The sequence below is a fragment of the Pituophis catenifer genome, unplaced genomic scaffold, assembly GCF_029215685.1.
Source record: "Pituophis catenifer annectens isolate HBS135680 unplaced genomic scaffold, rPitCat1.0.hap2 SCAF_1, whole genome shotgun sequence".
NCBI lineage: Eukaryota > Metazoa > Chordata > Lepidosauria > Squamata > Colubridae > Pituophis > Pituophis catenifer.
The window spans coordinates 330674482-330816867 of NW_027256881.1; the positions used below are offsets into that span (position 1 = coordinate 330674482).

At 42.1% G+C, this 142386-nt stretch overlaps 7 protein-coding genes across 16 annotated transcripts in view; 1 reads left to right on the forward strand and 6 right to left on the reverse strand.

The window, feature by feature from the left end:
* Positions 1-281: 281 nt before the first annotated feature.
* Positions 282-50751, reverse strand: EPS15L1 (epidermal growth factor receptor pathway substrate 15 like 1). Of its 5 annotated transcripts, XM_070943255.1 has the most exons (25): positions 50692-50751; positions 45512-45553; positions 43373-43462; positions 42484-42531; positions 42073-42168; positions 41811-41867; positions 40897-41022; positions 39949-40008; positions 39377-39613; positions 38057-38214; positions 37659-37815; positions 35886-35971; positions 34415-34487; positions 32010-32171; positions 31429-31626; positions 29466-29630; positions 26468-26579; positions 26163-26213; positions 24977-25113; positions 21381-21444; positions 20456-20544; positions 18936-18983; positions 16468-16597; positions 10618-10823; positions 282-936 (listed from the first exon to the last, which is right to left on the reverse strand). In XM_070943255.1, exons 1-25 carry the CDS (start codon positions 50728-50730, stop codon positions 790-792), a joined length of 2778 nt encoding a protein of 925 aa, XP_070799356.1. In that variant the 5' UTR covers positions 50731-50751; the 3' UTR covers positions 282-789. The 5 variants fall into 5 exon arrangements, with proteins under 5 accessions (XP_070799356.1, XP_070799365.1, XP_070799392.1 ...); XM_070943264.1 differs by lacking the exon at positions 18936-18983; XM_070943281.1 differs by lacking the exon at positions 10618-10823 and having other exon boundaries at positions 844-936.
* A 626-nt stretch (positions 50752-51377) lies between these two features.
* Positions 51378-67736, reverse strand: CALR3 (calreticulin 3). The gene is made up of 9 exons (XM_070931726.1): positions 67625-67736; positions 63193-63294; positions 61516-61719; positions 57029-57123; positions 56325-56534; positions 52457-52570; positions 52218-52361; positions 52004-52096; positions 51378-51518 (listed from the first exon to the last, which is right to left on the reverse strand). Exons 1-9 carry the CDS (start codon positions 67734-67736, stop codon positions 51378-51380), a joined length of 1215 nt encoding a protein of 404 aa, XP_070787827.1.
* Positions 67737-68072: 336 nt separating this feature from the next.
* CUNH19orf44 (chromosome unknown C19orf44 homolog) lies at positions 68073-76177 on the forward strand. Of its 2 annotated transcripts, none has more exons than XM_070931727.1 (8): positions 68073-68176; positions 68263-68877; positions 70364-70649; positions 72122-72189; positions 72493-72931; positions 73039-73134; positions 73592-73758; positions 75863-76177. In XM_070931727.1, exons 1-8 carry the CDS (start codon positions 68090-68092, stop codon positions 75944-75946), a joined length of 1842 nt encoding a protein of 613 aa, XP_070787828.1. In that variant the 5' UTR covers positions 68073-68089; the 3' UTR covers positions 75947-76177. The 2 variants fall into 2 exon arrangements, with proteins under 2 accessions (XP_070787828.1, XP_070787829.1); XM_070931728.1 differs by having other exon boundaries at positions 68073-68170.
* Positions 76178-76266: 89 nt separating this feature from the next.
* On the reverse strand, positions 76267-96776 carry CHERP (calcium homeostasis endoplasmic reticulum protein). Of its 4 annotated transcripts, XM_070943313.1 has the most exons (18): positions 96692-96776; positions 95025-95198; positions 93809-93990; positions 93172-93309; positions 89959-90110; positions 86629-86740; positions 86443-86532; positions 84315-84537; positions 83381-83559; positions 82810-83239; positions 81432-81670; positions 80983-81116; positions 80087-80173; positions 79475-79624; positions 78600-78710; positions 78275-78369; positions 77385-77570; positions 76267-76848 (listed from the first exon to the last, which is right to left on the reverse strand). In XM_070943313.1, the coding sequence occupies exons 1-18, from the start codon at positions 96729-96731 to the stop codon at positions 76844-76846; spliced, it is 2727 nt and encodes a 908-aa protein (XP_070799414.1). In that variant the 5' UTR covers positions 96732-96776; the 3' UTR covers positions 76267-76843. The 4 variants fall into 4 exon arrangements, with proteins under 4 accessions (XP_070799414.1, XP_070799406.1, XP_070799430.1 ...); XM_070943305.1 differs by having other exon boundaries at positions 86443-86740; XM_070943329.1 differs by lacking the exon at positions 77385-77570 and having other exon boundaries at positions 86443-86740.
* Positions 96777-103657: 6881 nt separating this feature from the next.
* SLC35E1 (solute carrier family 35 member E1) lies at positions 103658-116196 on the reverse strand. Its single transcript, XM_070943341.1, has 6 exons — positions 115785-116196; positions 113122-113192; positions 112720-112857; positions 110884-111009; positions 107315-107560; positions 103658-104513 (listed from the first exon to the last, which is right to left on the reverse strand). The coding sequence occupies exons 1-6, from the start codon at positions 116194-116196 to the stop codon at positions 104274-104276; spliced, it is 1233 nt and encodes a 410-aa protein (XP_070799442.1). The 3' UTR covers positions 103658-104273.
* A 5576-nt stretch (positions 116197-121772) lies between these two features.
* MED26 (mediator complex subunit 26) lies at positions 121773-132866 on the reverse strand. 2 transcript variants are annotated; one of them, XM_070931729.1, is made up of 3 exons: positions 132560-132866; positions 127349-127423; positions 121773-124572 (listed from the first exon to the last, which is right to left on the reverse strand). In XM_070931729.1, the coding sequence occupies exons 1-3, from the start codon at positions 132632-132634 to the stop codon at positions 122896-122898; spliced, it is 1827 nt and encodes a 608-aa protein (XP_070787830.1). In that variant the 5' UTR covers positions 132635-132866; the 3' UTR covers positions 121773-122895. The 2 variants fall into 2 exon arrangements, with proteins under 2 accessions (XP_070787830.1, XP_070787831.1); XM_070931730.1 differs by lacking the exons at positions 127349-127423; positions 132560-132866 and adding an exon at positions 126713-126774.
* A 5023-nt stretch (positions 132867-137889) lies between these two features.
* SMIM7 (small integral membrane protein 7) overlaps positions 137890-142386 on the reverse strand; it is a 12056-nt gene continuing 7559 nt past the window's right edge. The window contains exon 7 of the transcript XR_011599716.1: positions 137890-138597. The gene's annotated coding sequence lies outside the window, so the exon portion shown is untranslated. The remainder of the gene's footprint in view (positions 138598-142386) is intronic.

Below are 142386 nucleotides of genomic sequence, written 5' to 3' on the forward strand. Positions count from 1 at the left end.
CAGAAGGTAACGGACTCTCCGCAACAGGTTTAATCAAAGGAGTCACTTAATTTTGGCCTTCTCTCCTTACTAGAATCTCAGGAGAGAACTCAGCTGGGGCCTTTTTTTCTCTCTGACAAGTTGGCTTTCTATAAATGGGGTGGGCTTTTTCACGGAGAAGCATCCTATCGTCTGAGCTTGCAACCTGTGGTTTGGTGAATGTCTATCCTCTAAATTTATAAATATCTAGGGAGAGAGTGTTATTTTCTTAAGACAAAGCACAAAATGCACAAGAAAGGAACTCTGATGACGAGTTGTATTTCAGGCCACTGACCAACAGAAGAAAATTAAAAGAGACTTAACTACAGAAGAAAAACAATCAATCTCTTTATGAAGATCACACTTCTCCTTGAAACCAGAGGTGAGTGGCAGCTTCGGTGACTGCGCTGCCACTCCGCAAAAAATGAAGTTTCGAGTGGCAGCTCCGTTAATGCTACTGTTTTTCTGCAGCGCAGCAAAATCTGGCAGTCAGTGGGATGGGGCTGCTGCAAGTTCTCTTACAAGCGACATTTTCAGCCTAGAAAGTCTAACTTAATTTAAAAAAACAAAACAAAACAAAACAAAACAAAAAGACTGCTGTGAAGCCAAGCCCATCAAATGCAGTTTGCTCCTCAACAGTCAGCCCCACAGGTAGCTGGAAGTCATGAAATAAAAACGGGGGGGAGGAAAAAAAAAGGAAAATGGCCCAAGGACATCAGGGATCTAGAACAGGTACCAGGAAATAGGTCTGCTTCATGGCCACCCTTGCTTTTAAGAAGTCGGCATGTCGGCCTTACTGAGTGCAATGGCCAACTCCAGGTCTTCCTGCTCTTGTCTTCGCAATCGCGCCAGCCTTTCCTGCTCTGCCTTCTCACTCTCCCGTTTGGCCCACGCCAACTGCTGCTCCTCATTGCCAAGCTAAAAAAAGTAACAAAAACGAGACTCGGTTAACAAGATAAGAGAGAAGAAAAAGCCCAGGGTGGTAGCAACAGCAGCAGCAGCAGCAGCAGCAACAGCAGCATTTGGGGACAGATTCACCTCCCACAACCCTCCATACCTGACTTGTATCAGTAGGAACTAGGGATGGGAAGAGGCCAAGAGTGGTCAAGGAACCTTTCTCTTGGGTAGTTCTACTCAAATTTCTCCACCCATCATTTCTTCAAGGCATCAATTAACAATCCCCCCACATTCCCAGGACCTGCTTTCAGTTTAATCTTGCCTCTACCACTGTTTCTTCCGATCACCAAAACAAATGCTTGATATGGATGATCTAAGTGATTGAATACTCTCTTTCTGGCCCGTTTTTGTATCATTGGTCCAATTCACCCTCTAACCAATCAAACCAAAATGCTCTCTAGCCTGGGCTTTTAAAATCTTTTTGACTGATCCTTCTTGCCTGTCAATTTTTCATTTTTCTTTATGGCCCCAAACTCTTCTACATATCTTGCTTGATACTAGAATTCCATATCACCTCTGAAGCTTACTGTTTTTTTAATGTCGAAATTATGTTAAGATCCTGCACTATAATTACCTAAAATAACTATTTTGCATTAAGTAACTTTGAATTATAGTAGACTTAACAAACAATTTATAAAATTACAAAACCCAACGTTTGTATCTTGTAACAGAGAACCCCAAGAAGTGCCCATGTATCTAGGATCAGGCCAAAGATTGCTCTTAGCATTTGGGGCAGGATGGCTCATGGCTTGGATGGCAATGTTGTGCATATGTTTGGTGTTTTAGCCAGTTTGGTGTATGGTTAAGGTGCTGACCTAGAAACAGAAGACTGTGAGTTCTAGTCCCACTTTAGCCATGAAAGCCAGCTAGGTGACTTTGGGCCAATTATTAGGAAATTGTGAGTTCTAGTCTCACCTTTGGCATGACTAGCAAGTGGCTAGGTGACTTGAGGCCAGTCACTCTCTCTCAGCCCATCTCACAGGGTTGTTGTTACGGAGAAAATAGGAGGAAGGGAGGAGTTACTTATAAAGTAATAAAAGGTAGGGTAAAAATCTAATACATACATAATAAATAAATGTGGCTTGTGTTACAGTTACAGATTATAGATGATTCCTATTGCAAAATGTTAGTGGATTCTCAGCAATCATAACCAGAGAGGCTAAGACCCTTAAAGACCCTTCAGGTTTTCATCACTGCTGTATAAGAAGGGTCCCAAAGGGTCTCTTTCAGGTTCAAAGTCATACCTGATATGGGCTACAACCATGAACATTGTCGCTGTCTTCATTTTCCATTACAGGCTGGTATTATTGGAAGAAGAAAAGGAAAACGCACGCAACGCAATTAGAAAAAGGACACCTGACATAAAAGCTGAGATTTAAAAGGCTCCTCTAGGCTTGGGTTTAAATCTGCTCTCTGAAGAGATGCTCTATTTGGCATGGAGAAGCCCTCAAAGTCAAGTCCTGATGCTTTTCATTAAAAAAAAAGAAAAAAAAAGAATTGGAGAGCATGGGATGAGAAAGATTTTGCAGCCTGAGATCAAAATTCTGCCGGAAAGGCAGAACAGGGGATGGATGGATGAACAATCTGGTATAAAAGCGGCAGCATCTGTGAGACAACCAGTGTAGTGCAGGGATTAATTGTTTGATGAGACAAGGCCTGATGAGTTTATATCCACCACTGCCCCCAGAAACTCAGTCGAACCAATAATTTTCTCTCAACTCAACCTATCTCACAAGGTTGCTGTTGTGGGGAAAAAGGGAATGCTATATAAGCCCCCTTTGTCTTCTAGAGGAAAGGCAGACCACTGTATAAATCTAACAAATAAATACAAATAAATGAACGTTGCAATCCTTTGCTAACACACATTGAATCTGAGGCCACCACTAATTACAAGGTGAGTGCTCTCTGAGTTTGGTTGTTTTCTTGCAACCAATCAGCCAAGCCCAGAAAGCACCAAGGACTCGTCATTTCAACCTTGAGTTACAAATATTCTCCTTTATTGGTATTTACAAGGTCTCAGGTCAAATATGACAGAACTAAAATCACGTCTACAGCATCCATCCCATGCATAAAAACAACTGAAGCTCTAAGAAGAAATGTCTCAAAACCTATCAATTTCCCATCTTCTCCAGAGCAACCAGTTTAGCGAAGAAAGAGGAACTGCTCCTCCAATGCCTCTTTATTTCTTGAATTAGATATCAGGCACTGATTAGATATCAGCTGCTGAACAGTAAGATGACAGCATAAGGTTTTTAAAGTGACCCCCTGAAATAAAACTACACTCTCCCAAGTACTGAGGATGAAACTATTTTTAATTGTCCAGTTGGAGAAAGCATGGAAATAGGAAGTAGGATCCAATCTGGGTTGGCCATCAGGACCAGAGGTTTTGTCTTCTGAGCTTTTGGACTTGTGCTGGAGCCCATCTTCAGGGAACTTCTCTTCAACCAGAGAGAAGTTCCCTGCAAATGAGCTCCAGCAGGAGTCCGAAAGCTCAGAAGAGAAAATCTCTAGTCCTGGTGACCAATCCTGGTCCAGGTGATCAAATCAGGGACACATATATTTGCCTTCATTGGTATAGAAAATAAGGTCCAAGAAAGCCAAAGGCATTTGTTGAAGATGTTTGGTGAAGTCACCAGAATTAGATATTTCTATACTTATTTGTTGGTCTTCAAAGCAAGATGGGGGAGTTATAGGTAATGATGGTCGTGTAATGGAAATCTAGTGAAACAGGATCACTTTTAGATATAGCTTCTAAAGGACAGGATAGTGAAAGCAGTAATGGTAATGTGGGACATTGTACAGTACATCAAGAGAACATAATGTCAAACCGCAGAAGGAAGAGACTCCCTCACAGAATCACAGCAACTAACCATCCTTGGCATCTACATTCATTTAGTAGTACTAAAGAAGATCCTGAAGGAGAAATTTAAATCAAGAAGGAATCTAAAGGAGAAATCATTCCAGCAATTTAATATAACTGAAATCAATGATTCTCAGACTGAATTACTGCAGCAACCTGACATGACTTTCTAAATTCATGTCTTGTCAAAATAAAGAGGTACACATTCTACAACTCTAAAAGATTAAACACAAAGTCATGAAACTTGAATCGTTGGGATGCTAATTTGCATTTAATTCTAAACGGTAGGCAAGATCTAGTGCTGGATATATTCTTGAAACAAATGGAAAGAAGCAAATATAAGTTTAGAGCCATGAGGGTGCAGTGGTTAGAATGCAGTACTGCAGGCTAACTCTGCATTCCCACTGCCAGGAGTTCGATCCTCGCCTGGCTCAAGGTTGACTCAGCCTTCCATTCTCCCAAGGTTAGTAAAATGAGGACCCAGACTGCCCTAGATAGATAGATAGATAGATTTATTTTAAAAGAATGGTTTGGTAAGAATGTGTTTGAAAAGGAAATTCAACAGGCCAAGTCTATCCAAAATAGATGGAACTCTGGATATCATCTAGTCCATGGATATCCAACTTGGCAAGGTTTAAGACTTCAACTCTTCATGTCTGGCTGAGGAATTCTCAGAGCTGAAGTCCACAGGTCTTAAAGTTACCAAGGTTGGACACTTCTCATCTAGTCCAATTTCTGCCCACGATTCCATTACTAAGCAGTCTACTGTTTCTACTTGCTATTAGTCTTGAATAAGGCCACCAGAATGGGACGAGACAACTGGATTAAAATTTGAATTGTATAGAAAAATAATCAGAATACTCATTTACTTGGAATGAGTTTAAAATCTCTAGGATCAAATGAACTGCATCTGAACAAACTGAGGGTCTGCCCAAATCTTTATTTGAGAAATCCTGTTGGTTAATTGTTCTGAGTAATTTATTAGGTGAAGGCTAGATGGCATGACTGTTAAATGGATACACAGCTGGCTCAATAAGAATTCACAAAGGGTGATTCTCCTCCTTAAATTAGAGGGGAGAATCAGGCAAGGTGTCACAAGGTACAGCCCTAGCGCCGCCCCCCCCCCCCGACAATTTAATCATTTGGATGAAGTGTAGGGTATCCTTATTCAAATTTGCAGGTGGATGAACTACATGCTGTATACAAGGAGAAATAAAACTCAAAACTATCTTGATGGGTTAGAAAAACTGAAACAGAATGCAATTCATCAGACAGAAATGCAAAATCATGTACGGTACTTAGGTAACAAAATTCTTATGCAGAGGCACAGAATGGGGAGTACTACTTTGGCAAAATTATCTGTGGGAAAAGGTATTGGAATAATAACTATTCTACTTTATTCCATATAGACCAGACCTCCTCCTTGAATATTTCTAATTCTGAGCATCACATTTGGAAATAAAAATATTCAGATCACTGGATCAAATTCAGAGCAAGGGAGTAAGGACAATGTGTGGGGACTGGAAATTAAGTCCTATTAAAGATTTAGAATCTGAATGTGTTTAGCCCTGGGAAGCAAATACTAAGAGAAGTTATAACAATTACTCTAACTGTACCTGAAAGAAAGCCATAACTTGTTTTCTAATATTACAGAGAGCAGAACCTGGAATAATAGCAGAGAGCTCTGACAAAACGTGATCCACTGGAGAAGGAAATGGCAACCCATTCCAGTATCTTTGCCATGAAACCCCCATGGACCCCCAAAAGGAAAAAAGATATGACGCCGGAAGATGAGCCCCTCAGATCGGAAGGTGTCAATATGCTACTGGAGAAGAGCAGAGGGCTAGTACTAGTAGTGCCAGAAAGAGTGAAGCGATTGGGCCAAAGCTGAAAGGACGCTCAGCTGTGGATGCATCTGGTGGTGAAAGGAAAGCTGTAAAGATCTACAGAGAGCAAGATGGCTGGATGGAGTCACTGAAGCAATAGGCGTGAGCTTAAATGGACTCCAGAGGATGTTAGAGGACAGGAAGGCCTGGAGGAACGTTGTCCATGGGGTCGAGATGGGTCAGACACGACTTCGCAACTAACAACAAGGAAGGAATTTCTAGGCTATGAGGTCTGCTCCTCCTAGTGGTCCTGCTGGATACTGCCCACCCACCAGGGCGGTACTGAATTGAACACAGACCAAAATTGCCCATCCTGGGTGGACAGCTGACAAGTGGTTGGTCGGGGTTTTTTTGTTGCAATCCATGGATGTACAGTCAAATATGTTAAAATGCAGACATGGCCCAGATGCTGCTTTTGATCCTGCACAATGGCATTTGTCAATCCGAAAAACGAACCCTGAACCTGTGGGAATAACTCTAGGAAGATGATAGGAAGGAGTTTCTAGCTAAATGTTTAGAATAAAACACCACAAAACTAAACTTCCTAACAGTACACTGAATTTAACAGTGGAACCAGTTACTCAGTTACTCAGAAGAGGAGATTTCCTTCTTTGGAAGTATTTCAACAGAGGCTGGACAGCTGTCATGCAGCTTTAATTTCCATATCTGCACCATTCAGGATCTGTAGGAGCCGTGATGGCACAGTGTTTAGAATGCAGTACTGCAGGCTAACGCTGCCCACAGCCAGGAGTTTGGCCTTCCATTCCAAAATGAGGACCAGACTGTTGGCGGCAATGTGCTGACTCTGTAAACTGCTTAGGGAGGACAGTAAAGCAATATGAAGCGGTATATAAATCTAAGTGCTATTGCTATTGCTACACTGCCTCTTCCAATTCTATAATTCTATGGTATTACTAAAACATTTAAAGTGGTTAAATAAATAAAAAAGGAATAGTGAGAGGTTACAAAAAAAGCCTTCAAACAAAAGAAAATGGGTATTTTACCTGTCACATAAAGGGATCTGTGGCCACCACAGAAAGCTCAATGAAAATGTCAACCTGATATGCTACATTTTTATATGGTTCAACAACACACAGAATTCTCTGCGTAGTTCTGCTTACTGTACCATCAAGGGAATATGGTAGATTTGGAAAAATGCTCTTCAAAATTTCAAGGAGCTGGGAAAGGAATGAAGTTGCCTTCACTTTTTCTCAGAATTAAAATCTGGGCTCTTTCAATAAAGCTGAATAACAGGAGGTTGAGAATAGCTATTTGATCCTACAGTGCAAATTACCGAACTCATCAGAAAATACAGTAGTGTAGAAGGAATGGCAGAATCTGGACTGGAGTGAAAAGAGAAGTCAGTTTAGAATCCCTACATAGCCACAAGTGAACTAAGTCCAACCCCCTTTAAGTGCCATTGACCCTTATCTAATTCTAACCAGGTGCTGACTGTTATGAGATGGATTTCTGTACATAGGCCATTAGCAATAAATTAACTTAACTGAACTTTCACATGCGGACCTGGTCTTTCAGGCCCCATAATGGTAGCCACCAGGATGAAAAGATTTAAAGATGATTTGTAGAGCCTATGAATCCTGGTAATGAATCCCGTATCAAATAGTGCCTCACCTCAATTGTCCTCAGGACCTGCTTGTGCACTTCTCACTACAATTGCTGGATGAAAGGCCCATAATCTGATTGAACAAGATTTTTCTTATATTTAATATACTGTATGGTAGTCACATTCTTCAAAAATATGTCTGATTCCCCATGTAAATCTATCTAAGCCCAATGCCTAACTCATCTCTTCTATAAATCCATTATGCATTTCATAATGAAGGATTCACTGCTTGTCTGCCTGAAATCAGTTGCCAATTTTCTACCCATAATTTAGTTTTTCCGTGTAGGGAAATGGCCTGACCTCCTGATCAAAGGGGGTATCCTATTACTTGACTACACCAGGAAAAAAAAAAACATGTTTTCTATCTGTTATGCAGCTGTGAAAAAATTTCCTCTATTTCCTCTCTCTCTAGCAAGGCTCAGTTCGGTGCTTGACACCTGAAAAGAGAGGCATGTTGACAGCTCCAAAGGGTGTGGGAGAATCAGGAATGTAATGAAGCCTATCCCATCTAAAATTGCAAGCAATGCAAGCAATGGAAAGTTCAACAAGTCCCAGAGGGCTTTCCCCAGCTTGGAGAAGTGGAAATCATGCCAGTTGCTGGAGTCACAGCTTTTGCAAGGATTCATTTTGCATTCTGCCGGCCATGGATAACACAAGGCGCGACAGAAGCTAGCCTAACCCTCTTCCAGCAGGGTCACCCTTCTGAAGCTGTGGTTGATGGACCTTAGGAGGAAGAGGTGAGGACTCAAACCAAACATCAAGCCAGCGGGAATGCAAAGCTCAGCCCACAAAGACAACATCCTCTATGCTTTCTCGGTGCTTGTATTTCAAAGTAATAGTAGAAGAAAAATCAGAAGCATCCTCCTTGCTGCTACAGATGCATGCATGCTACGCTATGCCCCAAACCGCACATACAAGCTGTAAGTGAAATTCAGTGTTACAATGCAAGTGGGGATTAATTGTAAAAAAAATAAATAAAAAAAATAAAAAAATCCCCACATTGCTGGCCAAGATGGTAGTAGGGATAATCAGATTTTTAGCATAAGAGGTTTAAATCCACAGGCACAACACCCCATTGCCCCATTCATGTACACGCACCCAGCTGGACGCAGGAACTATATAAAGCTTTAGGTTAAATGGAGTTTAACATATTCCAGACCCTTGTGTACCCTTTCCTTGTTCTCTGCAGCGGAGGCTGCAGGCATGCAAGCACACGCAGTGCCGAGAAAGAACCGGCTGCTTCCACTGAAGGAATTACACAAGCTCTTTCTGAGAAGTGAGGAGGGCTTTGGGGGAAGGGGATGATTCTGGCTCATCCCCCCCCTCCATTCAAGGATCCAAGGCTTGTGTGAGCTATCATAATGAAGATGGTAAACCAAATGGCAGATTCAATACCACAACTCTTAGAAAGATTGCATAACCAGAAAGAAAACAGGATTTGTGTTTTTTTTTTAAAAAAAGAGGGGGAGAGGAAAAGCAATTTTCACAGGTGGATTGTACTATAGCTCAATTTCTGCTGAGAAACTAAATGCCCAACAAGAGGTGGAAAGAGTCTTTGAAAAGACAAAATAAAACCAAGATTGTGTTATTTAGGTTTTCCTGTTTATCAGTTGAACTTCAATCATACCAGCATTCAAATAAAATCTAGTACTAGAAACCAGACCTTTAAGTAACCAGATGTTAAACAGACACCCCTTGCTTCTCCATAATGTTCTGCTGCACCATGGAAGTATCCTTAGTTGCTTAGGCTAAACAAGCCTGGACATATCCCTGTGTGACCTTTTCTGGGAGGTGATCAGGAAGGAAAACGCTGTAGCATGCTCCTTGTTCATCCACTTTATGGATCATGCACCTTTCCATGGGTACAATACTCCCCAAATATTCTAAATTTGCTTCCTTCCAACACAGGGCAATTATTTATCATATATTTATGAAGGGAGGAAGCATTCCCTTACTGCTTCTGAGAGCTTTCTAAAGATTGGGTTGTCCTTAGTTCCAAGTAGTCTCTATTTCTCCAGGGTAAAAAAAAAAATATCTAATTTGGGAGCTTTAATATATGGACTACAACTCACAGAATTCTGGGAGTTGAAGTTCACATATCTTAACGTTGCCAACTTTGTGACACTAGTATAGAGCTCGGATTGTGTAACTACAACCATCATCCTGACTTTTAATCTCATCTGGATGCCCCTGCCACCACAGGGGCAACAGCATATATACTCCGCAGCCTGAAACACATATATGACCATTTTGTACATCTGATGGTCCTAATAATGCAGTAAAGTTACTTCTCTGTATCTATCCTCAGTGCCTAACGGCTGAGTTCAATATGTTGATTATAAGTTCCCACTTCCATGCTTCGACATATTTTGTACATTTAATTCTACAACAATGGTATTTATTCTTCTTCTATTATTCTCATTCCTAAACATTACACTGTTGAGACAGATCACTTTACCTCAGTGTCCTCCTCTGAACAAGGAAGTCAATCAGAAGTCTGGTCTTCTCTATTCCCCTCAAAATAGTTGCCTCCAAATTGACCCTTTCTAAATAAGTAGCAATTATAACATTCTTCATTGGCTATGGTACTTGGGCATCCTGGGAGTTGCAGTTTAATCACGTTTGGCGCACACAAGCAGGGGAAAGCTGTTTAAAAACTACCTACGTTCCCACATGGCCTTGTTTGCTATTTATTTCAGGTTTTATAATGTACACGTCTACTAAATGTGTTAAAATAAAGGTCTGGTGTGTCCTTGGAAATTATTGACTGAAACAAAATTCGGGCAACGCTATTAGCCCTCATTTTAATTGGTGGAATAAAGACAGAAAGTGTTTGGTTGTAAATGCTGAAAACATTACAATAATAAGCAGCATTTTTTTCCTGGATTCCAGAAGTTCCTGAAGGAAGCTTCAGGATGTCATCCCCTCTCAAGGCCTCTAAAGAACTCTGGAAATATTTGGAAGAAAAAGCAGTATTCCACCAAACAAGCAAGCAAACAAACAAACCTCTCTAATTAGCAGCATCAAACTCAGACTCTCTTTATTGATATGTCAAGGTGTTGGAATACAGAAATAAATGCAGAACTACATCAGGTGTGTGTGTGTGTGTGAGAGAGAGAGAGAGACAGCATGAAAGATTAAGAGACAAAAAGCTGTGGAAAGGAAAAAGGAGAAGAGGGGGCAGTTGAAACAGAAACGGGAGCCCAGAGGCAACTGCTGTTAGCAGCTTAGAAAAAGCAGCTGTTGATGCAGAGAGAAGGAACTTAACTTACAGAGCTGAAGTCAGCAAACCCCAGGGAAGAGTCTTTAGAAGGTTTACTTGAAGAGGAAGGAGCAAACAGGACTCTTCCACTAAATAGGTCCCCAAACCCCTTTTTACTCTGAAACGGGTCACTGCTGTCAGCCCCGAATGGCTGAAATGGATCAGGGGGCTTGGCAAAATTGGAAGACCCGACTTGGCTTACAGGAGGACTTTTACCTGGAAAAGGTTGAGAGAGAGAGAAAAAAAAGGAGAAGGAAGGAAAGAACAAAAAGGAAGAAAGGGAAAGGTTACTTACCATAGGAAAAAAAATATCTAACTCTTACCCAGGAAGGTAAAACGTCCACCACTGGCACCACAAGTGAGTTCATGAGTGGCTACAATTGAGAGGGGGGTGGAGGGGGCTTTTGCATAGCCAGACCGGGCCCAGATTTAAACGGGGCCTTGCTTTTAATAACTCTCTCCCCTCCCCAATATGTCTGCGTTACTCAAAACCAAAGTCATACTATAGAAAGCCCAAAGTATCTAAAAGTTTCAGCCCAACCGATAGACCTTATTTTATTTTATTTTTTTGGCTGGGACAAATCTTATACCATCTGGTATCTTTCAGGGGCTGCTTAGGAATCCTGGGAGCGGCGAGGGGGACACAAGACTGAGGAAGGCTAGGCCTTACAAAAAAAAGAAAAAACAAAAAACCCAGATGCAGTTCAAAGAAAGCTAGAATAATTTTCTTACGATGATCGATACCACAAGTGGGCTGCTGTCAAGGGTTGGAAAAAAAACACACACACATTGCTGCTGATATTTTAAGTACTCTGTTGTTATCACTGCCTAATGTATTTTCTCTTTCCCCTTCCACCAAGTGAAACAGGTCCTCAGCTGAAAACCACAAGATTTTCAGCAGTTGCCTAAGTGGTGAACACAAACCGCACAGAGGGCTCACTTCAACAAAATGACGATAAACAGCAGTTTTCAATGCAGGGGGAAAAAAAATTCAAACAAGCACCAGCAGCTTCCCCCCCCCACCCCCTGCAGCTCTGAGGAAAGACCCATGGGGGCGATGAGGAGAGCCTTCTTCCCATCTATTTGGGACTAGAAGAGGAATGCACAGGGCCCTTGGCTGAGCCTGCTAATCTGACAGAGTTACTCAGAGCACCTTCCATGACAGTTCAAACCTCCGGCTCAAAGCGGGAGGCACGTGCAGAGTGGCTTTGCGGCAGCTGCCGCAGCAGAGATTCGTTCAACTTCCCTTTTCTATTCCAGCGAAGCTGCCTTCGATTGAGTGAGGCCATTGGGGTAGCCTCCACCCAGCGTTTTCTGCTCTGGCTGACAGTGGCTCTCTAGGACTCCAGTGTGGCACTGTTCCCATGGCCTGCTTCTTGGGAGGTGAACCTTCTACCCACCGTCCACCCACCGTCTTTTGGTAGGTTGTAAAGTTCATGATCTAAGAAAAGCCATGAAACTTCTACATGCACACGGTGGCGTCGGATGTCTGTTTCTCCAAAAGCAGCCATCCCACTACAAACCAGAACACAGCTTCGGAAGCAGCGTGCCAGGAAGCTCTGGTGTTCAGGGAGGGATAGCAATTTGCACCCCGCCTCAAACTCTTGGCAAGCTAGACAAGTGATTCTGGGTACAACTCCCCCCCAATCTCCCAGAAGTCTTAAAATAAGGAAGATCAGGAGGCAGATCTTGGTTAAAAAGACTCTTCTGTTTTCTCCACCCCATCTCCAACAACAACAAAAAAAGCTATTTTTTTTTAATTTGATTTATATGCTTTATATAAATATAAATTTTTGATTTATATTTTATTAATTTGATTTAATATGATTTATTTTCTCAACCCTCCCATGTACTTTTGGGAACTTCAGTCAACATTTGGGTTCACCTGAGAAAGCACCGAACAGGTCCAGTCTACACAAGGAACAGTGTGGGAAAACAGTGCTGAACATCTTCTGCACATGGGAAGGAAGGAGGAGTAACATATTACACTATGCTCTGCCCTTTGCTCAAAGCTGACTCGCCAATGGATGTTTTTCAAGGGAAAGCTACCTAAACCTGAAAGAGAGCTGCACTAGCCCACCCCCACCTCTGGCCCATCTGGAAATAGTTTGAAGTGATAGATCCCTATTCTACCATTTCTCCATGCTCTGTGTGCAGGCCAAGACCACAATCGGATCTGCATAGGAAGCACCTTGGGAAATAGTATCAAGAGCTGCTAAAAGGCTGTTGGGGAGAAAAAAGTCATTGATGCCACTGCTGAGATGGCCAGAGAGGCATTCACTAATAATTTTCAGTGAGAGAGGGCTCCATCCTGGTCTTTTCACAAACAGGGCTGCTCTCCCTTTGAAAGGGCACAAGGCAGAATTGTGACTGCAGTGCTCCCTCCCCAGAGACACTGATGCTGATGGGCACAAGTTGCCCCCATCCTACCAGATCTCAGGGCAGCCTCCTCCTTTTCAGGTGGGGTTTCCTGCCTATAGTCAGAGGAGGCAAAAAAAAAAAAAGGGCGGGGGAGAGAGAAAGAAGAAAAAAAACCCAGCAATGCCCTCAGCTTGCAAACTTGTCCCAGGCAGTTGATCGAAGTATCTGCAAATGCTGGGGAAGCTGAATGTGCCCACAAGCAGCTCAGCTCCATCAGGAAGTTCTCAATGCAGTCTAGGAATAGAGAACTTTCTAATGGAGCTGAGCTAAACTGAGCTGCTTGTGGGCATATTCAGCTTCCCTAGCATTTGCAGGTACTTTGATGGACTGCCTGGGAGAGGTTTGCAAGCTGAGGGCACTGCTGTTTTTCTTTTTCTTTTCTCCCCCCCCCCACTTTTTCCTCCCACCTGCCTCCTAGACTGCTAAAGACAAGGCAAACATGAGTTTCTCATCTAGCATGCAATCTCTCATCTCTGCATGTGCAGCCACTCTAACCTGTCCAATTTGTGGGGGGGGGGGGGGGCGCTAGAATGCTCACCCTGCACATAAAGGACAATCCCAGACACTTTTTGAGAATTCCCCCTGCCATTAAAACAAGGCTACAGTACAAGTGGAGAAAATCCAGCCACAAAACTTATGAAGATACTGTGAAACCTGAAAGCTAGATACCATCTTGAAAATATCAGTAGCTCGTAAATAAAAGATATAATTTAAGTGTCCCAATAGATCAACCCAGCTACCATAAGTGGCCTGGTGATGCGTCATGGGATTTTTTAATATTGCAGCCGCAAGAAATGGTCTCCGGTGATGTGAAAACAGAGTTTAGGTCCGGAATTCAGAAGCAGAGGCGTTAACCATTGAAGCAAGCAACGGTGCCAACTCTGCAAAGTTTCTCACCAAAGCAAACTTACTAACGATGCTAAGAGAGATATCTATGCACGTGGGCATATATTTGTTGTTTGAGGATTCCGATTCAAAGATCCGTGATATACCAAATCTTGCATCATGTCCGTTCTTTGAAACTGATTTCCAACATTCACACGTGCACAAGCCTCTTTCTTTCAATGTTGGTGGTCAGCAGTGTTAAAAAGGTCTACAAACAGCCACATAATTTCAGGTCAGCTGGAGCACCTGATCCCAAACTGCAATCTCAGCATAACAAATTAATCAGTTAAGCTTTCTTAAATTATGGACTGTGAAAACACATCTTAACAGATTAGAAAGCTTATCTTGCAAATTCCCGTTGAGCCCCTGAAAGCACTTTTACTTGAAGCACTGCTTGAAACGTCTGATAACATACAGTTGAAGCATCTCAGTCAGGAGAAAACAGCCTCCCTTCTCTTTCCAGCTCATCACCAGAATCTTGCAAGTATATTCATCCTATACATCTAGTTCTAGAATCTGCAGGGGAAAAATGGCTCTGTTCTCCTCCTGCTGATAAAATACCAGCAACATCTTTTAGAAAAGACTTGCTTCATCTCACACCATGTTCGATTGCAATTCTGAGAAGCCTCAGCCAGGGTGGCCTTTAAATTAGACTGTGATTGATCTATCAATTGAGAGTCATCTAATTTCCTTGCAATAGCTAGATATTGGCTCACAACCAGAAAGCATTCTTGTCTATGTTTAAAATGTTCCCTATTTCATTGTCTTTCCTGGCTTCGAAAGAACCCCTTGCAACTTCTCTAGCATCATGTCTCCCTAATATAGTGAGGCACTTGCAGCCCAAGGATGCTGAACTAAACCCAAACCTGGAGATGATGGGCATTGTACACATTTTGGTTTTGTGCACAATGGACATTCCATCCAGAAGCCTGAACAGCTTCTTCTAACACCCCGATTGAGCACCTGGTCTGTCACATCTGTTGTGGATTTGCTCAGAAAGGGAAAAGCAGGCAAGCCTGCGGCAATGGGAAAGTAATTCCTGGAGGAAATACATGAAGTCACCTTTCCGCACACTCGTGCCCAGAAAATATAATCAGAGAAAAGCTTGGCCAGTTTAAAGAAAAAAAAGTAGAAACGAACTTGATTCAGACAGCAACCACCTGGATGAGGCCTCATGAATGTTTTGAAAAAGAATGGCAGGTTTTCTGCACTATTATTGTCCCTTTTGCAGGTTTGAAAGAACACCGTCACCCTACTCTTCTGTGTCAACAGAAGAATGTGCTTTCTGATATTGCTGGCGAGCACTGCTGCTCAAACCATGTTAAGAGGATGTGAGTTTGGGTGGGGCTGATGCAGCTGGTCTCAGGATCACAGACCTACAAGGGCTACACTAAACTGACTTGCAATCACTGACACCCACACAGACATTTCCTGTACTTAGAAAAAAAATCTGTTTCTCTCTTTTGAGGCTCAACAACTTTTACCTAGAAGCTAGATAGCGGTGAGCACTGAAAGATCTCTTATCAGCAGTTGGGTTCCTTTTTTGTTTTTGCACTAATAATCTGTTTGAACTCTTAGGAGAGGTCTTAACTGACGGTTTTTAGCAGATATTTAATGAAGAAAAAAAAAAGTGGGGGGGGGGGAAGGGGAGTTTTGATGCCCAAATGACTGAAATGAGCAACTAACCTCTGGCGGGGAAACGCTTTGAGATTCTTCACATTAGCATGGTACAGTTATATGGCTCCTTTCTGGACCCTTGAGCAACATAGCATAGCACTGTCTGCAAACCTGTGTTAGACCTTTAGCAGCAGGGTGAGAAGAAGTCTGTGGAGGTCAATGAATCCGCTCCGGATTTGAAGAGGTGGGGGAAGAAGCATAAATTTTTACTTGTGTCCCAGGCTGGCCAAACTGGGCAATCCAAGCCTAAAGCCAAGAAGTACTTAGTGATACTATGAATGTAGGATAGGAGAACCTGCCAGCCCAATAACATTTCTAAGGGGGATTTTGAATTTTGGGTGTGCATGCACGCATGCACGCACGCACTCGTGCATGTAAAACAAGATCACCGCAGAGAGAAACATTTGCATGTCATAAAATAATTTCGTGACTTTTCCTGTTGGGTATCATGCAGGATGGAAAAAAAGCAAAGCAAGGGACAAAAGAGGCCACCTAGCAACTTCGTACAATGTTCGGTCTATTCAAGTCGTGGTGGAAGAAACAAATAAGAGCATAAAATTACTTTATTTGATTTCTATTTGCCTATTTATTTGGGAACTTGGGAAGTGAAAACTCAAGCCACCCAGCACAGAAACTAATATGTAGCTTCCAGAAACCTTGCAATTATTCCAAGCAGAGGAACAGAAAGAGCGAAAGGGACAGAAACAGCGAAAGGGAATCAAAGCAAACAAGTGAAAGTATAAGGGGGGGGGAGGGAAAAGCTACTCCCTAGAAAAAGTTTGCTTTAGAGGAAACTCAGGGAGTTTCACCACCCCTACCCCTAGCCAACCCTTTGCTGTCATTGGTGAGCAAGCATCCCAAAAGAAATATAACTCACCACTGGGTGGCTCAGGCCTGGGAGGCATATTTTTCTTCGGCGGGAGGGCAGGAGTGTCTGCTTTAGTCTTAAAAGGATCATCAGAGAATCCAGCTCCTCCAAAAGAGGAGAATGGATCAGAAGCCGGAGGCTGCATGAGAAAGATCTGCATTTAGACTATTGCACAGAGTAGCAAAGGGAAAAAAAACCAACAACCCAGGTGCGGATGCCGAAGATGGAGGAGGGCAGGCTCAGTTGCAAGTTTGTTGAGAGGCGAGGGGTGGGAGAGAAGGACCTTGGAAAGACAGCAGAGAAGCTGACAGAAGAATCCCCAAACCATCTACTCAGCATCTTTGGGTGCAATATCAGTGTTGGATTTAAGAGACACCTGTTTAAAATGGTAGAAGTTCCCATTTTGCCCGAAGGGCAGGCCTGGAGTGAGTGAGGCAGCAGTTATACTTTTAAGCTATACAAATTTGCACATGTCTAGGTCGGTAACACATTTCTTCCAAGTTTGAGAATTACTGGATACATGCACGTACACACGCACACACAAAAAAACACTGCTTAAATGAACCAATATAGCTGCTTCCACATCCAAATATTAGGAGGGGGGGGAAAAGCAAAACTAGACATATAATAACTGTAAAGGATTTGTCAATAGCAGGAAAACAATCCTACACTCGGACACAAGTTGCCATTGCACACAATGTGAAGCTGTGCTTGGGTTTCCCAGGTGGGCAGAGCTCCAGTAAAATCGATCTAATCACTATCTTGAGCAGGGGACTCCAACCTTGGCAACTTTAAGACTTGTGGACTTCAACTCCCAGAATTCCTCAGCCAGCAAAGCAAAGCTGGCTGAGGAATTCTGGGAGTTGAAGTCCACAAGTCTTAAAAGTTGCCAAGGTTGGAGACCCCTGATCTAGAGTAGACTATTCTGGCATTTACTGTAGGAAGAAATACGGAAGTCACTAACTTGGATTCATGGCATGGGACAGGATTATCTGAGGGACTGCCTCTCCCCAATTACATCAGCCCATCCCATTAGATACACCAGATATAGAGCATGCCATGAGTGCTATCTGTGAGGGATCTGCATTGGTGGTTCCCAGGAAGCAGCCTTCTGTGCTGTTGGCCTTATGGAACATTTCCCACCCCCAAATTCAGGTTAGCTCCATTCCTGTCTTAATGTTGAGGAATTCCTCAAATTGGTTTCGACCTGGTTATAATCACAGGTTTGGGGTTCTCAGGGGACTGGCAATATCTTAAGGGGGGCTCCTTATCCTGTGGTTGATACAGGTAAGCCCTCGACTTACAACCACAACTGGGACCAGAATTTCCATTGCTAAGCAAGGCAGTTGTTAAGCGAGTTCACCCAATTCTACAAAAAAAATTTTTTTTTGGCCATAGTTGTTAAATGAATCACGCAGTCCTTAAACGAATCTGCTTCCTCTACTGAGTTTGCTTGTTGGAAGCTGGCTGGGGAAGATTATAAATGGGACTCATACGACCCCAGGACACTACAACCATCAAAAATGCATGCTAGTTGCCGAACACCTGAATTTTGATTATGTGGCTATGGGGATATTTTGACAGTCATAAGGGTGAGGATCAAGTCACTTTTTTCAGTGCCATTGTTAACTTTGAAGAGTCACTAAACAAATGGTTGCAAATTAAGGACCAGCTGTATGTGGTTTATATACTTATTCTGTGCTTTGTATGCTCTAATTTTTAAATTATGCTTTGATATTTTAATAACTGTTCATATTTATGACTGTTTTTATAATCCCTAGTTTTATATTATTTATTTGGTTATTGTATGCTGGCCAGAGTAATTTTTGGTGAAATAGATGGTTATACACATTTGATAAATAAACTGGTCCTTAAGAGCACACCAAAGATTACAGGTAGTCCTCAACGTACGACCGCAAATGAGCCCAAAATGTATGTCGCTGAGAAATTTGTTAAGTGAGCTTTGTCCCATTTTATGACTTTCCCTTGCCACATTTTTTAAGTGAATCACTGCAGTTGTTAACTTAGTAACATGGTTGTTAAGTGAATCTGGTTTGCCCATTGACTTGGCTTGTCAGAAGGGCTACAAAAGGGGATCGCATGACCCCGGGACATTGCAATCGTCATAAATATGAACCAATTGTCAAACATCCAAATGTAAATCCCGTGACCATGGGGAAGTTGCAACGGTCATAAGTATGAAAAATGATCATAAGTCACTTTTTTCCAGTGCTGCTGTAACTTCCAAATGGTCACTAAGCAAACTGTTGTAAATTGAGGACTTCCTGTACTGTTGTAAATCGAGACTTCTGAGGTGAACTCTCTCTTGTTACCAGACAATGTATTTGACTGTTTTAGAGCCTCTGGAAGCTACTCAGCCAAACTACTGACCCTCCCACCTTCAGGACTGGCAGCAGCTTACATCGGAATGTCAGAAATGACACAATGACAACAACAGAGAGGAAGGAGCTACTTGCCTGCTCATATGTCCTGCTCCTAAGTCTTCTAGAGACATCTGTTTGCGACTAAGAGAAATAGGGATATTGACTAGATAGATCACCTCTATTTTACTATCAACTCTAAAGAGCAGCAGTGAATTAAAATCTTGCTAAGAGCTTTTCACATCAGCTGCTGTAGAATATCTGGAGGAAAGATCCAAGGAGCCTGAGACCATTTGCAATTAAAAGCATGGACCTTATGCTGACTTAATGGATTTTCACAGAAAATATCCTTGAAATTAATCTCGTTTCTCCTGTTCTTCAGCCCCGTCCATACATGTATAGTAAATATTTATGATTATTGTAGATTTGCAGAAGGAAAAGAAGGATTTGGATAGGATAAAAAGAATATGAGTTTCCCGGCTGCTTAGCTAAGTGAATCTGAACACCTTGGTATGAAAAACAGCTGCTGCCATCTAGTGGGATAAAGGGCTTTTCATTAAAAATGTTTTAAACGTGTTTCTCTAAACCAGGGGTGTCAAACTCTACTTCATTGAGGGCCGCATCAGAGTTGTGTTTGATCTCGGGGGGAGGGGGGGCTAGAGGGGCGTGGCCAGGGTGGGCATGGCCAGCTCAACGTCACTCATGTCGGGGGCACCTGTGGAGGCCCGAGTGCCTCCGAGCCAGCGAAAACAGGCTCCCGAGCTCCATTTTTGCCTGCGACAGCCTCCTGGAACCCTCTGCCAGTGAAAACAGAGCTCTGGAGGGTTGTAGGAGGCCATTGCAGCAAAAAATGGAGCTTGAGAGCCTGTTTTTGCTGATAGAGGCCCTGTGGGCTGGTCTTTTGCTTTTTACAGGGCAGCCCTGCGGGTCAGATCTAAGCACCCGGGGGCCGGATCCGGCCCCCGGACCTTGAGTTTGAAACCCTTGCTCTAACCCTGGAAAAGGATGGTTTCTGCTCCATAACCATTTCTAGAGCTTCGCAGAATAGGCTGAGCTATGGAAAAGAAGAAAGAACGGCCATTTACCCAATAATATGTAGCAACTATGTCAGAATGAGCCAAACTCAATTTGCTTCAAAGATAAGAACCGCAGTATTGGACACAAGGTGCTCACAAGCGCAACAAAACCTATGGAGCTGGTTATGTTGCTTGTGAAGGAAAAAAGATAATCTGATCCTTCTTTTGTGTAGCCCTTGGTACTCTCTGAGCCTGGTTATCTGCCTGCAGACATTTCATTACATGACTAGGTAATTTCATTAGTGCCAGTGAAATCTGGGGGTTTGCTCCCTGTTTATATAGAGTAGCTTGCCCTGCCAGTATTGGGGGAGGGGGGGTGCAGTTTTTCTCCTTGGTAATTCCTTGATTAGGGTATTGTTTTCTGCTTTGTCTGTCTGCCCGGAGTCTGCCCTTTGTTCAATCCTGAGCTATATATATTATCTTCTCTTGGAGTTCTTCAAGTCTCCAGGCCTGGTTCCTGTTTTATCACAAGCCACCACTGCGAAAGCAACCTTCCCATTTCCCTTAGCAAAGAAAAGGAACCTTCTGAGAGAAATTTACCTTTGACATTCGACTGAAATCTGCAAATCCTTCACTACTATGGGTACTGAAGCTGCTGCTACCAAAGGCGTCTAATGTCCCAAAAGGATCTGAAAGCAAACAACAGTGCAATGATTTGGAGTTTTAACGATCAAAATGCAGAATGAATTCTGGTCAATCTGTGTCCCGGCTGGGGACAGCTAGCCAAATCAGGAGTCTTGCAATGCGAGAGAAACTTGATTACAGGTAAACCTTTCCCTGTAGGCTTTTGACCCCCCCATATAAGCGCTAGGGCTTATTTTCAGGGGTGTCTTATTTTTTTCCTCATGTACGGGAGGCCCACTTCTTCTGCTTGCATGTGGCGGGGCAGGAGGCTGTGCAGTGCTGCCACGAGGCATGGAGGTGTGGAGCTGCCCCACACTGGTTTACCTCAGATAAACCAGTTTACCGCAGCCAGGCCATCCATGTTCCGAAAACTGCCTCGCCTCCTGCTCTGTTGTAGCAACGAGCAAGCAGAAGAAATGGGCTGCAATGTGGATTCCTGCTGCACATTGTTGCTAGTGCTGCTGCAGTGAGGCAGGTGTTGGGGCATGGATGGCCTGGATGTGGGGGCCCTGAGGTAAGCCGGTACAGGGCACGTGGGGTAGCTCCACCCCCCCTCATGGCCGCAACACCGCGAGCAACCAGATGGAATGGGCGTGTGGCTGGCTGTGCAGGCTCTTAAGTAGGGCTTATTTTGGGGATAGGGCTTATATTAGGTGCACACATAAAAACATGTTAGGTCTTATTTTTGGGATAGGTCTTATTTTCAGGGGGTCAGGGGTACCAATGGCTGAAGTTGAATGGAAGTGGATGGATATAAATATGGACAATGGGAAATACCAAAGCATAAACGAATTCAAACTTGTCAAACAGAAGGAGAAAGGAAGAAGACCTCTATTCTTACCTGGCCCTTTCGAAGAAGACATGCTCAGAGTTAGGAAAGGGTCACTGTTCTCAAAGAGGTTTGGCTGAAACGGAGAGCACAGGGAAAAAAAAACATTAGAGGAAGTTGACTTGCTAGAGATAGGGAAGAGAACCATGTTACAGGAAGTCCTCACTTTACAATGGCAATTAGGATCAGAATTTCCATCACTAAGCGACACAGTCACAAAAAGCGATATGTGACTGACTGTTCTGTTTACGTGAAGGCAGTTCCAGCAGTTCTAATTGCCTTTATTAAACCAATTCTCTGCTATTGTAAAGCACAAGGTCACGGGATCACTTGAGACAGCTTCCCCATTGATATTTGCTTGTCAGAAACTGGTAGTGAAGGTTATAAATGATGATCATGTGACCACGAGAGCCTACAATGCTGTAATTGGGAGCCTGTTGCCAAGTGACCGAATCACAGTGACCATGGGGACACCTAAAGGGCCCAATGGTAAGTACCCCTCGTTTAATGCCATCATAATTTCCATCGCTGATGAGTATCGATAAATGAGGACTACCCGTATCACATTTTATTTATATTCTATCACATCTCAAGATTCTTGGCAGTTCACAATTATGAAATAAAACAAGCATCCAATTCATTTTTTTAAAAAAATCATATAACCCAAAGAGTATTACAAGTTGCCTCCTAGCTGTCCACAATAACTCTGTTTCACAAGTTCCCAGAAGTTATTTCCATTGGAGTCAATCTTGTCTCTGGGGAAGCCATTTCAGGGGACCATGGCCATCACAGAAAAGCAATGCCTTTGAGTTCTGCTCCCTCATTCCCCAGAATAGGGCATGACCCACAGTTTCTCCTGGGAAAGATGTCTCAGGTAAACTGAATCCAGTGGTGGAGTCAGTCCTGAAGATATCCAGGGACAAGCCATAACAGGTTTTATAAGATAAAACCAGCACATTCAAATGCCCATGGAAACCTAATGGCAACCAGCACCGCATCTGCAGAATTGACATCACATGAGCAAAGCACCAAGTGCCGGACAGGACAAAGTATGAACCATCTCATTCTGAATGAGTTGCAGTTTTCGAGGATCTTCAAAGGCAGTCCATATGAATATACTACAGCAGTCCAGATGTATGCAGGTGTTAATGTAATAAGATACTCCAGGGTAGAGCTGCAACTGGCATAGCAGGTAGAACTGGGCAAAAAAACTTGGCCGCATCCTTTTCTTGACTCTGGAAGACTTCTAAGACAGGTCAGTTTCTCCAGAACGTTTGCACAGAGGAACACTTAAGTGCTGACCATCTATGGAGACACTCCAGAGCTCCAAACCTTAAATACCACCCCTTTCATTCTGCTGCAATAATGGCTGTCTCAAGAATTGCTCTGACCACCAAAAATGAGCGCTGGATGGATTTCTGAAATGCTTTCACTCAAGAGGCTTGTTTGACCTTATACGCTGGTTCCAGTCAAAGACCATTTACCCCAGGTTCTCAGATCTTTGTGATTTTATAACACATTGTGGCAATTTTGCTGGATCTGTTGCCATTTTGCTAGTTATTCTTAAAAGGATTATTAGTCTGAGGGGTGGAATAATAAATGATCCTAAACAGGAGTGAAATGCTCCCGGTTTGGACCGGATCACCTGATCCGGTAGCGATGGAGGCAGGCGGTTCGGAGAACCGGTAGCAAAAATCCCTGCCCCGCCCCCCCATGCCCAGCTGAGCCGCATATTCATCAGAGGCTTTTTTTTTTACTTTTAAAAGCATTTTTTCTACAACCTCTTCGGCCACAAAAATGCTTTTAAAAGTAAAAAAAATAAAGCCTCTGATGATCCCAGCTGAGTTGCCTGATCGGCAGAGGCATTTAAAAGAAAAAAAGCCTCTGCCGATCAGGCAACTCAGCTGGGATCGTCAGAGCCTTTTGAATGCATTTTTTAACAACCTCTTCGCCGAAGAGGTTGTAGAAAAAATGGTTTTAAAAGTAAAAAAAAAAGAGAAAGGCCACACCTACCCAGTCACATTACCCGCCCAAGCCACGCCCACAGAACCGGTAGTAACCAATTTTAGATTTCACCACAGATCCTAAATCATCAAAACAGCTACAGCATCAAATTACTTTCTGGAAAATGGAACCTCCTCCAGATTGGTTATGAAGACTGGGATGATGACATCTTTATGCTTTGTGGCTACTGATATTACGTTGGCATTATGTTCCTTTGATAAGTTTTTATCTGGTAGAATCACAGGACTGGAATGGACCCCAGAGGTCTTTTAGTCCAACAACGCTGCCTAGTACAGGAATCCTTATATCACCCAGACTAATGGTTGTCCAATCTTTTCTTGAAAATCTCCAGTGATAGAACATCCACAACTTTAAGAAGCAAGGTGTTCTGCCGTTTAATATCTCTCACAGTCAGGAAATTCCTCCTTATTTAATTCCTAACTCCTTTGTAAAGATAGCAGAGTTAGCTCTGTAAAGCTAACTCCTCTGTAAAGTTTCCAAAAATTGCTTTTTATTTTATCCTCATGTGCTCTGAGAATAAACCCACACTCCCTCCCCTGTGACAGCTCTTCTTGCATCAGTAATCTGGTATCCCAACTCTCCTTAGCCTACCCTTCTTTAGGCTAAATATATCAAGTTCCTTTAACTGCTTTTCACAGAATTTATCTTCCAAGCTTCTCATCATCTTTGTCACTCTTCTCCGTATTCAGTCCCGTTTCAGATTTCAAACACGCACAGTTGCTAAGAGACAGTAAGCAATTTACTCCAGACTAAGAAAACAAGTGGCAGACAAGCAAAGGAGTATAAATCAAACAGTCTCTAGATATTACAAGGCTGGTCCTGAGTAGATTTCACTTTCCGAAGAAGCACACAGAAGGCTACTCAAGATCCAATCCAAAGTCAGGAGAGCCAAACATGATTTGTCAGCTGGTTTGAGAATCAGTTTTTCAGATTTCTCATACAATCAGGAGGCAATGGCATGTCAGACACAGAAGATCTGATAGTTGCTTACAACAAGGAAATGTGGGTCACAGCTGCCTCTTAAATTAAGGCTTCAGCCAGCTGTATTTAATTAAGGCAAGCACTCCCTTGTTGGCAAGAAGCCTCGCTGAGCATCTTTGCTCTCTCTCTCTCTTTCTCTCTCCCCTTGCAGAGTCCTGGTGCTTTGAAGCCACACTGCATCATCTGACAGCTGCAGCTTCTCTGTGTTTGATCAGCTTCAGAAGATTCCTCGCTTGATGTCTCCTGAGGCTGACATTTCACCGGTTCAGCTGAAGCAGCTTCTTTACAGTTAGAGTTATCTACGTCATGGGTCATGACATGCTGTTTCCAGTTCCTCGGCATTCTTTTGTATTGTGGTGACCAAAACTGGACACTGAATTTCAGGTGTGATCTGACATGTGCAGCACAGAATGGTACATTCACTTCCCGTGATCTTGATTTTCATATGAATAACTTTTAGCTTTAACTTAATGCTTTCTTATTCTAGAATTTTAGCTATACATTTGTGGGCTATATTAATCTTGCTTTGTTGTTGACCATTCAACTACAGTGGGGCAAAAGTCTAAAGAATAACTTAATTAGAATAAGCCAAGCCTCCTTACTTTAGAGGGCAGTGTGGAATTTTGCAAGAAAGGGTCTGAAGTGAACGGATCACTTTTTTCAGTCTTTTTAAAGAAATCCTCAGGCACAGATGTCCGGAATGGGTCACTTTCTTTAAATGGATCACCTCCAAATGGATCTGATGTAAGACAGTTAAAGGTAGAAGATTAACAGGAAATTAAGACAAATCAAGTACAGGAAGGCTGATTTTAACTGAATGTCAGAAAAGCATTTCTAAGTACAGGAACAGCAAAACCCACTATCCAAAGAAGTAGAGGGGTTCCCTTCACTTAGATGTGTTCAGGGGACCGAGGACTGTCTATCTGGAATACTTTAATTTAAATCTCTGAAGAAGGAATTGGACTACGTTGCCTTTTCCAACTTTATGACTCTACAAATTTAATAGCCATTTTAGTGTTAACTATTTATATATTCAACTGATATGCTGTCCATCTCACTTGGAGGTGAAACTAGGGGACTTACAATAATCAGAAACTAATAAAAACATTAAAACATTAAAGCAATAGACAGTAACATTAGATGAATTTAAAATGACAGAGATGGGGAGGAAGGGAGCAAGATATGGGAGGGGAGAGTTGGGGTCTTGTCTTAATCCATTAACCTAGGGGTGTCAAACTGGCGGCCCGAGGGCCGGATGTGTCACGCACAGGCCACACCCACCCCAGCTCCATGAAGGGGAAAAACATCGCGAAACGTCACATGACAGTAATGTGATGCCATGGGTTTGACACCCATGCATTAACCACTTCCAGAATGTGCCCTCAGGCCAGCTGGAAGAGCAATGTCAGTTTTGAAGGCCTAAAGGGTAGGTGTGGATTTCAGTGGGGGGAGGGGGCCCACAATGTTCCAAAGGGCAGGAACCACGGCAGAAAAGGCTCTTCTCCTGGTTAACTGCTACTATTGTAACTATGGGATGCTTTGCTTTGTTAGGATGTATTAAGGCTTTTTAATCACCATGCATGAACCTACTAACTATAATTCATATTAGATTATATGGTTTCCCTTACCGGCTTTTGTTACAAATATATTACTGTCTAGACACCTTGCATCCAGAGACAGAAACTCTTAACTTTTAAAGTAATAAATAAATAAATAAATAAATAAATAAATAAATAAATAAATAAATAAATAAATAAATAATATGAACTTTTAAAATGTTTGTCTTACCAGCTGCTGCAGGAGGCTGTTCAGCAAAAGGATCATTCTGAAAAGGATCGCCTGTATGAAGAAGAAAGAAAACAGAAATTAAAAGCTATAGAAATCAACACTAAGGTAAAACAGGAAGTAGAAAACAAACTTTGAAGTGTATTTCTTCATCAAGAGAAAAGTTTTTGCTTTGCTTCTGAAATATCCTGATAATGAGATTCACTTGCAGATTCAAGGAAGACTGTAACAATTGGCTGCTGCTGCTGTCTTCTTTGTCTGGGCCGCGTTTAAAGTGCCAAACAGCCCCCTGTGCTATGGAAACTTACTGCCTTTGAAGGGATCTGCTCCTTTGAAGGGATCTTCAGTTTGAAAAGGGTCCGTCTGCAACTCCTGGACATTATTGCTGAAAAGTAGGGCTTTGTTCTTGAATGGATCATCCTGGAATCAAACATAAAGTGATTACGAAGGTCAGATAGCCAGCAGGCAAAGGTGCGAGCCTCAAGGGACCTCTCGATCAAGATGGCCAAGAAAACATCCCTTAATATGATATTCTTTAATAGTTTCAAAGTTAGCTCAGTTTAATCAACTGCTTCTTTATCCCTAATTTTAACTTGTTTAATAGCCCTTGTTCTAGACCAGATGGCGAACCTTTTTTTCCTCGGGTGCCAAAAGCACTGTGTGCGCGATAGCATGTGTGTGCTTGCCCACAACCATAATGCAATGCCCCCCCACATGACCCGACCCCCTGCGCATGTACGTGCAATCCCCCCGCGCTGCCCCGCCGCCTGCGAAGGTGCATGCAACCCCCCCCTCCGTGCCCCGTTTTGGGCCTAGCAGGCCTCCCTGAAGCCTCGGCAGGCCGGAAACAGCCTGTTTCTGGACTTCTGGTAGGCCCGTTTTTTCGCCCTCCACAGGCTCCGGAGGCTTTCCTGGAGCCTCCATGAGGGCAAAAATGGTCTCCCCCGGCCCTCCGGAGGCCAGAAACGGCTCATTTCCAGACTTCTGGTAGGCCTGTTTTTTGTCTTCCCAGAGCCTCCGCACGAGCCCTGTACTTACCTGGCATCCAAAACGGGCTGCGTGGAGACTCCTGGAAGGAGAGGGGTGGCATGGGCATGCGTGCACACCTCCTGCATGCACAAAGAAGCCCGAAAATCAGCTGGCCGGCAGGAGGCGCACGCGCATGTGCAGTGGAGCTGATCTAGGGCAATGGCTTGCGTGCCCCCAGAGATGGCTCCACGTGCCATCTGTGGCATGCGTGCCGTAGGTTCGCCATTACAGTTCTAGATAGTATTTTATCTTGTATACTGAAATTGTGTTTATCGGACACCAAAACATGAAGTCATGTTTTTGTGGGGCTGAAGTGCTAGGTGACAGCCATTAGATTTTGTTTTTCTAACCATTTTTTGCAGCTTTTAGATTTTAAATTAAAAAATGAACTTCCAAAGATAATGTGGCTGGACCCTTATTAACTATTAGTAGACTCTTATTAAAATCTTCACATAATGGACATAAAAGTCCTTTTTTAACATAATCCAATGGACATCTCCTTGCAGCTCATCTGAAATCCAGCTGCTAGGACTGGACTTCACAATCCTGATATTTGGGCAACATAAAGAGCTGCAATCCAAATGGGTAAGATAGGACAAGCTATCCAACAAAAGAGGGTTTCTTTTTTAAAATCAAGAATTTTATTATCGCAGAGATGGGCAACCCATTATCAATATCACGCAATCTGTACTCCCTAGAGCCGGGATGGCGAACCTATGGCACGCGTGCCACAGGTGGCACGCGGAGCCATATTAGTGGGCACGCCAGCTCAGCTCTGGGGTGCATGCGCGCGCCGGCCAGCTGATTTTCGGGCCTTCTGGGCCCACCAGAAGTAGGGAAACAGGCTGTTTCCTGCCTCTGGAGGGCCTGGGGGCGGGGTGGGGAAGGCCCGTTTTTCTTTCTTACCTGGCTCCAGATCCTCTCTATGTATCTGGGAAGGGCGAAAACAGCCTTTCCCACTCCCTTGGAGGCCCTACGGAGGCTGAAAGGGCCCATTTCCCGACTCCCAGTGGGACAGGAAGTAACGTTTTTTCCTGTCCCCAGCCTCCAGACTCCTAGAGAGGCTCCTACAGACTCCTAGAGAGGCTCCTAGAGACTTCTAGAGAGGTTCTGGAGGCTGGGGACAGCAAAAAAGTCACTTCCTGTCCCACCGAGAGTTGGGAAATGGGCCCTTTCAGCCTCCGTAGGGCCTCCAAGGGATTGGGAAAGGCTGTTTTCGCCCTTCCCAGATACACAGAGAGGATCTGGAACCAGGTAAGAAAGAAAAACGGGCCTACCAGGCCATCATGTGCCAGGAGCAGGGGGGGAGGGGGTTGCGCACGCATGCGCGTGGGCACGTGACCCTCCCCCACCCCCCCTCTCCTGGCACGCAATGGCAAAAAGGTTAGCCATCACTGCCCTAGAGCATTTCCATGAAATCTACTACAATCTGTAGCAAATGCAGAATATTTGGCAGCATTATATCTAGTTTCTAAATTGGAATAAAGCGCAAATTATTCATTTCAGTTTCTCCTCATTTCTCTAAGGCCATCCTCATGCTATCAGCTGCATATCTTTTAGCCCTCAGAGGATGAATGTTTTTAAAAATAAAAGCACACCCCACCAGCTTCCGAAACATTGCCAGCTCCCGTTGTCGGCTAATCCTCAAGGCATTAGCTGATCTGGACTGATATCAATGAAGCTCAGCCGAGTCAGAACTGGCTAGTAATACTTGGATGGAGATCAGTAGGAAATTTGGGGCTTGTGAGCTGCTCAAAAAATATCCCTAAACAATGGCAAATCGTTTCCATAGGGTTACCAAGAAAACAAGATTGGACTGTCCATGGAATCACCAGGAAACAACTTAAATTCAAAGGAGGTTTCATTACAATCAGTAACTTAGGATGAAAAAGATGTTGAAAAACACCAACTGAGAATGGAGCACGGAATAGAAATGGGTGGCATCAAAGTCAAACATAGCAAGAGTACGTTCTTTTCTGCTATAGTGACGGTTCATTCTCTGAGCTTGTTCTGAAGAACACTGGCACTGACATCATCCCCTAAACTGCACTGAAGATGTTACCTAGCCTGGTAACAAAATATTCGGAAACCAACCCACAAACTCAGAGAATGAACCTTCGCCCTCATCCTACACCCAAGCTACAGATATTCGCCACGGTTGTAATTTTTTCAACTACTCTCATTCTTTTCCACGCATTTTTCCCTTCTCTCCAACATGTTCCTCCATACATGGGGCTATGCACACTTGCACTCCATCTATTCTACACAATTTCTCACCAAAGTCCCAAACCCGCCCCGGTCTTTTTGGATGTTTCCCTCATTCAGATCTGCCAGGTTAGTCATGCTGCCACTGTGAAGTCCATTTAAAGCTTCATTGTACTGTTCAATGCTCTGGTTGGCTTCCTGAAGGGTCTCTTGAAGCCGAGATAATTTACTCCTTGCCTGTAAGAGGAAGGATTGAGCCAAGGTTAGAAAGAGTCCACTGATTAAAAAGCTTTCATCTTCCCACCTACAGGCCTAAATAATAATAGAACAGAAACTGGAAGGAGCCATTTAGGACACTTGTCCAAACCCACTGGCAGCCCTGAAGATACTCCAAAATGGCTTCAGGGTTGACAGGACTCTTGGAGTTTTGTTTGCATTGCGTCTGTTACTTGGAACCCTGTCACCCAGGGCAGATTAAAGCATTCTGAACCGATGACCTCTGCTTGAATGTACCAAGTAAAGGGGAATCCACAACCTCCCTGAATAAATAGTTCTACTACTGTGTTTCCCTGTAAATATGACCTACCCTAAAAACAAGCCCTGGCCCAATTTTCACACCTGTGCCTAATATAAGCCCTACCCCCAAAATAAGCCCTAGTTAAGCACTGCCCACCATCTGGTTATACAAAGTGGGGCAAGGTGCAGGCATAAAAAAATCAAGCTAGGGTGGGGTATGTTTATGTGGAACTGCCCCATGTGCCCCAAACCCTCTTACTTAGGACCGCCCCAGCCAGGCCTCCTACATCCTGACACCTGTTGCGCCGCTGCCCGACTTTTTCTGCAGCTGCTTGCGGCCGTTTGTGGCCATATGACCCATGGCACATTGCACCGGTGCTGCCATTCGCATGTGCAACAGCACAACACACCATGCAGCCTCCTGCTGCGAGTGGCGGTGCCGGCACAATGAGCCACGTGGCATTGGACTGCGAACGGCCGCAGAAGTCAGACAGCAATACAACAGGTGTCGGGGCATGGGAGGCATGACTGCAGTGGTCACGCAGGGTAAGTGGGTAAGACATCCCCCGAAAATAAGACCTGGTGCTTATTTTGGGGGCGAAAAGAAAATAAGACTGGGCCTTATTTTCGGGGAAACACGGTACCAAGTTCTATTTACTTTTACATACAGTAGATTTTCTTATCATCTTAAAAGGTAAGAGGTGCAAATTTTAGACCACTTTGACTGTATACCTCAACTCATCACCACTCATTTAATGACCATGTGAACTTACAATGTCACTGAAAAAAGTGACTTGTGACCAGTTCTCGTACTTCTAACCATAGCAGAATCCCCATAGTCACGTGATCAAAATTTGGACAGAACTGCATGTATTTATGATGGTTGCAGCACTTAACAATTATAATGATTAGCTTAACAACCGTTAATAAAAAAAGTTTGAAAACTGGGAGCTTCTCACTGCCTTGTTTAGCAATGGAAATTCTGATCCCAACTGTGGTCATAAATTGAGGACTGCCTCCTCTGAATGCCTTTAAAAATAAGGCTGAAGCACACACTTTTTTTGCACTCTGATCTCATACTACGATTTTCAAAAACTAACATCAGGAAAGGTTTCAGTATTAGTGAAAATACTTAGAACAGTTTTTAGTATAAAACCGGGAGTATATTTTTCTTAATTTCCACTTAAATCTGGTGGTAGGTTGAAAAACAACTGCAATTAAAACCAAAGCAGGGAGATAAGGGACTGTTTCCTTTTCCAAAAAAAAAAAAAAAAAAAAAAAAAAAAAAAACCAAACAAACCAACCTAAAAACCCAGTGGAAAGGAACTTTGGCTTTCAGAAATGGAAAATCTCTAATGAATGATAGAATTAGGCACTTCTCCTCAAAGGAGAGAATAACAATGTCAGCATGGTAAATTCTAGCATCCTGAACCTACAAAACTGATTTGATTGGCTAAAGTCAGCCTTTGAGCCAAAAATGGGGAAGACAAGAATCTATTATCAGAAATGCTCACACTACCTGGTTAATTTCTTCCTGAGTGGATTTTAAAGATTTGATTATTGTTTCCAGTTGTACTTTCCCAGCCTGGATGCTCTGCTCCAACTGGGTCTCTTCCTGCTGAAGCCGATTCAACTCAGTTTTTGCTCTACTGATGTCATCTTCTTGGGACTTTAGATCTGATTCCTGGGACTGAATCTGCATTTTTAATGATGTGATCTAAAACAAAGATTTCAACTCAGATTTGGTAGCAGGAAAGGTTTTTAAAAATTAGTGTAAAGTTGAAAACCACCTGCTACTTCCCATCTCAGCATCTTATATCCAACTCAGATCACCACTACATATGGAGCGTTGGTTTAGTCAGGAGAGATGAGAAGATAGTTGATAGATTTCTATGCCATAAATTTATTCATGGAGATTTATGTATAAACTTTGATCGAACTCTTTGAAAACGGTACCCTCATATGACTCAACTTAAGAGTTATATTCAGTAAATTCTTTGAACTTTTCTCTCGTTCTTTGAAGAAATACTTTACATTCTAGGGAATAAAAAGAATTGAAAGTGGATTTTATCCCATTCAGCCAGCATCTTTCACACTCACCACTTGTGACTCCTCCTGGCACTTTTGCCTTACATCATTTAACATATCTTTCAGCTTTGCCTTTTGTTGATCCATCTCATCCAGGCGATCTTGAGCATCCTGCTTTTGAGCCTCCAGTTCTTGCAAGCTGCTGGTTTCCCGATCTAAATCATTTTGCAGCTCCTGGAGAATGTTTGTTAAACACAGCTCTATGAAGATGTAAACATATATCTAACACAGAAGATAGTAAACAAATATATTTATCTAACACGGAAGATACTAAAGACACATCAACAAAATAAACTAGAGCAGTTATCATAGCATTTTGTCATCCTGGTTCCAAAGGTCACAGACTTGAATATTTATCGGGGGGGGGGGGACAACAACACATCAAAGCTAAGAATTATTTCTGCCTCCCAAAAAAATAAAAAGGGCTGAAGGACTTGAAAACTTGTATCAGACACCAATGAGGAAAGGTTGGGGGAAATTGTTGAGAAAGTAGTAAGGCTGAAACACTGAAGGGCCCTGGAGGAAACAAATTATGTGGCTCTGTTGCAGTTGAGTTTCAGGATGAGATTAGCATCAGGAAAGCACTGATTGCGTGTGTAAGTGACCTCCCGCAGGCCTGCGATGTGGGCAGAGTAACTCCTTGATCTTTTAGTAGCTTTCAATGCCATTGATCAGGCTGAGGAGGCTGTGAGTGGAGCAGACAGTTCTTTGATAGGTTTTCTCTTTGTTCAGAGGTACAGTAGGTTCCAATCCATGTTGGGGGGCAAGGATTTAAGTATCATCAGCATGCTATAAAACTCAGTTATGCATTTCTTCCTTAGGATGTCCAAATGATGCTACTGATGTTCTTTCTCGGTGCTTGGAGGCTTGAAGTCTGGATGGGGAAGAACCGTCTTTTGTTCAATCCTGGTAAAACTGAGTGGCTATAGGCTTAGGGTCTCTTGTATGTAGTGATTTTCCATAATTAATTCTGGATGTGGCAACAGTCTTTCAGGCAGAGCTGGTGTGCCATCTGGGGGTTCTCCTGGACTTGTGGTTTCTACTCAAGAAGCAAGTGGTGGCTGTGGCATGAGGACCTTTGTACAGTTACATCTGGTTTGCCAGTTACAGCCATTCCTAGACCAGGAGGCATTGCTCATGCCTCTCATATCTTAGTCACTCCCGATTGGACTATTGTAACATGCTCTACATGGGGTTACCCTTGAAAAACATTCAGAAGCTTCGCCTGGTCCAAAATGCAATGTCATGTTCAGTATTGGGTACACCATGATGCGTCCACACAATAGCAATAGCACTTAGAATTATATACCGCTTTACAATGCTTTACAGCACTCACTAAGTGGTTTACAGAGTCAGCATATTGCCCCCAACAATTTGGATCCTCATTTTACCCACCTTGGAAGGATGGAAGTCTGAGTCAACTTTGAGCCTGGTGAGATTTGATCTGCCAAACTGCAGGCAGACGGCAGTCAGCAGAAGTAGCCTGCAGTACTGCACTCTAACCACTCATATTGCTGCTACCTGAACTGCACTGTATCTCACTGGGCTACTGAGTGCAAGTCAAGTGCTGCCTATTATCTTTAAAACCCTAAATGGCAGGAGAAGCCCGTTACCTGCGGTAGTGCTTATGCTTCACAGTTTCAGCCTATTCCACCAAACCTGACAGAATGGCCTGCTTTAGCTTTGATTAAGGAAAAGTGTGTCACCTGGTAGGCCTCAGAAAATGTGCCTTCTCTGTCATAGTGCCTGTCTTATGGAACAAATCTGTCTAGCTAGTTTGTTTTTAATTTAATACATAAATGTGTTTAAACAAAAAAAAAAAATTCCCTCTTCCACATGTGTTATAAAGCCTAAGGGTCAAAGCCTGTCATTTAACATTTTGGGAGTCATGCTTGAATTGGATCACTGAAAGAACTTTAAAAAAAGAGATCGCATGCCAGGATATCAGGGCTTATTCCTTACCTATTCCTAAAAAATCTTTTCTATGGCCAGTGCTAAAATATTGCAGTCACCTACATGATGGGAGAAAAGACAAGTAAGGCATTTGGGATTATTTAGAGTCCTCCCTTAAATCTAGGGAATGCTACTTGATGTTTGTGTTCTGATAGATATCAGGGTAACTAGTTGGATTCTAGAGTAAGGATTAGTAAACAAATACAATCTTATATTCTTCCTTTTTTTCTGAAAAACACATAAGGGAGAAGAGAGAAAGGAGGGAAAACCCCTTTTAATCCATCCCCAAGCCCTTGGAGAAAAAACTGTCTTTCTTTGAAGAAAATGATTTTTTTGGGGGGTAGAGGATTTAGTTCGTCTTATAACTTTTGAACTGTGGTTCTGATAAGAACAAAGAGACAGACAGACAGACATATGGACAGACAGACAGACAGACAGACAGACACAGCCATTCATTGTATTACCTGAACTTCATTGGTTTTCTGCCGGATAGCTCCTTCTCTTTCTCGGATGTCTTGCTCCAGAGAATATTTCTCTCTACAGTGTAAGCAAAATAAAAATTAAAAAATCATGGCATACCTATCCGATTTTCTTCATCTATCCCAGGGATCCCCAAATCACAGGCTGCGGCTCAAGGTTGATTCAGCCTTCTGTCTTCCAAGGTTGGAAAAATGAGGATCCAGCTTGCTGGGGGCAATATGCTGATTCTAAACCGCTTAGAGGGCTGTAAAGCACTGTGAAGCGGTATATAAGTCTAAGTGCTATTGCTATATGAGCTTGTAATGCTGACTGGCTAGAAGAAAAAAAAATCACAAACTGAAATATGCATTAAATAACCCAGGTGAAAATCCTTTCATCTAAATCTGAATATTGCAACCATGAAAAAATGATATCATGGATGCTTTAGTTCTAATTGGAAAATCACACTCTCACAAATGTATAATTAACACTGACTTTAGTTACATGTTGCAACTACCGGTAATTTGGGTCCTTGAATCATGACAACAAAGCACCACCTTTCCAAACAAGTTTCAAAGAGGAAGTTGTGATTCTAGTTATATTGCTATTATTTTATTATATTACCATGAGCATTTCTAGCAATGTAAAATGTAAAACTTGTTTTCTATAACACCTAAAGAATCTCAGCTTGCCAAAGCGCAAATTCATTCTTAGGAATGGAAAGAATTCTCAGAAAAGGCTATTTTCTATAGCTAAAAATAAGGCATTATAAAATGGGACAAAACTCACTTACCGTGTTTCCCCGAAAATAAGACCCCATCTTATATTTTTTTGAACCCTGAAATAAGCGCTTGGCCTTATTGCCATGTGCTCAAAAGCCCAATTGAGCTTATTATCAGGGTATTGAGGTCTACCTGTACTTTGCAGTTGGATTAATGGCAGTTTTATATTGTTTATAGATTTTAGTTGATTTTTAAAACATAGTCAGACTCAGCATTCTATAGAAGAAAAGGTCAACAACGAGGCTATTCTAGAGAGTAAGGAAGAGGCCTTTGATGGAGATATGCAGGCACTATTGTCTAGACAGGACGGGTTTAATCAAAATATTGGATTTTCTGGATTTTTTTTTTACTGAACATGGGGAAAAAAAACCATTTGGAAATGGCTCAGGAAGATGCCTCCCTGCTTCACTGGAGTATAAGAAGGGAAAGAAGCTTCAGCACAATCAGACCTGCAAGATTCCAATTATTATAGCCCAACTCAAAAAAAGTAGTTTTAGCTTTTCTGTGGAGTTGATTTCCTGGTCTGATCCACCTTGTGAGGCTGTCAATTACAAAGTATCGCATACAACCATTAATTTACAGGCTATATCACACACACACATTAAAACTGCTACACGATAGATTATATGAAAACAAACTTTGCAACTCATGAGATTGTTTAAGAGACCGCTCTCTCATCCACATACTAGCTTACCTTTGTAGCTGTGCAATCTCTTGGCTGATATCATCCAGTTCTTTCACGCCAGTGAATTCCCCTGATCCAACAGAACTTGAGCTGTCCTGTTAGAAAGTAAATATTCCCATTGAAGCAGCCAAATCCCATGTCACACCCAGATTCACGAGCCTGTTCATTTTGGACATTTAGTACTTTTCATTCAAGCATAGGGCAGGTCTCTTGCATTCCCATTCTACAAATACACAACTCCAGCCTCTGGCATGTGGAATGGGATATAGCAACTCTTAAATTACGAAAAAAAACCCAGCTGGTGAACCACCTTGCAGAAAACCAAAATTTCAAGCAGCAGAAATAGCAAAAAAAAAGGCCTGACAAGACAAGGATGAAACAGTATAGAAAAGAGAAAAAAAAAACCTTCACACAATGGATGCCGGCAAATGAAAACACGTCTGAATCAAGATCCACTTTTATCCGTTTTGAGCTGCTATTAGGAATCATTCTAAGATGACTCAGGAATAGCAGAACTCCTCCTTTCTCATCAGCCACCACCCCTAACCCCCCACCCTGTCCTCTGCATCATGTAGGGAAGCTCCACAAAACTGCTTAGGTGGGAAAAAAAGGTGTTTTGCATGGACAAAGCAAATGCCACCTGAGGTTTGATGGGGAGGGGCTGCGTTCTTCAGAGTGCCCCGTTTACTCACACGACGCATTTCTGTGAGTGTCGAGATCTCAGTTCCTACAGAGGCCAAGTAGCCTGAGAGAGTCTAGAGGAAAAAAGGACAGAGGGGCAAGAGCTCAGGCAATTCTGGGAGAAGTCAGTGAAACAAGAGGACTTGCAGTCTTCCACAGAACCAGAGACAAGGAGGAGTTGAGGAAACAAGAGAACAGGAGCAGGGACAAGCAAGACGGTGGATTCACTGCATCTGGGCCACAGTGATTTAGAGACAGTAGTTCGCGAGAGCCAGCTTTTCAACTGTTGAAATCTGACGCTGGCCTTCGGACATCATTCTGTGCATACTAGGCAACCCATTCTTCTTTCTGTATGTAATATAGACTTGTGCTATTTCTCTTCCCCTCAGGAGAGCCTCATGAAACTGCCACCGCCTCCTCCTCCTCAGCTGATCTGGAGAACTCCCTGCCACTTTGCTGAGGGCGTGGGAAACAAACAGAGCATCAGACCACAAGGAAAACTGAATCTGAGTCACTCATCCTTCCCTCAATGGACCCAGCCATTAAAACATTACAAATATAGGCCTCGGTTCCAAAGCAGCCAATGTCTGCCCGCTCATCGAGGCTTGCTGCCAGCTGATTGAGCACAGGGTCCAAAGGGAGGTGGAAAAGAGGATGGGGATACACCCCTCCCATCTTCCTTTCCATCACACAGTCTACATGTTTCTGGGTAATATAGTCGAAAGTTATGAAGGTCCTGAAGTGGCCACAACTTTTCTAAATTTTACTCCTACAGGTGCCTGGGCATTCTGTAAATTAAGCCATTCATGGCTTAATAATTGCTACCCTATATTTTCCAATTTTTCCCATTTGAAGGTTACAAACGAACAGACCCAAGAGCTTTAGCAGTACATAGATTCAAAACAAAAACATCAGCAGCAAACAGGGCTAACTTTCTCGCTCCAAATATGGTCTCATGTTTTTGGCAGCAGGAAGACAAAACCATTTAATAGTAAATAGTAAATAGTAAACTTTTTCCCTGCAACGTATCAGTTGTCAGAGGAAAAGGCAAGCAAGGTCCTTATGAGAGTGTCAGAATAGATGTCTATGCTATGAGTTCACCTGGACAGGAGTGGTCCTTTCGGAAGGAGGGATCATATCTGGGAGCAGCACCTGTGGTGGGTCAATGCCTTTGCTGACCTTCTGCTGAATGAGGTACATGGCGAGTGCAAACTGATCTTTGTTGAGCTTTCCCATTTGCCTGGTATCAGCCAATGCCCTGCCAGGAAAAAAAAACCAGCAGACCGCTCAATAGACAATTGCTGTTCAAGAGATGCGGAATATCTCAGAAGCTTTCAGCTGATTCCACAGTTTATTCAATCTCAAGTCAGCATCTGTGGCATTAAGAACAATGCCTGTACTTCCCATAAACCAATAAAAAGGACAATTTTATTCAGTACTTTTGATTGGAAAACATCATCTCGTATGATAAAAAGAGAGAAGGGAAGGAAAATGCATACCATATGTGTGCTAAAAGGTTCTGGGAAAGCCCCGAGTGCATGAAAATATCCTTCACTTCCTGGCCGCTCACAAAGCCATCCAGGTCCAAATCTGTCTTCAGAAATATTTCATCATAGCGAATCTTGTCAGTCAATGGCACCACCCAGTTTGCAGACGGCTGAATTGAGAACAGAGCCTCTTAACTGATTTTGCAGATGAAAGTGTCATGTAAGACGTTACAGCCTAAAGCATCTCACTACTAACTTTATCCAAAGTTACTTGGGCAGAAAAACTGTCCCGCCATTGGCCGTATGTCACTACTCCTTCCAGTTTCCCCAGTAATCCTCAGCCTTCACAAATACAAGTTTATCTAAAAATTAAGCTTATAGTTTTAACCTACTTTGGTTTCAATTATTCAGGATAAAGGTCCTGAAAAGAGGCTTCTTCACTGCTCAATCCCAGAAATCATCCATCGTGAGCAGTTTGGCAGTATGGCAAGTTCTCTCCTAAGAAGTTTCTACTAAGTTACACTGATAATGCAGAGTTAAAAAGACCGGCATTTAAAGCCAGAAAGGCTAGTTGCAGATGACATCCTTAGAAAGATCTCAAGTGATGGCCAATCTACCAGTCACTTGTGGAACCACTATGTTCAACAATGCAATTTGCTTCTCAATGCTTTTGTTGGGAAATTATACAAAAGAAGAGTTTTGCCCACTATTTGGAGTTTTCCAGAAAACCATTTCTGAAGTAGTCATTTCTGAAATAGGATACTGTAGGATCAAACAGTATGGATGTAGGATCAAATTTGGCACAAGTGTATATTAAGTACGGAAATCTGTACTGAACTTCTAGTCAATTCTATTGTACTTACATGCCACAATTATAAAGATCTCCTAGACCAGGGGTATCAAACTCGATTTCATTGAGGGCCACACCCTCATGAGGGTCATGTTTGACCTCGGGGGTGGGTGGGTGGGGGGCATGACCAGGGTGGGCATGGCCAGCTTGACATCACTCATGTCAGGGGGCGTGTGTAGTGGCCTGAGCACTCAGCCAGCGGAAATGGACTCCCGAGCTCCGTTTTCGGCTGGGCCGGCCTCCTGCAACCCTCTGCCAGCAAAAATGGAGCTCTGTTTTTGCTAGCAGAGGCACCATGGGCCAGTCCTTCACTATTTCCAGGGCAGCCCCACGGGCCAGATCTTGAGTTTGACACCCCTGTCCGAGACACAATCCTTTCTACACATACACACTCCAATTTTTTTTTAAAAAAAAAGGTGGGGGGGAGAGAAGGCTCACCTTTGCACAATATGCTCACATTCTCTGCCAGAGGCTACACCTACCTGTGTTTGCTTCAGGCTGTGTTTGGGGGATAAGCTTCCTGTGCTGTTGAGGCTGTTGACGCTGCCGTGTGACGGAGTGGACCGCAAACTGTCTTTGGGGGGAGGACTGGCTGGAAGAACTGGCACTGCTCCAGGAAAGATTGGCACTTTCTTCCGCTTGGAAGGTGGAACAAGAGATGAGGGCAACACAGAGGGGACGGGTTCCTTCTCAAGGGCACGATAGACCAGGTGCATCGCCTGCAAGGCCCAGAGGGAAAAGACGTCTGCAGAGGGCAACAAGGAGGAGGAGGAGGAAGAGGAGGAGGAGGAGGGGAAGATGGCGGAGAGGTAGTGCCAAGCATGAGAGAGCAGGTCAGGCAAGGGCTGGAGGGAGGGAGGCTGGACTAACAGAGGTGGATAGAACCCTGGGAAAAGGAAAACTAACCAAGGAGTTTGATACTGTGGATTCCTACTGTGATCGGCCTCCTCTATGCAAATGAGGGCTTGGGACATAACCTTGTCCCTGACCCGAAAAGCGAGGCACTCAGGAATCCCCTTCGGTTACATGACAAAAGTCAGCAGAGGGAACTTACCACGGCAAATTCATCTCTGTCAAGGTGCCCATCTTTATCAATATCACTAAGATCCCACACCTATTTGGACACAAAGGCAAAGGAAAAAAGGATGTATCAGAAGAGGAGTTAAAGAAATGTTCTTTTTTTAAAAAAGACATTTCATTATGGTTTGTTGTGGCTAATCCCAGATTTTTTATTAATTCTTTTTGTACCACCACCACCCCATATGCAAGTTTAATAATTTACCTGACCATAACCTAATTAACAATTTAAAAATTTCAATAACTGATTAGCAGCAAAACATAAGGCAAGAAGCACGGTAAGTAGATTTTAAAAGCACATGCGAAAGAGTGAGAAAGGCTAATATTTGAGTAATCTGATTTTGAATACAGTTCTTTCAGCGGAGCGTTTCTCAGTTCCCTCGTTCTTTAAGGCAGCAAGATAAATAAACCGGAACCGAACTTTAAGAGCCCATATTGCTTGAAATTCTGGGAAGGATCCAATTTTGATGTACCCTCGTACGCGGTAGTTCAGTGACTAAGACGCTGAGCTTGTCGATTGAAAGGTCGGCAGTTCAGCAGTTCGAATCCCAAGTGCCGCGTAACAGGGTAAGCTCCCATTACTTGTCCCAGCTTCTGCCAACCTAGCAGTTCGAAAGCACGTAAAAAATGCAAGTAGAAAAATAGGGGCCACCTTTGGTGGGAAGGTAACAGCACTCCGTGCAACTTTGGCATTTAGTCATGCCGGCCACATGACTATGGAGACATCTTTGGACAGTGCTGGCTCTTCAGCTTTGAAACAGAGATGAGCACTGCCCCCTAGAGTCGGGAACGACTAGCACATATGTAAGAGGGAAAGCTTTACCTTTACTAGTACAAATATTTGCCTCAATTGAAAGCACCAGAAGGCCAAAGTAATGCACTCAGATCATGTGGATGAAAAAAAAAAAGATAGAAGTTTGCTTACCCTTCCCAAGACATCAAGAGGTAGTTTGGAGTTCATCAATACTGGCTTCACTTTATCTCCCGAAAGTAAACCATTGACTGGTAAAAGGCTTTCAAAAATGCCATCAAACTTGGCCCTTTCTTCTACCTAGTTAAGAAGGAACAGACTAAAATTGGTTTATATTGAGGTATAAGTTGTTGTTTTCCAAAGACTGCAAAACATTACGATCTTGAAATTCAGTTTTCTATTGCCATATTAAGTAATGCTTTTGTATTGGCAAATACTAAAGGCTATTAATAAAAACTTATGTTACATAGCTGTCTTTTCTTCCACAATAAATCCTTTGCGGAAGGAGAAAACGTGAAAGAAGCAGGAGGAAAGCACAAGAGAGTTTCAAATGGAAGATAATATTGCTTGGACTCTGTAACATCTTACGAAGAAAGCAAGGTGATTGCATAGTTAAAAATCCTCATTTAACAACCCCAACTGGGACCAGCAACTTGGTCATTAAGCAAAGCAGTTGCTAAGTGAAACTGCGACTATAGACCTGCAAAGGTCGTAAATGGAAGAACTGGTTGCAAAGTTGTTGTTTTTTTGTCATTAGTGTAACTGTAAATATTTTCTAAATGAGGCAGTCACTAAATGAGGACTAACTGTAAAGAATGTTTTTAAGTTCCTTGAAATTATTGTTAAGGTTTTGTAAATGTTGCATACATTCTTTGCTAAATGTTGCACATAGGTGGTATTACACAACAAGGAAAATAGTAAATTCAACTTCATGCTGCTTACAGTAATTTACACAAAACAGGTATTAATCATTCATACTAATAAAAAATAGAGTTCAATTGAGGCACAAAGTTAAAAAGCTTAATTAAGAAAAGGGTCTCCTTACTGGACAAGTGAGGCCAACTCATATTTTTCTCTTGGACACTTACTCTGACAGCCCAATGAGCATCTGTGGCAGCAAGCAGCAGGGGGCTTGTATTGTCGTGCTGCAACAACAAATAAAATACATCAAAGCACTTCCTATGGTTTTCTTTGAAATATAGAAATACTTAACTGAGGCAGCCAAGCCTCAAGTCACAAAGTTTATCAGCCACATTTAGGAAACCAAAAACTCTTAATTCTGTATCTGTCAGACATCACTTATATTCCAGTCAAAAACAGCCCTTTTCAAGGCAATTATTAACAACTTACAAATTTTGGAGGAGGTAACGTCAAATTTAAGTTGCTGAGAATGACATCGTGACCGCTCTGGGCACAGGCAATTAGCCGCAGCGCAATGAAGAATCCCTGAACAAGACAGAAAAGCATGGAGAATGAGGGGAAAAAGGCCCTCTGTTCACAAGCCTAATGTCTACCTTTATTTTCATGAAAAAGAGCATTCTTCAATAGACTGTCTAGCTCTTTCACCAGACTGCTGGACATTCAGTGACAGCATTGTCTCGAGATTCAGGCAGAACTAGACCTAATTGTGTGTTCCGCTCTTTCAAACAAACATTCGCACTGGAGATGAGGCCCTAGTTTCAACCCAGATTCTTTAGGTTTAGCTATTTCAAAGGAGAAGTTTCAACAGATGGAGGTGGCTTTATCTCAAAATTCACATACCTGTTTATCCAGAAATCCTTTGCCCTCTGGATCTGCTAAATCCCATATCTATGAATATACAAAATTACATGCTGACATCATTCAATTTAAAGCAAAAACCCTTTTAAAATAGAGATGGAAAGTAATCTGCCTCTTCAAATCTGTTCCTCCTAGAGACAGGAAGTGCTGCATCCAATGCTGTATTATTTTCTTCTGCCTTTATTCTTATGTATAGCCACAATCATAATTCACTGAATGAAATTAATGAGACCTACAGCCCATCAAGCACCTGGAAGGTAGCAGGTAGAGAAGAATTTCTCATGCCTTTATCTTTGCTAATGTATTTCAGATTATTTTTAAAGCCTTTATATTTGCTTAGTATCATTCCAGATATATATATATATTAAAGACAAAAATTATAAACTGATGAATCACTATGACTCACACATGACAGAGAGAAATTTGGGTGTTGAATAATAAATAATAGCAAGCACTGTTTCTCAACCGTGGCAAATTGAAGATGCGTGGACTTCAACTCCCAGGATTCCCCAGCCCTGGGTGTAAAAGTCCACATATCTTCAAACTGCCATGGAAGAGAAACACCGGTAAACAGTATTGATGATGTATTTATTATTACATTTTTATGCCGCCGATCTCCCCTATAAGGTGACTCCTTATAGAGGAGAGTTAAGACCTTTCCAAGGGATTCTCTTTCATCTTCTTACATTTGTTTTATCTGAAAGCAGCTGTCAAAGTCAGAAAAGCAGCACAAGGTTTCTTCAGGGATTCTGGCAGTAATTTGTGTCAAGTGACTCCAGAGATGGTCTCTGAATAATGTACATTTGCAACTGGTTTCCCTAACCAGTTGTATTTTCCTCTGGTGTTAGAAAAGAGAAGATGCCTGACTTACTTTCCCCAAGATAGCATCGGTAAGACCAGATTTTTTGAGAAACAGAGCTGCATCACTGGACCCAACTCTACCAGTGCAAGCTGGATCCACCTGCAAAGAAAATATTAACTCTTCAGCAAACCCCAAAAAGGAAAGGAACGAATCACTTTTATCTCACTTCCTCACTATGGGCCAACTCGTAAGATGGGGACTACTATATAAATGTTTTGAATAAAATAAATAATCAAACTCTACGTCCTATTTCCCACTGAAATTAGGCCTCTGTTGGCTTGTTCTGTTCTTACTATAGCAGCAGCAATAGCACTTAGACTTATATACTGCTTTACAGACCTCTCTAAGCGGTTTACAGAGTCAGGATTATTGCCCCCAACAATCTGGGTCCTCATTTTACCGACCTCAGAAGGATGGAAAGCTGAGTCAACCTTGAGCCTGGTGAGATTCGAACTGCCAAATTGCAGGCAGCCGGCAGTCAGGAGAAGTAGCCTGCAGTACTTCATTCTAACCACTGCGCCACCTGGCTCTTCAAGAATGTGTTAAGATACTTCTTAAGGGTGCTTTTATCCACTATTCTTTTCAATTTAGCTTTTAGCCTCATTAATTGGATTATTAAAGATTCCGATGATATTAACAACCTCATAATGCTGAGTACAACATAGATCTTTGTTGACATGATGTAAATCACCTAATCTTATTTCTTTAATGCAAAAGTTTGGCATTCAATCTGGTCATTTTATAAATTGCAATAACTCTGGCTTGGTGCCAAAAGTTATAATATCTCCGCTGACAAAGCTTTCTGAGTTGTTTACACTGAGTTTGAAATTGAAGTAAATTTCTTTTGATTTGAAAATGCAGGTAATACAAGATTTCCCACATATTGGATTAAAGTTACGAATTTTGCTGAAAATATAATATGGAAGTCAAAATGCTAATTTGTAGGGTCTGAGCTTGTCTTATTGTTGCTACGTTTTGATCTGAAGTTAACAAGGTCAGGTCTGTTACAGATGTACCTGTTCCAGATTTGAGTTCTCAACATAGTAGGAGACTCTGTAGGGCAGGGGTCTCCAACCTTGGCAACTTTAAGCCTGAAGGACTTCAACTCTCAGAATTCCCCAGCCAACAAAGCTGGCTGGGGAATTCTGGGAATTGAAGTTCTCCAGGCTTAAAGTTGCCAAAGTTGGAGACCCCTGCTGTAGGGGACCTCTTCCTTCATGCCCTACAAGCTCCAATCCCCAGGCTCAGTGGGATTCACAAAACCCTCTTGGCAGTCATTTTGTGAATTAAACATTTCCCCTTTTATGGCAGAATCCAGAACATATCTCAAAATTCCAAATGCATCCACTAGCCAAAAAATTTAAACACAAGTGATATATCAAAAGTTATGGATATCTTGTGTATAGGGTAACTGTTCTATATAGTACTGGAAGAACAGACCTATAACGGACTAAAGTAGGTAAACTGTTACTATACATTCAATATGTTTTCCCACCATAGTGAATCAAGGAAGAGGGTTTACAGGTAATTTGGTTATCTTTTGAACAACTTCATCTACGCCTGTGTAAATTCAAGCAAATTTTTAATTTATACTTTGTGACCTATTGACAGGGTTTCATCAAAGCATAAGCATTACATGCTATTACATTCTATCATACGTGACATGAAGATAGAATTCATTACAATTCTAGTGTCCCAAGGCATCAGCAGCATGTTGATGTATGTTGTTCTTGCTTTGTTTACTAGATAATGCTATTTGCTTAGGATACAGCTTGTTCTTGGTTTCTTTTGGGAACTAATTTAAATAGAGTAAACCATGATCCTTATTTCACTTTAAAAGGGCTTTGTTAGCCAGGTTTACTCACAGGAAGATTCAAGGGGTGCAAGAAAAAGCTTACAAACTACAAATAGCCACCCAGACTCATGAATTTAAGACAGGCAGCTATATAAATTGACATCATAATAATACATAAATCAATGCTGGCCTTTGTAATATTAAATGAACTTGCAAATTTTGTATTCACTTTCTAATAGACCAGCACAATGTCTACAAAACACATATGCTGGGTGCCCATATTAGCCAATAGATAAGAAAAAAGGCAGGATTTCAAGGGAGAGAAAAGAAAAGAAGAAATTTAGCACACTTGCCTGCTTGTAATATGTCTCATACAGAGGGTTACTGGCGGAGAGCTAGAAAAAAAAAGGAGAAATTCAAGGTGAAAGTTATCCTTACACACAGCCAGGTCTACCCATCATAATGCAGAGTCCCCCAAGATTTCCGGACTGGGGGAAGCACCCATGCATATGCAGCTCCATTTGCATGCTCCTGCTCACGCAAGTGAGGAGGCATGCATGCTCTCCCATCTCTTCCATGGCCCAGTTCCAAAAGGCTCAAGGCCTGGTAGTGGGCCGTGGGTTGGGGACCTCTGTTTTAATGGGTCTGGCTCTATTTCTGCTTGGGATCTTCTAAAAATGTCCCACCACCACTGCCCCCTGCCAAGAAATGGCTCAGTACAAGAATAGGGCGAGGTATGAATAAAGTTAAAAGGACTTGCATAGGAATGGCATCAGATCATTTGTAGCCAGCCAGAACACAAGGCCTATACATGCTGCCTACCATCTCAGCTTCTCATTTTCTAACTGCAATAACGTATCATTCACTTGCCCTCCAAAGAATTATCAATGGACAAACATTTTCTTTCTTTAAACAGACTCAAGGACAGTTCAGTTGTTATAAAGGACTTCCCACTGCTCTCTAGTTTGAGTTCAGTCTAAATAACACCCAAAAGCAATATTTGGCTTTCTCTGAGAAAGCATACAGGAACTGCATGGTATACGTTCAGTAGTGGATGATAAATACAGATAACGTTTTAAAAAAATATCAGTTACTGCACCTTCTTGTTATTTATTTCGGTTAATTTATAATGAAGAGGGAAAAAAGACAGCCACCTTGGTTGAGCTTAACAAAGATAAAGTGAGACAACAAAGCATTTAGAAGCCATCACTTAGAAACTGAACTAACAACATTTTTTTTCACAAGATCAGGAGTAAGCCCTGAAACTCAGCATGGGAACAGAATGCTATGGAAACAAGAGAGGGAGAAGATGGAAGTTCCACTCTCTCTTGTCCTCAATATACAGTGCTAGAATACCATTATCATACAGTTCAGGTAAATTGCAAAATTGCCACAGAATTTCACACCATCACCCATTCTGATCTTGCTAAGTTACAGACATCCCCCATCCCCAAACAATGAATAACTTTTGCTTCTGCTTTCTGCACAATTGGTTGGTTGGTACATAACTTCAGGTAGTCCTTGACGTATGGCCATAATTGAGCCCAAAATTTCTATTGCTAAGCAAGACAACTGTTAAGTGAGTTTTGCCCCATTTTACAACCTTTCGTGCCTCAGTTGTTAAGTGAATCACTGCAGTTAAGTTAGTACCGCTGTTGTTAAGTGAATCTGGCTTCCCCGTTGGATTTTGCTTATCAGGTGGTCGCGAAAGTTGATCATATGACCCTGGGACACTGCAACCATCATAAATATGAGTAGTTGCCAAGCGTCTGAATTTTGATTATGTGACCACAGGGATGCTGCAATGGTCGTAAGTGTGAAAAACAGTCATAAGTCACTTTATTCAGTGCTATAGAACTTTGAACGTTCACTAAACGAATGGTTGTATGTCAAGGACTACCTATTTACACATATGCCTCCCTTCTAGAAACCATCTATCTATATTTGACTTCTGTTCTAATCAGCTTCAGACAGCCTAACCAATTATTACCGATAATGGGAGTTGTGTCTAGATATGTCCTTCTGGAAAGTTTCAAGAACCTCAATTCAGGCTTAATTTGAATGCCTTTCTTTTATTCTTTTTTACTGTCGAAAGGCAAACAGAACTCACAGTGTCTAAGGTAGTCATGAAGAGCTATGCAGCTGTCCTTATGATTCCTTCATCGTCCAATGGGTAAAATAAAGGCTAACCACATGTCATGAATACCCATTCTGTTATACAGAACTGTGGCCTACCATTTGGTTTTAATGCTATGCAAAATCACCAACAATGTTTCCTCTGGTTTTCCAACAAGAGACAGAAATCCAAATTTTATCTGTCTTGAAGGGTGGGAAAGACATGCAAGGTCAAAAGAGATTCTTTTTTGCTCAAGACAAACGATAAGCTGTAACTAACAGCTCTGATGAATGGGCAGCCCAGTACAAGTTCTCATCCTACAGAATCCTGGTGTTCAGCAACCAATTCTATTTCCCACAATGAGCGTGTGATATCTTTGGCAATGTATGGAAGCTGCGATAGCTCATACAAAAGCTATCCACATACACCCTCTTTATGAACTGCTACTCAACAGAGCCTAGATCAGGAGTTCCCAACCTTTTCTATACCCCGCACCCCTAGAATGCTTCTGATATATTCTCGCACCCTTTACAAAAGTAAATAATTATATCCATATACACTATAATTTTGAAACTTCTAAACCCAAGTTTTCGCATCCTTGGTTGGGAACCCTGGACTAGATAAAAAACCCTCTTTATCTCTGTAATTGGCAGAATCTAGAGCATCAATACATTCAGCATCCATGTATAAACTTGCAGGGGGATACCATCAGAACACAAGAAAATGCCTTCTACAATCTATTATCAGGTAGATGAAAACAATTTGTAAGGCTGGTCTAATTAGCAGCAATATCTCAGCCTATCACCAATTTTCATTATATCAGAAAAAAATGGAGAATGGGGAAAAGGTCCACATTAAATAATAAAAAAGAGAGTCAAAGGATTCAAGGGGAAGGATATTTTGCCTGGGCCTCTTCCTCTACAGTACACAGCCTTGGAATTTACAAGCCAGAATGAGATGCGCCCAAAGCTTCCCGAAGCGCTTGGCTTCAAAACACCCTTTCTGAAAAGAGCAATTTATAACTGACTGGTTGTGCTTGACATCTGGGCTATGCGTGGTTCTGCGCTTTTCTGCAAGCAGAGCCAACATGGAGATGCTTTCTCTGCTAGACAGCAGCCATTAACTTTGCAGGAATACAAATCAGCCTGGGCAGAAGCAGTATTCAGGGTTCTAAGGACTTTGGGTCCGTGTCCAAAAAAGGAGCCTGGAAAACAGCACTTGGCATCAGGCATAGGATTCTCACTTGAACCAGAATAAGCTCAGAAGGGATGCTCTTAGCAACATAATTTATTAACAAGCATGCAACAAATCTACTCTTTATCTATACAGAGATCGCTGGATTTTCTTTCCTATACATAGATCTCTGAATCAGCTTCCCTCCAAGAGAAAAATTCAATGTTTCTTTTTCTGAGTACTCATGACACATTCCATACACCAGAGATCCCTCTGCCATCTTCCTTTGTGGCTGAATGTTTACTGTGTACTATTTCATTTGAAAAAAAAAGGCTGATTAAAGCCCTGTTAATTAATTAGAATAATTAAGCAACCTGTCTATTAGCATGACTGAATTTTTGCTCAAGAGGTCCTTAGTTAACAATTATCCCTAGGAATAGGGATAATCCCTAGGAACCTGTTCCTAGTTTTTATTAGGAATGGCTGTAAATCAGCAATAGGAGATATGTGGGGCCGGTACACAAAGTTCTAGATTTAACCAAGGCAAGAAAGGAACACATCAATCCTGGATTATGTTTCCCCATGTAACCCTGCCAGTCATTTATGAGAGTTCATCATCCAGGGTTGCACAAAACCCCTCCCTTATTGTGACAGACCTTATCCGGTAGGGCAGCCAGCTCAGTGTCAGAGGCCTTTGTATATTCTCTCCGGCCTTGCATTAATTTCCATTCCATTCCTCCAATCTGGTAAGGAAATTCTTCTGTGGCTGAAGCTGCCTAAGGAACTGAAACTTCCCTTGAACTTCAGTGCAGAATCCAGGCAGCTTCAAAAAGGCCATTGAGCCACTTTTTAATAGCATCTGAATTACCGTAGGCTGCAGGTTTTGAGGCCATCAAAAAGGTTGCAGACTTATCTTCTTCAAAGAAGCTCTCTCGGTACCACTTCTACAAATACATTCAGGTCCTCAAGACAGTGTTCTCCAAGGACTTTGTAATTATTATATTTTAATTCCTAGTTCTTATTTATGGGCTAACGTGGATTTTAAATTTGGTGGCAGTGTGTAGCTTTTTACTAAATAACTTCATGATTTTTGACCTTCTTTTACAAAACGTACAATATTCCATATGCTAATATTTGACAATCTCATCCTCAAATATGTTTTAATTGCTTATATGTCATTGTTAAATTGTTTGTTATTCAGTAAGAAATATAAGCCCTAAAAATCCTCATACTTCCCCAGTTGGCCATTAAAACGCTGGAGAAAGCCGGGCGTAAGCTCTCAGATCTACAGCCTGACTACACCCATCTTTATCTGGAAACGATTTTTATTTGGCTTAATTTCTAGATTTCTATCCACAAGCTTTGTAATGTTTTCCCAAAAGAAAAGACACCACTTGCTTGAATTGGTCCCACTTCAGTCTTTCGGTTCTGTACTGGGCTTCCCAAATTTCCCAATGTTTACAAACAGAATAAATTCTCAATGTTTAGTTCTAGCTGGGTCTGTTGTATCTCTGCAAACATCCAAGCGCGCAAACTGCATCACCTGGGTCCTCCTTTTCTGGGAAAATATACTTCTGTGGCTAGATTTGGCAGCACTTAAAAACTCTTCAGCACCTATTAAGAGTCCCTCCAAACACACACACACACACGCACACCCACTCCTATACACAGGCAAAAGCAACGCATTTGTGCAACAGCGGTCCTTCAATCAAATCCCGGCCTAGAGGATTTGCAGCCCCTTTTCTCTTCCTCGGCTGTAGCATCCCAGCCAGCTCTGGTGGCGGATAAGGTTTCTTTCCCAACAGCCCTGTGAGGTAGGCTGGGCTGGGTCATTTGGGTATTAAAGCAGGGGCTTTTCTCGGGCGTGGACCTGAAGGGTGGCGGCGACGGGACCCTCCACGTCCCAGTCCTGGGGGCAGCAGCCCAGCTGTCCCCCCTCCGGGCTGAGTTGCCTGGCCCCTTTCCGCCGCCGAGGACGACTGGCCTTCGCCTGTCCCTCCCCGTCAGCGCCCGACGCCCCGTCTCCGTTCCTGGGAAGGGAAAGAACCGGCGCCCCTCCCGCCCGAGAGACCACCTCCCATCAAGGTCGCGTGTTTTGCGGGGAGGAGGTGGTGCCCTCCCCTCCCCTCCCTTGCTTCTGACTCACGCCGTGGGTATCTCGCCTTTCTCGAATTGCGACCGCTCTTCCTCCCGCCGCCATTCTCCCTTCTCATCCCTCCGCCGCCCTTCCTCTGGGTTCCCTACCTGAGCGCCGCCGCCGCCGAGGGGGCCGAGCGCCGCCATCTTCCTCCTCCTCCTCCTCCTCCTGGGAGGGGAGCGGCCAGAGAGGGACGGGGCGTGGCCACGAGAACTACAGTAGCAGCAGCAGCAGCAGCGAGCGCGGGGCCAGCGCCGCCAAGCGGCCAACCGAGGAAGCGCTGAAAGATTCCCCGTCGCGGCGTCTCCTCCGAAGGTCCGCGGAGGATGCTTCGCCCCCCCCCTGCTGGGAGGCGAGTCTGCCTTCCTCGCCACCATTCAACGCAGGAGGGGCGTCTGCGGTGTTGCCGCTGCTGCCTAGAAGGCTTCCGAGGCTAGAAAAAGGGACATTTTCTCCTCTTCCACTTTTGCATAGGAAAGATTTTTTGGGGTAATTCAGAAATAGTAATGAGACAACCCTCCCTCCCCCTTTCCCCATGCAACCCGGAGCCCCAGAGATAATTTGGGGAGTTAATCGCTTTTGCAAGGATGGATGACTGGACTTGAAGGAGAGAAGGAAACGAAGTCATTATGGACTCTCTTTGTCAACAATTTACTTTATTAAAAAAAAACCCTTTTGATATCATTTTAGCCGAAACCAGTTTCCCCAGGTATCTGCTTAAACAAACATGGTCCCCGGCCCTTAATATCTTCCTCTGTTAGCTCCAATTTAAATTCTGAGGGGGGAAAAAAGGTCAGAGCTCCTCCTTCTGTGCTACAATCCTCTCAGATTTGTTCTTTTGAGGTGATTTCTTTTTTGGCATCTTCTGGGTTTTTCTCTTTTTCCCTTTCTTTTCTTTCTTGATTTCTTTCTCGCTCATTGTCTGTTCCGGCTCCTGGAAATTTTAAATGGAAAATGAAAGGTCACCTTAGGAAACCTGCTGTCATCTCAGATATCCAGCTGAGGAAATCTATTCCCTTGCGGGAATTTTCCTTGATCTGTTTCCTCCCAGCTAACCTAACATGACAACTGGAAGAACAAACTGCAGGCAGAACAGGCTCCGCTTCCAATGCCACCTGCAACAGCTGCTGGCATTGGACAGAGCAGAGAGGCTCCCCCTTTATTTTCTCATCCAGGTAAGAAGACTGTCAGCATCCCATCCAGGAGTACTGGGAAAGTCACCTCAAGCAGCCTTACTGTGTGTCTGTGGCTGTTTTGGAAAGGCACCTGCAGAACAATCATAGTGGATTCCCTGTTCCAATATCAGCCATCCAAGCAAAAATAGCTCTTTGAGAAAAGGGTCAAGTAATATAGAAGAACAATACAATCACAAAAGGAATCTACACCCTGGCTGCATTTCAGAGAAGAGATCATTCTTACCTTCGTTTTGCCCCATGTTTCATCACCAAATTTCTTTGCATACTTTTCATCATCAGTGATCAAGAAATTATCAAAAATAGTTCCAGATCTCACCTGCAATTAAGAAACACAATAGTGTGTCTTTATATACATTTGAATCAATAGCTCTGTGTTGCTAATTTTTTTCTCAAGTTGGCAGTAATTAACGCACGAACCAGAAAGAGGCCCAACTGACCTGCCAAAGATCTAGACCAATGACGCTGATGTTCTCATAGACAGAAAGGCTTGGATCTGGCACATACTCAGGATTCGCAATCTGGGGATGGGGCCAAATGCCTTTGTAGTTGGGATTTGGGATTTTCCTGGGCCGCCACTCCCCCTGAAATGAACCAAATGTTCTCGGTTTATGGCTGCCCAAATGGCCACCCAATTCCTCAAAGTTCACTTCAAAACAAGGAAAAAGTGACACCATACTCTGTAGAGAGGATTCTTCAGCAGAGGAGGTTGCCAGGTGCCCTGTGCTGCATCATCCCAGTCTTTAGGTTTTTCAGCGCTGTTGTCCACAATGTATTCATCAATATCCCAATCCTATCACAGGGATGGGGAGGGGGGAAATGAAAGGAAAGCAAAATGAGCAACTCCTAATATTGTGTCTCCCATCCATTACAGATCACCATATTGTGGCGTCTTTTTGGAAAGGGGATGTAACAGTATCATGGTGATTTGCTACAGACATCTTCTAACATGTCTTTTTCAAACTCCCAGCTCTGAAATTCATTGGAGATCTCCTGCCCAATTCCTAACTAGGCCTGATTCTGCTAAACTTCTGAGGCCAGACAAAGCACATTGAGTCCTACCAGTTGCTGTACCATATCCAGCCAAGTAAAGGTCTTTGATTCTCAAGACAAAATCAGTTTGGCAGCCCATCAAGAGTTAGCAGCTCCATTTGAGGGAAGAGAGATGTTTTTGTGCTCAGGGATTTTACAGGTAAGCCATCAGGCAGTAATAGCATCTTATAGTGCTCTCTTCGGAGGCGACAAGCACTGGCAGATTATACTAATGCTAGAGGTAACCTCTGCTGCAAAAATTGAAGTGGCCACTAGAGAACAAAAAAGGTAATTGTTCTCTGTAGCTCTCTGCTGCCATCAAGAGGTTGTTCTTGTCAATATGCACTGAGACTGATGGTTGCTCACCTGAGTCTTTTTGCCTTTTGCTTTGCTTTGACAGGCCAGATTCCTCTGTAGGTGGCATGCTGACTCTAGCAGAACACATTCAGGTTGATTATTCTGAAGCCTGAAGGTGTAGCTGGGTCCCCATTTCTAGTGGTTTCTACCACATCTGCCTTGATTCTAGTCAAGCCACAGTCTCCAAACACCTTGAGCAAATTTAAATCTTCAGGGCCAGATTAGTTGACCCCTAACACAAAACAGGGATTTTATGATTTACATGGAAACAAAGCTCTGAGAAATTCTGAAGAATAGATGTCACAGGAATATAAACACACATTTATAAAGCAAAACAGAAGAGCCAGGAAAGTAAAGACTGATCTGCCCAATTGCAATTCCATGTTAATGAAAAAGGAATAAATTTGTTACAGTGAGATAGAAACCCAGACATAATGCTTAGTAAGAGGAAGTGCAGATTTGCCAAGAAAAAACACCCTGCATTTTTATAAAAATCAGTTACTAGCTAATTTTTTTTACAAATATTATTTATATAATTTATCTTAGAATTAGCAAAGCAAAGGTCCTTTTTATATCCCAGTAGACCAACTGGCTAATTGCCCATGAAGAACACTCAGAGGCTGTAGCCAATCCAGAGTGCAGATAGTCATGGGTGTGTCTTGTGGCATACCTCTGCTGCATGAGCTACAGTATTTAGTTTCCAGGTGGAATTAATCTGTGTGTGTGTGTATACACATACACATATATTTGTTTTTCATTTTTAATATTACCCATCCCAGTTATTTACTGAGTTATTTATTGGCTATTTAAATAAATTCAAGATGTGGTTTATCACCCATAGTATAAAATCCATTATGGTATAGGACAGTGATGGTTAACCTTTTTGGTGCCGAGTGCCCAAAGCGTGCATGAATACACCCGTGCATGCCCGAACTCCCAAAATGCAATGCGAGCACCCTCCCATGCATGCGCCCCCCCCCCATGTGCTCCACCCCCCCACGCGCCGTTTTGGCTTCCAGGTTGGTGCAGGAAGCTTTCTAGGCCCAAAACGGGGCACAGGGGGACCTCGCGCAGCACCCCTGTGCCCCTTTTTGGCTTCCAGGTGGGTGCAGGAGGCCTTCCAGGCCCAAAATGGGGAGCAGGGGGATGCACACATATGAACCCCCAAAGTGCAATGTGAGCAACCCCTGTGCATGTGCCCTGCCCCCCACGCAGGCGCATGCGTGTCCCTCGCATGCGTCCCGCCCCCTGTGCATGCGCGGCAGAGACTCAAAGACCAGCTGGCTGGCGGGAGGCGTGCGCGCATGCGTGGTAGAGCTGGGCTGGGGCGATGGCTGGCATGCCAGGTGACATGGCTCCGCATGCCACTTCAGGCACACGTGCCACAGGTTCGCTATCAAGGGTATAGGACTTAGCTATTTGAGAAACCTTGCTCATTTCCATTGTTTCTGCCTACCCAGTAACAATGGACAGAGAGTGGGTGTGCTGTGGCTCCCACCTTTAAAGCAGTGCCATCTGATGGGAACTAGATGACACACTTTCCCAGCTGTAGTGCCTGTCCCTCTGCAAGAGTATCTCCCAGATGGTTTGAACAGCCCTCCCCCTGCTGTCCTTTTAATTAAACCTGAAGGCCTTCCATCGGCTCTGGAATAGATAGGGATATATGCCCATCTTGAATGAGATTATTTTAATAACTGGGATATGATTGCTCCCTCGCTATAGCTTCTTTGCATTATTACCTTTTTATTGTTTTATAGACACGAAGTCATTGTGGGTTGACGTTATAAAGTCTATAAAATTTAATTCTAAATAAATCAATAAGCATTGTTAAGAATTTAAACAAAAGTAAAACCTGATTAACATTAACGGTCTTTCATATCTTTCTAAATTGCAACAGGAAGGAAGCCAGGGTAGAACACTGGAAGAAGTACATTGCATAATATGAAGATAACCATTGAGAAAGCAGCTGATCTAGTCTTATCATCCAAGCCACTGCACATCATTGCTGGTGCAGAAATACCATTTCAGATTCATGCATCTTCCTTGCAGATAGAATGCAGCTGCCTACCAATGCTGGCACAAAGAAATGGGAAGGTGCATATCAGCAGCTGCCCATTCTTCTTTTGCATGCCCTTTCACAAAAAGGACAAAACTTATAAGACCTGCTACATGTGTTTCCTACTAGACAAGGTACATGCTGGCTTTTCCTGTTCACCACTCATGCACCTTTTTCTATAAAGGAGGAAACAAGAATGGTGATTCTCCAGGTCTTAAACAAATAAAAGGATGTTAGTGGGTGAATCTTTTAAGGAGTGGGTGGCCTTTTCTTCCTTAACTCCTCAATCTGCATATTACTTCACCTACCAGGCAAATGAAGGTTTGGATCTGATTCCTAGAGCAGACCTTTCACCTATATAATCTATTATTAATATAATATACCATATGATATGATACAATATCAATGTAAAAAAACCTGGGGGATGGGATTTTATCAAATTTACAGTTGACACAGAATTTGGAAAACAACCGGGAGGCGGGGGGGGGGGGGGGGGCAGGACCTGATCTTGACAGAATGAACACTAACTGAAGTCAACAATAATTTGGCGAGACAAATTCAAATGACAGCAATAGTACATACATAGCAAAAGGATCTCAGGATTGTAAATCATCAATCATATCAAAAAGATCTAAGGATTGTTCAGACCCTCACAATCTGAACAAAAGAGTGTAATGTATAGTTTCTAACTCATGAGAAGTAATAACTTGACTTTCTGTAGCACTAATCTATTTGTATGTTATTTGGCACACTGAGTCCAGTTGTGGATGCTGTCCTTTAAAAATTGAATGAACTTGGTGAAAAACAATAAAAATTTGTCAGCATCTCCTAGGTGGGAACACTGAAAGTACTTTCAGCCTGAGAAGACCTAATGGCGTTTTTTAAACCTTCAAAAGGCTATCCCTAAGATGAAAAATGCTTATGCTCTGCTCTCACAAAGCCCTACATTACAAGGGAATCGTGTTTGATCAAGTGTTAGGACAACTATTTTAATCATAAAATCCATACACTCTCCTTGTGGCTAGCCATTTGTTGGGGATGACCTTGCTCTGGATTTTTCACATTGGACAGGGGATTGTCCACTTCCATCCTAGAGTTTCACCTCTGGCTTAGTGTCCTCTGGATCATCAATTTCAGCTTCATCATCCCAATTCTCTGGTTTCTTCACTGCTGGATCATTTATTCTCCTTGGTGGCAAGAAGTCCCAGTCATCTTCTAAAATGCCTAATATCACCAATTTATTATCAATTTTCACTTTATACGTGTGATCCGATTTTAAAACCAGTGTATATAGGTGTGTGAATCCATCCACCTAAATAAAATGTGGAAAAAGATAAATATTGGTTTGTTTCAACACCTTCAGTAAAACTAATTCAGACAGATAGCCATAATAGTGTGTAATAACACCACCTAAGTCTAGTAAATGTGTAAAGTATTCATATAACGTTTGCTCTCTGTAAATGTGCATAGGATGTTAAGTTTACCATAGTTTAACCAAATAGCACCTGCATTGTTTGCTGTACAAAATATCACTTATGTGTGGTTTTGCCTACTAAAGCATATTGCAGTGAAAAGTATTTTTGAGTCATGCATGATTCCTTAAAATTATATGGGCATATGAACATAGTTTACTTGGCAACAAATTATATTCTTCCATGCCTTTTTTTTCAATTTCCCAGTTTCCCAGTTTACAAATTTGGTACTCTCTTATTATATTTAACTGACATCTTTTAACTGAGTTTGATGGCTCAAGATGAGAATATTATGGATCACAACTTTTAATTATCATGATTTTTTTATACTTACTTTGCAGCGAATTTGTTTCTTAACAGGATAAACTTTGTTCTTGTAGTTTAAAATGACGTGGACTTTCTTTGTATCAGAACCACATATATCAGGCCCTGAAACAGATAACAAAGTTTGCTTTTTTGTGTTATTTAAAGTACAGAAAATGCCTCAGATTATTTCAGATTGATAAAATCTTTGACTTTCTAAAAATAATGAAACTTTCTACTTATCTCCAGTAATAACTGCAGAGAGAAATATAAGAATCACAACTATCAGGATCTTCTGTGATTAAAGCTCCTGATACAAAAGCTAAAAGGGAGTTCTGGAAGTATTTTAGTCAAATTTATCTTAGATGAATTTCAATGAGTACCGTATTTTCCGGCGTATAAGACGACTTTTTAACCCAGGAAAATCATCTCAAAAGTCGGGGGTCGTCTTATACGCCGGGTACCCGAATCTGAGTTGCTGGCGCTGACCGATGACACTTTGGGAGCGCCGGCAACATTGAGGGGAAGCTGTACTCCGAATTAGTTCCAACCTACAAGAGGTGCCAGGCAGTGCGGGGCCCACGAGAAAGGAACGCGTCCCCACTCTACCCCGGAATTCGGACCTTCCTTCCTTTCCCAGCAGTCCATGGTGAAAGCGGCGCCGCGGTCGACCTGGGCCAGCGCCTTGCACACCTGGCTCTGCGTCTCCATTATGAGAAGCCCCATGCGACTTCGCATGTCTCCGCCCCAGTCGCGCAGCTCTCGCAATCCGCTCACCGGAGGAGCCATGAAGTGCTCGCACCGCCTTGCCAGATCTTCCTCGTCCTCCTTTCCCCACAGCTTTTCCCGTTGTAATTGCTGCTGCTGCTACCGCCGAGGCTGCTCCTTCATCTCCGCCCACCGCACCAGACCCAGCCCGGCCAGCACCGCCGTGGCTCCCGCAGTCCAAGCGGATCGGCGCCCGGGCTCGCAGGCGAAGGGTGGGAGTGCGCAGCGCACTTTCCTGGCTTGGCGCCGATCCGGACGGCTGCAGAAAGAACTGGGCACCGGCTGTCATGTCTTTTCTGCTGTGCCGGGTTCGGCACCTGGGCTCCTGGGGTTTAAGCCTTTGGGCCGGCCCGTGCTGCTCCAGGATGTTCGCTTCGGGCTCCTTGGAATTGCTGCTGGGCGCTTCTTCCCGTTGGGGCGATGGTGAGTGGACTGCGGGAGCCACGGCGGACTCCTTCCCCACGAGGTATTGCTCTGCATTTCACCACCTCTTCCAGGCTCGCAGCCACCCACCATCGCCCCAACGGGAAGAAGCGCCCAGCAGCAATTCCAAGGAGCCCGAAGCGAACATCCTGGAGCAGCACGGGCTGGCCCAGAGGCTTAAACCCCGGGAGCCCAGGTGCCGAACCCCGCACAGCAGAAAAGACATGACAGCCAGTGCCCAGTTCGTTCTGCAGCCGTCCGGATCAGCGTCCGGGCTCGCAGGCAAAGGGTGGGAGTGCGCAGCGCATTTTCCTGGCTTGCTTACCTTAGCTCAGTGGTTGGGGGGTCAAACAACCCTTTCACAGGGGTTTTGATGGTGGTGCAATACAGAAAAACGAGCGCAGCCCTCGCCATCCGGAATGAATGGTGCTGTTGTGGCGGTGGGGGAGGGGGCGGCAGAAGCAGGAAGAAGTGGTGTTTGCGATGGCTGGAAGCTGTGGGAGTGAAGCACTACTTTCATTTGTACGGCAGCAGCATTCCGCCTTGGTATATTTGTGTCAGGAGTGGCGCAAGGCAGCCTTTGTTTCCTGCTGCCTGGGACTCAGAGTGGTAAATGGCGTCTGATCCGGAGAGCTGCTGGATTTTGCTCTCTAATCCGGCTGCCAAATCGGCCCCCTGCAAACTCTCGTCTCTCAAGGAGCGCTCCCTGAAGCGGGGCTGGAAACTTTGGTTGGACTGCTTGAGAGAGGAGAGCTTGCAGGGGGGCGATCTGGTGTCTGCAATGGAGAGCGGCATCCAGCTTTTTCTCTCCGCTATAAGAGCGCTGTAAGAGCGGCAGCCCTCATCTCCTAATGTTTGGGACTCGGAGCGGTAAATGGTGACTGGTCCGGGGAGCAGCTGGATTTTGCAGTCCCAAGCATTAGGAGATGAGGGCTGCCGCTCTTACAGCGCTCTTACAGCGGAGAGAAAAAGCCGGATGCCGCTCTCCGTTGCAGACACCAGATCGCCCCCCTGCAAGCTCTCCTCTCTCAAGCAGTCCAACCAAAGTTTCCAGCTCCGCTTCAGGGAGCGCTCCTCGAGAGACGAGAGTTTGCAGGGGGCCGATCTGGCATCCAGATTAGAGAGCAAAATCCAGCTGCTCTCCGGATCAGACGCTATTTACCGCTCTGAGTCCCAAGCAGCAGGAAACAAAGGCTGCCTTGCGCCGCAAATATAGCAAGGCAGAATCCTGATGCTGCACTTTCAGCAGACAGATGAGGGCTGCCTTGGCCATCAGCTGGCGCAAATATACCAAGGCGAATGCTCATGCCGCACAAGTTCAAGTAGTGCTTCGCTCCCACACTTCTTCCGGCCCTCAGTCTCTCAGGGAGATGCTTGACTTCCTCTCAGCCCCAAGACACTGGCTGGCCCATGAGATGAGAGAGAGAGAGAATGAGAGAGAAAGAGAGAATCAGAATGAGACAGAGAGAGAAAGAGACAAAGAATGAAAGAGAGAGAAAGACAGAATGAAAGAGAATGAGAGAAAGAGACAGAGAGAATCAGAGAGAGAGAGTGAGAGAGAGAGAATGAGAGACAGAGAAAGAGACAGAATCAAAGAGAACCAAAGAATCAGAGAGAGAATGAGAGAGAGGGAGAGAAAATGAAAGAGAATCAGAATGAGAGAATCAGAATGAGAGGGAGAGAGTGGGGAGAGAGAGAAAGAGGGGGAGAGAGAGAAAGAGAAAGAGCGGGAGGGAGAAAGAGAAAGTGGGGGGGAGAGAAAGGGGGACAGAGAGAAAGAGAGAATGAGAGAGAGTGGGGGGAGAGAAAGAGAGTGGGAGAAAGAGAGAGAAAGGGGGGAGAAAGAGAATGAGAGAGAAAGAGTGGGAGAGAGAGAAAGAATGAGAAAGAGGGGAGAGAAAGGGAAAGAGTGGGGGAAAGAAAGAATGAGAAAGAGAGGGGGAGAGAGAAAGAGAATGAGAGAGAGGGGAGAGAGAAAGAATGAGAAAGAGTGGGAGAGAAAGAAAGAGAGGGAGAGAGAGAGAAAGCGAAAATGAGAGAGAGAGAAAGAGAGAATGAGAGAGAAAGAGTGGGAGACAGAGAGAGAGAGAGACAGAGAGGATGGAGAGTGCCTGAAGGACCCCATCCCGTACTGGGAGTCCAGGTGCTTCAGCAAGCGGGGCACTGGATTCGTATTAGTGGTCTGCGAAATTTAAAATTATGAAGTTGGTGGTCCCTGAGGTCCAAAAGGTTGGGGACCCCTGGCCTAAGACCATCGGAAAACACTTATTTTTGATGGTTTTAAGATTAACTTTATCGTTGGGGGTCACCACAACATGAGGAACTGTATTAAAGGGTCGCGGCATTAGGAAGGTTGAGAACCACTGCCTTAGCTGCTTGCCTTGCTTCGCTTGCCTGAATCCATTCCATCAGCAAGCAACTCCCTGCCTGCAACCAAGCAGGCAGGGAGTTGTGGACTTCAACTCCCAGAATTCCTCAGCCAGCAAAACAAAGCTGGCTGAGGAATTGTGGGAGTTGAAGTCTACAAGTCTTAAAGTTGCCAAGGTTGGAGACCCCTGTTCTATTGGGTACGTAAGTTTTTTTCCCCTTTGGGATCTTTAAAAAAAATAGTTAATTGGGGTTTTTTTTAGTTCTTTTTTAGACCTAGCCATTTAAAGTTTAGGAAGTTTTAAATTTAGCTTTCATATAAAAATAAAATAAAATAAAATAATATTTGTGTAGCTTTCTGAGATTTAGTGTGTTTCTGTAGTGTTTCACTCTAACTACACAAACACACAAAATCTCACAAAGCTGTATGTGGAATTTTGTGTGTGTGAAATGTGAAAGTTGGGTTTTTGGGCTTTTTGTGGCTGTGTGAAGTTCCTGCTTGTTGCAGGGGCCATTTTGGGTCTAGCACAGCTACTTTTACATTGTGGATGAGCCAGTTGTGTTGTGTTGTGTTGTGTTGTGTGTGTGTAAAGCGTGAAAGTTGTTTTTTGGGGCTTTTTGGGGCTGTGTGAGGTTCCTGCTTGTTTCAGGGGCCATTTTGGGTCTAGCACAGCTGCTTTTACATTGTGGGTGAGCCAGTTGATGTTTTTTTAATTTTTATTTGGTGTGCGTTGGAAGAGGGGTAGTCTTATACGGCGAGTATAGCCCAAACCCTATATTTTAACAGGAAAAGTAGGGGGTCGTCTTATACGCCCAGTCGTCTTATACGCCGGAAAATACGGTAATTATAGCTTTATACTTCTGCCTAGGATTCCCCCTTATAAATTTTGGGTTTTAGTACAAAAAATTAGTGCCAATTTTGTTACACAATTTTAGGCAAGTTTATCAAAAGCAACTCACCAAACATGATGTAGTAAAGAGATTCCCCACTCATATTCTTTTGGTTCAAATTGGAGGGAAATAATTTTACATAACCACCACCACAGTCAATTTTCTGCTCATGCTTTACCGTATACTGAATTACCAATGATTTCCCCTTATTGCTGAATGGTTTAAATCGTGATGAGATGGCATAAAACTTTACATTTTCACTTGTCTGCAGACCTAGAGTATATGAGAAATCATTTTACACAGACACCAAAATTGTAAATAGAATTGCCAAAGTGCTTTGATTATCATAATAAATAGAAAACAATAAAAGCATAACAGCTGTTTCTAGCATGGGGAAGGGAAAGAGAGCACAAATATTGGACACTTATATTGGAAATGGAGAATAAGCCTTTTTAAACCTTCACGTTCTATGTTAAGATAATATAGTATCTTTATCTAGATAACAATACAAACTCTGAGCAAGGTGAGGCAATAAATAAATGAAGGGAAGGAGGGAGGATAGGTATTCAAGCAGAATAACAGAATAAGTGATTAGATTAACAGAATTGGAAGGGACTTTGAACTGTAGGTCATCTAGTCTACTCCCCCCCTCAAGCAGGAGATCCTACACCATTTCGGATAAATGGCAGTCCAATCTCTTCTTAAAAGCTTCCAGTGATGAAGCTCCCACAACTTCTGAAGGCAAGCTGTTCCATTAGTTGATTGTTCTCACTGTCTGAAAATTTCTCCTTATTTCTAGGGTGAGTCTCTCCTTAATTAGTTTCCATCCATTATTCCTTGTCTGGCCTTCAGGTGCTTTGGAAAATAGCTTGACCCCTTCCTGTCTGTGGCAGCCCCTCAAATATTGGAACACTGCTATCATGTCTCCCCTGGTCCTTCTGTTCACTAGACTAGCCATGCCCAGTTCCTATAACAGTTCTTCATGTGTTTTAGTCTCCAGTCCCCTAATCTTCTTGCTCTTTTCTGCACTTTTTCTAGAGTCTCAACATTGGTGTGGTGACCAAAACTGGATGCAATATTCTAGGTGTGGTCTTACTAAGGCTTTGTAGAGTGGTATTAGTACCTCATTTGATGTTGATTGTATCCCTCTGTTAATGCAATTTAGGATTGCATTGGCTTTTTTGGCTGCCGCTGCACACTGCTGACTCATATTTAACTGGTTGTCCACTAAGACTCCAAGATCCCTCTCACAGTTACAGCTATTAAGCCTGCTTTCACCCAGTCTATATGTGTACTTTTGGTTTTTCTTGCCTGTGTAAGACTTTACTTTTCTCTACATTGAATTTCATTTTGTTAGATAAGTTGGAAGGGACCTTACAGTCTTCTAATCCAACCCCATACTCAAGCAGGAAACCCTATAACATTTCAGACAATGATTGCCCATGTCCAATCTCTTAAAAAAATTCCAGTGTTGGAGTACCCACAACTTCTGGAGGCAAGTCGTTCCAGCTAGCCCCATTTGTGTACATAGGACATGCCCAAGACTATGAACCTGAATTTAGCAGAAATGAACTGTGACTTAGAACCAAGGACAGGTGGAGAAGACAATAGCATACTCTCATGACTGGCTCTTAGTACTTATAATCTCAGTGTGAACTTTAAAAAAAAATCTTCTAAGGAACAGAAATCATATCCAAATGATGAGCATCCATATAAATAATTATGAATTTCATATTAACTTCAAACCTTTGTCTGCTTCACGATCGCCGTAAAAATTTCCAGCTGTCAACCTAAATTTTCCATAGTTGGATTTATGCTGAGAGACCACCCATCTCTCCTTCCATTTTGCTGTTAACAAAAATGAAAATATTTGTCACCAAGTGGAACTGCTGGTAATAGCAAGGCAGGAACCAGAAACAAAACCAGAGACAGATAAAGCGTACAGTAAATACATAAAGGGCAGAGGGCTAATGATAGGTATAAAAAGTTGGAGTGGATAACACATACATATTATATGATCAAAAGTATTACATACATGTACATATGCACCTATCCCTGTACATGCAGTCATTGCAAATTTGGACAAAAATCAGATTAAAATGACAAGCACTCAACAAGTAAAAAACATAAGACATGGAAATGGAATTCAAGAAGAATGTTTAGATGCTTAATTATCCTAAAATCAGCAGCGACTCTTTTGATGAAAAGAAACGAGCAGTTAAATACAGCCACAAAAGATTTTTGGTCACCCACAAGACCACTCTTTTTGCAGCAAAATCTTAACATGACTTTCCTGCTGGAAGTGGTTACAACTGCTACAGAGTAGTTGGAAATCATCTATTCAGTAGAGAGAGAAGAAAAAAAAGGAAGTCATAGCTGATTGCAGGGATCATATTATTTTAGAAACATTGTAACAATATGTATGATACTTATTTAATTCTAGAGGTCTGAGTTGCTCTACTATATTATACAATATATCATATACACAAGATAAAATAGAAGGGTTGAACAATGGAGTCCTTGGTGCTGAGATGGTTGTTTGCTCGCCCAACTAAGTAATATCATCAGTGGGAGTAAGTGTGGAGTTTGCTCCCTATTTATATGTAATAGCTTGCTTGGCCAGTTTTGGTGTAGGGTGTTGCTTTCTCCTTAATAGTTCCTTGTTTAGGGTATTATTTTCTGCTTATTTGCCTAGGGTTAATCCTTATTTATCTGGGCTGAGAGGATATGTTTTGGTCTTTTTATTTCCTTCATAGTTTTTTTTTATTGTCTCTTGAATTGTGTGTAAATATGGTTTATTTCTATGTGTCCACTGAAGGCTGATTTGTCTGAATGCTCAACTTCCAGGAATTCCTCAGCGTTTTTGCATTTAGCTTGGTCTAAGTTGTTCAGTTTCCTAATTGAGTCAATTAAAAAGTTAAAAGGAAAAAAAAAAGAGAATACATCCTGTCCAGCAGCAAACACTCGGATAAACTGGGATTAACTCCAGGCAAACAATCAAGCAGAAAACCACATCCCCATCAAAACTGACAGGGAAAGCTACTGTATGTAAACAAGGAGCAACCCATGCTCACTGCACTGATGTTACCTAGGTGGATAATGAAATGTCTGCAAGCAAACAACCAAGCTCAGAGAGCAGTAAGGACTCCACTGCTGTATCATCCTAAAGATCTAAGTGTCAAATAATATTTACACAGTGATTTATTTTTCTTTTGTTTTGGGGATTTATCTATATTTTAATTGATTGACTATTTTAGCCAATCAGCAAATCCTTTAATACTGAAAAAAAATCCCTGCAAAATGGAATATGCATGAAAGCTTTTTAAATGAATAAAAACCTAGATTGTACTATCTCTGGATGGGGCTGCTGCATATTTGTGTTATTACATTTATGGGTGGCTAAAGATATTGGTTTACAACCTCTACTTTGTCAAATATATTGGCTGACAACTTCCACTTCTCAAGGAAACCTAATTTGCTGTGAAATAACTTGAAACTGACACAAGTAAGTGTCATCCATCATTATTTATTCCATAGCCAATAAAGTAGCCATGCTTTTGATTATGATTTAACAAATTCTTGAAACGATAGAACAAATGAAAATTGCATGAACATAATTATTGGTATTCCTAATATTTTGTAGCACACCCTTTTGAGGCAATAACTGCAAACAAGATTTTCTGTAGCTCTGAATAATTTATCACATTCTTCTTGAGCTATCTTCTTCTCTAACTGTCTTAGTCTGGTGGCTTTCTCCTCCCAAGAGCTGTGAGTTTCAGCTCTTTCTATAATATTCTATTAGATTCAGATCAGGATTCATAGCAGGCTACTTCAGAACAGTCCAATGCTTGCTTTTCAATCATTCTGGAGTCCTCTTAGATGTACCACATATTGTGGGATCATTATCCTGCTGGATGAGCATGACCTATAGCTGAGAGAGTTTTCTTATTTCAATGTGCCTTGAATAGATTCAAGCCCAGGTAACATTATACAGTTATAGTGGTTGGTTGATTGATTGATGAGAGCCCCTTCCATGTCTTAATAAGGATGGTAGTATTTCTTTAAAAACATTTTTTCTTCTGTAAATATAGAGGTGTTGTGACATACCCAAAAGCTCTAATTTCCTTCATCTGTTCAAAGGAGGTTCTTCTAGAGAGGCTGTGGCTTGTCAACATACATTTTAGCAAACTCCAGTCTGGCTTTTTCATGTCTCTTTCTTTCAGAAGTAGGGTCTTCCTAAGTCTTCTGCGATGGAGCCACTTTCAGTCAGATGGTGACAGAACCAGGGTCTGTTCTGAAGATCCTCCATTCATTGACCCTTCTGTTCAATCTTGTCAACTTTCTCTTTCAGCCATGATCCAGGAGGTTGGCTAAGGTGCCAGGGTCTTCAAATTTAAATTTCTTGATAATATTAACAAGAATGGTTACAGGATCACGAGGTTCTTTGGAGATGGTTTTACAGCCTTTATCATGCTTAGCTATTACTGAGCCTTCTTCCTTTCCTCCTGACAACTCTTAGCTTTTCTAGTCTTTATTCACTAAGCTGTACACAATGATAGAAAATGCCTGAGTACTTGTCTCTGTTCAAGCAAGCTGAATGATGAGATGAAAGGTATGATACTAATGAAAGTAAATAGTTTCCTTGAGATCACTAAAGTCCAGGATCTTTTATCTTTTAATGGTACCAGTAATTAGGTTCACACCATTTTCATGCAATTATTTACAAGAATATGTTTAGTGATCCATCAAAAGCAAAGTGTCAGTTCTATTATGGACATAAAATAAAGAATGCCATTTACTTCTGTCAGTTTCAATTTATTTTACCATAAATTGGGATTCTGTGAGGAAAAATTGGAGGGGTATCAATACTTTTGGCTGTGTCTCTATAACCTTTTTGGTAACTCTCCTTTCACAAACTACCAGTATGTGCCAGATTGGGAAGTAATATTTGATCCCGTGTCACAGAGGGAACACCATCCCCTCCTTGTCCGCTATCTTAATCCTTCCACCTTTTGCACAATATCACATCCATCACATTAACGGTTCTCCGGCCTTTGCAACCCAGATCCAATGGCTTCATTTACAGGAGCAGGGTGTTTAAAAACCATATTTACCTAATGGAGAATTTAATGTAAATACTATTTCATCACTGTTTGAACGTCTTCCCTTTTCATACCAAGCTTTAACATGTAAAAGACTGTGGCTGAGTTCCTATGACACACATAGACAGGTCAGCAAAGAGATAGTACAGGTAATTTAGTGACCATTCAGTTACAATGGCACTGAAAAAACTGACTTATGACCATTTTTCACACAATGACCATTGCAGTATCCCTACGGTCATGTGATTTATATTTGGCTGCTTGACAACTGGTTCATATTTATAACGGCTGCAGTGTTCCAGGGCCATGTGATCGATCCCCTTATGCAACCTTCTGACAAGCAAAGTCAATGGGGAAGCCAGATTCACTGATCAACCATGTTACTAACTTAACAACTGCTGCAATTCCCTTAGCAAATGTGACAAGAAAAGTCATAAGATGGGGCAAAACTCACTTTGACAAATGTCTCACTTAGCAACATAAACTTTGGGCTGAATTGTGGTCATAAGTCGAGGACTACATATATATATATATATATTTGCACATGTTCAGTGTGGCTATTAATTTTGGTTGGGTTCTTATGACTCAGCATGTTGCCCAAACTCAACTCCTAGGCTCATTTGTAGTCCAAATGGGCAACCCTTTAAATGGCTTAAGGCAGGTGTCAGCAACCCGCGGCTCCGGAGCCGCATGTGGCTCTTTCGTCCCTCTGCTGTGGCTCCCTATCCACCACTGGCTGCCCCCCCCCACTTGCCCTTCCCTTCCCTCCTCGCCTGGCCTGAGAGAGAGACAGAGAAAGAGACATAGAGAGAGAGATACCTGTTTCCCATAGAAAACACTAGGAACCACAAAACCTGGGTGGGCGTGGCTGAGGGGTGTCATGTGACTGGGTGGGAGTGAGTGATGTCGAGTTGGCCACACCCACCCAGGTTTTGAGGCTCCCGGTGTTTTCTTTTCTGTGGGAAATGGGTCCAAATGGCTCTTTGAGTGTTTAAGGCTGGTTTACGGAATCTTTTCGCCCCACTGACTTGCCGACCTGACCCCGCCCCTTGCCCCGCCCCTGCTGCTGCCACCACCTCCGTCCAAAAACTGCTCCTGGAAATAGACCGTGCCATGGACTGGCAGAGGCAGAGCTAAAGCCAAAATCAAGGTGAACGATCCCATCGAAAGAGAGCAAAGAACAATCATTCCTGAGGCAACGGTTGTCGGAGGCCAACTCCCTGTTCCACGCGCATTCAGAAATGTTCCCTCCCTCCCAATTGCTTATTTTCCCGCCTTTTTCGTCGGGGAGGGGATGCTCATTGGGTGCCGTTAGGTGTCCTTTCTCTGATTGGTTTTTTGCATTCGAGTGCCGCCCCTCGCTAACTACTAGCGCATTGGTTCTTACGCGACGCTGATTCGCTATCGGCTTTCAACCTCCCGGCCTATGAGGGAGTCCTGCTAGGATGGCTCTGGACGAATCAGGATCGAAGATAGTGGTATGTGCAGTTGCTAAACAACGCAGCGCTGGGTCGGGGAGAAGGACGCGTTCCTGCGGGGCTATGCGGAGGGGTGGCCGGCAGCAGTTTACTGGGGCCGAGGCCCTCCTGGCGGGGAAGCGGGTCGTCGCGAAAGGGAAGCAGGTGACGGTGACGAAGCTGTTTTACCTTTCACGTCCATAAATAAGCACACTGTATGTCTGTTCTAAGTCTAAAATCTTAAACTTGGTTTGTAGGAGCAAGAAGGGATTGGCCAGAGCAAGCCGACCATCCGGGCCTCCAGTAGCAGCACTCGCTGTCTTTCCGTGATCCCCACGGACAGTGACCTGAGTAACCTCTCCAGCTCGAAGAGTCCTCGCGCGGGAAGGGAAGAACCGGAAGATGTGGGTCCTGCTGACACCACCCGACTGGCACAGCCTGGCAGCCGGTTCCTCAAGCAGAAGCCACAGAATGTGGAGGTGGACATCCAGCAAGCGGGCCTCGGTCCCGTCACGAGGGTGGGACTGGGTGCTGACTCCAAGGGGAGATCAAATGCCATCCTCAAAAAGTTGGCACAAATAGAGAGCAAGATCCAGAGCCGGAAGACTAAACAAAGCATAGAGCAGATACCTGTGATGGATGTTGAACTCTCATTGAGTGAATCTAGTAAGGATTTTGAATTGAGGACAGGCGGTCTGAAATTCCTGAAGAAGCCAGCTAGATTGAAGGAGAGTGTCAAGGCTCAAACGAAAAATGTGACTCTTGCAAACACAACTGGGGATAGTGAGGAAGATGCAGATAGATACAGACAAGAGGTTCCCCAAAAACCCAAAGGACAGGAAGATAAATTCAAATTCCAACCCAACGGAAAGGTAACTTGAAGTCTCTTTATCTTGGTGATTTGGACTGATAGCTGTTGGTGAAGAGGAACTTGACCCAACTTGCATCTCCATGTTTATTTTTCTCAAAGTTGGAATTTGTTGGCAAGTACAGATAATCCTCCACTTAACTGAGCCCAAAATTTCTGTTGCTAAGTGAGAATTTTGTTAAGCGAGTCTTGCCCCATTTTACGACTTTTCTTGCTACATTTGTTAAATGAATCATTACAGTTGTTAAATTAGTAACACGGTTGTTAAGTGAAACTGATTTTCCCATTGACTTTGTCAGAAAGTTGCAAAAGGTGATCACATGACCCCAGAGCATGGGTGAAATGCTCCCAGTTCGGACTGGATCACTTGATCCGGTAGTGATGGCGGTGGGTGGTTCGGAGAATCGGTAGCAAAAATCCCTGTGCCCCCCCCACCATGCTCAGCTGAGTTGCACGATCATCATATTTCTCATATTTTTACTTTTAAAAGCATTTTTTCTACAACCTCTTCCGACGAAAAAAATGCTTTTAAAAGTAAAAAAAAAAAGCCTCTGAAGATCACGCGGCCCAGCTGGGATCGTCAGAGGCTTTTCAAAGCATTTTTTTCTGCAACCTCTTGGCTGAAGAGGTGGTAAAAAAATGCTTTGTAAAGTCTCTGACGATCCTAGCTGAGTTGCCTAATTGGCAGAGGCTTTTCAAAGCATTAGAAAAAATGCTTTGAAAAGTTAAAAAAAGTTGGCCACACCCATCCAATCACATTACGTACTCCCACCAAGCCACGTCCACAGAACCGGTAGTAACAAATTTTAGATTTCACCCCTGCCCCAGAACATTGTAACCGTCATAAATGTGAGTCAGTTGTCAAGCATCCAAATGTAAATCACTTGACCATGGGGATGCTCCAATGGTCATAAATGTGAAATATGGTCATAAATAACTTTTTTCAGTGCTGTTGTAATTTCAAATGGTCGCTAAATGAACTGTTGCAAATGGAGAACTTCCTGTATGTGGTCTGACTCATCCATTTCATGGCTGAGGAAACTCTCTAGACCTGAGAATTAAAAATTTAGAACACTATGTAATTTTTTTCTACTGATCATGGATTCTACAGCTTAGATTTCTCTATTTAAAAAAATTGAACATAATATTTGGAAAGCTGATGATCCAAAGGCACGGAGCCATTTATTTTAAAAATCAAATGTTACTAGTAAGGATTAGCTGCTTCAGGTAGGAGCTTTTTGTCCCAGTTTTCTTCAGATACAATCCTAAGCACACTCATAACTATAATGTTCACAGATCCTTTATGTTTTGTTTCATCTAAAAATACTTCTATTGCAAATGAATTACTTTGAAGACATTTATTTTGGAAATATGGAAAATGTTTAGTTCTTTCAATATTACAGAATTCCAAAATTAGTAAAATATCCTAATCATCTTTCCTTCCCTCCCTGCTTGTTTCCCTTCCTTTGCGTTAATTCATCCTGATCCAGTTGCCACCAGAGACGTCTTCCAATTTAAGATCTCTGCCTGAAGAAAGTCAAGTGAACAGACCTCTATATCTTTCTCTCTACTCACCAAACAGGGATACAAGAGCAAGCCATATAGCTTCTTGTTCCTCCTCTCCATCTATGAAAGATAGTCCAGCAGATACATTATCCCATAATAGGAGCTCCAACTGCCAGAGGAAATCTCTTTCTGAACGGAGTATCATCCGATCCTTGGATGAGTTGTTCTCAGAGGTGACTGATATACACAATGATATTTCCAGCAACAGTGGTGAGTTAAACAGATCACTTTGTGATGGCATGCTCTTTGGAGGAGTAAAAACTTATTGTGGTCCCGAAGTTGCTGAATTGTAATTTTCTGTATTTGGGTTCAGCAAACTTTGGAAGACTACTAAATTCCCATCTGTATTTACTATACAAAAAGTAAATAGATTAGTAAACCCATCAGTTGCCCAGAGTCTCTGGAGAAATAGCACAACTGACCTTTAGGATTATTTCTTTTAGGAAAAGGGGCATCTCAAAGTAAAAGATAAGCAATAGTATTTAAAAAGAATGGGAAATGGTTTGACATTTTTCTCCAAAGGTTGTCCTTGGAGTAACAGGTACTGGTAGACTTTGGTTTACATCCATTTGTTCAGCAATTGTTCAGTTACAGCAGTGCTGAAAAAATAGACATATGACCAATCCTTGAAATTCTATCTGTTACCTCCATAGTTGTGTGATCACAATCCAGGCATTTGTGTGCCTGGTATGCAATTACAAAGACAATCCATGAAGCCTTGCTTGCTTGCTTTGCTTCCCACAAGCAAAGTCCATGGGTTAAGTCCCCCTAAATTTTCTGCACATTCACCATGCCATGGTGGTGCAGTGGTTAGAAAGCAGTACTGCAGGCTACTTCTGCTGGCTGCCTGCAGTTTGGCACTTTGAGTCTCCAACCTGGCAGCTCCAGGTTGACTCAGCCTTCCATGCTTCCAAGGTGGGTAAAATGAGGACCCAGATTGTTGGAGGCAAGATGTTGACTCTAAACCGCTTAGAGAGGGCTGTAAAGCACTGTGAAGTGGTGTATAAGTGCTATTGCTATGCCCTCCATGGAAAAGCCTTCTTGCATTTGTGCAGGGCTGCACTTTCCACCCCATGACCTTCCTGTGCTTACATAGTACTATAGCACTCCTTCCCTGGTTTCTCTTGTGTGTAGCCTATGCCTGAGCTCCCCCAGCCCCTGCAGCACCCCCATGCTCCTTACTTGGATTCCTGCTACTTCCCACTTAACAACCTGTGCTCCTTGGGGTTAGAGTGGCAACCGGGACTGCTTGGATTGTCACTAAATGCTGTTAGCATAAAGTATGTATGCTAACATCATACTTTACAACCACAGCAATCCCGGTCCCATCATAACCTGAGAACTAGCTGTACTATAGAATTATGAAAATTACATGAATTTTATGCAATATATTTTCTGGCACTAGTAACATTTCCAGGACTGTATTGAGTTCTCAGAAAACTAAATTATTAGCATTGCAGTTAAATCCTATGCATAGTTTTGCTTTGGTCTTTCCTCCCAGTTTTGAGCTGTGACTTACAAAACCTGGCTACAGAAATTCTTCAGCAGAAAAAAAGCAATTGTTGAAATGCTTTCTATGGAAATCATGACAAAAGTGGCAAGATATCAGCAAATAAATAACATAAGGTAGGATATGAATTCTATCACTAGATTACCCTAAGTGATATTTCTTGTTGCTGTAGATTTCAGAGTGAATATTTTGAGCCTGGATGAACTGGAACCCTGCCAGAAAACAGAATTAAAAGAAGAGGTAAAGCAACTCTCGTGTTTTCAATAGGAACTAATCTATGCATCGGTTTTGGTCTGTGTCATCCTAGGGATCCTTTATTAAGGAAGCAAAGATTCTGGACTGTTGGGTCATAATTGTTTTCTGCTAATGCTATCAGAAAAAAGCAGTCTTGTTCTGACTAGCATGTAAGGATGGAGGAATCTGTAACATCTGTTCATTTGTTCCAAGATAACTATTGCAAGGAAATATGTTCTTTTTTGCTTGCTTAGCTTTCATTTTGTGCTGCAGTCTTGATCCATGCTGATAGAAAAACATCTTTCTCAGGTAATACAACCAGTTGAGAAGTCAAACAAGAATTTAGGAGGAACAGTTCTGTCTCCTGCTAATCCTCAAAGCCTCTTTAAAACCTCAGCTGTGTCCTTGGAGGAAGAGGAAAACCTGGAAGAAACTGAGATATCTGAGCAGCTAAGCAGCAGTTCTGTTGGATATTCCCCCTGCAAGGAGGAAAGCCTCAACAATACCGAGTATTCTGAAGATTTTGAGCCCTCATCATTTTCTCCCACATCTAAGGAAACAGGAGAATCGTCTTCTGAAAAGTCAGATGACCTTTTGGGTGCCACAGTTCATTCCATCCAATCTAATTTATCTTCTCCCTGCTGCCCTTCTGTGGCACCCAAGTGCACCAAAGCCATAAAAAAGGTAGAGGTGAAAGAAGCAGCTGTTCAGGCCGGTTCCTTCTCACTTGCTTATCATAGGTTACAATGTAAGTCAATCAACATGCGGTGGATTAAGATGCTGATTGGTTTTTAGAAATGGTGCCGTTGCCTCAGCCCCTCTGCCATAAAGTGTCTTCTTTTCCTTATCCCATAGATGATATTCCTGCTGTTGTTGGCCATACAGTACAGCAAAGTTCTGCTGAAGCTCCGTGTATTAGCAGCCATAAATTGAACATGGAAGTCATAGAAGGTAATACCTCTCGGACGCCTGATGAGCACCATCCCTTATTTTAGTTAACTTTACAGGGTGGCCTATGCCTTGAGTGTCCCGTTTGTTCCTCATTATGGAACAAAATTACATCATTATGGAACTGTTACCGTTCCTCATGATTGGCCATTGTCATTTAAATAATTTGTAATGTAAATGAACTTCATTTTAAAACCCCTCGTGTGTGCATTCTGCAACCCTGATTATACCCGAAATCCTCTTTAATTGAAGGTAGCAGGAATTGAGCCAAAACTTGCAAAGTCTGAACTCCATTGACACACATTTCCTCCCTAAGGGGTGATCCCATCTGTAGAAATTGCCAGAAGCAAAAACATCTTAGATTTGAAGCATATCTGCAATCAAACTGCTTTTCCCGAGAGACCTAGTTATAGCCAGTCAGAGCAATTAAGCTATGCTTGTATCTTTTTGCCTTCTGCAGCTCTGTCGGTGTACAATCCATCTATTTCTGCTTTGAATAACATGTTAAAGCAAAACTTGCTGCTTATTCAGCAGTCCATAGAGATCAATCGACATCTTCATGCCACCTTTGTGGCATCGCTGGAAGAGGAGGAATACCGCTATCACACCTTGGAAGAAGCCAAAATGGTAATTTTTGTAATCCCTAGATTATGTGCACTTAAAAAGTGCACATAAATCTATTTTGCAGATTTTCAAAGCTAAATTTATTGTTTTATTCTTGCATTTTGAAACTGTGACATTAAAGATCCAGAAATGGAGTCTTAAATAAAAATGTAAGTAATGTTGCAGATACTTAAGTCTTCCACTATCATCCATTCTTGAGATCTAAAGGGCTGATCTAGAAAGGTTTGTGTATCCCACATCTAGTACTTAGGACATGTATGGGAAATATAGTAAAGGGATGCCTTTCGTAATAGTCCCTATCATTTAGGTGAATTAACTCAGTTGCTGCATCAGTCATAAAACAAAACCTCTATTTTAGCTTTTGAGAATCGCTGACAGGCCAAGCTTCAGTAACAATACCTGCAATTTTTAAGCAGTAAATTTCAGCTCATAAACAACAAATTTTAAATAACTGAAATCCGTACTCTCAAAAAGTGTTATTTCCAATGTCTTTTTTGGTTTGGTTAAAAATAAAACCAAATTTTTGTGTACATAACAAAACAAAAAGGAAAAAGGTATGAGTGTGTTAAATTGTTCCAAACAATTTAATATTAACAAAAATTGTTCATTTTTTACATTGCATTTGTAGTCTCCATATTCCAATGTTCAATAATATGTAGCAGTTAAGGTTGCTGCTTCAATCAAATCTAGTTTAAAGTTTGCTTTTATTTTTTACAAACAATCTGTATTATTTTTTTTAAATGTAGGGAGAGAGTATGTTCATGCACAACGCTATTTAAATCTAATCTGCGTAATGGTGATGAGTGAGTTGTTCGTAGGAAGCCCAAGCTAGTGTTGAGGATCAGGGTAAAAATTCTGGTTCTAGTAATGGACTAGATGAGATCTGACATTTTCTTAACGGGTGGTTTGTTTAGGTCAATTTTTCTCAACCCCAGGAACTGTAAGGTGTGTGGATTTCAACTCTCAAAATTCCTGAGCCAACATGAAGTCTGCACATCTTAACAATCACTGAGGCTGAAAAACAACTGATCTAAACATTGGTTTAGTTGTTCTGAAAGAGGTTTTGAAAAATAGTGCTCATCTCAAGGCATATTTTTAGATTAGGGATTGGCAACCCATGGTGGCAATATGGAATCTCCCCATGATCCCATTTGCCATCTCCAGAAAGGATGAGGTTAACCAGTTTTGCCCTACACCAGTTGCAGCCAAATAAATGAAACCAAATCATACCAGTCATGACCTGTATGTACACTCCCAATAAAAAAAAGTTGTGTTTTAAAGCTTTTTCTTAGGAGGAACAGGTGTCCTCTGTAGCGCATAGTACCTGTAGAGTTTACACTACTGTGACAATTACAGGACTGCTGGAATATATAATTTGGTTTCAGGCTGTACCTTGGTAATCCTTTGCCTTGATTACATGCAATATATTATGCATGTGTCTGCCTCTGAGGTAGTTTGGAAATTTCTTAGCACAATAGAGAGTAATTGAAACTAGGCTGTTAATAGTTTCATATTGAATTAATTTTACATGATCTTCATTGGGACAAAAATTAATTTCTGGTTCCAATTCAAAGTGCTGTTGTCCTGTAGGAACAATAGGAATGTTCCCAAATTTCTTAGCCAAACTTTTCTTTTAAGGATGAGTTGGGATAAATGACTCACCTGAAGCTTTGGAATGTATTATCCAGCAAAGTACTTTAGACACACATCTTTCCAGTGCAAAGACATTGTGTTACACTTGAATATTTTATTTTTTTTAAAAACTGATATTAATAATTTACATTGGAACAAGAACGTTACTGATAGTCTCCTATTATGTTGTTATAGTTTTAGATCCTGCATAGCTTCATTAATTTTATATTTGTGGTTTCAAAGTGCTGCAATCTTAGTTTTGAAGATTGGCAGAATTTTTATTTTTTAAAAAAATACATTGATCTAGTTTTATCCTTTGATATTAAAGACGATTCTAGGATATGGCTGCAGCATCAATATATCTTCCCATACAGAAATTCATAATTCCAAGCGCCCCGATTCAGAGTAAAGAAAGCTGTGGGCATGGAGTGTTTTGGTACATTATCTTGTTTTTATCCCGCTTCGTTTCTTGCAGTATATTCAACAGCACAAGCCCCTGCCTTTGACCATGGAACAAGCCTTGCAAGAACTAAAAGAATATGAACAAATGGCTTCTTAGGCTCATAAGTGCTTTTCAGGCCTGATAGACAACCACAGTTTTAGAAAGAGGCTAAAGAAGTTATTTCTTCAGTCAAGCACCAAGTCTTGGGAATCACAACTTGAAATATGCATTCAACTGGATTTTTGAAGAGAAACCTCAACAGAGATAAGGAATGACTCCTCTTTACCACATTTTGATGTAATTATGCAATGTACAATTCAGTGCTGCAAATTAAAGTCAATCTCTAAACTTTCCTCTACATCAAATGAATAGTATCAAATGAAACTGAGAAAATATTCTGTTGCTGCATCGCCTATTAATAAATCCCATCCTTATATAGAAAAAAGTTTTTATTGGAAGGCAACAGTAAATACAAGATGGTAGCTGACTCATGACAGAAGGGAGTTGAAAGATGAATAAATTTCACAGCTACAGTAAGTCAGTCTACAACAGTTGCTACCTTATGTCAAAATGGATGGCTGTGAAAGAACAATTCTATTAGACAGGGAGGAAAATGGTTCTTTCAGTTCGCTCAGGGCAAGCCTTGGATCACTTAGAACTGCTGGTCTATGGGCACCCACAATTACAAAAGATGTTTTCAGACAGGGCTTCTAGGAATGCTTCGTATTTTGAAACAAGGAAATGTGATGGTGCTACAGATGAGTCAGTCTACAGCACTCCTCTTAATTCTTCTTAAAAGGATATATACAAAAATATAAAAGGCCTAAATATTTTTTTTTCTTGTTACAAATCCTTAAACATCTAGAAGTAACTATTGAGTGGTTAAGCCCTCTGTTCTGGATGGAGCTGTGATGGCTGCAGAGGGGTATCTTGGGGATTTAGAATGTACAGTAGATTCTTGATTCATTTGCCCAGTACTTGGTAGCTATCTGGCTTCCTCCACTTGAAACACCATTAGCCTTTAGGAGAAAAATATAATTGTCAGAAAAATATAAATTGTGAATCGGGGAGCTTGAGTACGCTTCTGAAATGATCAACCCCTTAATGCGCTAAAAAAAAGTAGTTTCACACTTGAAATGAAGTTTTGATTTCAAAACGTTTTGCATACACATGCTATTAATTTATATAGCCAATCCAAAGGGAAAGATTTGCTATTGGTTTACACTGCCTGCAATTTCAACGCATGCAGTTATTACTGGGTGTCTTTCAAATGCACCCAAGCTTAAGCCAAACATTAAGAATTTAACATTATTCTTAGAAAGGTAGATACTTCCTTTTTATTCTTTTAAATATGCATACACTACATTCAAAAAGACAAAAGATGGTTCACAGCAGCACCTTGCTGTGCTGCTTGTTAAGCATTGGTACCAAAAGCAGCCAACACATCTTCCTAAAACAAGAATTCCCTTTTAGCCAAAGGCTTGCTAACCTTATGGAAACTATCAAAAAATTTATTTGCCCTGATTATTGTTAACCTGCTGAAGTGGGCACTTACTTTCATCTCTGGCCTTCATACGAGCAATAAAGGAATAGCTTTTGTTCCTGCGATAATTCTCATAGGGATCATCTAGGGATACTCCCACACCCTTATACTGATCCCATTTGTCTCTGATATCCCCTCCTTTAATAGGGTCCTGGATCCCTTGTTCCTTGGCACCCAAGCCCCCAGATCCACTCCATCCTGAAAAACACAGAATAGCATGATCAAGCACACAAAAATGTTCCAGTTGCCAACCAATAGAATCATGTCTATGTGTTCACTTCCAGTCATTCCAGACCAATTTTGCTCACTTCATGTACAGATCTGCCTCAGGAAAATTCTTCCAGCAGAGGAAATCCTGTATAAAGAAGTAGATTCAGGACCCTGGATAAATATTTCACAATAAGTAGGCTAGGAAAATATTTGGAAGACTTAGGCTTTTTGCAAGACTAGAGTAAGACTGCAATTCTTGCCGTACAGACATTATTGACAAAATGCAGCCAATGATTCAGATGGGCCTAGATTCACTCATCCATGGTTGAGTCAATGGGACATGCAAACCATTCAACTCCTTAAGCATGTTGTTGGAATCTTCCATATCAAATATAATGTGCCATTTTCTTACAGAATTACAAGGATTAAAAATTTCAAGTTACAAAAGATTTGAAAACTGCAGCTAAAGATTGAGCATGTTGTGCAAATCTTGGTTCAGAGAAACTCAACACTTCTGTTCTCAACTCAATTGGAAATGAAGTCCCCAGATTCTTTGTACATATGGGTAATAGATACATTGGCCGAGAATTCTGGGAGCTGAAACCTCAACACACGTGTGGGAAAGCAGTGATTTCTCCATACAGGGAATGCATTTGGAATGCTGCCAGAGAGAAATAGGCAGTCTTTCTTACCCATTTTCACCAGCATCTGATGTCCTTTATTCTCCTCTCCAAGTCTGGATTCTGGTATGGGAGGTCCTGAGCTGGAGCCCAATCCAGCTGCAGAGCTACATCAGTAAGCAGAATATAGTAAATCAGACCTTTTATATATTCTTGGTTAACACTTGCTGAAGAATGACTAAATGAAGACAGCAACTATGGCAATGGCAAAGAATCTACATAGGATTTTTTTTTTAAAATAGAGTTTTAGCTACTGTGTTAGATAGTTCCTCAAACATTTCAGCCTTTTGCTCCCTTCTGACCAAAATCTTTGCAGAATGAACAAGTCAAATCTTACGGAGGTGTCTGACTGCGAGATCGAGACCGGCGCCGCCTACTAGGGGAGTAGGATTTTGATCGGGACCTGGAGCGGGAGCGACTTCGTGAAGAGCGGGATCTGCTCCTACTCCTACAAAATAAAGAGGTGAAAATTAGTTCCATTCTATAGACCAGGGGTCTCCAACCTTGGCAACTTTAAGCCTGGCAGACTTCAACTCCCAGAATTCCCCAGCCAGCTGCTATAGACTACAAACGTACATTGTATGTTTCCTGATTCCTCCCTACCAATAAGGAAAAGCCTTGGAAAAACCTTGGATTTATTGACTGATACTAAGGAAGTAATCAGAAGGTATCTGTCAGGCGTCAAAGACCAGATCCACACCTGAAGGTTCAGTGAAACTGATTTATTCCTAAAAGGAATACAAATAGTGAAGGCCCCTGGACTGAAAGGCAAAAACGGAAGTAGTATGCTCAGTCTCATAGTTGGGTAGACTAGATTGCCCTGATAGAGGGGTCCCACTGGAGAAAAAGCACTTAATCTCTCCCCTGGTATAGGTGACAAAGTGAGGAGAACACGTGACTTAGAGGTTAATACATCTACCTAATAGGCAAGCATCCCGGGTTTGAATCCCAGAAGGGTATGGCTAGCTGATGAGAGCTAAATAGCTTGAAATAGATCTATATTAGTCTCCCTTTATTTCTTTGTCGGTAAAACATAAATTTAACACAAGAGCTACAACTTAAGACAAACACCACTTCTGTAGTTTTCCAACAATAACATTCAAGCTCCTTAGGAGACAATACAGAATGGTACAATCGCTAGCCAAACAGAAAAATCTTCCCAACCGTCTTTTTCTAAACCTAGTTTCCCCCCCCCCCCCCAATTTTTTTTACCTGGACTGAGACCGAGAATAGGACCTTGATCTGGAACAGGATCGAGATCGAGACCTTGAATATGAGCCAGAAGATTTTGAAGATCTTGAATTGGAGCGGGAAGAAGACCGTCCTCTGCTTTTAGACCTGCTGCGGGATTGTGAGGGGCCACTGCACCGGCAAAAGGAGGAAATAAAAATGCATCTTTAACTGATACTGAAAAAGCAGCATGCAGGCATATCTAGCAATATGAATGCTGGAAGTGAATCTGAATTTAAAATACGATCCAGTCCTGATGCACATTCATAAGCAAGCAAAAAAGATAAAAAGCTTCGGAAGGTGAAATAATTGATACCTTTCACAATCCTGTAAACTTTGTTAATATGAGATGGGTTTACATGCCAAGTGCTTGCCAGCCTAAAATAAGGTCACATTTATGTTTTGAGAAAGTGTTTATGATTGAGATGCATTCTGCCTATCTGTAAGTAAATTTGGACCTATGCAAAAACAACTTTCCACATTTATGCGTCACATATACTACAGTACTGTACAGTACTGTACTGACTACTGAAAATTCAATGTTGCCTATGAGGTTTTGTACTTTCACTAAGATAACATGAATGAAATGGCTACCTGTTTCTTTTCTCTTGTCCTTTGCGGCGCCGGGCTCGCATCTTTGCTCTAAAGAACTCGTACAGTCCATTCTGCTCCCAGCCCTCACTGAAATAAGAAAACAAGTAGAAAAAGGGGAATGGGGAGAGAGAAATCAGTTTGCCTGCTTGTTTGTTTATCAAATGTATTGGCTGCCCATCTTTACCGTAGGGTAACTCTGGGTGACTTACAATATTAAAAAATAAATAGAATGCTACAAAACTATAAAATATACAAAATAGAACAGTTAAAATATGGGTGGAGTGGAGATGGGATCTGATATTAATCTATAAGCCACCTCCAACACAAAGTCCTTCCTTTAGAGCACCAAGCCAACTAGGCAATAGCAATAGCAATAGCACTTAGACTTATATACCACTTCACAGGGCTTTTACAGCCCTCTCTAAGCGGTTTACAGAGTCAGCATATTGTCCTTAACAATCTGGGTCCTCATTTTACCGACCATGGAAGGATGGAAGGCTGAGTCAACCTTGAGCCTGGCGAGATTCGATCTGCCAAATTGCAGGCAGTCAGCAGAAGCAGCCTGCAATACTGCACTCTAACCACTGTGCCACCGCAGCTCTTATAAGCAGAGCAGAGCCAGGTCTTTAGGCTCTTAAGGAAGATCAGGAGGACTGGAGCTGACCTGACTCCAGGAGGTCAAGATGTTCCAGAGGGCAGGTGCAAAAGCAAAGAAGGCCCTTGTGGACCTCACCAGACTCTACTTCTGTAAAGATGAAAGTTCATGGCATTTCCTGCTGTAATCTGAAAATGCTAACAGTCTAGAAATTCTCCAGATTTGGAGCAGTCGGAAATCAAAATGATCAAGAAGACTGCAGAATCCGTGGAACACGTAGGCCTAACTCAATCTTCCTTACCTGTTTCTTGGCCTATCGTGGGATGGGGGACTATAAAAGGCTTCAACTGCAGCCAGTAATCTCTCACTGGGAGGCATCGGAGGGGGCAGGCGGATGTCCTTGGGATCCAAAGGCTTGTATTCGTGATCTTCCAGCTAAAAGGAAAAAAAAAATCATAGACTCAAATGAGGCACTTGTAAAAACTGGACCCTTAAAAAAAAAAAAACCACCTTGCAGTGCGAACGGAGCTAAATGTCCGGTAACTGTCGCAAGGAGAAGTCACAAGTGGAAACACGTTACCTGGCATAAAAAGAAGCTAGGTTCCTAACACTGATTAATTATCAGCCCAGACACCTTGCCTCTCCTGCAACCATTCAGGAGAAACATTCATATGCTCCTGACAAAGCACAAGTTTCCCTTGGAGAGCCCATAATCCAGTCGTTCCCAAATCAACTATTGAAAGCACTTACTTTGACAAGAGGAGCCATGAGTCCAGCAGGAAGATCGAAGTAAGGGACGTTTGGCACCAGGCTGGGGTCATCGTGGTTAACGTGAGGTGGCCCCTGCCTGCGCATGTGAGGTGGCTGTCCATTGAAGCCATGGGGAGGAGGTCCAAAGTCAGGATGCTGTGGCCCACCCCACGGAGGGTGTTCACTTATTCCAGGATGTGGCATGCGGTGCCCAGGGTGGTGGTGAGGCGGTCCAATTTCTGGAAAGGAATATGAGAAGTTCAAACTTGAAATGACTCAAGGCAGTCTTTTTGAAAAGGGACTTACGCAAGTAACAAGAGTAGGGCAGAGGACACAAACAGACAGGAATCCTTTTTTTCAGTCCAGAAACAAGGTTAGAAAATGGAGATACATTCTTCCCAACCTTACCCCACCTGAGTTCTTCACACACATCAAAATTGTCACACAAAGGTTAGCTAAACCAGAGGGTCTCCAACCTTGGCAACTTTAAGACTTGTGGACTTCAACTCTGGGAGTTGAAGTCCACAAGTCTTAAAGTTGCTAAGGTTTAGAGACCCCTGAGCTAAACTATGACTACTTTCCTCGGCAAGGATTTATAAAATCAACTTGCCCCAATAGCACCTGCAGGATTTCAAGGGCCTTTTCCAACAAGCCCTGTTTCAAATAGGGTGCACAAAAAGAGGGATCAGAACAGCTAACCTGTAAAGAAATAATTCATGCAAGGACAGAGAATAAGAAAGAGGACAGCTGGTGCAGGACAATCACTGATCAGCAGATTCAAGCCAATACCCGGAAGTCAAAATTCTAGGCCAAGCAGATCAGTGGACTGGGCTTTATTAATAAAAAGAGCCCCTCCTATCCCTTTGGGGCTGAAAACAGCAACTTGAGCATTTCTTCATACATTATAATTGTTGCAACAATCAGTTTTTAAAAGCCCACCACTTCTGGGCAATGATGAAAAGGACCCTGGTTTTGTTTTAAGGGGGTAGAAAAACCAGTGACCACAAGCATCTATTTCAATGTTTCTCAACCTTGGTAGCTTGAAGATGGATGGACTTCAACTCCCAGAATCCCCCAGCCAGCAGCGCTGGCTAGGGGATTCTGGGAGTTGAAGTCCACCCATCTTCAAGCTACCAAGGTTGAGAAACACTGATCTATTTAGAAAAGCCATACTTTACCAAAAAGGTATTCAGAATCTTAAGTAGGAACACGCACGTGCCTCCTTTTTCATTTTTCAGAATGCGCTGCTTGTGAGCAGACAGGATTTCTCAAATAGGCAAAGAATTTTAAAGGATCCCTTGTGACAAAAACCGAATACCACACCAGTATAGCAATCAACACTATAACCCTGTTCTCCCCAGCCCTACTATCCACTCACCTTGAGGGAAATCCCCCTGAGGATAGTCAAAGCGATGGGGATATGGAGGCCGTTCGAAGGGATGCCGCGGGGGGAAGTCATCCTGCATGAAGCGAGGTGGGAAGCGGTTGAAGTTATGTGGATGAGGAGGCTGATTGAACTGAGGGTGCTGTTGGTGAGGGGGGAAAGGCCCTCTAAAGTGAGGTGGGCGCTGCATACGGAAAGGGGGTTCTCTCTGGCCCCCGGCCCATGGCGGCTGCTCATGCTGGTTGTTCCAGGGGGCTTCAAACTGATTATTCCAGGATGGATCCGGCTGGTTGTTCCAGGGAGCTTCACGCTGATTGTTCCAGCCAGGCTCCCTCTGTTCGTTCCACATCCCCTCGTGGTTACTGTTCCATGGAGGACAGTGGGGAGGACCCTGGTGGTGTGGGAATGGAGGTTGATCGGGGGGCTGCAGAAGGAAAGACACAGAGTTAGTTGATTGGGGAGGGCTGCTCGGAAAACCAAGAGCTTGACTAGATGCTGCTTCACATGAGATCTTCACGTCCAGAAATACTTCCCACTCTATACACCCCAGACCTTCTACTAGTACCTGCTGTTGGCCCCAAGGTGTGACAGGATGCGGCTGATCAAACCAGGGCGGCTTATTAGGAGGAATGTGATCATGAGGCCCAGGTCCACGAGGTCCAGCTGCAGCAGGATCAGGAGGCCCAGCTCCGGTGGCTTCGTATTCTGTGGAGCCTGCAAGGGGCAGCTGAGCCTTCCCTTCATCTGAAAACAAACCGCAATGTGAGAAAGGACAGCCTCTTTCCTGGGCACGGCATAAAATCAGCCCAGAGGAGATCGCTTAGGGCACTGCCTCAAAGCTTTGCTTTGCTCAGGGCAGCTTTTTTTATTGGATAATCCCATCTAAGGAAGTCTTGTCATTAATAGTCAGAATGCCCCCTTACTGCATCCCCAAAGTTCTCAGACAGCCAAACCAGAGAGTTGAGTGGTGTTTCTCAACCTTGGCAAATTGAAGAGATGTGGCCCAAACTTGGCTGGGGAAATCTGGCAGTTGAAGTCCATGCCTCTTCCAAGTTGCCAAGGCCGAGAAACCCTGCATTAGAAGCCATTCTCTAGAGCAGGGATGTCAAAATCGATTTCATTGAGGGCCACATCAGGGTTGTGTTTGACCTCGGAGAGGCGGCGGGGGAGGTGGGGGGCATGGCCAGGACATCACTCATGTCCGGGACGTCTGTGGTGGCCTGAGTGCTCTGCCAGCAAAAAAGGGCTCCTGGGCATGGCCCTCCCCTAAAGCTTTGTTTTTGCTGGCAGAGCTGCAGGAGACTGTCGTGGCCAAAAACGGAGCCTGGGATGGCTGCACGTGGCCTTCCCAAGCTCCGTTTTCACTGGCAGAGGCACCGCGGGCTGGTCCTTTGCTGTTCCCAGGGCGGCCCCATGGGCCCGCGGGCCTTGGGCTTGACACCCCTGCTCTAGAGACTCAGCAGAAATAGAAACTCTTTGTCCACTCAGAAGAGCTGTACCTGCTTGCGTAATGGAAGTAGCTGGAGGAGGGGCTAAGGCTGGAGGAGCTGGTTTCACCTCACTTTCCAGTGGGGGGATTTGCATCTGTGGCGGCGGCTGCTGTTGCTGTTGTGTGAGGCTGCTGACAAACTCCTCATGTTGAGTTTTCAAATTCTGAATCTGCTGCTGAAATGCAACCTGAATTGGCTGCACAACATTGGCATATTCTGTGATCAGAGTAGCCTGCAAAGGTGAAGGGGAAGAGAGGGTTGGAAAAGGAAAAATGTTTTAAAGTACCAATATCATAACTGAGAGTCCTGCCTAAGTATCTTGCTCTGTCTCACATGGCATTTTTCACCCAATGCCCATAATCAGATCAATTATCAAGCTAGCACCTGGGTTTGTATAACATACTCAGCCCAATCAGTTTGTTTTAGTATTTCAATAGTGAATTAATTAAATTAATTAATTAATTTAATTTGTTAAATCCAGTTTGTCTCTTTACTGTAATTTTCATTTCAATGTATTTGTAAATTTAAATAAGGTTGATGTTAGACTCCAAAATTAAGAGATACATGGTGACTCTTTCAAGCTGAATTCTTTAGGGATCCACACCTATAGAAGAATCTTGTCAAACTGAACTACTCTACGATCTGTATCTACCATACACTCTGAGAACCATTAGGGACAGGCTGTCTTCACCCTCTTTCTCTTGCATAAAATATTTGGACTGAGCAGGCGGTTATTCCTCCTGAATGTACCCTGCCCCTCCTGGAAATCCAGCGTATTACATTCAATTAAAGGCAAGTACACACAAGATTGTTACTAGAGCTGTCCAAGGCCTTTATCGGCATCAACATTTTATTCTGCGTAATGAAATAGCTGCTGTGTTTTTCTTTGTGTGTTTCTGCTTTGTCCTCATGAGCCTTTGGGTACATGTGTGCTGGGAAGCACAGGGCAAGCTGCATATGCTCTGCCCCAGGTCACATGGACAAGGGAAGGCGGCTTCAAATGGAGAAATTGACAGTATTCTAATCTATCCCCAACAGCCTCCATCTTAAGGATACATCGCAGTATGATGCTTTCCTCCACAGACCCAGTCTGATGTGCCCTCCTTTTTGTATTTCTTTAGCAAACCTCCTTTGCCATATTAATTTGGTTCTGTTCTGTTTTTGGGGAGTTATCCTACCAGTAAAAAGGAGTTCCAAGCCACTTCATGTAATTTGTATCCAACAATCCATTGGGTTGGGAAAAATGAAAAGGGATTAGTTCAATTACTAAGTCAATTTCATTTTTTTTAAAAATGCAGTTTACAGGTCTGTATATTGATAGTATACTGAAATAAAGGAAACAGGTTTATCTCTAACAATAATCTCAAATCTTTAAACAAGATTTCAGCAATTTCCTGACAGTTAGAACAATTAATCAGTGGAACAACTTGTCCCCAGAAATTGTGGGTACTCCAACACTGAAAGTTTTTAAGAAGAGACTGGACAAGCATTTGTCTGAAATGGTATACAGGATTTCCTGCTTGAGCAGTAAATTGGACTAGAAGACCTCCAAAGTCCCTTCAAACTCTGGCAGTTATTCTATCTGGCAGAATGCTGGACAGTATCCCAGGCCTTTCAATTAGTGATATTACAAAATGTAATTATTACATAGCCACTTCTGTTCCCCTCCTATCAACTTTTTTCTGAAAAATGTGTTATGCATTTTTCTTCGTGAGCCACAATGGGTCCTGAGAGATTTCACTCAGATGAGCAGCAGAGGTAATTTGGCTGAAGACATGAGAGTTACTGGCTAGCACAGTATATATATAAAACTGGGTTGTTTAATGTACAGTCAGAATCTGTGAACAGTAGCTGCCTAGAGTTTAACTTCTGTGGGAAAGCCAGAGCATTAGCTGCAGTGAGCAGCAATATGCTGTCTTCATGCAACTTCACCAAGTATTCACTCCTATCTCAAAATTCTCTAGCACTACTTAATTTTTCAAACTGGCTATTAACATTTCTTATATTGTAGTTCAAAAAAGATGTTTTTAGCAAAGAAAGAATGTAGAGCTGAGGTCAACAGCTGGCTCAGATTAAACCTAACCCAGCACCCTTTCTACCAAGCCTTTCCTTGCCAAAATCTAGTACCAAGACTTACCTGATACTGCCCGAGTCCAAGGGCTGGACTCTGGAGCTGCTGGATAATCGATTCATCAAAGTAGCCATTTTTCTCCCACAGCTGAAGGAGCTGTGGGAAATCAAGAGGAAGAGAAAGGCTGTTACTTGGCAGGCCGGACTTCAGGCAAGCTCTTGGCTGCCCCTGAAGTAAAGCCGAGCTGCTCACCCTGGCAATCTTCTGTTGTTTGTCCTCCTCCACAGCCAGGAAGCTAGTGCAGTAAATGGGCACCACCACTTTTTGCAGGGCTGCCAGGAGATCACGTTGTTGCTTCCGCTGGCTGAAAGTAAGGCAAGAACAAGGGCATCATTAGAGGAGTAGATTATTTTAAGTATGTAGAGTTCTTGATCTGGACATCTAAAGCATTTCAAGCAGGGGTGAAATGCTCCTGGTTCAGACTGGATCGCCCAATCCGGTAGCGATGGTGGCGGGTGGTTCGGAGAACCGGTAGCAAAAATCCCTGTGCTCCCGCACCATGCTCAGCTGAGTCGCACGATCATCAGAGGCTTTTTTTTTTACTTTTAAAAGCATTTTTTCTACAACCTCTTCCGACGAAAAAATGCTTTTAAAAGTAAAAAAAAGCCTCTGATGATCGCGCGGCTCAGCTGGGATCCTCAGAGGCTTTTCAAAGCATTTTTTAAAAAGCCTTTCTGACAATCCCAGCTGAGTTGCCTGATCACCAGAGGCTTTTCAAAGCATTAGAAAAAATGCTTTGAAAAGTTTTTTAAAAAAAAGTTTGCCACGCTCACCCAGTCACATTACCCTCCCTCACCAAGCCACGCCCACAGAACTGGTAGTAACACATTTTACATTTCACCCCTGATTTCAAGTCGTGCACAAGCTTACTATATCCTAGGTTCCTCTATATAAGCGGTTCTCAACCTGGGGGTCGCGACCCCTTTGGGGGTCGAACGGCCATTTCATAGGGGTCGCCAAAGCCCTCTCTCGCCCCCCCCGCCTTCACTCACCCTCACTCTCTGCTCTGTTGGATCGCCGGCCGTTCACTTACCCCGCCCACTCCCAATCTATTGCTGCCTCCTGAGTCCCAGCTGATGGCTAGAGGAAAAAAAACTGTTTAAATTCTTGCCGCGGGGCTTCAAAGGGCCACCCTATAGCCAGTGGTGGGATTCTGCCGGTTCTAGGGGGTTCGGCCGAGCCGTTTGTTAAATTGCTGGCTTGCCCTGCCCCTCCGCGGGGGGGAGGGGAATAAATAGTGGTGCCAATAAATAGTGGTGGGCAAGAGGCGGGCGAGCCAGCAACCGTTAACAAACGGTTTGGTGTTTTTTTGTAATTTTATTGGCCCGCGGAGCTTCAGCATAGGCTAATTAGCCCTTGATTAGATCAACTCCCAACTCTCAGCTGATTTGCTCTCAGCTGTTTTGCTCAGGGCTCTGCTGCTTGCTGGAGCAGATTTTTTTTCCCCTAGCTATGCTGAAAAATGAAACTGAAAGTAAAGCAGGCTGTTGGCTTTGCTGTTGCTGCAACGTTAGAAAATTAGACAGGCAGATTTCTTTTCTTTTTCCTCACCAAAAAAGATAGGTGCAAACAATGGGAAATTTAGGGAAAAAGAGGAGAGTTCAAGATTTTAAAACACAAAAGAAAAAAAGTTCTATTTAACTAGGGAATTGTAATAATTGAGATACTATTAATTGTATATTGTGTTGAAAGCAGAAATGGTTAAGTTGTGGTTTGGAGGAATATATGGGGGAAATTATTTGGTTTATTATTATTGGTAAATATAATTAATTGATTTGTAAGAAATTGGATTGCATGAAAATAATTGGAATATTCATGTTCATATTGATTAATATACAAAAAAGGTAGTTATATAACTAATTGATTTATATTAAAATGTTGAATTTATATTAAACAACTGTAATATTACATAATTAACCAATGTGAGGATGGATATAAAAATAGATGACAATGGGAAGGGGTATAATATAGAAGGGAACAATTGGATTTGATTAAGATTAGAGATGAGGATGAAGGGTAATATTGGTTTTTTACAAAAATAGATGAGGAATAAATATGGCAAAAAGGAAATATAGAAATTGTAAATTTAATTGAAATGACTAAACACTGTTTAAATTTGTGAACCAGTCAAATACTCTGTTCAAAGAAAATACATTGTATGTTTGTATGTGTGTTTCTAATTATTGTTATTTATTCATATTTGTTCTCTTTTATTCTTTAAAGTTTAACAATTCATTTTTTATCTTAATATCTTTATATTTGTTTGGGGTTGGTTTTCTTCCCTTTCATCTTTTTTATTGTACAGCAATTTTTCTCCTCAAACCAACCACCTCTCTCTTTTCTTTCCTTCTTACTTTTCCTCCCCCTCTTCTTCTCCTCCCTACTTCCTCTTCCTTTCTCCTTCTCCTCCTCTCTTCCTCCCTCTCTTACCCTCACTCCTACTCTAATTTCCCTTCCCTTCCTTCATCCCTCTCTATTGCTATATCCTTTTATGCATATGGACTACTCAGAGGGCTGAAAAAATTATTTCTGACTGGTCCTTGCACTTTTGACCAGTCCTCGAACTTACGACTATCCTCACATTTTACGTTTTTTGCCCTATCTTATCACCATGGTGAAAAGAAGCAGTTCTGAAATGAGTGACATGGTTGTTAAGAATGCTGCACGGGCATAAATGTGAGGATGGTCATAAGTGTGAGGACCAGTCAAAAGTGCGAGGACCTGTCAGAAATGACTTTTTTCAGCCCTCTGAGTAGTCCCTATACACATAGCCATGGCCACCTGGTCACATGACCAGCTAGCCACGCCCATCCAGTCACATGACCTCCAAGCCACGCCCACAAAATAAGCCATGCCCACCCAGTCACATGGCATCCAAGCCACGCCCATAAAATAAGCCACGCCCACAGAACCGGTAGTAAAAAAATTTAGAACCCACCCCTGGTTGGGGGTCACCACAACATGAGGAACTGTATTAAAGGGTTGCGGCATTAGGAAGGTTGAGAACTACTGCTCTATATGTTTGTCAAGCAGCCTTAATACAGATGCAACCCCCCCCCACCTATATCCCAAATAAGAGAAAGGGACAATTTCATGTATATTTGGCTCCCTATTCTTCACAATTTGCTAAAGTTTTTCAGCCAAAACATTTTTATTTAATATTTGGTATTTAAAATAGGGATTATGGTTACCATTTCTGATTGCTTTACAAATGATTATTAGAATGATCTAAGTCAGGGGTGTCAAACTGGCGGCCCGCAGGCCAGATGCGTCATGCACAGGCTATACCCACCCCCAGCTCCGCGAATAGGAAAAACGTTGCAAAATGTCACATGACGGCAACCTGACACTGTGAGTGATCAGTGAACTATGGAGTAATGTCTTTAAATTCTTCATAGTGCCAGTATGACATGCAGATTAGTAACTCCTGGAACCTATCTTTCAAGGTGCATCTGAGCAAACATTCATCATCCCATTTGCCCTGGGAACCTAAGAATGGGCCCAGAAAGAACCACTTCTCACCAATGGTGGAGGACGTCGTTAATCAGATAGATTAAATGTAGTCGCAGCTCAAAATGCGCCCCCTCGGCAGTGATCTGATTGCGCAGATGCTCAGCCATTAGTTCACAATGCTGGGGAGATTTGGCATTACTGAACATCCAGTTCTTTCCAGCCTGAGAACATAAAATGGTGTGAAAGTTTGCCATAGTAAACAAAAGTTAATGTTCATAAAAAAGATCAGGTGCAAAATCCCAGGAGCCGGGATAGAGTTCAAAAATATTACGGATTTATTTCATACTCCTATACACAAGAATCTGATCTACTAAAGGTCAAGGCAAATTGGTGCTAGATAAGAATCAATGGAATTCAAGGGGGACTGGAGTTAGGTCTCTTGTGTGGGAGGCGTGATGATGTGTTTGACCCCGTCAAGATTATGATTATTGGGGCTGTGATTTCTCCTGCAAAGCAATGCAATTGTCAAGTATGACTGCATTGCTTACCAGCAGCAATTCCTGCAGTCCTGTGCTGTTGTTAACCGACTCCCACAATCATTAGTCTAGGAAACTTCCTACTGGCATCTCATAACTAAAGTCACAGGGGAAGCAGGCAGGAAGTTGCAAGTTGCACACAGGTAAGTGGTTGCTGCTGGGTGGGGGAGCAGGTGTCCATGCATGAGAGGCACGAGGAGGGTGTATGAAGGTGCAAAGAATGGCTATCTTTTATGCTACATCATGGACCCATAACAACATAGCAGTCACAGTAGTTCACACAGTAGAAATCACAGACTGAAATTATAAGATATAACAAATAATTGGAGATTACATGAATTCTTGGTGGCGCAGCAGACTAAAGCACTGTTAAGTAACACCAGCTGCCTGCAATTACTGCAAGTTCAAATCTCACCAGGCTCAAGATTGACTCAGGCTTCCATCCTTTCAAGTTAGGTAAAATGAGGACCCGGTTTGTGGGGGCAATAAGCTGACTTTGTATAAAAAAGAACACCGCTTGGGGGGGGGGGAGCCCTACTAAGCAGGTATATACAAAAGTATGAAGGCTATTGCTTAACACATTGTAAGCCGCCCTGAGAAGGGCGGCATATAAATTGAACCAATAAATAAATAATAAATATATATATATATATATATATATATATATATGTAGGTCTTTGGTTATTCGGGTCTTCTCCCACGTAAAATTGGAAGTGTCTCGGCGACGTTTCGACGAAGTCTCATTCGTCATCTTCAGGCTGGTGTTCTCGGCTTCGTGCTTCCAGGAGCAATGTGAGATCGCAGCTGTCTCTTCCTTTTAACTGCTAGTGGAGGTGTGAGCTGATTGGGTGGGAACTTGGCTGTGTTCTGATTGGGTGGAGGTGTGTTCTGATTGGTTAGGGGCTTGGCTGTGCTCTGATTGGCTGGGGTTGTGTTCTGTTTGGGTGGGGGCTTGGTTGTGCTCAGCTTAGTCTGAGTTGCAGGGGGATTTGAGCTGGTGAGCTGCGTTGTTGTTGTTTGGCTTCGTGTTTGTGGCCGTGCGAGCTCTTCATGGTGGGTGTCAGTCTGCTTCATGTATGGATTGGAGGGGTTTAAAGTGGCTAATGATGCAGCTGCGGTCTGGCTTCTGGTCCTTGGTCGTGGCTCATTATCAGTGTGGGTTTGAGTCTGCTTTCTGCGTGGATGTGTGGTGGTGACATCAGGTGTGGCACTCGTGAGTGTGGGTCTGGTGTCATTCGTCGTGTTAGGGACTCGTTTGTCAATAAGGGCGGGTTTCCAAATGGCTGGTAGGCGGGAGGTATCGTCTCGTTTGTTCATGCTGTGTGGGCGTTTTTCTATCTCAATGGCTTCTCTGATTATTCTGTTGTTAAAGTGTTCAGTTTTGGCAATAGTTCTGGTCTTTTTAAAGTCAATATCATGTCCTGTGGCTTTAAGGTGTTGGACCAGGGAAGAAGTTGGTTCCTCTTTTCTGAAAAGAGGAACCAACTTCTTCCCTGGTCCAACACCTTAAAGCCACAGGACATGATATTGACTTTAAAAAGACCAGAACTATTGCCAAAACTGAACACTTTAACAACAGAATAATCAGAGAAGCCATTGAGATAGAAAAACGCCCACACAGCATGAACAAACGAGACGATACCTCCCGCCTACCAGCCATTTGGAAACCCGCCCTTATTGACAAACGAGTCCCTAACACGACGAATGACACCAGACCCACACTCACGAGTGCCACACCTGATGTCACCACCACACATCCACGCAGAAAGCAGACTCAAACCCACACTGATAATGAGCCACGACCAAGGACCAGAAGCCAGACCGCAGCTGCATCATTAGCCACTTTAAACCCCTCCAATCCATACATGAAGCAGACTGACACCCACCATGAAGAGCTCGCACGGCCACAAACACGAAGCCAAACAACAACAACGCAGCTCACCAGCTCAAATCCCCCTGCAACTCAGACTAAGCTGAGCACAACCAAGCCCCCACCCAAACAGAACACAACCCCAGCCAATCAGAGCACAGCCAAGCCCCTAACCAATCAGAACACACCTCCACCCAATCAGAACACAGCCAAGTTCCCACCCAATCAGCTCACACCTCCACTAGCAGTTAAAAGGAAGAGACAGCTGCGATCTCACATTGCTCCTGGAAGCACGAAGCCGAGAACACCAGCCTGAAGATGACGAATGAGACTTCGTCGAAACGTCGCCGAGACACTTCCAATTTTACGTGGGAGAAGACCCGAATAACCAAAGACCTACATACAAACACCCGCGAAAACCTGAGAAAACAAATATATATATATATATATATATATATATATATATATATATATATATATATATATATATATTAAATAATTCATACTTCACCCAAGAATTCACTTTCTTATCTAAAGAGTTTATATCAGAACTTTGAGAGCTATTTCAATTTGAATGTAGTAGTTTGTCAGTCTTAACTCAATTTTTATAACTTTTCCAGTTTTGTAGATATACCAGATCTGCTCAAGATACAAAGACAGACCCACTTCATTGTTCTACTCTTAGTACTCCACATATCTTAAAGCTATGGTGGAAACACTGCTCTAGAGAATAATCAAAGTTGATGGATTTGATTGCTAACTCTTACTAATATTTAAAGAGAATTTCATGACCATTTGGGAATCCTCTTCAAACATGTAACAAACATTTTATCTTTGTACCAGATACCACTTTGTTCTGATTTTGCCATTACTTACGGAGATAGCATCTTTGGTGCACGTGTCAATGATTGGTTGTAGCAAGTTATCAAATTCATTCATGTCCAGTTGGGTTTCCTCCAAGACTTTCTGCATTTGTTGCTCAATACCCACAGCTATTGCAGAGGTGATTTGCTCCTAAACAGAGAATTAAAGAGGACAACCCAAGAATTAAAGAGGACAACCCAAATCACCACTTAGCAGAGTCTCCGAATTTTCTTACTTAAAAATCATGTTTGACTGTAACACTTCTGACATTTAATGATCCATAGCAGAGGCAGTCCTTACTTTTAAACTACAATTCGCTCTGCTTGCACTCCTCCTTTTTTTTCCCTTCAAAGAAAGCAATACGCCTGCTCAGAGCCAAATCACAAAGGAAGAATCCACCCAAACAAGAACACCAGAAAAAGTACTCTATTTAGGTTCTTAGTAGATTCAGCCACCATATTTCAAATAGTCTTTGCGGTGAGTATAAGAAAAACAAGGTAATACTTGGTAACAATTCTTCAGTAACTTTGAAATAGCCTGTATTCTAAATGTATTGGGCAAAATACTTCTGAATGAATCATTTTCACATCTTGGCTTCCCCAAACCAATCCAAAGTCTCAGATCAACAATACTTTTGTCAAATCCATACCTGTCGCAGGGCAAGGAGGTGCTGCTCCTGCTGCTGCAGATTCCATTGACTTTGCTGGATTAATTCCTCCATTGAAGGAGTCCCCTGAGGAGTGGCGATCGGGGCGGCAGGAGCCAAAGGTGGCTGGGGAATTGGCTGAATCGGTGGGGCAGCCTCAATATCTTGACCTTGCTTGCACAATACTGTAAAGGAGGAGCATAGAAGAACCTAAGATAGCCATGTCTGAATATTGGATCACATACTCTCTTCCCCAGTTATCAAACTCCATCAAACATTTTGCAAATAGCATGTTGCAGGTGGAAAAATTCTCATCCCAATAAGGGAAATTGCTTTCTCTAGGAGAAGTGAGGCTCTAGAGAGTGGTTTTTAAAAATGGATTTTGGAAATGAGGATTTCCGAATCCTTTTCCCTATCTAAGGCTAGTCAGCAAAAGTTACGCTTATTGATTTCTATGCTAACTTCAAGTAATTCTGAAGTTATCCAAAGAAATTGGGACCTTCAGCTAAAATATTAACAAGTATGCAGCAGCTTTGCTCTAAAATGATCAGGATCAAGTTGCCTCCAAAAGTTGTAAATGCTCCAATAATGGAAGTTTTTAAGAAGAGACTGGATAACCATTTGTCTGAAGTAGGATAGGGTATCCTGCCTAAGCAGGGGGTTGGACTAGAAGACCTCCAAAGTTCCAACTCTGTTATTCTATTCTATTCTAAGTTTCAAAATATGCAAGTGACATACTTGTTCTTTTCTATAACCGTCAGCAATCCCCAAGACTGTTTAAACTTCAGAATGAAGGGGGAAAATTCAGGCAGTTCTTGAAATTAAGATACATAGCAAATAAAGAACCAAGACAACAATATCTAGCCTCTTAGATTACACCTAGCTTAATGCTACATTTTTATTTTTTTTTAAATTCATGGGTCTCCTAAGAGTTCAATTGAATAATGGGCTGCGGTGAATTTCATCTGCTCAAACCAGTCATCCCCAAGAATATTATGGAGCAGAAAAGTGCAGAAGAGAGGCAATGTAACTAACCCAAGAACTAATAAACTCAAATATTACAATCATTTTATAGTCTCTTGGCTTCAGACAGCTCCCATTCTATTTGCAAAATGGGGCTAAAAATCCGCTTTTTAGCATTGCTGATATCATATAGTATGTTTTGAATAATTTATATTATCCACAGCAAATTCTCTTGCCACCCTCCTCCCTAACTCACACTGTTGCTGCTCCAGAGCCAGCTTATATTTGTAATAGCCATAGAAATCTCCTCCAAACAGAAATGAGAATTTAGGATTTTCCTTTTGCTTCTCCATTGTCATCTTTTCAAACTCAGGGCCATTCCGTGCCACAAACTGAGCCAGTTTGTCAATGACATTGCGTAGTTCTTGATCTGTGAGGAAGGAGGAGTAACAGTAAGAACAGATATCACTATGCATTTATAAATTAAGAAATCACCTCTAATCAATCACCATATCTATAAAACATGACTTAAGGAGTGCTATGGGTAATCACCAAAGCAGGAAACAGATCCCAATTGTACAAAAAAAAACAAACACCCTTACCTTATATAATCTGACAGTATGCTTCCTAAAGTGGCCAGATTGATTCTCCAGTAGGACGTTTTTTTAAAAAAATATCTAAATGCTGGCGCTCAACTTCACATATGTACTTCCAGATTCTATCCTCCTGGCTTCATTTCACCTTTTATTGAAAACACTTTTTAGATTTAGATTTTGTATTTTTAGATCTTTTCTGATCAGCCTTTAGATTTGTATTCTTATCAGAATAAACAGGCTGGCTGCTTCAAATAGTCTTCTGGGTGTGATTCAAGGTGTTGGTTGCCACCTTTAAAGCGCTCCATGGCATAGGACCCGGGTACTTACGAGACCGCCTTCTGCCTCCGATAGCCTCCCATCGACCGGTAAGCTCCCACAGAGAGGGTCTCCTCAGGGTGCCGTCGGTTAGACAGTGTCGACTGGCGACCCCCAGGGGGAGAGCCTTCTCTGTGGGGGCACCTGCCCTCTGGAATGAGCTTCCCCCGGAGATTCGTCGGATTCCCAACCTTCGTACCTTTCACCGCGCCCTTAAAACACTATTATTCCATCAAGCAGGGCTGGCCTAAAATATTATTTTAATGGGTTATTTTATTTTAGATTATTGGCCAAACTATTTAATAATCTTAAATTGTTTTTAACTTTTATATTGTTGGTTTTTTTATCTTGGCTGTACACCGCCCTGAGTCCTTCGGGAGAAGGGCGGTATAAAAATTTAATAAATAAATAAATAAATAAATAATAATAAAACCATTAGATGTTGGTTACTCTTAGCACTTTGAGAGCTGAGAACCATTCAAACTACTTATCCCTTTTATACCAAAGGGGAAAAAGAAAGCAGCTGAACAGCTGGTACAGAAACGATGAGCCTATGTCTCCTATTCTGCTCAAGCTGGTCGCCTCCACCATACCACCTGGCACCTGCCAATCCTGCCAGCGCTGCATCGTGTGGGCGGGGTGGGCATATAAAGTTACCGGTTTTTGAAAGCTGGGGGAAAGGGTGAAGGGGAGTGGCCCTAAGGTGAATGTGGCTTATGCTAAAACATGGTTCCTCCCACATTTTCAGTTGTGGAAGCCTCCTGGCCTTGGCAGGCACCGTCAACTGGGCCGAACCTTTACCTCGAGGCCCCTGAGCATGTGCGGAGTGCCTATCCCCCTTTGAAGACTGATTTCTACAACAAGCCAAAAGACATAACGTTGTAACGAAGCATCCTTCCCCACCATCAGGCCAGGTTTGGGGATAGTGGAAGCTGCCTTGCTTATATATTACACACACACACACCCAGCGACTTTGTGCCCCACCACCCTCCGAGATGTCACGGAGACTCACCTTCGGGCGGGGGCAGCAGTGGCGGGGGCGGCATCTCCATGGCGGTAAAAGAAAGGGAGGACAACCACTCAAGAGCGCCTTCGGTCACGGCTAGGCCCCGCCAGCCGCCGAGCGCTCCTCTATCGTAAAAGAAGCCCCGCTTGCGACATCGCTTCTTCCTCCTCCTTTCTTCGCGCGAGGTCGCTCTTGACGGCTTCGTCGCCATGGAGATTCCGACTCCTCCCCTCCTCCCTCCTCCCCCCTCCCTCTCCAGCGTTGAGGGTGGAGCGGAGTTTTCCCTCGCGGACCCGCCTCTCGGCGAATGAGGCAAAGCTTTTTGGCCTGGCCAATCAAGCGGCTTCCGATTGAGCGCGCGGATGGAAGGGTGGGGTGTGTGTATGGAATCGCCGCTTCATTCATAGAAAGCGGCGGCTAGAACGCCTCGCGCCGTGTTCTGAGGCGAGGGGGTTTGAGCACCGTGCTTTTTTTTTTTTTTTTTTTTTAAACAGGGCGATCAACTATTGCAAGTTTCTTCCGCCCCGTTAGTTTCACGTCCGCCTAGAGAGGTTGGAGGAATTCCTTTAATGAGACGAAATTATTTGCACGCTATTTACACACGCACAGTACATGCATATTTGTATGGCCGCATCTTGATTCGCGGTGACTCTGGGTGGCTTACAAAAATAACCCACTATACAAACAATAAAAAAAAAATTCCCCCACCCCCGCAACATCAATCAATCTGACAAGCCACTTGATGGGCTTCTTCGCACTCTGGGTTACCCACATCTGTTGGCAAAGCCGGGTCTTCAGGGTCTTTGAGAAAGTGATGACCCTTTGAGAGCTGTCTGCAACGAAATTCCATCTTAATGTATGCCGATTAGTGTACATTCAAAGTTACAATAAAAAATTTTCTCCTTTTCTCCTATTCTATTCTATTCTATTCTATTCTATTCTATTCTATTCTATTCTATTCTATTCTATTCTATTCTATTCTATTCCATTCCATTCCATTCCATTCCATTCCATTCCATTCCAGGTTGACTCAGCCTTCCATCCTTCCAAGGTTGGTAAAATGAGGACCCATATTCATCAGTTTGCTTGTGGCTGTGAGGGCGCTCGCGTGTGCGTGCAACACTTCTGCACATGCACAGAAGCTTCTGCACATGCGCAGAGATGTCCAAGTGGGTGGGCGGAGCCTCCCGTCGCAACTACCAGTTCACCCTATCTGGGGTGAACCGGTAGCGATCCACCAGTGCCCATATTGTTATAGGCAATATGCTGACCCTGTAAACTGCTTAGAGAGGGCTGTAAAAAGCATTGTAAAGGGTATACCAGTCTTATTGCTATTGCTATTGCTGTTCTTCTATTCTATTCTATTCTATTCTATTCTATTCTATTCTATTCTATTCTATTCTATTCTATTCGTGTCACAATAGGGGCCAATCTACTCTCCACAGGGATGCTGTTCCAAAGGAAGGGAGCCACCATGAAGGCTCTTATTCTGGGTCCCACCAGATGGACCTTAGAAGAGGGGACCTGCAACATTCCCTGCCTCCCTGCTCTGGTGGGTCCAGTAGATGTGACGAGGAAGAGTGTCTTATCTGCACATTATAAAATTTGGAAACTGCTCATTTCACTCACAGTCAAGAAAACATAGTTAATTTTCTGTCATGTTAAACAATTACATTTTGGCAATATCTTTGCACGTAGATACTTTTTGTTTTTTAAAGTGGAGGTTTGGATTATGGACCGGTGGGATGCCTTATCACAAGACTCCAGTAACAAGATCAGGAAGATGTCTCTGTAAGGTAAGGTTGCTTGCTTTTTCTCTCATAATTACCTAGCCAAATGTGCATTCTTGCTCTCAGATGGACTCTCTTTGTGGATGGAGGCCAGTAATGGTCAGAGGAAGGTTTTCAAGTTGTTTACACAACCAATAGGCCTTGATGGGAAGGCCTGATGTTGTCGCTGCACTTCTCTTCAGTGTTGTTTTAGGTTTGGCTCCCACCCCAGATGACTTCCCTCTCAAAATCAGCCCTTTCCTACCCTCTGAAGAGACAACTTATTTTTAACAAGAGAACAAAAGATTCCAGTAACATCAAGTAGCAGGCAGGGGGAATTGCAATAGCACTTAGACTTATATACTACAGGTAGTCCTTGACTTACGATCACAATTGAGCCCAGAATTTATGTTGCTAAGTGAGAAATTTGTTAAGAGAATTTTGCGCCATTTTACAACTTCTCTTGCCGCATTTGTTAAGTGAATCACTGCAATTGTTAAATTAGGAACATGGTTGTTAAGTGAATTTGGCTTCCCCAATGACTTTGTCAGGTCACAAAAGAAGATCACATGACCCCGGGACACTGCAACTGTCATAAATATGAACCTGTTGCCAAGCATCCTAATGTAAATCACATGGTCATGGGGATGCTGCAATGGTCATAGTGTGAAAAATGGTCATAAGTCACTTTTTTGTGTTGTAACTTCTATCACTAAATGAACTGTTGTAAATTAAGGACTACCTGTAGTGCTTTACAGTACTCTCTAAGCAGTTTACAGGGTCAGCATATTGCTGACCCAACAAACTGGGTCATTTTAGTGACCTCAGAAGGATGGAACCTGGTTCAAGTCAACCTTGAACCAGTCAGGATTGAACTCCTGGCAGTGGGCTGCAATACTGCATTCTAACCATGCAGTTACTTCCTTTAAAAGCAAAAACTATTTTCATAATTTTCCAAGTCTTCTTCATAAAAAGGACTGAGTTATGCCAAAGGAAACAGATATCAAATTAGGGCTTGCTTCAATAGTTGGGTGCAAAGCAGCTTAGAAGGAAGTACTAACATGAATGATAACAAGAGGCAGTGCATTGATTACGGTGCTGGACTGGGACTAGGGAGACTGAATTCATAACCACTGGGAGTGATTCTGGGCCAGTCACTGTTTCAGTCTAACCTACTTCACAGGTTGCTCTTGTGAGAATGAAAATAGAGATCTTCATATGAGCCCCTATGAAGTTGAAGAAAAGCAAGCTAGACACTGAACAATTGTTTATTTATCTGGGGGGGGGGTGTTTGGCCACAATAATGCACAATCTTGTGGCATATCTTAAAATCTGTAATGATAGGATGATCTGAAGAAGCCAGACACTGGGGCTTCAGAAAGAATGGAGACCCATAAGTCTTATTACAATTCAGGATTTTTAATGGTGGGAATTCTGCCTGGCTCATCTGCCTTGGTACTGGTGGAAAGGAGAAAGAAGTTGCCTATAATCTTTAGGAAAAAAATGCTGTTACTTTCAACATAAATCCAAGCAAGAAAATTTCAACTTTGCAGAATTCAGCTTTATTTACATATTCAAATTTAAAAAGCATAATTACAACACACTTTGTTTTATCCAATTTTTAAATGTGCAGATTAAAAAAATCATGGTTCCTGTACACTACAAATAAAACCTGAAAAAAATTCACCTTACTTTAGGACAGGAGTGACTGCATTTATTTATAATATATACACCCACACCTATCAACTCAATTAAATATTCCTTTTTCAGACATTGTCAATGCGATATACAAACCATCAAGACTGCCCCTCTGAGAGGCAAGTGACTGACTACACAAACCTAAACATTTATTTGGAAACAGGCAGATCCATCTTGCCAGTTTGAAAAGAACAGACTTCCAAATTATTCAGACTCAAAAGCTGAAGCTGGTTCAGGGAGGCTCCATGTGCCCTTTCCCAAACTGCCCCAATTCATAAATGACTTAACTTTTTAAAAAGGTTCCTCCCATGGCAGGGGAGGCTTAGAAATGTTTTAAGACACAAAAAACAGCAACCAACTTGCCATGCTGCCTAATATGCAGTTTGAACCTAACACTTGTGTTCATACAAAGGAAATGTTTCAGCAAAAAGATACTCCAGCAAGATACCAAAGGGCATGCCCAGGACATTTTGACTCTGCTCTAGTTCTTTTGTTGTTCTTCATGCTCCTAGTAACTCTTTGCATTACGGTTCTAAAAATAGCTGAAAAGGAAGAGTCTTCAAAACTTTTAAGGAATTTGTCCTTTACTAAATTCAAATATTCTTGAACTCTGTACCATAGCTTTCTCCAATCTCTTTGTTTTCAATTCTCATAATTTCTAGTTATCACTGGAATTTGGCCATATTGGCTGGGATTATGTGAAGTAACATCTAGCAAATTTGGAAGACACCAGACTGAGCGAACCTGACATACCCTGCTCATTGCTACTGTCTAGTATCCTTTGGTATTTACAAATTTTGTCAGTCCATGCAGGTATCAGAAGCTGTCATCCAAGACCTTCATTTGGCTATCCAGAGATGTACATTTAAAAAAAAAAAAAAAAAGGCAAGGACATATGTAAATTGTCCTTAGCATGAATTTCCCAAGCACCAAAAATGTTCCTTTTAGTGAGAGACAAAATTGTACTTATTTACAAGAATAAGTTGCTTGTTGAATCGTAGATCTAAAAGTCAATTTTTACAACTTTTACAAGCTAGCTCTTTGTTCTAGTTCATTGTTCTGCTTTGGGGGAAATTACAGAAATTTTACAACACACTCAAAGCCAAAGTACACACCAGGATTTCCAATTACATATATACAAGTGCATGTGCACCCCTTCCCCGAACATACACACATACATACATGCACTGTTATCCTACCAATCACCCCCTCCCAAGACAAGTAAGTATGAGAATAGATGGGACACCTAAAATTAGTGTATCAAGCAGGCCCAGAATAAACATAATACTCCAAATATTGAATTTCACATATATGTGAAATTCGCTGGGAACATTTTTTTTTTTTTGAGAGTCTAATGTATGTGCTCTCATCACATGTAGGGCAAAGTCATACCTCATGCAGCTCCTTTCTCATGGCTCTAATTGGGCTACAAATGTTCAAAACTAAAATAGTACATTAGGACTACACCAGTGGTGGGTTTCTACTGGTTCACCTTGGTTTGGGCGAACTGGTAGCGGCGGCGGGAGGCTCCGCACACCCACCCGGACATCATCACGGACACTCTGCGCATGCGCAAAATGTTCTACGCTTGAGCAGAAGCGCTACACGCGAGTGAAGCAAGCACGTACGCGCACACACTCACAGTTCCGAACCGGTAGCGAAGGTAAGTGAAAGCCACTATTGGACTACACCAATTACAATCAGCATCCTATTACTAAGACAAGATTCCCAATGCCTCTCACTGCTTCAGAGAATCTAGGGAGAAGGAAGAGAAAATGAATCTCTGTCCAACCTGACAGTGTGAAAGGACACAAAGGAAAGATATGTGACAACATGCTGTAACTTATTGGCTTTTACTGTTTTATACTGTACTCTGGACATACCTAGTTTATTCAGTCAGCTATGCCTTAAAAGCCTCTTAAAAATTAAAATTATTATCAGCTTTGCATCATTACACCATCAATGAGACTGGAATGTTTAATCAATACTAGAAGGCGACAGATTTATGTTCCCAACTGAATTATCACAACATAGAATCTGTTCTTTACTGGTCCTAAACTGGGTGAGATCTTAAATCTTTATTTATGATATTCTTTTCACATACATTTATATAAAAAAAAAAACCAAAGTAGACTCACTCTCTTTGGACAAACACACTTTTAGTACGGAGGTTAGTTCACACATGTAAGAATAATGTCCACTTTTAAATTTTGGGACCTTATGTCCTTCTCAAAAATGAATTAACTATTTTTGTTTTATAAATCTATCTTCCCCCATTTTTTACCCTGGTTTCCTGCTCAAACTGTATAGAAATGATTTTCATTTTGTTTCCATTTAGTGGCCAGGCATGCTCATGTGAAGTCCAAGTCTTGTCGTTTTATTCTTCTACAGCACACATCTTAAGAGAAAAGCGCTTTCCCACTTTATTCTGTTTGCCATCTGTTTTCATTGCTTTGGTATTATGAAAAGAGAGGGACGTTGGCAGAGAGACATTCCTGTCTTTCTGCTCTAGAAAGAAGGCAGATGAAACCTAAATAACTTGAAAGGAAAATAGTGCCCTCTTGGCAGAGTCATCCTAGACCTTTTGAAATCCTCTGGGAACAGATCAAGGCCAGAATGACTCCCCCATTACCAGCCCCTGCAACCTTCCCATATTGCAGCCTTCATGAGGGGCCTTATTACAGAATGCAAACCTTCTTTTTCAATTGCATACAGCATGGGTGTCTTCCTTTCATCCAGAGCTGCATTTTCTTTTCCACACCCAGGTTAGAGAACTCACATGTCTTTAGCTTCCCTTTGCTCAAGGAGAGAGCAGTTTTAAGAAAATCAAATGGACACCCTAAAAAGGATGTGCACATTTTGCCTTCCCACCATCAGCAAGGGCCAGTCAAATTTTAAAAAGAAACAGGCCAAGGTATTTGGCTCTTGTCTAAGACTTGCTTTCTTGTATAAACTAAGGGCCTCTCTCTTACCTGGGCAACCCAGAAACATGATTACAAACTCACAAGAGCATAGTGGACATATTGGAGACTTCTGCTGAAGATCTCAGCTAATCATAGTGCAGGAGAAAGAACTACTTGCTCCAGTTTCAGTACCCAGGAGAAGAATTCTTGAGAGGCAAAAAGCAAATGTCATCTACAGCAGGAAAGAAAGTATGAGGAGTATTTCAAAGAGAGAACACAAACAATCCAGCACAATGTACAGGAATTATGCCCAAATCTGACATCAGGATAGACCAATACTCATAGTGGTATTTCTTAAAAAAATTATCCTTGTAAACTAGGAGAGCACAACCCTCAGAAAATAATTCCTGAAGCTGCATGATATTATTAAGAAATTTTGCCCTATGGAAAAAATTGCATGGTATATGGATCTCTTTGCTTCACCTTTTTGTATGGGGGGGGGGGGAATCCCAAACAAAAAAGGCCTTGAGACCATGATTAAAACAGGAGCGGGAGAGGGAGGATTTCAGAGCCATACTTGCTACACAGTGCTAGCAGCAAACTCTTGCTACTACATGATTTTATTTATTTTTTTTGAATAAATTCATTCATTCTTTCACCAGAGACTGGAAACTGCTCCCCATTCTTCTTCCGTTTTTGGCAATCCCCCTCGTAATGCTGCAAACGAAGGCAGCAAATGAGCAGCAAAGCTACCCTCATTATAGAATACAACAAACCTTCTCCTCTTTTCCACAAAAGAGGGTCCGAGAAAAAAAGTTGTTTTTGTTCTATTTTGAAAATAACTGAAAATGAATGGCAAAGTAAGGCAGAATGCAACTCAAAAAGATCTAAAACCAGGAGTGTAAAGAAGAAAAACTGGCCACGTTTGTGCTACCATGGACAATCAACATGTTCAGGGGCATCTGGCGATCACAGAGACTCAGAGGCTACAGACTGGGGCTTTTGCATGGCCAAATTTTACCTGATGAAACCCACCCCAGTGGTTTCTTCCACTAGGAAGTATTGCTTGGCATGCAGTACCCTCTTCTATAGCATTTATCCCTCCATGGGACATATGCACAGACCCTGGCTATTCCTTGAGACTAAACAGTCACACAAGTGGAAGGGGAAAACTCCATGTGAAGAGTTCACATTGTTTTAGCAATGAATACGCCTTCGCTAAATATCATAGCGACTGGAGCTATAGAGTCCTGGATAGTTCTGCCGGGAATACTGGAAGTGATCTACGAGGACATTGCTCCTGCTGCTACCATACTGGAAATCTCCATGATGTGCAAAGGAGGCAAGTCCATTCTGAGACTTTTCTGGGGTACTCCAGCGCCGATCCAGGTTTGTTAGATCTCCCGTCGTGATAGGAAGGAGCTGCTTTTTTGCTTCCCGGTTTGCATCATATTTGGTCTGTAAAATAATTACATTATCAGCCTCAGAAATCAGAATATCTACTCAAGTACAAACAGCCTAAAAATAAGGGATACATTAACTATCTTGAGAAATATTAAATGAGAAACTGTTAACTTGCTCTTTCCATTTATTAATGAGAAAGCACTAACTGCTCCCATTGATAATTGATAGGATTAAGAAGTTACCTCAGAATGTAGAGGATTGAGTAAGGAGTCCATGTGGTAGACACTATGGTGGGCTTCCATCATGGCAAAAGGAAAGACCTATGTCTGAGGAGCAACATGGAAGTATTGCCTTTGGAATCTTGGGAGCATATGAGTCATAACAGGGCAAGACATAAACTCAAGCCTGATTGGTCAGTTCATTTGACTTCTAGAGTCTCAAATGAAGCCCCTCCCCGCTATTGCATCATAAACTGAGCTCATCAATATTCCTGTAAGAGAATGAGCCAGACTGATTCCACTTTGGCTGGATGGGATCAGTGAAGCAAAGTGGGTGTGGACATATCACATTCACAGACAGAGGTAGGAATTTTTTTTCTGTTGTCATTTTTGAGAGGAAAGCAGAGTTCTTTGCATTTTTCTGTCAGTACTGAACTGTAACTTGTTATATTAACTGAGTTGTTTTAGTGTGGTGGAATGCTAAGATTACAGGCCACTAAGGAAGCCTTCAAAACACATCTAGGTTATATAGTGTCAAAGTTTCTTTGTGATATTTTGAAACAACATATCACCTCCTTCGCATTAAGTTCAACTACCAACCTCAGGGAGGGCAGAACTGTAATGTCCTGGACCCGTGATGGCGAACCTATGGCACGCGTGCCACTGGTGGCATGTATAGCCATATCAGTGGGCACGTAAGCTCGGCTCCGGCGTGCATGTGTGCGCCAGTCAGCTGATTTTCGGGCCTTCTGGCCCATCATAAGTAGTGAAACAGGCTGTTTCCTGCCTCCGGAGGGCCTTGGGAGGTGGGGGTGGAGAAAGCCCGTTTTTTGCTGTCCCGAGCCTCTAGAGCAGTGATGGCTAACCTTTTTGCCATCATGTGCCAGGAGAGGGGGGGCGGGGGAGGGTCGCACGCACACGTGCCCACATGCATGCGCACGCAACCCCACCCATCTCCACTCCTGGCACATGATAGCCTGGTAGACCCGTTTTTCTTTCTTACCTGGTTCCAGATCCTCTCTATGCATCTGGGAAGGGCGAAAACAGCCTTTCCCACTCCATTGGAGGCCCTACAGAGGCTGAAAGGGCACATTTCCCAACTCTCGGTGGGACAGGAAGTGAAATTTTTTGCTGTACCCAGCCTCCAGAACTTCTCTAGGAGTCTCTAGGAGCCTCTCTAGGAATCTCTGGAGGCTGGAGACAGGAAAAAACGTCACTTCCTGTCCCACCGGGAGTCGGGAAATGGGCCCTTTCAGCCTCCGTAGGGCCTCCAAGGGAGTGGGAAAGGCTGTTTTCGCCCTTCCCAGATGCATAGAGAGGATCTGGAGCCAGGTAAGAAAGAAAAACGGGCCTTCCCCCTCCCAGGCCCTCCAGAGGCAGGAAACAGTCTGTTTCCCTACTTCTGGTGGGCCCAGAAGACCCGAAAATCAGCTGGCCGGTGCGTGCATGCGCCCCAGAGCTGAGCTGGCGTGCCCACTAATATGGCTCCGTGTGCCACCTGTGGAACGCGTGCCATAGGTTCGCCATCACGGCTCTAGAGCCTCTCTAGGAGTCTGGGGAGGGTGAAAATGGCCTTCCCTACCCCCCCGGAGGTCCTCCTGAGGCCGAAAACGGCCTGTTTGCCAAGTTGGCAAACGCGGGGGGCGGGGCACATAGAATTATTGGTGTGGGCACAAACGCATGACCCCCCCGCCCCCCTCCTGGCAAGTGATCGCAAAAAGGTTAGCCATCACTGTCCTAGACTATTAAAGGCCATTTCAACTCTCAAGACTGGGAAACTCTACTTCATTTGATTATTTTATCATACTCATCTTTTATAACAATAGCTAAGCTTGAGTAATTTTTATATGGTATTTAAAATTGTTGCATATTTATACTGCAGCTTGTGAGGAATCAACCTAACTTTGGGTTGTCTTTACAATACTTGTCAGAATTAACTTTGTTTCTGTTTTCTTCCTAAAAGCTTAAGGCATACATTATTTAGTTTTCTACCTCAAAATCGTGGAGAACCATGTTGTTGATTTTGCACCATTGAAATCTGGCAATGTTGAGGACTGATAGAAGAGAATATTTGTAGCTCAAGACTGAATTGTGGGGTCTCTGGCGCTCTCTGAGCTTGGTTGTTTTCTTGCAGGCCGTTCATTACCAAACTAGATAAACTTTATCAGTGATGATGTCACCTGGTTTGATAATGAAACTGTAAGAAAATAATCCAGTTATGTGCAAGAAAATGACCCAATTCAGAGAATACCAAGGACTCTGTATGTTGAGGAGCTACAAAAAAGAGAACTATGGACCACTTGTGGCTCTGTAACTTTATACAGTCAAAAGTAGAGTTTCATTCACGGAATAATATTTGATTTGAGAAATCAGGAAATAAGAATCCATAAAGACAGAAATATACCCCTTTCTCAAGTCATTAATGAAACTCAAAAGTTAAGCAAAAGTCATTCTGTTCATTTTGAGGAAACAGAAAATGAATCCTGAGCTAGCCCAACCATTTAAAAAGTTAAACCTCAGTTTTGCTTGAATTCCAGCCTGAGTTCCAACCAGGGCTCAGAGAATATTTCAAATACATTCATTTTTCATTCACTGTTTGGCCTGAGGTTAAAAGATGATTTTCCATTGGCTACATACCTTGTTGTACAAAAACACTCCCAGGATAGCAGTCATCATGCCCAGAACATTGGTGGAGGTGACAGGGTTGCGAAGCATGATCAGGGAGACACTAATGACGGTGATCCTTTTTGTGGCATTTGCAACAGAATAACTCAAAGGGCTGATAAGGTTCAGGATGCTGAAGGCAATGACATTCTGGGCAAAGTTGCAGAAACCGCTGATGGCCAAGAGAAGGATGGTCCATGGCCAATGAGCCATTGAACTCTGTGGGAGAAACAGTCTGTGAGACACCAGCACACTTAAAAGGAACAGAAGCAGGTACAACACACTGGTTGTGGTAATTGGTTGGGTATAACTTAATAGTTTTCTAATTAAGCACAAGGATTCCTAGCTTTCAATTCCAAACATTGTTAAAGATATAAAGATACTTTAGAGTAGGCCTTATACATGATGTACCCATCTGCAAGTTCTTATATAAAATGTAATTTCCCCCCAATATCATGTTGTTAAAGTATCTTTTTGCCTGTGAATCCAAGTCACTAAATATAGTTCACCAGCTGTTGACATAAAACTATTTTTATATGCACCATAATCATTGTAATTAATTTGTCGAGGAAAGAATTTTCAGTTCTGATATATCCTTAGATAGAAATGTCCTTTATTTTTTTAACATTTCATTCAAAAAAGTATCTCTTAGTAAGAGCATAAATGAAAGAGCCATGACAATTGAATCATAAGCTTGAAAGTTGATGTATTAAACTAAAACAGTCCTGTGGGAAAGGTTTGCTTTCACATGATTAGAACAAATCAAATACTTTTTTCTATAATATACTGAAATCTTGCTTGGTTACTGTTACAGGTGGCACTTATATAATGACCAATTGTTCAGCAACCAATGTTATGATGGTGCTGAACAAGTGATAGTTACGTGTGAACAGTTTTTATATGCTACATCCCCTGGGTCACCTGACCACCGTTTGCAACCTATTTTTCTGGCTTCCTACCAAGTCAATCAGGAAGCCAGCAGGGGATCACAAAAGGTGACCATGTGAAGAACGTAATAACCTGTGATGATTCACTTAATGACTGTAACTGGGACTGCCAGAATTTCTGTTGCTAAGCAGCAATCATGTGATATGCTTTATAACCACATTGCAGCAACAGAAATTCTGATCCCAATTACCTTCTTTAATCAAGACTGCTATTAGTATAACATGTAAGAGCTGCGGTGGCACAGTGGTTAGAGTGCAGTACTGCAGGCTACTTCTGCCGATTACCGGCTGCCAGCAGTTTGGCAGATTGAATCTCACCAGGCTCAAGTCTGACTCAGCCCTCCATCCATCCAAGGTGGGTAAAATGAGGACCCAGATTGTTGGGAGCAATATGCTGACTCTGTAAATTGCTTAGAGAGGTCTGTAAAGCACTGTGACGCGGTATATAAGTCTAAGTGCTATTGCTTATAGAGAAACAAGGCCACCCAGCTTTCAAAAAAAGTTGAAAAAAGAGAGTTTTATTATTGAATAACTAGTTCTTTTAGAATTACTTAACCTGTTAGCATACTGTGAATAATTTACCAGATGTAGCTGAGATTCTAAGTGCAAAGAAATGGATAGACCCGAAAGTATTTTAAAAGATGAAAAAGTTATCAAGATTTTGCAATAATTTATAAACTGGAATGGGCAACATGGCACTATTCGGATACAATAGTCAAAAATTCTTACTGGCTACGCTAGGTACAGTACAGTTTATTTACTTATGGCCACCTACCTCCTAGGTGACTACACTATAATTTAACAGCAATTATCTTAGTGGGCACCTATTTGCTAAAAAACAGTAGAACTTAGTGACAAGTTTAATTTAATATAATTTTGGTAAGAAATTACTTATTAATAAGATTTAGATCTTTATTCCCTCAAAGAGTTCAACAGTCCTTCAATTTCAACAAACCACTTGAGATTGGCTAGGCTGTCACTTGACCAAAGTTAATACAATGATAAAATCCATAAAAGGTGAAAACTCAAAAGGCATGAGCAAAAAATACATTTTGAGCTCCCTCATAACATACAGTAATAAAGGCTCCAGCAACAATTTATTATGCATCCTGCCACAAGAAAGGCAAGATTATTTGTATTATACTATCTATGCCTTTGGCAGGGTCTGCAAAAGTGCCTAGTTAATTACCTAAACTGATCATCATGAAGAAAACCTATTTTTGCATCCACTAAGAGTAAACAATGACTTGATGGCACATAATCAATCAAAAGCTATGACACTCTTGAGGGCTTATAACTGGTTTAGAGAGCTATTGGGAAGCAGTGCAATTGTTTCAGTACAGTGATGATATGGCAACACCTTTGTAGCTGCATTTTGAGCAGTTCCAATTTCCGTATTGTCCAAGGGCTTCCCTTCAATATATACACAGCAATAGCCTTTGAGGTTACCAGCATCTGGATCACCAATACCAGGTTTCCATCTCCAGAAAGAGGCCCAATTTGTTTTTCAAATAAGCTGATAAAAGGCCCCATTGCCACTGATGAGATGCCAGATCCAGGGAGGACCCCCAGACTGTGAACCTGCACGTTTAGGGAGAGTACAACTCCATCCAGCATAGCCTTATCTCCTGAATCTTGAAGTTCAGCCCCTGGATCAGCAACAACTCCATCTTGTCTGGTTTCAGCTTCACCTTGTTCTCCCACATTTAGTCAGTCCTTTATTCAGCCAGGAGACTTGCAGAAGCTCTCGAGACATCCAACCCTGAGCTCGCAGGAAAGGAGAAGTATAGCTGAGTATCATCAGCATACCGACAGTGACTAGCTCCAAACCCAGCAGCCTCACACAAATGATAAATATAATTAAACTTTGCATGATCTGCAGGACAATCCCAGGGGTTGAGCAACAGTCTCTCATAACACTACCAGGTAGTGCCTTGAAGGGAAAGAGCAGAATTACTGAAAACAGTGCCTCTAAATTTCAGCTTCTTCAATAGTTCCAGCAGGTTGGCATGACCAATAGTATTAAAAGGAGGCTACAGGAGCATCAATAGGACTGCATTTTCCTTCTCTCTTTCTCCCAGCAGTGGCTTACTTTTTATTGCAGATTTCACTGTTCATTTTTAACAACATACCAAATAAGGTACAACACATGTATACATTTCAATAATTGAAAAAAAATATTTAGATAAAAGCCAAACATCTTATCCTGAATCTTTCCATCTATACACTATTCATTTTCCATAACTGGCTGAACTCTTCCATCTAAGTACCCTTCTTCTTGTCTACCAGAACACTTCAAAGTCTATTGAAGAACATAGGCTCAAAAAATGTCTACAAATTTCAAGAATTCAGTCAACCCATCAGTTCAGTTTTGGAGCTCTCGTGGTTTTATTGCTAATATGCTCAAAGTCCTTCATGATGATCAAAATCTGGGTTCAATACCAGTTCTAAACAGCTAAGACAAAAATATGGGAGGGCTGCAATGGAAAACATGATAAAAATACCACCAAAAAAGCAATGGGAGCCTCCTGACCCCAACTCACTCCCGGGACATACTTCCAAGCTAAAGGCCTTTTCTACAGAGTTAACACTTACCAAGTCATTTTCTACCAGGAATGAAGATAGATCAACCAGCACCCATGTTGGGATCATGAAAAACACAGCATGGCACCCAAGGATGTTCAACAGACGGAGATGGTGTATTCGTGAATCTCTTAAAACCTGTAAGAACAAAGAATTCAGAAACAGCTCCTCCTTCAAGGATCATTTCTTTTAGTTGTTTTTCTTCCTGTAAACTGAAATGTAATTGCTGTATTTCAAATACACAATTTCTTTACCTGTGTGCAACTGTGGCAGTGATTAAGCCATTTTTTCTAATTTGATGACCTACAGATAAATTGCATCTCAACTTTCATAATTCCCAGCCTTCATAGCTGTTGGGTAAAGTTGAGACTATAGAAAGAGTGCAGAGAAGAGCAACAAAAATGACAAGGGGACTGAAGGCTAAAGCATATGATGAACGGTTGTGGGATGTCTAGTCTAATGAGGAGAAGGACAAGGGATGACATGATAGCAGTTTTCCAATATTCGAGGGGTTGCAATAGGAGAGGAGGTCAACCTATCTTCAAAATACCTGATGATAGGACAAGAAGTAATAGAAGCAACCTTATCAAGGAGAGATACAGCCTAAAACGGAGGAGAAATTTTCTGACAATGAGAGCAATTAACAAGAGGAACGGCTTGCCTCCAGAAGTTGTGGGTACTCCAGTACTGGAGGTTTTGGGGTGATTGGACAGCCATTTTTCCGGAGTGGTATAGGGCCTCCTGCTTGAGCAGGTTATTGGACTAGAAGACACCTTCCAACTGTTTTTTTATATTCTGTATAAATGAAATCTTATTTTGAGTCAGAGGCACCAAGTTGAAAAATCTCAACTAAACAATAAAATAATAAAATTTGAAAAATCTAGGCAACACTATTTATTATTTATTTGTTCAACTTGTATGCCACCTTTCTCCGAAGACTCAAGGCGGCTTACAATGCATTTAAAAACCATATGTAAAAACGTTAAAAATTAAAACATTAAAAACAATTAAAACCCATTCACACCATTCATGGCCGGATCTCGCCAGATCGCAACAGCGAGATCAACGGCCCCAGGCCTGCCGGAAAAGCCAGGTCTTCACCACTTTTCGGAAGGCCAATAGGGTGGGGATGGTCCGGATCTCAGGAGATAACTGGTTCCAGAGAGCTGGGGCAGCCACAGAGAAGGCCCTCCCTGCGGGCCCGCCAACATCTAGCATCTAACTACAAACTAAATGGGTGACTCTGTGTCTGCCTGTCTGTCTTAAAAAGGCCCCCAAACCAACCTCTTTAAGCTATTCAAGAAATCTTATTATACATTTAATTGCTAACTTTTAAGTCACTTAAAAGCCTGAAGCCTGAAAATTCATCATATAAACTAACATACAGAGTCCAACTTACTTAGTGTAAACTATATGTTAGTTTAGACTAAAAGAGATTTGGACATTTAAGGTTCAATGTGCTGTGAGAACTCAACCATATTCTTACAATGGTGTGTGAATAAGGCCATCGTGTTAAGGCATGTTATTAGAACATAATATTGTGGATTGTAAACCTGGATTTAGCATGTTATGAACATAAACTACCAGCTGACTTAAGGAAACCCTCCCCTACTCTCCATTTCAGTTTTCCATCTATAAATTGGTTAATAATTGCATCTTAGACTTTGTGTACCACAAAGAAATGATTGAGTTTCTACACCATTAGAGAATATGAGAACTTGAAATGTGAATATATCACATTTGTTACAAAGACCGACAGCATAATCATTAGTGCAGAAATCTCAAGTACATTTGCAAATGTGTATCCAAGTGCAAAAATATACATTAAAACAAATAACCACAGGGTACCTTCTTAGAGAAAATATTCTGAAGTGAGAAGCAGAGAGTGGCAGCCAGGGCACTGATAAGCCCCCAAGTATCAAATGAGAGTTCTGTAACTGTAGCCAGCAGCACTCCACCAATAATAGGGATGAGGGATAAATATACCTGACGGAAGAAAAGAAAAAAAAATACCTCTATTTATTTATTTATTAAATGTGTTTGCCGCCCATCTCACTTCAAGGCAATTCTGAGCAGCTTACTTATACGGGACAGCAGCTGTTTCCCAAGTTCAGGTGGTACAGAAAGTTTATGCAAGCCTCACAAAACTCGCTTTCCAAATGTTTTCTTTTTCCAGATAAACATTTCAATGAACAACTGCAGAGAAGCATCAAATACTTCACCCCTCTGACTATACTTTATTTCTTTTACCTTGGTTGTCTGCTTTTCCTTCATGATGATTCTTGACAGGAGAACAACCCAAATAGGCATTGTTGCTTTAACTGGAAAGAGGAGGAAGGGCACAGAATTAAAGTCGGAATGGAGGCCAGCAACAAGGCCTGTGAAATAAAAGCTACTTAGAAACTGATATATTGCACGCAGATATTGCTCAACACAATGTAATGCAGTATAAATAATTGTTCAACCATCACTCACGTATGCAAAAGCTTCTATAGTGATACTGTGACACTCCTAGACTACCCGATACTTTTTTCTATACTACTTCCTGCTTTACAACTAAACTACATGCTAACTACGCTTTGTGCCATTTTGAAAAAACGACAGCTTTTCTAAACATAAAAGATACAAAAACCTTGCCTGAAAACAATTTTTAATATGCAAATTATACAACAACTACAAGAAACTTACAGTGTGAAATACAGGTAGTCCTCAATTTAGAACAGTCTGTTTAGTGACCATTTGAAGTTACAACAGTACTGAAAAAAGTGACATATGACTATTGTTCACATGACTGTTGCAGCATCTCCAAGGTCGCATGATCCAAATTCAGATACTTGGCAACTGGCTCATATTTATGACAGCTACAGTGTACCGGGGTCATGTGATCACCTTTTTGTGACTTTCTGACAAGCAAAGTCAACGGGAAAGCCAGATTCACTTAACAACTGTGTTACTAACTTAACCGCTGCAGTGATTCATTTAACAACTGTGGCAAAAAAGTTCGTAAAATGAGGCGAAACTCACTTAACAACTATCTCACTAGGCCACAGAAATTTTGGGCTCAATTGTGGTCATAAGTCAAGGACTACCTGTATTGAAACATATTTTATTTTACCTCCACAATTAATTCTGCAAGGAATTAAAGATAAATGGAGAAATCAAGGCTGCACGGGATTTCTGAGATTAATTAAATACATCTGAAGGCTTTTTTGGGCAGAATCCTTTATCAGTGAAATAAATTTACTTGAGGAACAAATCCTTTTATTCCCTCAGCTTCTCCCGTAGCCCCCTGGAGAAGAATGTGATACTGTACAAAATGCATGGGGAAGAATGAATTATACCCCTCATTCCTCCTCCACATATTATTTATACTGACAGAATATCTTCAAATGAAGATGGTTCACTGGATTTCATTATCAGACAGCACAACCCTCATTTTCCCTGCCTTTGCTTCCCTCTTAAGAACTATCAGGCATTCTGGTTGAACCAGATTATTGGCAGTAAAAACTTAAAAAAACACAATACCATACCCTCCAGGCATGCTTTTTCTTCCTCAATATAAATAAGGCCATTATCTTGAAATTCTGTCAACATTCTACACATAAATGGAGACAGCCTAGTAATCTAATGAAAACTGATACCTCCATACAGAGAAAGCCCTCCTTCTAGCTCTTTGCAAATCCACTTGTGAACCAAAGTAGTTTAACACTGAACTATGAAGAGAAATACAAGTAGTCCTTGACTTACAATAGTTTGTTTAATGACCTTTCGATGTTACAACAGTGCTGAAAAAAGTGACTCATGACATTTTTTCACACTTGCGATGACTGCAGCATCCCCATGGTCATGCGGTCAAAATTCAGACGCTTGCAACTGGTTCATATTTATAAGGGTTGCAGTGTCACGCTTCCAGTGTACACCGTTTTAAGTTTTTTGTGACCTTCTGACAAGCAAAGTCAATAGGGAAGTTAGATTCACTTAAAACTTCGCCTAAAGATTCACCTAAACTTAACAACCATGTTACTAATTTAACAACTGTAGCGATTCACTTAACAACTGTGGCAAGAAAGGTTGTAAAATGGGGCAACATTCACTTAACAACAAAAATCTGGGGCTTAATTGCGGATCATAAGTCGAGGACTACCTGTAACCAAGATTCCAAACTCATCCTTAATCACAAATGTTCACTGGGCAATATTGGGCCAATCAACTTCCCCTTAACCCACCTTACCTCACAAGGCAGTTGTGGGGATAACAGGAGACAGCATAATGCACTGCTACCCCTTGTGATTAGCAGTCATAAGAGTGTGGACTGGGACCAAAGACACTCCAGCTTCCATCTAGTCCACCCTTAGCCGTAGGGAGAACCTTACTGGTGACTTTGGGCCAGTCATTCTCTAGGCCAGGGGTGGGCAATTGTGGCTCTTTTACAACCTGTGGACTTCAACTCCCAGAATTCCTGAGACAGCCAAGCTGTCTCAGGAATTCTGGGAGTTGAAGTCCACAGGTTGTAAAAGAGCCACAATTGCCAACCCTTGATTCTAGGCTCAAACATACCCCACACATTTATTCCTGGGGAGAAAATAGGAAGAAATGCTACCGCTAGGTGTGCTGTCTTAGGTCGACCCATAGTAACATCTCAAAAAGAAAAAAAGGACAGTTGGAAGAAGTGCTTCCTTCTTTCTCGATTACTCAACCCCGGGCCCAGAAAAAAAATAAAACGTTATTTCCAATGCAAGCATATTATATCCTCAGGCGATCCCTCCTTCTATCTAGAACAGGGAGGGAAACAAGCGAAGTGCATCTCCCCTCCCTCCCCTTTTAAACCTGAAAGCACTCTGCACATGGACCAGAGCCTCCTTTCTTTCTTCCTTCCCTCCCTCCCCCCCCATCCCGCGCGTTCCCCATCATACCGGTGTGAGCGTAGGAAATCGGGACTCGCCAAAGGGAGACGTGGGCCGAGACGGAGGCCAAGTACTTGCCAAAGGCCAGCGGGAGGATGAGGCGCGGGTAGGCGCGAGGGGGCAGCTGGGCAGGGCTGGCGGCGGGCACGCGCCAGGCCCGCAGCAAAGGGGGCAGGAGCGCCACCAGGCCCAGCACGTGGCAGAGGGAGACGGTGACGGGACGCGGGAAGTCGCCCAGCAGCACCTTGTTCACCACATTCCCGCCGGCGCTCAGGGCGTACCATGCCAGGCAGAGCGCGGGCACGCGGAAGAGCCCCGTGGACCCGCGAGGGGACGCGCCGGAGGGGCCGGCGGGCGAAGGGGGGACGGGAGGGGGGAGGAGGAGGCCAGGAGGTGGCGGCGGCGGCGGCGGCGACACCATCCTCGGGTTGAGGGAGGTGGGGGGGAAAGAAAAGCTGCACCGGTGCCTCTGCAGCCGGCCCGGAGCCGCTTTGCCTTGTTTCCCTCGGACGCGTCACTTCCGCACAGCCGGCGGAAGCGGAGTGCCATAGCGACGGAAGCCCGGGAGACGGCTACGTTCAATTTCAAAAGAAAAAAGCGAAGTCCTCAACGGTTGGTCCTGGCAACAGGGAAGGAGCCGGCTGGTTTCGCTTTCTTTGCGGTGAGTGGCACGGGGGGGGGAGGGAGAGAAATATATATATTTCTATACATATATATATGTATTAAAATATTAAAAAAAGGTCAGAAATTGGTGTAGAGCAGAAATCTTCAAACTTGGCAGCTTTAAGACTTGTGGACTTCAACTCCCAGAATTCTCCAGCCATCTATGCTGGCTGGAGAATTCTGGGAGTTGAAGTCCACAAGTCTTAAAGCTGCCAAGTTTGAAGACCTCTGATATAGGGTCTCCTGCTTGGGCGTGGGGGTTTGACTAGTTGACCTACAAGGTCCCTTCCAAATCTGTTAAGCAATATCACCGATAAAATTAGGCTCTCTTTTTTCCTTGGAATAACAGGGGCGCAAACTCCATCTCTTCCAAGCCCAAAGCCCCACATTGCTCATTTATTCAGGCCTGCACTTGTGTACAGTAGTCCTTGATTTAACAACAGTTCACATAGTGACTGTTCGAAGTTACGGCACTCAAAAAAATGTCTTATGACATGACTATTATAGCATCATGTGATTTACATTCAGATGCTTGACAACTGACTCCTATTTATGATGATTGCAGTTGTCCTGGGGTCATGTTGCAAACGTCTGACAAGCCAACTCGATTGGGGAGGGGGTAACCAGATTCACTTAACAACCGTGCTTAACAACTGCAGTGATTCACTTAACAAATGTGGCAAGAAAAAACATAAAATGTGGCAAAACGAATTTCTCACTTAGCAACATAGGTTTTCGGCTCATTTGTGGTCATAAATTGAGGATTACCTGCATTTCTACATACCATCAGGTGCTGTAAATGCAGTCACGAAGCGTTGATCTTATGCCGCTGCCAGGGAAACTAAGAACAGTATCTCTAAAATGAGAAGGTAACAGGCTGACAATGCTCACCTTAGCATCATTTCTACTTAGGCGTACGCAAGCTGCCGGTGGTTACTCTTGTATAGACAACAAAGCGTTGCTTATCCTCGAGTAATGTACACAACCATTGAAGCAGATCTCACAAAATAAAGTCCAAAACATGAAATGTATTGAGGATTCCACTAGGATTTGCACAAAGCAGAGAAAGTGATTCTGTTTAAACTCAGGATAAAACACAAGGAATATTCTAAGTTTGCTGGATTCTGCAGAATAAAATTTTTTGAGTGTCTTGTCCCATCTTCAAACAAAATTCTTCATATCAAAGTCAGAATACTCACATTGCCAATTTAGATGTCATAATATTTTCAAGTGTTTTGCATACCAATATTTCATGTTTCTGCAAAGTAGACTGGGCCTGAGAAATGCATTTGCCACAGCAATACAATTCAACATGTTATTTGAATTACATCTTTACGTGTTTGACAGTGTTCTAAAAAAAAAAAAATTACAATAAGCCTATAACTCATGCTTGTCCCTCCTTTTCTTTCCCAGTGTCTGGAGTGGGATAGTCTAGCAAATGATGACTTGGTGAAGATCCTGAAGTCCTCAAGATGCCTTAAAAGCCTCAATTTGCAGGCTAACACCCTTCTGAATTTTCTTAATTTTACTTTGCTAAATTGCCCATTTTTCTTTTGCTGCAAAGAATTAAGTGCAGCTATTTGCATCCTATTTTAATGTTTTAAAAAGTTTAAATAGTGCAGATGCTATGCTTGTGGGCTCAGGTCAGGTTTCTTTTGACGTATTGTACACATTTCTACTGTTTAAATTTGTTTTGCCTTGTTTTCCCATTTTGTTTTATTAGTTTATTTTTGCAATATATATATATAAACATTGACAAAATACCCAGTATAAAATAAAGCGATGTACACAACGTTCATTCCTTCAATCCCACCTCACCAAGACGAAGGTCTGGCTAAGAAATTGTGACTGCCCAAATGTCTCCCAGTGAATTAGAATCTAATTTTTTCCAATCACAATCCAATACCAGCAGCACTCGCCACACAGGCTTGCTAAAAAAAAATCAAATCAGCCTATGTACAAAACCTAACATGAATTTAAAGAAAATAAATTTAAAATTAGCTACAGGCAAACAGAGGAATTGCGGGCCAAGAGAAGTAAAATATTCTTACAATGATATCTCCAGGCAGGGATTGTGGGTTGGAAATACCACCTCAGAACTATCCAAAGAACAGATTCACATTAGTAAACCACATCAATGGGTCTCAATGTGATGACCAAACCTAGAAACTAAATCATTTTAAGGGAAAAAAAAGCCTTAATATCCACTCCATATTCAATATTAGTCACTGGGTGAGGCTCTATCTATTCATGATTCACAGTATCATTCAAACCTTGAAGTAAAGGTTAACAAAGTTGGTTATTTTTTCGGGCATCTGAAACAAAATTGAGAACATCCACAAGAGAAGAGTTTCCCCAGCACACTCTTATCTCATCCTTTCTCTCCCATGCATATGGGATAGGCTGAAATAGGAACTAGAAGAGGTTACAGGAAGAAGGTACCGGAAGTCGTTTTCTCTCACACTACCTGTTAACTCTGATTCTCATCAGGCCATTGTGGAATTTTTACAACAGCATTTTTTAAAAAACCAGGAATTGACAGCCACAAAAATAGCTGAGACACCAACTCAAGCCATTGCTCCCAGTATAATTATACCAGTCTTCTTTGTTTGATCATCTGGCATCAGATTACTTGGCTGAGTAACTAAGCCACAGGTAGTGCTAGACTGTTAGGCATCTTGTGTAAACACACACTCAATTATGGTGGAGCTACTGGGAGCAGGAATATTGCATACCGTATGCAGAGGGAAGGTTGTGCTAGTCAGCAAAGGTTAAAAGATCTTATCCGGTCATTTTTTTTTTTTCTGTTCCTACTGTAGTAGCTTTAAGTAGATGGCCTTAAGCTTTAAACAAATATCAGAAAATGACAAAAGAGCTTCATTTATTGGATTCTTGCATAGAAATTGATGCAGAAAATAAGGGGAAGAAATAAGAAAACAATGTTTTGACAGATTTAGAGCTTACTTTTCTGCAACTGCTTGTAAAAAACAACCACCTCAGCATGTTTTCATGGGTGAAACTGGCTAGAATAAATCAGACTGGATTTTTGGCTATTCCATTCCAGTTCTGAAGACACATAGGATGGTAAAAAACAACTCTGTGAGGAATAGGGAGGCAGTGACTCTCCAGGTTATTCTCAGCAGCCAGTCAATGATGCGGAATACGGAGAATTGTATCTAAATGTCACAAATTCCCCTCACTAGCAAACATAAAACGCCTCTTACTGTATGAACTAGAACTATATACACTCCCCTGAAACATGTCTGTTTTGGGAAACGCAGTTTTATTTATAGAGACTGCACATCTGTTGCCTAGAACTTGGTATAGCATAGAAAGTTTTTTTTTAAAAAAGACTAATACTGTATATGCTTCCAAACTATCAATTGGAAAAACAAAGTCCAACTAATCCAAAAACAGATCAACACATGCCCTTCCAGATGCATTGGACTGGAACTCCCACAAACGCTGTCATCAGTCATGCTAACTTAAGACCAAGAAGTTACACAGAACGCAACACCAGGCAGAGATTTCAAGCCTTCTGAGCGCCTTCAATCTATGGATGAACGTTTTAAAAAATCTCTTGGGCTGAAGTTCAACATTTGCTTGATCACGTTTTACTAGCTAGCCAAAGGCTAAGTACATAAATTGCTTTTTCTCCTGTCAAAAAACCAAAGATATTGCAAAAACACATCCTGATTGTCATCCAATTAAAGAAGCTATGTGATTAAATATTCAAGGACTATTCACGTAGTCCTTGACTTACAATAGTTCATTTAGGGACCATTCAGTTACAATGGTACTGAAAAAGTGACTTATGATCATTTTTCAGAGTTACCACCTTTGCAGCATCCCCATGGTCATGTAATCAAAATTCAGATGCTTAGCAATAGATTCATATTTATGACCGTTGAAGTTTCCCAGGATCACGTGATCCCCTTTTGCAAACTTCTGACAAGCTAAGTCAATGGGGAAGCCAGATTCACTTAACAACCATGTTAACAACTGCAGTGATTGACTTAACAAATGTGGCAAGGAAGGTCCTAAAATGGGGCAAAGTTCACTTAACAACTGTTTCACTTAGCAACAGAAATATTGGGCTCAATTGTGGTCGTAATTTGAGGACTACCTGTAGTTTAAATCTAAAGGCACACTTTGTTTTGACATTGCAGTGGAAAAGCTATGCCTCTCAAGGTATTACTGGACCAAAACTCTGCCACAATTTCTAGTAACTGGTGATGAGAGCACAGTACAGTGAAGATCTAAAATATAATTAAATTATATAGCACTTTTCATAGACAATTATAAAATACTTTGCAAATTAAAATATAGGTAGTCTTTAACTTACCATAATTGGGCCTAAAACATCCGCTAAGCAATGCAATTGAGTTGTGTCCAATTTTAGAACTTTTAGTATGGCTGTCAAATCAATCACTGGTCATTAAGCCAATCCAGCTTCCTCCATTGTTTGTTTGTTTGTTGGAAGCCCCCTGGGAAGAAGGTTGCAATGGTGATCATGTGACTTCAGACACCAATCCTTGCACCTATGGCCATTGCAGTGTCCCCATGGTCATGTGACCAAAATTCAGGCGTGTTTGCAACTGGCATGTATTTACAACAGATGTAAATGCATGCCAGTTGCCGAAGCGCCTGAATTTTGGTTGTATGACCATGGGGACACTGCAATGGCCATAGGTGCAAGGATTGGTGTCTGAAGTCACTTTTTAAATCACTGTCATAACTATGAACAGTTATTAAATAAATGTTGCAAGTCAAGAACTACCTGTATAAAACAAATTGTTATCTTTAGTTTTCCTGGATATTGTGAGAGATATTTCTAAGCATTGTCTGCAGCTGAGGTTCTTCTGTTGAGGACTGGAGACAATAACCAAACTGGGCATTTGAGTGGAATGTTAGAATCATGCTCAAAAAACATGCAGGACCAGGACAAAGACTAAAGTTGATTTAATTTAAAGGTACACTTAATTGAATCTGAATTAATTAAATGCAATTAATATTACACCCCATATATTTAATAACTCTTCTCTCACTGATACAGTTAACAATTCAGTAGCTCTTTTGAAGAGAGTTCTGGGAGCTGCAGCCAAGGCAGATGTGGGAGGAGAGGATATACAGGGCCCCATGGCCTCAAGTTATGCATCTCTAGTCACAGACTTAATGGGTGCAGAAAACATACATTTTAGAAGTTTAATCTTTTAATTGCCCAACAGGAGACAAGAAGAACTCTGCTTCCACTCGCAACCCCATTTATAAACGCTCATCTATACCTGGCCATTTTTGAAATATTAGAAAGTGACAGTGTATTTTGTGCAAATTTTTTTATTTCCACATTTATATCACAATGTGTCCACTGAAAGGACCAATAGCAAAGTTGCTCCCTTCTGTGCCCAAGAACACAGAAGTCTAGTTACTGTACATTCACTAAGGCTGTTTTTGCAAGTCGCTTTTGTGATGGATATCCATAAGGCAAACAATATCTAAAGGAATGGTAACAAGTATATTTCCAGCATACAAACAGGCTTCTGTCTCCCCCTTCACAGGACATTTACAAACTAGTAGCACCCTCGGTACAAGTTGGAATTTTTTTTTTTTGTTAAACAGAAAAAAAATAAACAAAACAAAAAAACCCACCAATTTTTCCCCCTTGCTTTCCCGTAGAAAATCTGCAGAAAGGGTCAATGTGCGTTAGGCTGGTGGTGCTGCTGCTGGGAGAACTGTGAACACTTTTTTGCAGCATTTCATGGATCTGAATTGAAACTGAAACCAGACTACGCCCTGTGAAAGTCTACCGAATGCTGAGCCGAAGGTGGGCATCTCTCTCTCTCTCTCTCTCTTTCTCTGGCCCTTCCTGCACCGCAGAGCACATATCATTGCAAGTCACATCTCACATCAGGGGGATTTTTGAAGAGAGATGTAACGCAAAGAACTACCTACAGTTTTGCACAGTTCATTTTAAAACATCTCACTGCCATATTATTTCTTTTTAAGAAAATCAAATCAAGACAAATAAATAGACTCAACTACTCTTGTGTTAAATGTTTCATTTCCACAATGACCCACCTGTACCTGCCTGACCTTGGATTTCTGGCATTCACAAATAGCTGGAAACGGTTTTCACCTTTGGAAAACGAACACTTTTGTTTTGCTTTGTTTCTAACAGCTGGCTTGCTAGAGTTCAGAACTCTACTTGTGTTTTTTTTTAATCAAACCTTTTGTTATGCCTCCCTTTGCACTTTTGTTAGTAAACTGGTAGCAGCACTTCACAAAAAAAAAAAAAAATAACAGGAAAGAAGAAACTGCCAGCGTCCAGCTCTCTGATACACCCTCTCTGCTTTGTGAGCCTCTTTCAGCGTGATGGGGGGTAGATGGGGGGATGGCACAGCACCTGCCCACTTTACTAACCTGCCAGTGTAAAAAAAGCATCTTAGCAAAATTGTACTCAGTCTAGGCAGACGTAAGGCAGGATGTTCAGGCGCCCCTCATCCCCATGTGGATCGAGTGATATGCATTGCGTCCAATCATACCAGTTACCCTGTGTATCATAACATCCATTCACGCCAGGCCAGTGTTGGCTGCATATCCTGTCAAGGTCATCCTGTGTCACCTCCCGTGTTACCCCAGGCAAGTCTGCAGGTTTGCTGTGTGGAGCCAGGACATGAGTTTTCCGGGCTTCTCTCCTAGTGCTTTCCTCCTGCTTTAAATATTCAGACATGAAGTAGTGAGCCCCTGGAGTCTGCACCCCTGAGGAGGATAGCAAACTACTCTGCCTGTTTAAATAGGACTGAATTATTTCATTCCGGGACAATTCTTTCCAATTCGTTTGTTCAAAGGGACTCTGCAGAGGTGGCTTCGGCTCCTGCTTATCTGTGCCTGTCCTGTGCTGCTCAGCAAGAGCAGGAAGATCCACCTGCAAAGAGTCCCTCTGTGCTAATGTCTTGATCTCGCCCGTCATGGGGTCAAAAGTCAGTCGCCGCTCTTTTTTTAACCGTACAGGCTTGACCCCGCCTTCCATCAGCTGCCCGTCCAAGTTGACCGCGTGGTCTTTGGGCCGATACTTTTTCTTCTTCTTGCTGTCAGACCCTGAGGCAGCACTGTCACTGTCCATCCTTGAAGCATCTGGGGATAAGTCAACCAAGGGTGCCAAAGACTCTACTGAATGGGAGCCTGCTCCACTGCCGGGAGAGGCTCCTGCGCTGAGCTGAAGCTGGCCCTCGGGCACTCTTGGCTGCTCCTGATCATGAAGGGATGCTTCAGGGTCCACTTGATGAGATGCTTCCAGTCTCTTTGCTAGTGCTGGCTGTGGTGACAGCTGTACTAGAGAGGGGGGAGGTGGCGATAAGGGCACTGGAACATCCAGAAGAGGGGGCCGTGGGCATGGGGCAAGCGTCAAATTCTTGGGGGAGTACGTGGTATGTTGCCGAGCAAATGTTTCCAGCCTGACATTCCTGGGACTGAATGAGGAGCAACGGGGACTCCTAGGTTGGTTGGCAGCAGCTTCCTCTGCTTTGTCATGCTGCTGCTGCTGCAGCACTGCTGTTTTCAGCAGTAAGGATGTCCCGGAAGTTTTGAAGAGTCCTGGAGAGCTGGTGTGAGGCCGCACTGCATTGATGGGGATCTTGCTGGGCTTGTCATTTTCACTCACCTCATCCCTGTTGCCTTCTGGCCCTGGGAGAAGACTCACATCTGGAGGGCTAGGAAAGCTCTCTGGGCTTCCACCAATCCCATTGGTGGGAGGCGGAGAAGAGTTTTGTAATACTTCATAACTGGCTTTGGAAACTTTTGGCATCGGCAGAGGAAGACCATCCTTGGGTTCACCTTGCCTCTTCCGGTTCCCTGGCTTTGGAGAGTGCAGCTTTTGGACATCATTTCTATTCTTCACATCTTGAATGGGTTTAGATCCAATCACAGCCCCAGGAGAAGTTTCCACTCGGCAGTTGTGAGCCCCACCGTTGGCTGATCCAGGTGGATTTGGCAATCCTCTCAAGGTGGCTTCATTCTGTGAAACAGGCTCAATCAGCTTCTGCCAATTCCGCAACAGTTTTTTGGCCCGTTTAGCAAGCTCCTCATTCTTGGTTTTCTTCCTCACGTCATTGATGAGCTTCCCCAGCCGTGTTTCCTAAGGTTTTTTTTTTTTAAAAAAAAGAACAACACAAAGAGGATTATTTTAAAAGACACCTCATCAAATATCATTAATGGAGAAACTTCTTTTGTTCTCTCCATGGGTAGTTCTGACAAAGCCCAGAAGAGGATAAGGAGTATAGGGCAATTCAATAGCTGACTTTGAGTCTCGTTTCTTAATCAGTCAGAAAAGTGAGAAAAGTACAATTAAGGAGCAAGGAGCTTGTGAGGTGGAAAATTATCCAGAAAACTTTCTTTGATTACATATTTTCCTAAAAAATTGTTTCTATTTTGAGAAATGGCTCCTTTTGCTAAAGTTAATTTGTAATCTGCAAAATATAAATCAAATAAGGCGGCTATATTTTGATAAAAATCTAATCGATTATAGCATCAAATTGTGTTTTTCACATGATTCAAATATGCTAAAATAAGAACATTAGAACAATTTTAATACTTTAACCACTAGTGTCATATAATGATTACGGTGTTGGGCTAGAGTAGAGACTCAGCTTCCAATCTACCCACAACTACAGAAGGTCTCTGAGTGACTTTAAGCTAGTCGCTCACTCTCAGTCCAGCCTACTTCAAAAAGCTACCGTATCATTATGGGGAAAAAACAGAGCCATTACTAGATGCAGCGCACTATGGGCTTTTAAATCAAATAAATGATCATCTTCCTAAAACTTCAATCAATACAAAGCCACTGTTGTATTTTCAAAAATATACATTAAACCCAAATAAATATTTGGATTTATTTAAATACATTCTTAACATTTATAATATCAATGCTACAATAAGTGCATTTTTCAAATACTTTGACTTATTTAATATTACACTGAAAAAATACTTTGTGTAGCATTTGAGTCAAACCTATGTTTAAGGAAGTAAAAAATCAAATTGGTAGGTAAAGCAGAACGTTCTCTGGTTAATTTTTTTCTATAATCATATCAAACATGAGTATGTACAAAAATCTAGTGTTGCAGAATATCCTTATAAAGACCAACTCCATCCAAATATATAATGAAATGGCAGAATAAATCAAGCTGGTACCATTGTAAGTGAATCAAAGTCAACAAAGGAAATGCAAGCCATTCTTGCACTTAATAAGGTAGGCCAAGCAGAGAATCATCTCAACTGCAAATGAAATTTATAGCATCAACCAGTTATGAATTACTCTCTCTTTCTGACTGATGCTGGCAGAGAAAGCTGTGGGCAGCTTCCATGGAATTCCACAAGCTACAGCAATAGGTGAGCTGTTAACAAGTTCAGGCAAGCTGTCAATACTCATTCTTTATATGAGTCAATTTTTTTTTATCACAAGGAAAGTTTAAAATTCATGAACTGCCACAAAATTTGGACATTTTATAATAGGTGACTTTATCTAGTTCACTAAGGTTCAAAGTGACCTATTTGCAAATGTTCACAAAAATTAACTGCAAAAGCTTGATGTGAATCTGCCCTTGCTTGTTGCATTTCCTTTAAATGACTCTGATCAAGTTCCATTTGGTTATGATAATAACTTTGGCCAAAATATGTCAGGTAAAGGACTTAAGTGTCTGTCTTCTCAGAGGACCGAATCTTAGCAGGCAAGAAGTGAAAGCGGTGCTTTATTATTATTTTTTTGTGAAGCCGTATGCTTAAATCATGTTTATTATTCTTAGTCTTGTTTATATTATTCTTATTTCTACTTGTTTTCATGCATTTGCTTATATTAAATCAGGCTGGGGAGTTTCCAAAGCCTTGAATAATTAAAAATATTTACAGTACGTTCCAAGCACATCCTGGTAAGTTCCTAGCACATTTGTCTAGCTTAAAAGGCTCACATCTTTATCAACCATAATAATTCACTGCTTGGGTGTCCTTCTCTCCTTTAATCAACAGATGGATAGAGGAAGGTGAAAAAAAAAAGCCACGCGATCAAAAAAAGTCAGTTCTGCCTTATTCAGTATGACATATACACTTCCGGTCGGAGGACATTATAAAATTCTGAAACTGAAAAATAGTACACACATATAAAAAAAGGTTTACGGGAATTACAAGAAATAGTGGTAGCTGGTTTAAATCTGCTGGGCTTGTCTTCTTGTCAAGAAAAAGAATCTAAAAATTCAATTATTTCAAGAAAGAAGAAGTAAAACCACCATAATTCTTGGATGAACAGCTTCCTCTGCCCTCCCATGGTGGAGGTGACATTAAGGATGACTTCAGAATGTCAGTCAAAATAGAGACTGGGAATGTAAGATTGTATGATTGCTGGGACACCTGAAGCTTTTTTGGCCTTCACAGACAGACCAGTAAAATCCTGTTGTTTGCTGCTTTTCTTGTGTCAAAACAGTGAGAGCACATTTCTCTCAATCACAAAGTATTAGTCAAGCCTAACAAGAAGTTGAATGTAAGTATTCAGACTGGAATAAGCTAGGTGATACATATAACTCCTCCTCCTCCTCCTTCTTGTGCCAAAGCAGTCATCGGATGTTGGTGATCATGTTGGCAATCCTATTTTTATCAACAGTTGCACAAAAAAGTGGTGTTGAGTTTTGTCCAAACCAGTCCCTTATATTTTGAAGCCATGATGTTCTTCTGCCTGGACCTTGTTTGCCTTCAATCTTTCCTTGGAGGATTAAGTGAAGTATTTTTCCCGGTGTCACATCACATGTCCTCCTACATCCTCCTATAACTCCTCCTACAACTTTAAATACCATGCCTACTTTTGGTATTTTCTAGTATTCTATGCTTTTTTTCTTATCGGCAAAAGAATACTTGCTGTAGGAACAAACCTCAAGTGCCTCTTTGGTGATGGGGTATTTCTCCAAGCTGGAGATCACTTCCAGTACTGCCACCATGTTATGTATCTGTGGAGAAAAATCAACAGAAAGTAAGTATCCTTTTATAGAAAAGCTTATGCTTCAGCTACACCATGTTATGTCACACTGGACAGTAGAGCTGCCTATGTCAGTGGACTCCCTGGAATTCCCTACATGAGATTTGAAATAATTGAAGCAGGTAGTGTCAAAAGATGATGCTTTTTCTGCTGAAAATATATTTGCCTAGAACTCTTCTTTTCTGCTTGGGGTTGCCTACTTTTTTATGGTAAGTGAAAACATTTCTAATTCTCTGGGTTTCTTCGGTGTCACCTGTAGACAGATGACTTAAATAGATTGTTTCCAGTATACTGCATCTCATTTTATTCGGATACTCTAAAATTTATTATTGCCAGAATTGGGATTTTATTCTCAATCTTAGTTATATAAAGCAGCTTAATTGTTCTACGTGAAGAATGGCTTGAAGGGGTGTCCAATAAATAAAACACATAACTAGATTTGCCATAAATAAGATGTCCTTGCTCCACAGCATTGGCTCCAAAATTAAGGTGATTATGATCATTTCCCTGGACATACCAGATGCCGTAACACCAGCTCAGTGACCTACATTATGAAGCTGTACCTTCTTAACTTTACATGCCATTATCAGGACAAGTTCATACACACATATGTAACGAAACACATTTCCACATTTCCATTATTTTTCTCTTCTTCCTCATGACATGCAACACAAATCTGCAGTGGATACTCTCCCCACTGATAGTAGCAATCCCCAGGAGTGAAGCAGTAAATTTGCAGCATTTTTAAAAAATGAGTGTTCAACTATTCTGTCCCTTACTGTATAAAACGTTTATGAAAAAGACCGCTAAGGAAGAGAATATTGCAAAGTTACCAACAGAAAAAGTAAATTAAATGAATTAATAATCTATGGCTGGCAATAGTGAGGCACTTTTATTAAGACCAACTAAAAAGACCTAAGTTCATCAGTAACTCACATTTTTTATAAATAATTCTCCTACTGTAGTATATAAAGATTGGAGGTATCTTGGAGATTGTATAGTCCAACCTAGTGCCCAGTAAAAGAAAACCACACAATTCTTTTAAATTTATTTACTAAACTGTTGCCTATGAAGTATTGGTTCTACTGTACATAGCACTAAGGCAGAAAACATAAACGAGAGTCTGAACTAAACTACTTATTTTTTAAAAAATATTTATACATCATCTATTTTATAAAAATGTGGTTTAAAATTTAAAAAGGAGAAATAATCAGCTGAGAATGAGGCTGACTAGGAAAAGACAAGGAAATAAATGTGTTTTAACATAATTATTCTGCTTTATTTAGTGAGGCTGGGGTCATCTCAATCCACCATAAAACAGCTGCAAGATACCACTTCAAACAGCCTGGAGGCAAAAGTTACCACATAGGGACAAAAGGTGTGTCTAGACCAGGGGTGCTTAAATCTGGCCCATGGAGATAGCAAAGGGTCAGCCTGCAGTGCCTCTGGCAGCCAAAACGCCGCCCCCCCCCCCCGCACCCCGTTTTGGCCAGCAAAGTGCTTCAGGAGGCCGTGCAGGCCGAAAACGGAGTGCAGCGCAGCCGCACATGGCCCCCATGTCCTGTTTTGGCCAGCAGAGTGCTAGAGGCCGTCCAAGCCAAAAACGGGGCATGGCACAGTCGCACTCGCCCCCAAGCCCTGTTTTGGCTGGCAAAGTGCTGCAGGAGGCCGTCAAGGCTCAAAATGGGGCACAGGGGGCCACGTGCGCCCCCCATGCCCGGTTTTGACCGGCAAGGTGCTGCAGGAGGTGTCCATCCCATTACACCCCTCCCCAAGGAGAATGCTAATACAGCCCTCAAAGAAATCCAGTTTGACAGCCATGGTCTAGACAGACACACAATACTTCCCACAATAGCAAAGTCATATTAACCTAGGCAACAAATAAAAATCAGTATAGCATTTAAGGTATTCTCAGAAGAGGACTGAGAAAAATCAGGTTTACAAGTAATCCTCCACTTACAACCACAATTGAGACCAATATTTCTGTTGTTAGATAAGATATTGGTTAAGTGAGTGTTGCCCCATTTTATGACCTTTCTTTCCATAGATGTTAAGTGTAACTACAGCTGTTAAGTTAGTAACAATGTTGTGAAGTGACTGTGGCTTTTTCACTGACTTTGTTAGAAAGTGATCACATGATCCCGGGACGCTGCAACCATCATAAATAAGCGTCAGTTGCCAGGCATCTAAATTTTGATCTAATAACCATGGGGAATGCTGCAATGGTTGTAAGTGCGAAAAATTGTCATAACTCACTTTTTTCAGTGCCATTGTAACTTTGAATGGTCACTACATGATCTAGTGTAAGTTTTTTTTTTTTTTTTTGCTTTAATTTATATGCCACCCTTCTCCGGAGACTCAGGGTGGCTTACAATGCGTTAAGCAATAGCCTTCATACTTTTGTATATTTATACAAAGTCAGCTTATTGCCCCCACAATCTGGGTCCTCATTTTACCTTTTGAAAGGATGGAAGGCTGAGTCAACCTTGAGGACTACCCGTAGTTCTGTCCATGAAATGACCATGAAAGCTCATTGAGTGATTTTGGCCTGTCACTCTCTCTCAATGCAGCTAACTCATAGGGGTGTTGTAATAAGGAAAAGAACCTGGAGGGAGCACTATGTATGCTACCCTGTTTCCCCCAAAATAAGACATCCCCTGATAATAAGCCCAATCGGGCTTTTGAGCGCATGGCAATAAGGCCAAGTGCTTATTTCAGGGTTCAAAAAAATATAAGACAGGGTCTTATTTTGGGGAAACACGGTATGTGTGCTCTACATTATGAAATAGTCACTTTATATCAGGGTAAAGATACATGGCATGTAAACAATCCTGTTGTAGAAGAGCCAATTGACTCTTGCAGGTTTCCCTTAAGCTTTCATTCTGAGGAACAGTGTAGCATAAATTAAAACAAGTCAATAAACAGTCCTACATTTGAAAGAAAAAAATGGCATAACTTCCTGATGTATCTTAAGAATACATACATCTGATAAAGCATATACTATCCTCCAAACATTTGAAGGATAAGTCACATACTTAAAATAAGAAACCAAAACATACATAAACATGCAAATATATTCAGACTTTCTCGAAAGAAGGAAAGCTTAAGGGAAGCCTGCAAGAGTCAATTGGCTCTTCCACAACAGGACTGTTTACATGCCATGTATCTTTACCCTGATATAAAGTGACTATTTCCATAAATGTAGTGCGCAGTAGAGAAAAGCACATCCAGACTATCTTTTTTACTTACTCACAGTGATATAAAAGAACTCATAAACACAGCCTCTCTACTTATGGTAGCTGAAGGAACAACTGCCAAAGAAGAGTGAGTAGTAACGCAAGGGCCTGATTTGAAATATGGCAAATGATAAACTCCCAAGAATTCTTAACAAAGGCCAGCACAGTGGTTTTAGTTCAGCTTAATATAATTGTCAGTATAAATGTTATGCCTAACAAATTTTGAGAATAATTTGTTTCTTTAGCTTTCATATATATGGGATTTTTATTTGGGATGTTTCCATGCAGATAAACATAATTTTATGCACTTTCCATTGGGCCTCATTTAAAATAAGCAAATTATATACATGATATACCAGATGAGTAATTTACAACAGTTACTGTAGTTACTCACTAGAGCTACTACACTATCGGACAAAATGTTTTAAGTAAAAGGTAACATTTTTTATTTTCGTAGAAGGTATAATAAATAAAAATAAACTCTTTATAAGAAGTTTATATTGAATAAGAAGTCCAAAGATTCAGGATAACTACACTTTGCTTAAATAATATCCATCTCACCCCTCAAAAACAGGCTTATAAGAGCAGCATAGAAAGGAATAGTTGCAGGAAATACAGGCTGGGTGTGGAGGAATTAGGAGATGCCGCAAGCTGAAGTAATAAATAATTTTATAAATTTCAAAGGAGTACAGCTCAGTACCCTGCTTTACAAATACCGAAGACCCTGTCTTATATTTTTTCGAACCCTGAAATAAGCGCTTGGCCTTATTGCCATGCTCTCAAAAGCCCAATTGGGCTTATTATCAGGGGATGTCTTATTTTGGGGGAAACAGGGTATATTGGGACTTGAAGAACTAGAACAAAAATGCAGTAAAATTTCCCTGCTCAGACCCATAGAATATGATTGTACAAAGTGGATTCACACATACCTAACACAGGAAGATTAGGGACAATACACAAAAGCAAAGCAAGGCAAGGCAAGGCAAAGAAAAGATGCTCTTATATTAGTACAGAACGCATAGATGCTTTGAGAAAGAGGTAAAATGAAGTATTTCAAGAAGCCCTTAAAACAGAAAATATTAGCCCAAACCATCACAAGCCACCCTCCTCAGCTACAGCAATTAAATACCAAATTCTTGCTCACTGGCAGACCATCATTGTCTAGCTCTGAGCCATGCTACACAAGTTATGCTATTCTGAAGAAGCAAAAAAGCGGAGGGAAAAATGGTGTCAGACAGAAAACACTATATGTTTGGGTAACTGGGGAAAGAGAACGAGAGTACAGTTAATGATCAGCAAAGGACTAAAAATAAGCTTCAGGCACCATTAATTATTGGGCATTACAGAATACAGTTCGGAAGATTATAAAAGAGACTCTAGAAGGGGACTATAGACAAGAAGCTAGGTCAATCTTTTTCTCGCAGTGCCTACTTTTTGGCAAAATATGGAAGAGGAGGGGGAGGGGGAATTGCTCCAGTAGCCTGGCAAATGGAGGAACACAGAGAGAAGCCAACAAGAGGGTAGAGCTTTTAGAACCAAAACCTTCCTGCCACCATCCCTAGCAGAAGTATAACTGGTTTAGATAAAGAAATCTATCAACTGACTGTCTCTCTCAGACCCCCACAATCTAACTACAGGGATCCTACTACCCCTAAGCAGGATAAAAGATGGTTCTCATTCTCCCTAATCCTTGACCAAGACCTCTAGAGCCGGCTGCCCTACACATGTGGTGGACTACAATCCACCATACTTAAAAGTCAGCATGGTTAATGTCACCTGGGACTAACAGGGACTGTGGAGTAACAGAAAAACAGACAAGTAGTTTGAGACAAGCTGCTCATTCCCTGCTGGACATATCACGCTTTACTCACATTGCTGTTGGGGTCGATGGCCTGCAGCAGCCGGTCCCTGATCTGCTGCGGGGACGGTCCCGGAGCCGCTGTCATTGCCTCCCTGGGGGAGGAAGAGCCCCGGGCCCAGCAGATTGGGGGCGAGAGGAGGCCCCACCGTCCTCCCCTCCTCCCTCCCTCTCTTTCTCACTCGCCGGCCTCGCCGCGGGGCAACTGGAGCCGCATGTTCCGCCGGGCTCAAGCGCCCCACCGGTCAGGGGGAGGAAGGCTATCACGACTGCTCGAGAAGAACGGGAAGAAAATAGCCTCGCCCGACTCGTCCTAGACCCACCGGGGCCGCCGCTCGGCTCCGCTCGGCTCCACCGAGGAGACGGAGGAGGAGGCCGAGCTCAACTGTGGGCAGGAGCCAGCCCCGCGCAGTGCATCCTGGGACACGCCCGACGCTGACGGCGCCCGACGCACAGACGCAGAACGTCGCGTCTGTGACGTCACGACGCAGGGCGTCGGGTACTCCCGCCAAGAGAATTGATTTGCTTGGGGGTGGGGGTTGGGGTGCGGGGGGGGGCGGGGAGGAAGGGTGAGAACTCGGCATTCTGTTCGTTCAGTGCGTGAGTCCGCGATTGGCACTCGCAGGCGGGAAAAGTCGGAACCATCCGCGCCTGCGCAGAAGATTCCGCGGAGGTGGCTGGAGAGGGGTTAGCGGGAGATCGACTGAGGCGGCGGCGGAAGGCTTTAGAAACGGCAAAAAGGCGGGAAAAGCGCCGCTTCTGTCACTCGCGCTGCTTGACCAGATACTTTTGATTATTTTAATTATAATCCGTTTGCAAAGTACGAACATATTTTTCTGTCTTCGCGCTTCATACTCGTTATGTCAGATTTATTTCCTGTCATCTTGCTAGTAACGAAACCGATCCTCACTTTATTTACAAACTGGTAACAAATTATAATTCTGGAGGGGTAAAACAGGCTTCTCTTCTGAGGGGCGGCTATATAATTTGATCATTATTTAGCCCTATTAATAAAATTATTTCTCGCGCGATCGTCTTGGAAGGTGGAGAACGTTTTCTCTCCTCAAGATTTTTTTCCCCCCTTAGTGGGCACCATTACCACTGAAGACTACAATTCCCAACGGGCATACGTTTAATGAATCCAAGTTTGAATGCAGCTGTCACTTTAATACGTTTTTTCTATTCCAGCACAGCTACTCAAGAGGCACACGTTGCTGATCAACACAATTTCCCCAAGTAATGGAAGCAGACAGGTTATCTAAGTGAGCAAAAAGATAACCAAAATGATGTTGCAGTCCTTGATTCTGAATAATCTTCCAATATGGAAAAGAGAAAATAGGTGAAAAGGACCAAACAATGAGCTATGGAGAAAAGAAGCACTTTAAATTTTTCTTTCAGTTTACGCATACAACTCCTTATTTTTTTGTAACTTAAAGGTATTGGGCATTGATCAGCTGATTTTCATCCATCTTGTGTTGGATTATTGCTATTATATGGAAAACAGTTTAGGGGAAGAATCTAATATGGCAGTTCTTGATCATTGAAATTTATGTCCTGATTCTTGGTACTTTTATCCATCAGTCATTACTTTGATCGTCTGGATTTGGGCACCTCATTGTTTCAACCCACTCCCACTTGCCATTCCATATTTATGCACCTCTGCATTTAAAAGGATCGTATGTAGCACTAAGCTGAGTGAAGGCATAATATAGTTCATTAAGCTTATTACACATCACAATCACCAAAAATGTCATTTGCTAGGCAAGTCTGTAAATAGTTTACAGTCTACTCAAAAACGGATGCTCTCTGTTTCAGTTAGCCGTTGATTTCAGTATTTGATTTGAAATACCCTTTCAACACAGCACATTTATCCTAGTCATTCAGATAATTAATGGCAGATTTCCCAAAATATAGACATGTGTCATAACAATCTCTCAGTAATTCAGCATTAGAGTGTTTTGTTTTCTATTAGTGAAACCACCAATATAATAAAAAGGAAAAATGTGGGCTTATTTCGAGTACATTGTACAGGTAGTTCTCAATTTAAGACCACAACTGAGTCCCAAATTTATGTTGCTAAGTGAAACATTTGTTAAATGAATTTTGCCCCGTTTTATGACTTTTCTTGCCATAATTCTTAAGGAAATCATTGCAGTTGTTAAGTTAGTAACACAATTGTTAAATGAATTTGGCTTCCCCAATGATTTTGCTTATCACATGACCCTGGGAAACTGGAACTGATGAGTCAGTGCCAAGCATCTGAATTTTGGTCATGTGACCATGGAGATGCTGCAACTGTCATGTGAAAAATGGTCATAAGTCACTTTTTTCAGTTTCGTAACTGAATGGTCACTAAATGCAGGATCCAATCTGGATCGTTCCACATGCACTAGAGCCGGGATTGGAACTGACCCAGATTAGATTCTGCAGCATTATTCTGGGACATGTATATTCACCTTCATTTGGCCACTAAATGAACTGTTACAAGTCGAGGACTACTTGTATTAACTCATTTTTGAAGTAGTCCTAGTAACCCTTATAAAATGCAGTCCTCAAGTATATAATCTAATGGAATAACAAAGAAGTTCTAATACAAGTTACCAAAACTTGCTTTTCTTTCTCCATCTCTCTATTAAGAGGGTACTGATTAAGCATATACATGTTTGTGAGTCTATTTATAAATTTAATTCAGGAAAGCATTCTTTTCTAATGTTGCTTATTCCCAAAAAAATATGGTAAATAATCATAAAATACCAACAAAAGTAAACTTCATTTTATTTCTGTACTCATGAAATGTTGTTTTGTGAACGCAAAATGTGGAACATATTCCAACTTATTAGAAACAAAAGAATAGTCCTCTTAAAAGAACAATAGAGAGAGAATGCAAACAGATTTGTATTAGATACTGAGAATATAAACTTGTTGAAAACATACAGAATAGAAAGACTGAGAGAAGTCATTACTATGACAGTATACGCCAGATTGGCCATCAGGATGTAAAATGTGGATAGTACTTTCATAATGTAAATTATAACACTTTCACAGAAAACTCAGAATTAATGGGAAATTTCTGTTAAAACATTGGACTTCCCTAGCTGGCGACTGCATCTGAAAAGTTCACGACAGATATGTTGTCTTTCTGCCTAAGAGTGGCACTCCAAACATCAGTCTTATTCACAGAAAGAATTGATGAAGTCCAAAAGGCAGCAATGTTACAAGTAAATTGAGGTGTTGTCTTAAAATTAGTAATGGGGGTATAAAACTCATGTGTAATACACTATATAGAAAATTTGGAAAGGTCAGTAAAGTTTGAGCAGAAATTCTGAAGGAATTAAGAACTGAGGGATGGAAGAGCTTATAAATTGAAATATTTAATAGCAATAGACATACAGTGCTTTACAGCCCTCTCAGTGGTTTACAGAGTCAGCATATTGCCTCTCAACAATTTGAGTCCTCATTTTACCCACCTCAGAAGGATGGAAGGTTGAGTCATCCTTGAGTCTGGTGAGATTTGAACTGCCAAATGGCAGTCAGTCGGCAGTCAGCAGAAGTAGCTTGCAATACTGCAATCTAACCACTGTGTCACCACAGCTCATTAACGAATAATCACCTGTTTTATCTACAGGTAGTTCTCAACTTATGACCAGAATTTTTGTTGCTAAGCAAGACTGTTAAGTGAGTCTCACCCAATGTTATGAACTTTTTGCCATATTAAAACAAATCAACGTAGTTGCTAAATAAATCAAGTGGTCATTAAATGAATCCAGCTTCCCCTATTGACTGCCTGTCGGGAGCTGGCTAGGAAGATTACAAATGGCGGTCATATGGCCCCAGAATACTGCAACTTTGCTAGTTGCCAAGTGTCCAAATTGTGGTCACAGGACTGTGGTGTTGCTGCAATGGTTATAAATGCTAGGATCCATTATAAGTCATTCTAATCAGTGTGATTGTAAGTTGTAGTAAACATGGTTTTAAGCTGAGGACTACCTGCATGAAAATGAAAAATAGGAGATATCTATATATCCAGGGTAACTGCTTAGGAAAATTTCATGATATCATACAAAAGAGGAATCGAAACATTAAACAAGAATTATTTGGGTGTATCAGGTAACATTAAAAAAAGTCTGAAAAAAAAGGGGGGGTTTCCTGGATGCATCTATCCAATGTTCTTCTCAATGTGCAGAAATCACTTAACTGCCTTCCAGGATTTTCCCCTAATTTCCCAGTTTATTTCAGAGCTGCAGGCCAAAATTATTCATGTAGGACCAAAAAACACCTCCTATGCTATTTCTTTTTTAAGAAGATTCAGATATGTTTACTTCTACTTTCTCATTTTCCTGCTTTGATTATTCTGGAGCTCATTTATCAGCTAGGCCAGGGGTCAGCAACCTGTGGCTCTGGAGCCACATGTGGCTCTTTCACCCCTCTGCTGCGGCTCCGTCACTCAAAATATGCATCACAACCGCCAATGTGCGACACCTGCCAGCACACGATTTATTGTGCTTTTCAACCCCAGAATGGCCAACCATGGATAAATCCAATAAAAGAAAAGTTTCAGAGAAAACAGAACGTTTAATTCAACTACATATGCTAGTTTTGTGGCCGCTCAAGAAATAGTCAGGCACGGGAAGGGTTTTGTGGCTCCCGGTGTTTTCTGTGGGAAACAGGTCCAAATGGCTCTTTGAGTGTTTAAGGTTGCAGACCCCTGAGCTAGGCTTTGAGCAAGGGGGATATATATGGGTATATGAATCAGTGGAGTTCACGATTCCCCCAAACTATTGTTTTCATACATTGTATGAACCTAAGGAAGTTTGATCCAGTTCAGCAAAGTTTGGCTAGTCCTACTGCAATGTACCACACTTAGTGGCGCCTTATCCCAAAGGTGCGTTTTCAAAAAGCAATGACTTCCTTCATTTTTTTCCTTGAAGACATTTCGCTTCTCATCCAAGAAGCTTCTGATTCAGTGAGACATCTTCAAGGAAAAACAAAGAAAGTTGAGTTGCCTTTTGAAAAAGCACCTTTGACGTGGATGACTGAGAATCTCTATCGACATTGCCTTATCTAGTTCACATAGGAATTATCTGTTGTATTGGGAACTGCCTTTTATTGTGTCTTCATTCTGGAACCTTTCCATGTGGTTCATAGACTGATATCTTCCTGGAGAAAACTCTGTTCTTTCAGCCGCTTGATGAGTCTCACATATTCCAACTTTCATAAATATAAATGTTCATTTGTACAAATACAAGGCACAAAGCTGTACATTATTACTATGCCATGGCATTATATAATAATCAGCATTATATTCTAGTGATAATATACCAGTATTAACAGCATTACCTGGTCAATTTATTCTGACAATATTCCCTTAAAGTCTCCAATCCAAATACTAACCAGAGCAAGATTATAATGGAAGTCATAGTAATTATGAAAAGTAGTGAAAGGTTGGACTGTTTAGTTTCCATCTTCTACTGTGATGACCTGGTACGGTGGATAGGTAAGTAGGTAGGTAGATAGATGATAGATGGATAGACAGACAGGCAGGCAGATTCATCCTACTCTAGATAGTAGAGTTACTGTATATTCTACTTTTCCATATACCCCGTTATACATCTCCATTCCAGCCTGAGCCAGTAATGCAATGAAAGTCCTTGTCCAATGCCCAAGGTTATAAGAAAATGGATGGAAATCACAGACTGGAGTTCAATCCCAGCAATACTGTTACTCCTCTATATAAGATATAGGAGAGCATCATTGTCAGAAGGTGAGAAAGGGATGAAGAGAAACATTTCCCCTCTTCCAAATAAATTGATGTTTATTTTTACTTAAATATCATCAAGAGACTAAAAGAATGGAAATGGGCTGGTCACATAGTAAGAAGAACTGATGGCAGGTGGACCAAGGCATAGAATGGATCCCAGCTGATAAAAAAAGTGTCCATGAAAGAGACCTAAAACAACATCGATCGATGACATCAGCAAGTATTGCAGGCCCAACTGGCAAAAGAAAGCTCAGAACTGTATTGGTTGGAAACATATGAAAGAGGCCTTCATCCTGCAATGGAAAGACAATGGTTAGAATGATATGAAGTAAGTAAATTATGCTTATACCTACTGCACAGTAGCCTCAGTTTAACAAATTAATAGATTTACATGCAGAGTGTTTTACAGTTCCTTAACTATCTTGCCTGCTTGCTTGCTCCCTCCCTTATCTCATGCAGTTGCTACTTATCAAACTTGGCTATTCTGTTAAACAGTACAGTAGTTTCACTTTCAAGTTGCTTTTAGCCTAGAGAGGTGATGAAAAAGAGGGAATGACTTTCCTGAACTTCTTACAATAGAAATCCACCATGCTGGTCAAGCTTTTCCTTACTGACCTCTGGTCTGTTTTTTGTAAATGCAGCCTATCCTTTTTCAGTGGCCTGCTCTGAAAATCTTTCTCTCTCAATCTTGCTTGCCCTTACTGAGTTCTACCACACGTTCCTCCTTCCCTGCTTTTTCCAGCAGCTTCAGTCCTAGCTCCTAAATTCATACAGTGTCTCCAGTTCATACTGCACAAACAGTATCAACAACCTCCCTCATGGCTTAACAAATCTGCTATTACAGGTAGTCCTTGACTTACAACCATTCATTTAGTGATCGTTCCAAGTTACAACAGCACTGAAAAAAGTGACTTATGACCATTGCACCATCCCCCATGGACAAGTGATAAAAATTTGGGCAGTAGGTAATTGGCATGTATTTATGACAACCGCACTGCTCTAGGGTCATGTGATCACCATTTGTAACCTTCCCAACTAGCTTCCAGTAAGCAAGGTCAATGGGGAAAGCCAGATTCACTAAATAACAGCACGAATCACTTAACTACAGTGATTTGCTTAACCACTGGGGCAAAAATGGTCATAAAACGGGGCACTACAACTCATTGTTGTCTAACAGTGGAAATTGTGGGCTCAATTGTGATTGTAAGTGGAGAACTACCTGTACACAAAATGCAGACTGTTTGCTCACAGATGTCTTAAGCGAGCATGAAGTTTCTAAGAGCCTACATGATACTTTGCATGGAGTTTGAAATAAACAAAAAATCTTAACCTTGGGATCAAATTGCAACTGCCATCTCAATTAAGGCAACACACTGTTCCAGAGAGCAAGAACATTTTGTTTCTTAGCAATAGCACCCATCCGTGAAAAATCCTCCCCCCAGAAATCCAGTTGGCTCCATCACCTTTAGGAAACTGTTATGCAGAAGCATGTTTATTTATGATCTGTCATAATTAGACTCTTTAATGTCTTTTCCCTGGTTATAATAATTTATTAAAAGCATGGGGATGATTAGAATTGTTATATAGAAGGCAGAGGAGAATTTTGGTACTTCCAGACTGACTTTTTTTGAAAAAAAGTTGGCAGCCTATTTGAGAATTCAGCTAATCAGTTATCATTTAAAGGCACTACACAGCTGTATAACTCAACTGTAAAAGGCAGATGGGGTTTATGAGAGATCTCTCTGAGAAATAAATCTACTGTTCTTATTTACCTTAGGACGAATTTTGAGGCTCTCTATTCAGAATTTTTCCTGATAGAAAAGTGTGCCAAAACAGAATTTAGAAGACTGAATTAAAAAGTCTAGGAATGAAGCATAAGACCAAACTCTGCCATACACAGTAATTAATTCCCTTTTTCTATGTAGTCCTAATAAAGGTAGAATTACAGAATAATCTTTCTTACACCTTTTGTACTAAAAAATATGTAACTATTACAGCATGAAGTTTTATCTTACATTATGTGGTGAGTTTGTGCCTATCTAGAACCTGCCCCTCCAGATTTATTTATTTGAAACATTTACCTAGCCGCCTAACTTATAACCAACTCTGGGTGTTTCCCAATCAATTATCCCTATTTATTTAATATTCTTAGATAGTATCATCTATGCAGTGGGCATGATTTTGGACAGATTTAATGACTGAACAAATTTAATATGCTCCTTACAACTTGACTATTCAACAATTATAAAATATTTGTGGTAAAAATAAGTTTAAATTGAGTTAAATTAAAATCACAACACAGCAATGATAATATCACTTATTCACCCCAAAGCCAGAATAATTTTAAGAAGCTTCTGGAAGGCTATTTAATAATATGTGAGAATGACCTTGACAGATAAGGGGAAGAGATGCTGCTGAGGGAATGATCAGAGAAAAGGGGGGAGCCCACAGCTAAATAACAGGGAGAGAAAGAAACTTAGAAAAAATCCATCCTAAATTATCAGGTTGTTAAAAACAGATGGCAGGAGTTAATGTAGCCTTACAATAAACTACAATTAGCTCAATTTATCTTTTTGTCTGGCCTACTTGGGAGGCTGACAACTATTACATAATGACAACACTGATTTCGCCTCCAAGAAGAAATTCCAGAGGACAGGGGCCATCACAAACAACATGTAATTAATGTACCCTGTAATGGCTATATATTTTTATACCAAGAGATAAAATAGGACAGACCTCTGAAACAGAACAGTAAGCTTACCTGTCAGGAGGGCCAAAGTTTTATGATTATTTTATTCAATTGTTGTATGCCATCCACAGTTGCTTTTTTAAAAAGATGGGTGGCTATTCAATTTGATAAATAAATGAAGTTTTAAGTATATATTTTTTTAATTTAGACACTTCTCCACAAAAGTAAAAAAACTATGAGCTGTTTGAGACCAAAATGCAATTTAGCTGAACACCTTCTCAACTTTCTCTGAAGTCAAATAATAATAATAATAATAATAATAATAATTTTATTTCTATACCGCCCTTCTCCCGAAGGACTCAGGGCGGTGTACAGCCAATTTAAAAACACAAGACACAACAATAATTACAAATTAAAATAATTAAATAGATTTGGCCGATTTAAAACCCCAAAAATTAAAATACCCCAATTTAAAATTATTATATTGACAGCCCTGCCTGGCGGAACAACAGGGTCTTCAGTGCGCAGCGGAACACCCGGAGGTCGGAGATCTTACGTATTTCCAGGGGCAGTTCATTCCACAGGGTTGGGGCTCCCACAGAGAAGGCCCTCCCCCTGGGTGTCGCCAGCCGACATAACGTGGCTGATGGCACCCTGAGGAGACCCTCTCTGTGGGAACGGACTGGTCGGTGGGAGGCTATTGGTGGCAGAAGACGGTCTCGAAGGTACCCGGGTCCTGTGCCATGGAGCGCTTTAAAGGTGGTAACCAATACCTTGAATCGCACCCGGAAGACCACTGGGAGCCAGTGCAGCTCGCGCAGGAGGGGTGTCACGCGGGCACAACGAGGTGCGCCCATAACCACCCGCGCGGCCGCATTCTGGACCAGCTGGAGCCTCCGAGTGCTCTTCAAGGGGAGCCCCATGTAGAGAGCATTACAATAGTCCAGCCGGGAGGTGACAAGGGCATGAGTGACCGTGCGCAAGGCGTCCTGGTCCAGAAAGGGCTGCAACTGGCGGATCAGGCGAACCTGATAAAAGGCCCCCCTGGCCACGGCCGTCATATGCTCTTCTAAAGACAGCCGTGCATCCAGGAGGACACCCAGATTGCGCGCCCTCTCTGTGGGGGGCAAAGATTCACCCCCAATAGTCAGCGATGGCACCTGCTGACTATATCGGGACGCCGGTAGCCACAGCCACTCGGTCTTGGAAGGGTTGAGTCTGAGCCTGTTCCTCCCCATCCAGACCCGCACAGCCTCCACGCAGCGAGACATCACATCAAGGGCATCGTTGGGGTGGTCTGGGGTGGAGATGTACAGCTGAGTATCATCAGCGTACAGGTGACACTTCACCCCAAAACCACGGATGATCTCGGATGATTCTCAACCATCCATGT

Coding starts and splice junctions, on each gene's coding strand:
- CHERP (XM_070943305.1), bottom strand. CDS start 96,731: ATGGAGATGCCGCCCCCGCCACTGCTGCCCCCGCCCGAAG. Junction 93,991..95,024: donor GGCTCTGGAGCAGCAACAGT/GTGAGTTAGGGA, acceptor CCTCCTTTACAG/TATTGTGCAAGCAAGGTCAA. Junction 79,625..80,086: donor GGACAAGAGAAAAGAAACAG/GTAGCCATTTCA, acceptor TTGCCGGTGCAG/TGGCCCCTCACAATCCCGCA.
- SLC35E1 (XM_070943341.1), bottom strand. CDS start 116,196: ATGGTGTCGCCGCCGCCGCCGCCGCCACCTCCTGGCCTCCTCCTCCCC. Junction 112,858..113,121: donor AGGAAAAGCAGACAACCAAG/GTAAAAGAAATA, acceptor TTCTTCCGTCAG/GTATATTTATCCCTCATCCC. Junction 107,561..110,883: donor TCCTGGTAGAAAATGACTTG/GTAAGTGTTAAC, acceptor TTTCTCCCACAG/AGTTCAATGGCTCATTGGCC.
- CUNH19orf44 (XM_070931727.1), top strand. CDS start 68,090: ATGCGGAGGGGTGGCCGGCAGCAGTTTACTGGGGCCGAGGCCCTCCTG. Junction 72,932..73,038: donor TGCTTATCATAGGTTACAAT/GTAAGTCAATCA, acceptor CTTATCCCATAG/ATGATATTCCTGCTGTTGTT. Junction 73,135..73,591: donor GAACATGGAAGTCATAGAAG/GTAATACCTCTC, acceptor TGCCTTCTGCAG/CTCTGTCGGTGTACAATCCA.
- CALR3 (XM_070931726.1), bottom strand. CDS start 67,736: ATGATTGTTCTTTGCTCTCTTTCGATGGGATCGTTCACCTTGATTTTG. Junction 61,720..63,192: donor CGATCGTGAAGCAGACAAAG/GTTTGAAGTTAA, acceptor CATATACTCTAG/GTCTGCAGACAAGTGAAAAT. Junction 51,519..52,003: donor AAACATGGGGCAAAACGAAG/GTAAGAATGATC, acceptor TAAAATTTCCAG/GAGCCGGAACAGACAATGAG.
- EPS15L1 (XM_070943255.1), bottom strand. CDS start 50,730: ATGGCGGCGCTCGGCCCCCTCGGCGGCGGCGGCGCTCAG. Junction 31,627..32,009: donor GCCAGGAGGAGTCACAAGTG/GTGAGTGTGAAA, acceptor TCTTTGTTTTAG/ATCACATCATTAAAAATGCA. Junction 29,631..31,428: donor CTCAGGAAGAAATTAACCAG/GTAGTGTGAGCA, acceptor TTCCTCTTACAG/GCAAGGAGTAAATTATCTCG.
- MED26 (XM_070931729.1), bottom strand. CDS start 132,634: ATGACAGCGGCTCCGGGACCGTCCCCGCAGCAGATCAGGGACCGGCTG. Junction 127,424..132,559: donor CCATCGACCCCAACAGCAAT/GTGAGTAAAGCG, acceptor TTTTCTCCACAG/ATACATAACATGGTGGCAGT. Junction 124,573..127,348: donor TCACCAAAGAGGCACTTGAG/GTTTGTTCCTAC, acceptor AAAAAACCTTAG/GAAACACGGCTGGGGAAGCT.